This window comes from Passer domesticus, chromosome 32, assembly GCF_036417665.1.
Source record: "Passer domesticus isolate bPasDom1 chromosome 32, bPasDom1.hap1, whole genome shotgun sequence".
In the NCBI taxonomy this organism is placed as follows: domain Eukaryota; kingdom Metazoa; phylum Chordata; class Aves; order Passeriformes; family Passeridae; genus Passer; species Passer domesticus.
Window position 1 is genome coordinate 856,304 of NC_087505.1, and position 126,115 is coordinate 982,418.

The 126,115-nt window shown below is 56.9% G+C and overlaps 13 protein-coding genes across 28 annotated transcripts in view; 5 read left to right on the top strand and 8 right to left on the bottom strand.

Moving 5' to 3' along the window:
• CERS2 (ceramide synthase 2) overlaps positions 1-7,942 on the top strand; it is a 10,380-nt gene extending 2,438 nt beyond the window's left edge. For 2 of the 4 annotated variants that reach the window (XM_064401776.1, XM_064401775.1), the window contains 11 exons: positions 1,636-1,774; positions 4,314-4,487; positions 4,861-4,978; positions 5,063-5,181; positions 5,352-5,409; positions 5,490-5,540; positions 5,696-5,788; positions 6,062-6,190; positions 6,266-6,372; positions 6,474-6,627; positions 6,818-7,942. In XM_064401776.1, coding sequence (XP_064257846.1) covers positions 1,636-1,774; positions 4,314-4,487; positions 4,861-4,978; positions 5,063-5,181; positions 5,352-5,409; positions 5,490-5,540; positions 5,696-5,788; positions 6,062-6,190; positions 6,266-6,372; positions 6,474-6,627; positions 6,818-6,946 — 1,271 coding nt within the window. In that variant the 3' untranslated portion in view covers positions 6,947-7,942. Of the gene's footprint in view, positions 1-1,635; positions 1,775-2,812; positions 3,277-4,165; positions 4,232-4,313; positions 4,488-4,860; positions 4,979-5,062; positions 5,182-5,351; positions 5,410-5,489; positions 5,541-5,695; positions 5,789-6,061; positions 6,191-6,265; positions 6,373-6,473; positions 6,628-6,817 lie in introns of those variants that run through there. The other 2 variants (XM_064401777.1, XM_064401778.1) reach the window with 2 other exon arrangements.
• A 240-nt stretch (positions 7,943-8,182) lies between these two features.
• Positions 8,183-24,819, bottom strand: SETDB1 (SET domain bifurcated histone lysine methyltransferase 1). Of its 3 annotated transcripts, none has more exons than XM_064401774.1 (22): positions 24,752-24,819; positions 23,904-24,126; positions 23,505-23,671; positions 22,550-22,587; positions 22,333-22,432; positions 21,885-22,055; positions 21,420-21,621; positions 20,444-20,517; positions 19,972-20,162; positions 19,418-19,592; positions 18,837-18,957; positions 16,609-16,767; positions 15,237-15,827; positions 14,719-14,835; positions 14,292-14,461; positions 12,802-13,424; positions 12,305-12,333; positions 12,086-12,218; positions 11,405-11,555; positions 10,888-11,102; positions 9,891-9,979; positions 8,183-9,445 (listed from the first exon to the last, which is right to left on the bottom strand). In XM_064401774.1, exons 2-22 carry the CDS (start codon positions 24,113-24,115, stop codon positions 9,328-9,330), a joined length of 3,846 nt encoding a protein of 1,281 aa, XP_064257844.1. In that variant the 5' UTR covers positions 24,116-24,126; positions 24,752-24,819; the 3' UTR covers positions 8,183-9,327. The 3 variants fall into 3 exon arrangements, with proteins under 3 accessions (XP_064257844.1, XP_064257842.1, XP_064257843.1); XM_064401772.1 differs by lacking the exon at positions 24,752-24,819 and adding an exon at positions 24,697-24,715; XM_064401773.1 differs by lacking the exon at positions 21,885-22,055 and having other exon boundaries at positions 24,752-24,801.
• A 3,508-nt stretch (positions 24,820-28,327) lies between these two features.
• Positions 28,328-47,468, top strand: ARNT (aryl hydrocarbon receptor nuclear translocator). Of its 8 annotated transcripts, none has more exons than XM_064401422.1 (23): positions 28,328-28,451; positions 32,884-32,995; positions 34,118-34,162; positions 34,984-35,028; positions 35,924-35,968; positions 37,871-38,084; positions 38,274-38,487; positions 38,572-38,637; positions 38,754-38,853; positions 39,185-39,250; positions 39,358-39,443; positions 39,839-39,915; positions 40,065-40,199; positions 40,633-40,707; positions 41,475-41,626; positions 42,503-42,607; positions 42,794-42,869; positions 43,789-43,912; positions 44,199-44,298; positions 44,652-44,802; positions 45,001-45,160; positions 45,624-45,778; positions 46,341-47,468. In XM_064401422.1, exons 1-23 carry the CDS (start codon positions 28,427-28,429, stop codon positions 46,428-46,430), a joined length of 2,418 nt encoding a protein of 805 aa, XP_064257492.1. In that variant the 5' UTR covers positions 28,328-28,426; the 3' UTR covers positions 46,431-47,468. The 8 variants fall into 8 exon arrangements, with proteins under 8 accessions (XP_064257492.1, XP_064257493.1, XP_064257495.1 ...); XM_064401423.1 differs by having other exon boundaries at positions 45,627-45,778; XM_064401425.1 differs by having other exon boundaries at positions 44,652-44,751.
• A 150-nt stretch (positions 47,469-47,618) lies between these two features.
• CTSK (cathepsin K) lies at positions 47,619-52,824 on the top strand. Its single transcript, XM_064401430.1, is given in 9 exon segments — positions 47,619-49,914; positions 49,916-49,969; positions 50,825-51,008; positions 51,137-51,259; positions 51,336-51,491; positions 51,572-51,790; positions 51,867-52,032; positions 52,116-52,221; positions 52,303-52,824. Coding segments are annotated over 9 exon segments (1,776 nt in total). The 5' UTR covers positions 47,619-49,246; the 3' UTR covers positions 52,403-52,824.
• A 651-nt stretch (positions 52,825-53,475) lies between these two features.
• Positions 53,476-58,011, bottom strand: ECM1 (extracellular matrix protein 1). Its single transcript, XM_064401685.1, has 7 exons — positions 57,831-58,011; positions 57,230-57,301; positions 56,456-56,754; positions 55,539-55,904; positions 54,370-54,590; positions 54,063-54,150; positions 53,476-53,649 (listed from the first exon to the last, which is right to left on the bottom strand). The coding sequence occupies exons 1-7, from the start codon at positions 57,868-57,870 to the stop codon at positions 53,476-53,478; spliced, it is 1,260 nt and encodes a 419-aa protein (XP_064257755.1). The 5' UTR covers positions 57,871-58,011.
• Positions 58,012-58,715: 704 nt separating this feature from the next.
• Positions 58,716-64,090, bottom strand: TARS2 (threonyl-tRNA synthetase 2, mitochondrial). Its single transcript, XM_064401676.1, has 18 exons — positions 64,008-64,090; positions 63,712-63,914; positions 63,118-63,241; positions 62,902-63,023; positions 62,711-62,828; positions 62,422-62,483; positions 62,221-62,299; positions 61,971-62,114; positions 61,798-61,896; positions 61,383-61,549; positions 61,146-61,308; positions 60,935-61,072; positions 60,783-60,860; positions 60,598-60,698; positions 59,888-59,989; positions 59,545-59,617; positions 59,341-59,455; positions 58,716-58,925 (listed from the first exon to the last, which is right to left on the bottom strand). The coding sequence occupies exons 1-18, from the start codon at positions 64,062-64,064 to the stop codon at positions 58,777-58,779; spliced, it is 2,094 nt and encodes a 697-aa protein (XP_064257746.1). The 5' UTR covers positions 64,065-64,090; the 3' UTR covers positions 58,716-58,776.
• Positions 64,091-64,753: 663 nt separating this feature from the next.
• RPRD2 (regulation of nuclear pre-mRNA domain containing 2) lies at positions 64,754-78,387 on the bottom strand. 2 transcript variants are annotated; one of them, XM_064401304.1, is made up of 11 exons: positions 77,855-78,387; positions 74,019-74,148; positions 73,662-73,762; positions 72,531-72,605; positions 71,260-71,312; positions 70,660-70,786; positions 70,116-70,291; positions 69,200-69,485; positions 68,668-68,943; positions 68,274-68,477; positions 64,754-67,700 (listed from the first exon to the last, which is right to left on the bottom strand). In XM_064401304.1, the coding sequence occupies exons 1-11, from the start codon at positions 78,081-78,083 to the stop codon at positions 65,053-65,055; spliced, it is 4,305 nt and encodes a 1,434-aa protein (XP_064257374.1). In that variant the 5' UTR covers positions 78,084-78,387; the 3' UTR covers positions 64,754-65,052. The 2 variants fall into 2 exon arrangements, with proteins under 2 accessions (XP_064257374.1, XP_064257375.1); XM_064401305.1 differs by lacking the exon at positions 72,531-72,605.
• Positions 78,388-78,840: 453 nt separating this feature from the next.
• Positions 78,841-88,687, bottom strand: PRPF3 (pre-mRNA processing factor 3). 2 transcript variants are annotated; one of them, XM_064401310.1, is made up of 16 exons: positions 88,594-88,687; positions 87,105-87,260; positions 86,020-86,150; positions 83,139-83,285; positions 82,951-83,034; positions 82,625-82,845; positions 82,031-82,337; positions 81,255-81,421; positions 80,753-80,835; positions 80,490-80,633; positions 80,205-80,304; positions 79,989-80,102; positions 79,760-79,878; positions 79,404-79,487; positions 79,233-79,294; positions 78,841-79,077 (listed from the first exon to the last, which is right to left on the bottom strand). In XM_064401310.1, the coding sequence occupies exons 2-16, from the start codon at positions 87,247-87,249 to the stop codon at positions 78,931-78,933; spliced, it is 2,055 nt and encodes a 684-aa protein (XP_064257380.1). In that variant the 5' UTR covers positions 87,250-87,260; positions 88,594-88,687; the 3' UTR covers positions 78,841-78,930. The 2 variants fall into 2 exon arrangements, with proteins under 2 accessions (XP_064257380.1, XP_064257381.1); XM_064401311.1 differs by having other exon boundaries at positions 88,551-88,651.
• Positions 88,688-88,792: 105 nt separating this feature from the next.
• Positions 88,793-89,638, bottom strand: MRPS21 (mitochondrial ribosomal protein S21). Its single transcript, XM_064401321.1, has 2 exons — positions 89,378-89,638; positions 88,793-89,010 (listed from the first exon to the last, which is right to left on the bottom strand). Exons 1-2 carry the CDS (start codon positions 89,458-89,460, stop codon positions 88,830-88,832), a joined length of 264 nt encoding a protein of 87 aa, XP_064257391.1. The 5' UTR covers positions 89,461-89,638; the 3' UTR covers positions 88,793-88,829.
• A 466-nt stretch (positions 89,639-90,104) lies between these two features.
• On the bottom strand, positions 90,105-92,806 carry CIART (circadian associated repressor of transcription). The gene is made up of 6 exons (XM_064401349.1): positions 92,791-92,806; positions 91,584-92,249; positions 90,911-91,197; positions 90,665-90,740; positions 90,501-90,579; positions 90,105-90,414 (listed from the first exon to the last, which is right to left on the bottom strand). Exons 1-6 carry the CDS (start codon positions 92,804-92,806, stop codon positions 90,162-90,164), a joined length of 1,377 nt encoding a protein of 458 aa, XP_064257419.1. The 3' UTR covers positions 90,105-90,161.
• CA14 (carbonic anhydrase 14) lies at positions 92,802-95,964 on the top strand. Its single transcript, XM_064401317.1, has 11 exons — positions 92,802-92,957; positions 93,087-93,107; positions 93,692-93,871; positions 93,939-94,081; positions 94,528-94,623; positions 94,703-94,769; positions 94,841-94,998; positions 95,070-95,199; positions 95,281-95,301; positions 95,373-95,457; positions 95,558-95,964. Exons 1-11 carry the CDS (start codon positions 92,906-92,908, stop codon positions 95,637-95,639), a joined length of 1,035 nt encoding a protein of 344 aa, XP_064257387.1. The 5' UTR covers positions 92,802-92,905; the 3' UTR covers positions 95,640-95,964.
• Positions 95,902-98,231, bottom strand: APH1A (aph-1 homolog A, gamma-secretase subunit). The gene is made up of 7 exons (XM_064401318.1): positions 98,088-98,231; positions 97,712-97,870; positions 97,299-97,372; positions 97,093-97,215; positions 96,895-97,022; positions 96,546-96,669; positions 95,902-96,404 (listed from the first exon to the last, which is right to left on the bottom strand). The coding sequence occupies exons 1-7, from the start codon at positions 98,198-98,200 to the stop codon at positions 96,340-96,342; spliced, it is 786 nt and encodes a 261-aa protein (XP_064257388.1). The 5' UTR covers positions 98,201-98,231; the 3' UTR covers positions 95,902-96,339.
• Positions 98,232-107,156: 8,925 nt separating this feature from the next.
• On the top strand, positions 107,157-115,559 carry ANP32E (acidic nuclear phosphoprotein 32 family member E). Of its 2 annotated transcripts, none has more exons than XM_064401320.1 (7): positions 107,157-107,439; positions 108,904-109,053; positions 109,514-109,636; positions 110,277-110,439; positions 111,147-111,301; positions 112,135-112,186; positions 113,547-115,559. In XM_064401320.1, the coding sequence occupies exons 1-7, from the start codon at positions 107,386-107,388 to the stop codon at positions 113,612-113,614; spliced, it is 765 nt and encodes a 254-aa protein (XP_064257390.1). In that variant the 5' UTR covers positions 107,157-107,385; the 3' UTR covers positions 113,615-115,559. The 2 variants fall into 2 exon arrangements, with proteins under 2 accessions (XP_064257390.1, XP_064257389.1); XM_064401319.1 differs by having other exon boundaries at positions 107,158-107,439; positions 113,550-115,559.
• The last annotated feature ends 10,556 nt before the right edge of the window (positions 115,560-126,115 follow it).

Genomic DNA, 126,115 nt, shown 5'->3' on the forward strand with positions numbered 1-126,115 from the left:
AATGAATAGAGAGAGGGGAGGGGAAGGGAAGGGAGGGGAGGGGAGGGGAGGGAAGGGAAGGGAAAGGAAAGGAAAGGAAAGGAAAGGAAAGGAAAGGAAAGGAAAGGAAAGGAAAGGAAAGGAAAGGAAAGGAAAGGAAAGGAAAGGAAAGGAAAGGAAAGGAAAGGAAAGGAAAGGAAAGGAAAGGAAAGGAAAGGAAAGGAAAGGGGAGAGGAAAGGAAAAGGGAAAGGAAAGGAAAGGAAAAGGGAAAGGAAAGGAAAGGAAAGGAAAGGAAAGGAAAGGAAAGGAAAGGAAAGGAAAGGAAAGGAAAGGAAAGGAAAGGGGAAAGGAAAAAGGAAAAGGGAGAGGAAAGGAAAGGAAAGGAAAGGAAAGGAAAGGAAAGGAAAGGAAAGGAAAGGAAAGGAAAGGAAAGGAAAGGAAAGGAAAGGAAAGGAAAGGAAAGGAAAAAGGGAAAAGATAAAAGGGAAAGGAAAGAAGGAAGAAGGCTCGTGACTCTCAGAGAGTCCGAGCCAGCTGACTGATCAGCCATTAATTAGAAACAATCAACCTGGACCAATCAAAGATGCGCCGTTGCATTCCCCAGCAGCCACAGCTTTTCTTTTCCTCTGAGCCTTCCCAGGAATAAAAGCCCTGCCAGGAGGGGATTTTCCAGCGGGTGCCACGGCACTCCTGTGACATCTGTGCGCGCTGTCCCCGCAGGGCTGGCGGCCGAGCAGTTCCTGCAGGGCTCCCAGTCGCAGCTGACCTTGCACGGGCTGTGCGAGCTGCGGGCCCGCGCCCGCGAGGGCGAGCTCGCCGTCTTCTTCCGCAACAACCACTTCAGCACCCTGCTCAAGCACCAGGTGCGGCCCCCAGCCTGGAGCCCCCCGGGACCCCCCACCCCGGCTCACCGCCGCCTGTCCCCCTGCCCAGGGCCACCTCTACCTGCTGGTGACGGACCAGGGCTTCCTGCAGGAGGAGCGGGTGGTGTGGGAGAGCCTGCACGGCGTGGATGGGGACAGCTGCTTCTGTGACAGCGACTTCCACCTCAGCCACCCCCCGGGCGGGCAGGGGGCCCCGCGGGACCCCCGGCGGCAGCAGAGACAGGAGGAGCAGGTTTGGGGACAGGAGGAGCAGGTTTGGGGACAGGAGGAGCAGGTTTGGGGACAGGAGGAGCAGGTTTGGGGACACGAGGAGCAGGTTTGGGGACAACTGGACCAGGTCTAGAGACAAATAAATCAGATTTGGGGACAAGTAAATCAGGTTTGGGGACAGGTGGACCAGGTTTGGGGACACGAGGACCAGGTTTGGGGACAAATAGGTCAGATTTGGGGACAAGTGGATCAGGTTTGGGGAAAGTAAATCAGGTTTGGGGACAAGTGGAGCAGGTTTGGGGACAAGTGGCTCAAGTTGGGGACACAAGGACCAGGTTTGGGGACAGGTGGACCAGGATGGGGACAAGTAAATCAGGTCTGGGGACAAGTGGATGATGTTTGGGGACAAGTGGATGAGGTTTGGGGACAAGAGGACCAGGTTTGGGGACACGAGGACCAGGTTTGGGGACAGGTGGATCAGGTTTGGGACAGGTGGGGCACAGCTGAGCGCCCTCCCGGCCCCACGGGGGTCCCAGGGGCGCTGACCCCCCCTCTTCACAGGACTTCTTGGTGGCCCTGTCCCTGCAGCAGGGCCAGGCCCCCCCCCCCGGCGCTCAGCGACCTGGAGCTGGCGCGGCAGCTGCAGCACGAGGAGTACCAGCAGCGCCTTCCTCACCCTCCTCCTCCTCGCCCTGCGCAGGTACCCAGGCTCCCCCAGCCCCGGGGGTCTCTGTGGCCCCCCCGAGCTCAGCCCTGTCCCTGTCCCTGTCCCCACAGGCGGGCGGGCAGCGGCGGCAGAGGCTGGACTCGGACTGCAGGCTGCTGTAGCACCCACCCGGGGGTCCCAGAGCCCCCAGACCCCCCAGACCCCGCTCTGCATCCTCATGGACATCCTGGGGGTCCCACAGCCCCCCAGACCCCCCAGACCCCACTCTGCATCCTCATGGACATCTTGGGGGTCCCCACAGCCCCCCAGACCCCCCAGACCCCCCTCTGCATCCTCATGGACATCCTGGGGGTCCCACAGCCCCCCAGACCCCCCAGACCCTGCTCTGCATCCAGGGAAATCCTGGGGGTCCCTACAGCCCCCCCCAGACCCCGCTCTGCATCCTCATGGACATCCTGGGGGTCTCCAGACCCAGAGCCCCCCCAGACCCCCCTCTGTGTCCTCCAGGGACATCCTGGGGGTCCCTGGGGGGCTGGAGAGGAGGGGTGTGACTGTCTGAGCCCACCCCAAACTTCCCAGTGGCCTTAACCTCCCACTCGGGGGGTCCCACAGCTCAGCCCGTGCTCTGGGACACGGGGGGCTGGGGGGACAGGGACCCCTCCCCAGTTCAAGATGTGGCCTTAGCCCTCAGCAAGTAAAGGACTTGTGCCCTGCACGGGGGTCTGGCAGCCTGGCACCTGGGGGGGCTTGGGGGGAGTTTGGGGGGATCGGGGGGAGTTTGGGGGGGTTTGGGGTCATGGATCCTCCGGGGTTTGGGGATTTGGGGCCACAGCTCCTCCGGGCTTTGGGGGATTTGGGGGGTTTTGGGCGGATTTGGGGTGCCAGGGGTGCACAGGGGGTGTGCAGAGGGACATATAAGGGGTACACATGGGGTGTGTAGGGATGGGCACAGAGCACACACAGAGGGGGGTATAGGGGTGTCTATGGGGCACATACAGGCTGTCTATAGGGTGTCTATAGGGCACATACAGGCTGTCTATAGGGTCCATATCGGGCACATACAGGCTGTCTATAGGGTGTCTATAGGGCACATACAGGCTGTCTATAGGGTCCATATCGGGCACATACAGGCTGTCTATAGGGTGTCTACGGGGCTGTCTATAGGGTGTCTATAGGGCACATACAGGCTGTCTATAGGGTCCATATCGGGCACATACAGGGTGTTTATGGGGTTCTACGGGGCTGTCTATAGGGTGTATTTGGGATGCACGGGGGCGTGCACCGCTCCCCTCTCGGCGCTCGATTGCTCACGCCTGCGCCCCGCCCCTCCCCGCGGCGGGCGCCTCTCCCCGCAGCGTTGCGGTGACGTCACTCCCGGCTCGCGGTGACGTCACTGCCGCCGCTGCCTGGCGCGGGGCGCGCGCGGGACCGAGGGGGGGGCGAGCGGCGGCTCCGTGAGGGCTCCGTGAGGGGAGCGGGCGAGCTCCGGGCGCGGCTCCGTGACGGCTCCGGGCACGGCTCCGTGAGGGCTCCGGGTGAGTGCGGCCGGCCCGGGGGCACGCGGGGCCTCCCCGCTGCGGGAGGGGCCGCGGGCCGGTTCCCGCTCGCTCCCCGCCGCTCCAGCCCCGCGGGCCGGGCCTTTCCGCGGGCGTTGGGCCTCCCTCGGCCGGGGTCGGGCAGGGCTGCCCGGGGCTGCCCGGGCGGGGCCGGGCGGAGGCGGGGCGGAGGCACCCCCCGGGCTCGGGTCCCTCCCGGGCCCGTTTCTCTGCCCACGGCTCGCCCACGCCGGGGTTTTGTGGGTTTCCCTCAGGATCGCCCCTAAAATCGCCTCTGGGCGAGGGTCCGGCCTGCCGGTGCCCCCGGTGCCGCGGGGCAGAAGGCGCCGCCGGCCCTGACCGGGGCCTCACCCCGGCCTCCCACGCTCCCCTCCCGTTACCTGCCCGCGGCAGCCGGGAATTGCGGCGCCTCCCTCCCGCCTGCCCTTGCGAAACCGGCCGCGGTGGTTCCTCTTCCTCCGCGAGCCCAGCGGGGCCGCCCCGGCCCTCGCCGCAGCCGCGGGATCCCCTTCCCGGGGTGCCGGCCCAGCCCGCCCCGTGCCGACCCCGCGGGGAGCAACGGGGAGCCGGGGTGCGCTGCCCCGGCCGGGGCGTTTTTAAGGCACAAAGGTGCTCATTGTGCCCCAGCAAATCCCTAATCCCGCGCGGGTGCTGTGCCTGGCCTCGGCGGGCTGGCGGGGGGCTCCGTTTCCCACCGGGAATCGCGTTTGGGTCAGCCTCGGGGTGCGCACGCGGCTCTGGGGAGGGAAACCCAGCTCGGGGGGTTTCTCCCTGCTCCCGGTGCTCTTCCCTGGGGCCGAGCTGCCGGTTGGAAGCAGGACCGGGGCCCCTGTTAATGATCACCCTCTGACCTCCGGGCTGCCGGGAGCAAAGTCCCTCGGAGCCCGAGGCAAGCGCCCCGAGGGGAATTCACCGGCTGCTCCCGGGAGCCGAGGTGGAAATTGGGGGGCCTGGTGGGGTCGGCCGTCCCCTCGGAGCTGCCCCCCTCACCTCTCTCCCCCTTTCCCTCCCCCCAGCATGTTTCAGACCTTGTACAGCTATTTTTGGTGGGAACGGCTCTGGCTCCCGGCAAACCTCACCTGGGCTGACCTGGAGGACCGGGATGGGCGAGTCTATGCCAAAGCCTCTGACCTGTACATCACCCTCCCCTTGGCCTTCCTCTTCCTCGTTGTCCGGCACCTCTTTGAGACGTGAGTCCCTTCCCTGGGGGTGGGGAGGGGTCCTGAGCCCCCCGTCCAGCTCTCCCCGTGCCCTGGCTGAACCCTGGGGTGGGCACCTTGTGCTCAGCCTAGCTGGGGGTCCTGATCCCCCCTGACAAGCCCACGTGCTCCCCTTTCCCCACACAAACACGGCGTTTAGGCAGCGATTTGTTGGGCAAACAAAGGGAACAGACCCGGCTTTGTTGGGACAGCAAGAGGAGGGGGGGAGGCCGAGCGGGGACAGCCCGTGACAGAGAGACCCGGGGGGAAAAACCCACCAGCACCGAGTGGCTGGGGGTCCCTGCGTGGCTTTGACGGAACCAAATCGTCCAGGTGACGTTTGTGTCCCCAACTCCTTCCCCAGGTACGTGGCCACCCCCCTGGCCGGGCTGCTGAACGTCAAGGAGAAGGTCCGGTTAAAAGCCACCCCCAACGCCGTGCTGGAGAAGTTCTACGCTGCCACCAGCAAACACCCCAAGCAGGTGAGGCCCGGGGGGGTCCCCAGAGGTGCCCGTGGGGGGTGAGGGTGGCTGTGTGACACCGTGGGGCTGCCCTGCTGTCCCCAGGCCGACGTGGAGGTGCTGGCCAGGAGGAGCGGCTGCACCGTGCGCCAGGTCGAGCGCTGGTTCCGCCGCCGCCGCAACCAGGACCGGCCCAGCCTGCTCAAGAAATTCCGGGAGGCCAGGTGAGACCCTCCCTGCCTGCCTGCCTGCTGTCACTGTGCCCCCACCCTGGGGGGCTCTGGGAGTCCCAGCTTGGCCGGGGGCTGCCTGGGGGGGTGGGAGGTGCCGGATCTGTCCTCCTCCCTGCTGCTCCCCGGTGCCCGTCTGAGGACCGTCTGCTTCCTTTTTCCAGTTGGAGATTCACCTTTTACCTTATTGCTTTCATTGCTGGCATGGCTGTCATAGTGGATGTGAGTATTGCCCCCCTCCCCTTGCGCCCCCAGCCCCCCTGGCCCCTCTGACTTCGTGTCTCCCCCTCCCCACCCTGCAGAAACCGTGGTTCTACGACCTGCGGGAGGTGTGGAAGGGATACCCCATCCAGGTGAGCACAGATCCCACCCCAGCCTCTCCTGCCCACCAGGATCTGCAGGGGGGGCTCTTGGCACCCCTCAGGACACCCGGACGGTGCCCACAGGGGGGGACCAAACCCCTCTGGGGGACACAGAAGCCCCCCCACAACCTGTCCCTTGCCCCCAGAGCATTCTGCCCTCCCAGTACTGGTACTACATGATCGAGCTCTCCTTCTACTGGTCCCTGCTCTTCAGCATCGCCTCCGACGTCAAGCGCAAGGTGGGGGCTCAGGGAGGGGGTGGGAGACACTGGGACATCTCAGCAGGGTTTTCCTCACCCTGGTGGTGGGCAGGAGGGAGCAGCTGGGAGGATGTGGGGTCTGGGATGGGATGGGAGACACTGGGACATCTCAGCAGGGTTTTCCTCACCCTCATGGTGGGCAGGAGGGAGCAGCTGGGACACAGGGGCCGTGGGATGGGGGTTTGCTGTGGGTGGGATCCAGGCTGCTGTAGCCCCCCCACTTTGCTGAGCTCCCCGTTGCTGTGGGCACAGGACTTCAAAGAGCAGATCATCCACCATGTGGCCACCATCATCCTCATCAGCTTCTCCTGGTTTGCCAACTACGTCCGCGCCGGGACGCTCATCATGGCCCTGCACGACTCCTCGGATTATCTGCTGGAGGTTGGTGTGTCCCCCTCCCCTGCTGCCCCCCAGGCCGTGCCCCCTCCCCAGCTCACCCCTCTGCCCCCTCCCCAGTCTGCCAAGATGTTCAACTACGCCGGCTGGAGGAACACCTGCAACAACATCTTCATCGTCTTCGCCGCCGTCTTCATCATCACCCGCCTGGTCATCCTGCCCTTCTGGTGAGCTCTGCTGGGCAACGGGGAAACTGAGGCAGGGCTGGGGGAGTCTCGGGGGGGTGGGATGCTGGTGCTGCCCCTGACAGGGTGGCTTTTCGTGGCAGGATCATGCACTGCACCATGTTCTATCCGCTGGAGCTCTACCCCGCCTTCTTTGGTTACTACTTCTTCAACTTCATGATGGTGGTGCTGCAGTCGCTGCACATCTTCTGGGCCTACCTCATCATCCGCATGGCCCAGAAGTTCATAACTGGAAAGGTGAGAGGAGCATCGTGGGGAAGGAGCCACTCGGGGTGACCCCCAGATCCTGAATCCTGAGTCCCAGCTGCTCACCAGATCCTGGGGAGCCCTCAGTGGGGAGAAACCGCTGTGCTTGCAATGGGGAAACTGAGGCACGGCAGGAGAATGTTGGGCTGGTGCCTGAACCCCCTTTTCCCTCTGCCCACAGGTGGTGGAGGACGAGCGGAGCGACCGTGAGGAGACGGACAACTCTGAGGAGGAGGAGGAGGTGGCCAAGAACGGGCCCCTCTCCAACGGCCACCCTGTCCTCAACAACAACCACCGCAAAACCGACTGAGCGCCCCGGACCCGAGAGCTGCCACCTCCTGCTGCCGGCCCGGCCCCTCCGGCCGCTCCACACGGGACCCGGAGCGCCTGCCGGGCCCCTCCCCTCGGAGCGGGGCCGCAGCTCTGCCTCACACTCACCGCTGGTGCCCTTCCACCTCTCACCTGCTGCCTTAATCCACCGCGGCTCCCCGGGACAGGCGGGGAGCGCAGCGGGACCGGCTCCATTCCCCCGGGCCGGCTCCTTCCCGGGACCGGCTCCATCCCCCCGGGCCGGCTCCATCCCCCCGGGCCGGCTCCATCCCCCCGGGATCGGCTCCATCCCCCCGGGCCGGCTCCATCCCCCCGGGCCGGCTCCATCCCGGGATCGGCTCTGCCAAGGAGCTCGGCCCAGCCCCTTGCCGGGCTCTGTGTTATTCCTACTTTCCCAAGCATTCCTTCACCGGGGGGAGGGGAAAATCCCCCTTTTCCTGAGCTGTGTCCGGCTGGAAAAGCCGGCTGAGCCCCTGCTCCCCGAACTGGGAGGGAGGAGCAGGGAATTCCTGGGTGTTCCGTGCCTGAATGATGGGATGACACTGTGGAAGTACTTGGGGGAAGGAACTGCGGGGCTGAGTCACTCCTTGTGTCTCACAGAGTTTAATCCTCTCTCATTTCTCTTCGGTAAATGGATTTTGAGTCTCTCCCTCTCCGTGGCCTCTCCCAGCTGTAACAGGACAAATTTCCAACTTGATTTTTTTTTCTTTTTTTTTTGGTTTTTTTCCTCCTTTTCTTTCTATTTATTTGGAAGACAGAAGGAGCCGGGCTTGGCTCTGTCTCCTGCATCCTTTGGGATGCTGTGAGACCTCCCAGCACGGAGGGGTGGGGGGAAAAGGACCATTAACCAATGTCAGACCAAAACGTGTTTTGTTATTCTTGGTTTTTTGGTTGGTTTTTTTTTTTTTTTTAATAAAGAAAAGGTTAAATATATTAAAAGTTTAAAAAACTAATAAACTTGGGTAAAAAAATTCAAGATTTGGGCATGTTCTGTGAGTGGCACAGTGGCCCTGGGGTGGGAGGTTATTTTGGCATAGATCCCTTAGGCAGTGCTAAAAATGGGCAGAGTTGAGGATTTTGATGGTTTTTATGTATTTCTTTTTCTCCTTCAAGTTCTCCAAGTCTTCAAGGCCAGGCTGGAGCGTGGGTTTGGGTTCCCTGAGGAGCTGCAGCCCCGCTGGGATGACAAAGCCTCCATTGAGGTGGACACTCAGGATGGAACTGGAGCTCCAGGAGGCCCCAGAAAGGTTTTATTTTACAAAGAGAAAAAAAAAGGTTATTTAGCAGGAAAAAACCCAACAAGCCTCCCTTGTGCAGGGCTGCTTTGAGTGGGCTGGGATGGCTGGAATTGACTCCAGCACCTCCCAGTTTGGGCTTTTCCACGTCAAGAATGTGAGATTTGATCCCAGTTTGTCAAACCTCACCTCTTTCATCCAGTTCTCAGGGTGTTTTTTAAACCCTTTGGATCTGTTCTGGTGCCTTCCCTCCTTCCTGCCCCCAGACAAAAAAGAAACCCAAGCCCCACGCCTGGGCCTGGGGCCACTCCCTGCCCTGCCCAGGTACCCAGAGCCAGCCTGGGGCTCTCTGTGACATTCTGGGGAGAGGCACCAGATCTGCTTCCCCAACAAAATCCCAACCCCTTCCTCTGTCATTTTCCCCAGTGGAAGGGTTTAAGGAGTGTTTGTTTTGAGGAAAGGTGAAGGAAAGGTGAAAATGTGGGAGCTCCTTATTCCTTTGCCTGGGCCCATCCACGTCTGGCATTTTTCCTGCAAACCCCAGGGAAACAAAGGTGATGGCAGCAGTTCAGCTCTGCTTTTCCAGGGCTCTTTGCTGTGTCTCGAGATCAGGGCAGGTTGTTTTTAATAGAAAAACACACTTTTATTGCTTTTTAGCAACTGAAAGATTCTTTACAGCTCACAGGTGAAGACAGATACTTAACTTTTTGTCTTTTTTTTTGCCTGAACTCTATAAATCCTGATTGGTCCAGTCTTCCAGGGATTCTTTCCACCATCCTCCCTCCCACTTCCAAGACCTCAATCCCAACTGGGAAGCCCTTCCCAGGAACACTGGGGAAGTGCTTGCTGCTGGATAAAGGAGGTTTGTGCCTTAAATTTGGTGGAAAGATGGAAGAGAGCAGGAAAAGCTCATTCCTTGAGGGAGCCTGTGGATAACTGGAGCCTCTGGAAGGTGGGAATCACCCCCCAGCACAGCCCAGGCCCCTCCCTGCTTTGTGTCCATCTGTGATTTTCCAGCTGAACGGGAGAACTGAGAACCTCTGGAGAAGAAACTTCACCCTCACTGAGGGAAAGTGAGCAGCAGGCCTGTGGAGAGGTGGGAGCTGCTGGCAGGGAGCAGGGGGGCTCAGAGCAGCCGGCCCCGGCAGTCGATGGCCCCGCAGCAGCACAGCAGCTCCTTGCCCTCCACGCTGCCAACCTCGTAGTTGTAATCCCAGGTCAGCTCTGTGCCAGCTCTGATCCGCCTGGGAAGGACAAAAGCCACACAGGATGGGTGAGGAGGCTGCTCCAGAAAAGAGGAGAAACTGGATGGGAGAAGGGAGCCACACTTCCATGTCAAGGGGATAAAACTCCCTGAGGAATCATTCCTGTGAGGATTCACTGGAGGAGCAGAGAGGCACACGGCAGGGATTCACCATGACTCAAAGATTTGGGAGTAAAACAAGAAGGGAAATTGGCTGCTCCATGCCTCACTCTGCCCTTCGGGAAGGTCTAAAACTGGTGGAAATCACACCAGGATCTCCAGCACAAGAGAGAGGATGTCACCTGCCACCGAGGTTTTCTCTGCACAGGAACGATGGGAAACAGGGAATGGGGTTTGCAGCAGCAGGGAACACCCAGCCCTGGCCATGGAGCCAGCTCCCAGCAAAACCCAGGAATCCCAGCCCCTCCCAGCACCCCAGGACTCACTTGCTGGCAAAGAAGGCGACCCAGGGGAAGCGAAGGTCGTGGGTGTCCACGAAGACGTTCTGCACAAAGAGGTTTGGGGTGCAGCTGTGCTGTAATGGCAACAGAGAAGAGCCTGAGCTGCTGCCCGGGCAGGGAGGCCGAGCTGCCAGCGCTGAACAGAGCCTTTATAAACAAGCAGCATTCCTGCTTTGCCTGCCACATCCAGAGGAATCCTGCTGGAACAGGCTGCACGCCCGGGCTGAGTCATAAGATCCACACTCAAAGGTAACGGGCTCTGGAAGGACTGACGGGGCCGTTCCTGCTCCCACCAGGCTGGAGCAGCTGTTTTTTCACTCAGGAAGGTGCATCATCCTCCCAAACCTGCTCTTTCCCCACCTCTCCCTCCGCTCCAGGATGAGGCTGAGGCAGCCAGGGAGAAAGGGATAAAATTCCCTGATGAATTATTCCTGTGAAGATTCACTGGAGGAGCAGAGAGGCACACGGCAGGGATTCACCACGACTCAAAGATTTGGGAGTAAAACAAGAAGGGAAATTGGCTGCTCCATGCCTCACTCAGCCCTTTGGGAAGGTCTAAAACTGGTGGAAATCACAGCAGGACTGGGGAGGAAGAGCCCCACTGAGCAGACAGCTCAGCCCATGCTGAAGTTCATTTGTGGGGACTCCCTGGGGGTCCCCTAAACTGCAAGTTCATTGGTAGCAGCAGGCAGGCAAGGAGACCCCTCTAATTAGAGGGGTGCTAATTAGATGAGGGTTTATTGGGAGTTCCAACCCCGTGAGCAGCATGGTTTCTGAGGGGGAAGGGGGAGGCAGAGCCTGGAGAGAAAAGGGGCCAAGAGAGCACTCAGCTTAACAGGGAGATTCAAACTGAGAACAAGACTTGGCCGGATGTGATTACAGCCACAGCCCCTTCAGGGGAGGATCACTTGCAACAAACATTTCCCAGGGGTGAAACAGATCACACCGTGGAGCTAAAATGTAACAGCAGGGGCTGACTCACGTTGAGGTAGCGGCCCAGGTTGCCCTCGAGCTTGGCGTCGATGATGTAGCAGTTCTCCTCTCCGTCGTAGAACTGCCGTGTGCTGCGGCGCACGGGCCCCGCGCTCTCGCCCTTGTCGGCCGCCGCCAGCGGCGTGGATTTGATGGCGATGCCGTGGGTGGATTTCAGGGCGAAGCCTCGGGTGGATTTCACAGCCACCTGTCTCTTCACGGGGCCTGCGGGGAGGTGGGTTCATCCAGCAGGGCTGCTCCTGCTCCACTCAGAAGTGACAAACCCCTCCGAGCCCAACGCCACTCCAGGATCAACCCAGCCCAGGCTGCAACCCACCACAAGCCTCACTGTTGCTTTTTCTTGAAACACCCAAAAATATCCGCTTTTGAGGAGCAGATTTTGGAGTTTTGTCTTGCCAAACGCATGGGGAAGGTTCCAAGCTCAGCTGTGGGACACAGCCTCACGAGCCCTTCCTGGTGCTTTCCAACCAAAACTTCTCACCCTCAGCCCTGGTCTCGCCCCTCACCTGACCCAGATGATGAATTTTTCTTGTCCTCCTCTTCCTCAGATCCTGAGGAAATGGTCTGGATGTCGTCGCTGTCGTTGGCTGTGCCCGGGGCCTGTCCTGCCCTGTGCTCCTCGTCGCTGTCGGTGCTGCTCGACACCATCAGCACATTCTGGGGGCAGGAACAGCTCCTGGAGTGCATCCCAGCCTCCCTTTTCCCCAGGAATATGGTGCTCTCCTCCAGCTCACCCCCTCTGTTCCTACCCTTTGGGAAGAGATCCCCGCTCTGGGCACCACGGCCCACAGGTCAGTGTTTGGAACACCTGTGGCATTTTGGGGGGCTGCTGAGTTCTGCTTGAGATCCTGCAGCATGAGGTGCTCAAAAGGAAGGGAGAAGTCCCCCAAAAACAAAGACAGTTCACCAGGATGGCTTCCTGCAGATGGCTCTGGCAAACAATGAGTCCCAGGTGTGCAAACCAAGGTGCCAAATCCCACCCAAAATCCCACATTCTCCTCTTTTTTTTTGATTGTTCAGATCCACAAAAGACCCCCCAAAATCCAAAGGCGATCGACTGCCCTCCTGGGCAATCAATTTGCCCAGGAAATCACAGCTCAACTGGGAACCAAAGGCTGAAAACGACCCAAAAGAAGGTTGAAGAAGGGGTTTGGGGGTGGCCCCTCCAGGCTGGGGGTCCCTCTCACCTCCGAGGTGGGCGCTGGGGCCAGGGATCGCCGGCGGCTCTGCAGCAGCACGGTCCCGCTCAGCGGCCTCCGGATCCCCTCCAGCCTGGGAGGACAGGGGTTGTAGCCATACCTCCTTCCCAGGCTGCTCAGCCTGCAGGGACACGAGCAGCTCACACCTGGATCTCCAGGGAAAACTGTCCACAGGCCAGGTGGGAAAAATGATTTAAGGAATCTTACCCGGGAATTTTGGTTGATTCTTCAGGTTCCTGCAGAGGGGAGAAGCACAGGTGATTGGAATCTCTCCCTTCTTGAGCACTCTACAGCCTTTCTATGGAATTGTTCCCCAAAATGCCAGCCCAAGTGAGATGCTGCCTGTCCCCACACTCAGTGTGACACCCAGCATGGAGATGCCCTCCCTGGGGGACTCCAAGTGCCCTCCCTGGAGCAGGGGGTGGACAGGAACCACATCCATGTCCCTGCTGTCCCCAGCCGTGTCCCTCAGGTCCCCAGGCAGGAGGATGTTCAGTTCTGCTCCCATCAAGTGACTTTTGCAGCCTTTTTGTGCCACAAACTCCCTCGCTGGGAGGGGAAAAGCCAGAGAAGCCAGGAGAGCTGAGCACAGGGACATCCAACAGCCCCACAGTCCCCCTGGACGTGCTGTAAAGGTAGAAAAGCCACTGGAGCAGCAGCACCTCCCTGCCTTTAACTCTCCCATTCCCTCATCTCTCCCTCACCTCCTTCTTGGCCACCTTTGCCTCTCCATTCACATCTCCTGGCGTGGAAGCACAGCCCTTCTCCCTCTCCGCAGGGACCTCCATCTTCACAGCCTTGCCTTCTGCCCCTTCTCCCACCCTGAAGGACGAGGCGCTGTCGCTGTCCTGGAAGCTCTCAGCCACGTTGTTGGAGCTCAACCACGAGGCCACTTTGTTCTTGGAGACCTCCTCCGACACGGGCAGCTTGCAGGGGGCAGCCGAGGTGGGCTCCTCGTGGCTGAGGGGCCGTGTGAGCCCCGAGTCCTTGGAGGCCGCCTCCGCGGGGCCGTGGTCGCGCTGGCCGCGCGTCTGCCGGCGCGTGGCGTAGCTGCGCAGCACCGAGCTGCTGCCCAAGCTCTCGTCCTTGCAGAAGTTGTCATCGGAGCTGTCCTCGTTGGATTCCTCCAGCTCCTCCGTGCCCGTGTTCTCCTCGTCGTCGTCGTCGTCCTTGAGGTCCACGCCGCTGTTGTCCGAGGAGCACTTGGCGTCGCTCTCGTAGCCCTCCTTGAAGTTCTCCACGCTCTCGATGTGGTCCAGGTTGGCAAAGTACTCGTCACCCATCTCCAGCCCCTCTTTGTCAGCGAAGTCATCTGTCAGGATTTTCCCTGGGGGGTAGAAAACGAAGTGTGAGTTTTCTTTTATCCTCTCCGAAGCCCACAGAGGAGAAAACAGGGATGACATAATTTTATTCCAAAGCTGGGCTGGGAAATGACAACATATCTTGACGTAACAGAACCCTGAAGCTTGTGGTTGAGCTAAAATCAAGATTTTCAGCCCAGAAATCTCTACAGAGCAGCTCAAGCAGAGCCTGGGAAGGGCTGGAAGAGCAGAGAGGCAGCAGGTCTGGCTGTGGGTGGCTCTGTTCCAGAGCCAACACAACTTCTGCATCTCGTGGGCTGTGCCAGGCCCGGCCGGTTCGCTGAGCACAGGAAGCAGGGCTGGGGCTGGGTCACCTCAAGGACAGCCCAGGGGACATCTTGTGACACTGGCACTGCCACCGCAAGGGTTCTGCAGTGTTGGGCAAGTTCATCAGCTCAGCTTTCACCCTCCAATCCCCAAGATGGGCATGGCAGGAGCTTCACACTCCTTCTGGTGCATTTTGGAATCGTGGAATCATTGGGTTGGAAGAGCTTCTGAGTCCCACTGTTCCCCCCAGCACTGAGCCATGTCCCCAAGTGCCACATCCATGTGCTTTTGAGCAGTTTCAGGGACAGTGACTCTACCACTTCCCTGGGCAGCCTGACCACCCTTCCCAGGAAGAAATCTTCCTGAATGTGCAACTTAAACCTCCCCAGGACATTGGAGAGGGCTCCCACCTGAGCCTCCTCTTCTCCAGGATGAACCCACCCAGCTTCCTCAGGAGTTCTCCAGACCCTCCTCCCTGTGCTCCAACCCCTTCCCCAGCTCCATTCCCATCTCTGGCTTCCCCTCTTCCCTCAGCAGAGGTTTCCACGTGCCAGGTGAGCTCCCACCTGCGTAGATGCAGACAAAGGAGCCCTTGGCGATGTCGTCGAGGCAGCGAATGCCCCAACCTTTGTTCTGGGTCTTGAAGAGCTGCAGCCGCACCTGCAGGCCGTGCTGGACCAGGCGGTTGGTGCACATGTTCACGTTGCACTTGCACCTCTTGTTGCACTCATAAACACTGGAAGAAAGGAGAAGGAGAATTTCCAGGATGAAGAAACATCCCGAAGTCTGTGGTGTTGGCAGTGCTGGGGTTATGCAGAGACATCCCAGAGGACCAGGCTTGGAGGAACCCATGTTCTGGATAACCCCCAAGGGCCCTTCCAACCCAAACCATTCCACAGCTGGCAGAAGAACCAAGACCAGAGGCACTGGGATACCCAGGATCAAGTCCCTGTCAGTGGATCTGGGGCTGGTGCTTGTGAGGGCTCTGCTCACCCTGTTGGAAGACACTCCTCCAGCCTCTTGTGCTGGTAGCCTGAGTTGGGGTTGATTTGCCCTCCGGGGGTGCAGCCGCTGGCCTGGATGGTCAGCTGGTGACAGGCACACCTGGATCTGCAGGGAGACACAGGAAGAGCCACGAGATCAGTCTGGAGACAGGAAAATAAATCACATCTTTAGGCAGAGATGGGCACAAAGGGTTTGACTTGGAATCAAGCAGGAGAAGTGGTTTGATTCCACTCCATTCCAAGAGAAGCTGTGGGTTTCTCATCCCTGGAAGTGTCCAAGGCCAGGGTGGACTGGGCTTGGAGCAACCTGGGCTAGCAGAAGTTCTCCCTGCCCATGTCAGGAGTGGGAACTGGATAATTTTTAATATCCCTCCCAACCCAAACCACAAAACCTGCAACAAACTAACCCGCACGTGTTTAAATCCCAGACCAGACCCACCTTGGGGCACCCCCTGGGCACCTCACTCAGCCCCAGTGCTGTCCCCTCACCCAGCAGCAGTCACCTACTTGTCCCTGCAGCCATCCTTGCAGTCACAGCCCACGAGGAACTCCCAGCTGGTGTTGATGTACACCCCCTTCCCGGGGATCCTCTCCTTGCTGTAAGCCACCTGCGGCGGCGGCGTGTTGTCGATCTCGTTGACGCACGACAGCGGCACGTCCTCCTTGCCCTTGGTGATGTCCGCGATGTAGTAGTAGGGCTTGTAAGGCTGGAACTTGCGGTCCACCAGCACGTAGGGATCCAGGCAGAACATCTCCAGGAACAAGAAGTCGCAGTCCGTCTCGAAGAGGTAGCGCTCGATCTCGTGCATGGAGCGCAGGCAGAGCCCGCAGGGGGTCTTGTAGAGCACGTGGAAGCCCATCTTGCGGTTGACGCGGCGCCGCGCCGTCATGCGGCGGAAGTCGTAGAGCAGCGGGATGAGCAGCGGGTTGCGGCTGCGGTACTGGTCGCTGCGCACCGGCCGCACCCGCGCCAGGCAGTCGTAGTTGCACACGTGGGGGAAGTAGAAGGTTTTCTCCAGAGGGGCGCGGTAGGAAGGCTCGCTGGGAACGCGGTCCATCATGCCGTGGAAGGGCTGGGAGGGGACGCTGCTGGGGGCGCTGCGGGGAGAGAGGGGCATCAGGAAGGGATGTGCAGGTGGGGAGAAGCTGGACACAAGTCCAGGTAGGCAACAGGACCTGCTTAGACTGGCCACTGTGTGACCAGCAGGACATGAGGGGTCAGGCACTGGAAGATGGTGAAGTCACCATCTCTGCAAGTGCTCAAAGCACAAGTGGATGTGGCACTTGGGCTTAGACCGACCACTGTGTGACCAGCAGGAGCTGGAGGGTCAGGTATTGGGAGGGGAGAGATGGGGCTAAGGGATGTGCAGGTGGGGAGAGGCTGGACACAAGTCCAGGTGGGCAACAGGACCTAGGTTAGACTGGACACTGTGTGACCAGCAGGAGCTGGGGGATCAGGCATTGGGAGGGGAGAGATGGGGTTAAGGGATGTGCAGGTGGGGAGAGGCTGGACACGAGACCAGGTGGGCAACAGGACCTGGGTTAGACCAGCAACTGACCAGCAGGACATGAGGGGTCAGGCACTGGAAGGTGGAGAAGTCACCATCCCTGTAAGTGCCCCAAACACAAGTGGATGTGGCACTTGGGGACTGTGCTCTTGACCCCCAAAACCCAAAGGAAATCAACTGCCCTCCAGGAAATCACAGCTGCTTGGCAGTGCTGGGGGGGCCTCCATGAACCCAGAGGCTTTTCCAGCCTCAGTGATTCCACCTCCCCACGTGAGCTGCTGAATCCCCACCAGCACACACAGGTCCCACACGTGTCCCAACACCCCAGATGGGAGGGCTCGTGGATGTGTCCCACCCAGAGCTCTGCTCACCGGTGCTGTGGGGCTGGGAGGGCCCTCCCAGCTGCTGGGGTGTCCCCGAGGACAGGGGAGGATGGGGACGAGTGCCCGGAGCCCACGGAGCCAGGACGGAAGGAAGTGCTTTTCTTGGCCACCTGCTTTCTGCCCTGGGCCAGCTGCGTGTCTGAGCACCTGCAGGAAGGGAAGAAGAAGCTGATTCAGAACATGGAAAAACAAAGTAACACTGGGAATCAAAGTAACACTGCCCCGTGGAATTCAGAAACCCAGGAGAATCCCAGCAGTGGCTTTTTAACTAATAAGTGTGAAAATCAGCCCATTTCTGCTACAGCAATCCCACAACCACTCAGAATTTCAGAACTCAGCTGCAGCTCCAAGACACTTTGATTTTGAAATAACAAGGATGCCCAAGGCCTTAATCCCAGGAAGCGGACAAACCAGGCCACGAAGACACCCTGGCTTAGCAGAAACCAGTTTCTAGAAGCTTAACCAGGCTTGAGTAGGAGGAACAAATCCAGGATTCTCTTGCAAGGACTAAAGAACAAGATAAGATTGTGCAAGGAAATGTAATAACATCCCTGATGAAAGAGCTAGTAAGAGCTGTAAAAAAAGCAGGTTCTCAACCCATTTCAGGGGTTTTCAATCAACTGCAGGTTTCCAAACAATTCCAGGAGGTTTTCAATCCATTTGCATCAATAAAACAGAAAACTACACCAAACCAGCTGCTGAAGAGGAAAAACCGAAGTTATTGGGGAGAAAGGGAGGAGACAGAGAGAGCAGGAAGGGATGAGGGCTTCTGCCAACAGCTGCCTGAAAGCAAAGTGTTCAAACACATCTCAAAAAGAGCAAGTGGAAAAATGGGCATAAACCAGCCAGAAGTGGTGACAACACCGAGAAGAACTTGAAAGAGGGGGGAGAAACCCAGGCTTTCCTCAGAGGAAACAAAACACCACAGTGAGGAGACTGTTCTTAGTTTTAATAATCTGAAATCCAAGTGTTTGAGCCCCACAGAATCCCTGGGACCAGCATGGACACGGCCATGCCTGGCTGCCTCCTTCCCTCACAGTTGGGATTTAAGGGCAGGGAAGCAGCTGCACAAAAACCACGTCCTAAAGCCAAGCCCAAGAGGGAAAAAAATTCCTTGTAAAGCACTGCAAGGCCTGAATGGGAAAGGATTCAGTGATGACACGTGGGGCTGCAGGTCCAGCTTGGTTGTCTTCGTGTTGTGACACTGCCCATGGTCCCAGGGTGTCCCAGTCCCTGCAGGGCTGGGGGCCCAGCTGTGCACTCCAGGACCTCCTTCAGCAGCCAGAATCTCTCTAGCATTATGGAAAAGGTGATGTTTTTGTGGCTTCCAGTCCCAAATCCTGGTCAGACCAGCACAGAGGGAGCATTTCCAGGGGTAAACTAGGTTATATTGCACTGCTGCTTGGAGAGGAGCCCCCAGGACCCTCGGCTGGGGCAGGTGGGGTTTGAGCTGCTGCTACACCTGGAAAGGCTGTGGGGAGTAAAGATTGACCTCCTGCACAGGCTGCTGACACCTGGGACATGCCCTGCCTCCCTCGTGCCCCAGCAGCAGGGCACAGTGAGAGCAGAAGACGTGCTGGCACGGGGCCAGGCAGCCATAAATCCAGATGGGAAATCCACAGCGCTGGCAAAAATCAACTGGGAGAGCCTCTCCCTCCCCTAACAAGTCCCCCAGCACATCCCCAGGTTCCCTGGTGTCCTCCAACACACTCCCTTCATCACCAAGCCGAGCTCCTCCTTCCTCCAGGCCTCCTCCAGCCTGCAGCTCCGGGGATGTCCCCCTTGGGCCCCTTGGCCGTGGATTGCTCCGTGCCCACCGGGACCGACCGCTGATCCCGAATTCCCCGCGAGGTCAGCGAGCAGGGCAGTCCACGTGGAGGGACACAAGGCAGCCGGGGGCCAGCGCCTGGATCGTGACACGAGGGAGCAATTCAGGTTTTGGGAAGAGAAAGAGCAAAGTCTAATTTGGAAAGGCAAGTGCGAAGCTTTAGCCCTGAGGAGGAATATTCGGCTCGGGGAGTTGTTGGCTCTCAGCTCCCGCCCCCAGTTATTCATCCAGCAGCTTTAGGTAAAAGTTTTGCCCCAAAATCATGGCTAAAGCCATGGAGGACACTTGCACCTGAGGATTCCTCTGCACAGAAAAGGTGGTGCCTGAGAGAGCTGAGTGCTGGAGAGAAGCAGAGGTGGAAGGTGCTGGAGGTGGCTCTGGTACTTACTCCATGTCTGCAGGCTGCGGAGATGCAGGACGTGCAGCTGGCTCTGGAGCCTTGTACTGGGGACCAGCTCCTGCTAAATCCTGGGTGTACTGGACCACAGGGCCCTTGCTCCTCACAGCACCTGGTGGGGAAGGTGAAAAGCCAGAGAGTCAGCAGGAAAAATCCCTAATATTGTCCCAAGTTGGCTATACAGGCCCCAAAACACTGACTCGTTCCTGGAAGGAAGGAAAACAGAGGGATTTAGGATTGATGGTGGGACATCACTGAGCTCAGAGCACAGCAACTCCCCCAAAAAATCTGGTCACTTCACCCAAGAGCAGTTTGGTTTTGTGGCATTATTCCAGGAGAAAAATCCCCCTGGAAATCTAAATCTCCTATGCCAGAGTACAAAAACCCTGAAAATCTAAATCTCCTGTGCCAGGGGAAAAGACTCACTGCAAATCTGAAATCTCCTGTCAAAAGAAAGAAAACCAAAACCTAGAAACCTGAAACTCCAGGAACTCAGCTAAAAAACCCACCACACCCAAACCAGCCTCCAGTTAAATCCTAGGCTCTAAATGAAACCAAAAGATGCCACCAACCAACGTTGGGACGAGTCCTGGTTTGCCCACTCTGCTTCTTTTCCTGGGTGGAAGCTGAAGTTTTCATGCTGAACATGGGCTCGAGGCGTGTGGAGCCTCGGTAAATCCACTCACAACGTCTGTCCTCTTGTGGGAAGGAGAAGGAAACACCTGCAGTTCCCATGGGAAGAGCCTCCTGGAGTGAGACACAGAGAGAGCACAAGGAGACAGCAATGAGCATTGACAAACAGCAGTCAGAACAGACAATAAATTGTCAAACCAAATTATTTACATTGAAATCTCTAATCAGGTATTAAGGAAAATTCTTCCTGGAAAGGGTGTTCATGCCCTGGCAGGCTGACCAGGGCAGTGGTGGAATTACTACCCCTGGAATTGTCCAAAATTGTCCAAAATTGCTGTGGATGTGGCACTTGGGCACATGGTTCAGGGCCTCAAACTCCAAGATCTCAAGAGATTCTTCCAATCTCAATTATTTCCATGATTAGCAACGAAAAAAGAATTGATCAAATCCCCAGCCTCACATTCAACCCTAACGGGAAAAGGGAAATTCCTACCAGGAAAAGGATTTTCACCAGACTTCCATCCACTTCTTCCACTCTGGATTTCCACCAGGTCCCTTCCCACTCGGTTTTGATCAGCTGCCCATTCTTCAGCAGAACCATGGGTCGGTTGGGGTAGGCAGTGATGTATTCCTCAATGAAATCCCGACAGGAAACATCCTCAATGTCTTCCCAGGCTTTTTTCACTGTTTGGAAAGGGACACGTGGAAGAAAAGAGACAGGATAAAACAGAGAGAACATTTAATTTATTTTTTTTTTTAGGATATCCCAGGTGCATTTTTACTAAGGTCAATCAAGGGGTGATCCTGAGGGCTGGGATGTTGGTGGTGGGGCATCCTGAACCCCCCCTGGCAATAAACCAGGATTTCAGATGTCTTCAGGCTCAGCACCACAAGGGACACACCCGTTTTTGGAGCCAGGCTCTTCCCAAAAGCTCAGCAGGCCAGGAGGGACAGGGATCACTCACGTGGCCTGCAGACTGGGTACAGCTCCCACTCCTTCACGTACGACGCGTAGCCATCGTCGAAGAAGATCAGGAACCTGGAAAACAAAGGGGAATCAGGAATGGGAGATGAGAACACTTCTCACTCCACAGAATGGAAGTGCAGAACCTCTCCTGCTCCTCCTGGAGACAGCCCAGTCCTGGGTGAGCACAGAATGAAGAGCTACAAATGCTCCCTGTGCTCCCCATGGCTGCTAACAGCACAATTCCCAGCCAGGCCCTTTTCCTCTGCTCCAAATCCTCTCTGTGCGTCAGGAAAAGGAGATAAAGGAAGAGAAAATGTTTAATTGCTGCTGGTTTCTGCAGGGAAGGTGGATAAGGCACACACTTAGTGCCTCTGAGTAAGGACTCAAGCCCTGGAGCTGCACAAAAGCTGCAGGATGAGGGATCAGCATCACAACCAGGAGAGAGGTTGCACTTGGAGTATCACATTCAGCTCATTTTCAGTTATTAAACACAGATCAGATAAAATCCAGCACAATTTCCATCAGATCCAGGGGGATTAAATCCTTTCACAATCACTTCAGGAAAACCACAAACCTTTACTTTAATAGATCAGAGCAGCCTAGGCCTGTTTTTATTCCTAAAAAAGCTGCTCCAAACCTGCTCCTTCTCCTCCTGAAGAGCTCTGCCACCACCACTGCCACTCTGCCCTCCCAGGGCTCCTATTTCCTCCCACTGTTTCATGCCTCCAGGAGCCCAGACTCAACATTTGGGTGATAATTTGAATAAATTAACAGATCTAATTCCTGACTCAGGGCCACGGGCAAGAGTGGAAGCTCCACCCTGAGATAAGAAAGATGAAGAAAGTCAGAATGGCTTTCCTGGGGAGGCCTCAATTCAGCACCTGAGGGGTATTCAAATAAACCCTTTTATTTTTTGGCCTAAAACAGAAACAAAACAGAGATGAGTATGCATGACCATGGGAAATAAGGAATACCTGTCTTTATTCTTGACATTGGGGGTCTCAGCCACGATGCCAGCATAGAGCCACATCTGATTGCCATCCTTGTACCTGGCCACCACCCTCCTGCCCACGTGGTGCCTCTCAGCAGACGGGTGGTAATCGTAGGCAATGTGGTTGCCCGAGAGCAAACTCTTTCCTTTGTTATCAAATTTCACTTTGTATTTCTTGCCAGCACCTGGAAAGATGTTTTAAAGCAAACAGGAAATAAATAGAAGGGAAAATAAACAAAAGGCAAGTGGTTTCACAGCAGAATTCCAATGCTCTGAGATCATTTATTCAGAATTAATTCAGAATTAATTTCAAAGCCTTTCAGGATTTGATTTGGAGGGTGAAGCAGTGGAGGTGTGTTGCTCCTACAATCCCTTCCAGGTGACATCACGTGCTCTGACACCCTTCAATCCAGGTTTCCCACCCAAAATCCCGGGAGAGCCCACATACCCACTGGCTGGATGGCAATCAACGTCCCCTTGTGCCACGTCTTGGTTCTTTTTTTCCCCAAAATCCTCATGCCCACTTTGAGGTCCCCATCAGTGTTGAGATCATTGCTAGGGGCTGCAGGGACAGTGACAGGCTGGGCAGTGCCAGGAGGTTCCTGAGGGGGCTGTGCATCTACCAAGGAACAACAGCAGAAAGTCAGTTCTAAATCACCCAAAGCACAGCTGGAAGCACAGTTCTGGAAGAAGAATTCCTGTTTTTCTTCCTCTCAGGCAGCTCAAGTGCCTCCTTTTTACTGAATGGAAACAGCTTGGAAAAGAAGCAGGAATTCAGAACCAATCTACCCTGAATTAGAACAGCAGTTTGGGATCAATAAACATGAATGGAGATTTCCATCATTGTTTTTCCACTTTGGGAAGCAAGGGCACACGGCCCCTGGAAGCTCCCACACCTTTCTGTGCTTCCTGCAAGTTGGTTTTCTTGTTTACAGCATCCATGAATTTTGCAACATCCCGGGCAGATTTCCTCATGGCAGCCATTGCTTCCCTCAGCTGGAGGAAAGAGAAGGGAAACACAGAAAAGCTTTTGGTTTTTTGCACCTAATACAACGTGGTGTCTCATAAAACCCCACATGAGGAAACATCTCTAGGCAGGGCCTCCCCACTCACCAGAGTCTGATCCCTGGAGATTCTGGGACTGCTGCTGCCTGTGAGTGAAGAGAACACAGTGGTTTAAAACCTTTTTTTTTGTGAAAAAAATCCATCCTAATTAAATCACAGAGAGCAGAGAGAAGAGGGAAAAGTGCCCGTCCCAAATCCAACCAGACAAAGCTTTTCCTCTGCCACCTCTCCCCATGTGGGATCATGGGGACAACAGTGAGGCAGGTGGGAAAAGGGTGAAATCCCACTGGGGACTCCAGGAATTCTGGGATTCCAGGAATTCTGGGACACAGACAGGGTCTGGCAGATGCTCTCCTTGAGCTAAGTGCATTCTCTTGTCCCCAGCCCTGCCCTGGCCCTCCTGGGGATGCTGAACTGCATTTTTGGGACACAAACTGAACTGAACTGCATTTCCGGGACACAGACAGGATCTGACAGATGCTCCCCACAAGCTAAGGGCATTCCCTTGTCCCCAGCCCTGCCCTGGCCCTCCTGGGGACACTGAACTGCGTTTTTGGGACACAAAGAGGATCTGACAGATGCTCCCCACAAGCTAACAGCACTCCCATGTCCCCAACCCTCCCCTGGCCCTCCTGGGGACACTGAACTGTGTTTTTTGATCTGGCAGATGCTCCCCACGAGCTAAGGGCATTCCCTTGTCCCCATCCTTCCCCAGGCCCTGCTGGGTACACACTGAACTGTATTTTTGGGTCTGGCAGGTTCTCTCCTTGAGCTAAGGGCATTCCCTTGTCCCTAACTCTCCCCTGGCCCACTGGGGACACTGAACTGTGGTTTTGGATCTGGCAGATGCTCCCCACGAGCTAGGAGCACCCCCTTGTCCCCAGCCCTGCCCTGGCCCTCCTCGGGACACTGAACTGCGTTTTTGGGTCTGTCAGGTTCCCTCCTTGAGCTAAGAGCATCCCCTTGTCCCCAGCCCTGCCCTGGCCCCCTGGGGACACTGAACTGCGTTTCCAGCCCGAGTCCACGCTCATGACGTCGTCGTCCTCCTCGTCAGGGATCTCGATCACTTCCGTGGCCGCCGGTGCCTCGTCCTCCGAGCTGCTCTCCCGGTACTGCAGGCCCATCATGGAGAACAGCTCCTTGGCCAGCGTCTCGCACTTGTCCATGGCCCTGGGGGGGGAAACCAGCTGTGCCCCTGGAGCTCCACAGGGAGCTACCCCTGACTGCTGAGGGAGGGCTGAGCCAGCCGAGGGAAGCGTCCTCAGGAAGGGTTTAAAGCCTTGGGGGGGAAGTTGTCAGTGTGCCTCGTTAAACAGCCACACCGTGGGTCTGCCCTGAAGGGGAGGGAGCAGCCCCCCACATCCCCCTGCCCGGAATTGCAGCTCCCTCCAGGCCCACACACCTCACAGCATCGTCGATGAGCTGGTCAACGTGGGCCACCTCCTCCTCCTTGTGCCTCATGCACTGCTCCAGCTCCTCCAGCTGCTGCTTCCGCTGCCTCACCCACTCGGAATTCTCCACCTCCCTGTCGATGATCTCCCGCAGCTCCTCCATGGAGATGCCCAGCTCCTCCATCACCTCCTCCTGCAGCTCCTCCATGTCCTGGGAATCCATCTCGGCCGCACCTGACGCCAGGGGAGGAAGGTGAGGTGACGAGGGAGAGGTTGGGGAGGGAGATCATGGGAGCTGCCTCACCCTTTCCCACCTTCCTCTGCCCCAGTGTCCCCTCACAGGCCCCCCGATCCCCTCACAGCCCCCAGGTACCCTCACAACCCCCCCGGTACCCTCACAACCTCCAGGTACCCTCACAGCCCCCCGACCCCCTCACAACCCCTCCCTGATCCCCTCACAGACCTGCCAGGTCCCCTCACAACCCTCCCGGTACCCTCACAGCCCCCTCGATCCCCTCACAACCCCTCCGGTCCCCTCACAGCCCCTCCGGTCCCCTCACAACCCCCCCGGTACCCTCACAGCCCCTCCGGTCCCCTCACAGCCCCCTCGATCCCCTCACAACGCCTCCGATCCCCTCACAGCCATCTCGATACCCTCACAGCCCCTCCGGTCCCCTCACAGCCCCTCCGGTCCCCTCACAGCTCCGCCAGGTCCCCTCACAGCCCCCCCCGCTCCCCTCATTGCCCCACACCGCGTCCCCCTCATCCCCTCCCAGCCCTGCCCGTCCATCCCCCCCCTTTCACAGGCCCCCACAGGCCTCCCCGTTCCCCTCAGCGCCGGCCGCCCCTCCTCACTCACCGGTGCCGCGGAACCGGAGCGGAGCCCGCCGCGTGACGTCACTTCCTGCGCGCGCCGCCCGCGCCTGGCGCCCCCTGGCGGTCCGGGGTGGTGTGAGGGCGGGAAGAAATCCCCGAAATTCGGGAATAAATGAATTCCTCTGGGAATCGCGGGGTGAATCCCACGGCAATCGGCGGTTCGGGGAGCTGCCGCGAACGGCCGGCCCGGTTTAAGTTGTAAAACAGGGATGTAGAGGCCGGGAAAGCCGCGGTTCGTTCCTGAGGCGGCCCCGGTTCGTTCCTGAGGGAGCCCCGGGACTGCCCGGGGGCGTTGGAGCCGTTACCGAACACCCCAGAACGGTCCTTTAACCGCCACCTCGGAGGGGTTCGAGACACGCAGGGGACACGGGAGAAAATGGGGGGAAATGGGAGGAGTGGGGGAAATGGGGGAAATTGGGGAATGGGGAGCAATGGGGGAATAGGGAAAATAGGGAGCAATGGGGGAAATAGGGAGCAATGGGAGAAATAGGGGAAATTGGGGAGCAATGGGGGAAATTGGGGAATGGGGAGCAATGGGGGAAATTGGGGAGAAATGGGGGAAATTGGGGAGCAATGGGGGAAATCGAGGAGTAACGGGAGAAATGGGGAATTAATGGGGAGAATGGGGAAATTGGGGAGCAAATGGGGAAATGGGGAATTAATGGGGAGAATGGGGGAAATGGGGAAATTGGGGAGCAATGGGGGAAATGGGGAAAATGGGGAACAATGGGGGAAATGGAGAATTAATGGGGAGAATGGGGGAAGTGGGGAAATTGGGAGAAATGGGGGGAAAATGGGGAATCAATGGGGGGAATGGGGGAGCAGTGGGAGAAATAGGGGAAATTGGGGAAATTGGGAGCAATGGGGAATGAGTGAGGGAAATGGGGCTCCTGGAGGCAGGGGGTCCCACAGAGGATGGGGGTGCCGGGACCACCAGCAGCTCTGAGCTAACGGCAGCCTGGGTGCTCCTCGTGGGGCTGAGGCTCCCTGGAGCACCCTGCGGGGTTTGGGGGTCCCGGGGGGGCCATTTCGGGGTCAGTTGATGGGCTCCTCCTCCCAGGTGGAGGTGGGAATGGCGCTGTAGGGATCCACCACCAGGCGGGCGCAGCGCACGGCCATGGCCAGCAGGAAGAGCCCCAGCAGCACCACGAAGGCCGTGGCCACGGCTCTGTCCACGTCCAGGGCGGGCAGCGCCGTGGGGGGGCTCCATGCTGGGACCCTCGGGGGCGTCTGGCACAGCTCCAGGGACCCTCAGGTGTGCGTTCCTTTGTTCCTGGGACCCTCGGGGGGGTCTGTCACAGCTCCAGGGACCCTCAGGTGGGTCTGTCACAGCTCCAGAGATCTTCAGGTGGGTGTTCCTTGGCTCCAGGGACTCTCAGGTGGGTCTGTCACAGCTCCAGAGATCTTCAGTTGTGCATTCCTTGGTTCCTGGGACCCTCAGGTGGGTCTGTCACAGCTCCAGAGACCCTCAGATGGGTGTTCCTTGGCTCCAGAGACCACTCAGGTGTCCCTTTCCCAGCTCCAGGGACCCTCAGGTGGGTGTCCTTGGCTCCAGGGACCCTCGGGTGTGTCTGTCACAGCTCCAGGGACCCTCAGGTGGGTCTGTCAGAGCTCCAGAGATCTTCAAGTGGGTGTTCCTTGGCTCCAGGGACTCTCAGGTGGGTCTGTCACAGCTCCAGGGACCTTCAGGTGTCCCCTTCTGGCTCCAGAGACCACTCAGGTGTCTCTTTCCCAGCCCCAGGGACCCTCAGGTGGGTCTGGCACAGCTCCAGGGACCCTCAGGTGGGTCTGTCACGGCTCCAGAGATCTTCAGGTGGGTGTCCCTTGGTTCCAGGGACCCTCAGGTGTCTCTGTTGCAGCTCCAGGGACCCTCAGGTGTCCCTTTCCCACCTCCAGGGACCTTCAAGTGTCCCTTTCCCACCTCCGGGGGCCCTCAGGTGTCTCTTTCCCACCTCCAGAGGCTCCACAGGTGTCCCTTTCCCACCTCCAGGGACCCTCAGGTGTCTCTTTCCCAGCTCCAGGGACCCTCAGGTGTCTCTTTCCCAGCTCCAGGGACCCTCAGGTGTCTCTTTCCCAGCTCCAGGGACCCTCAGGTGTCTCTGTTGCAGCTCCAGGGACCCTCAGGTGTCCCTTTCCCACCTCCAGGGACCCTCAGGTGTCCCTTTCCCAGCTCCAGAGGCTCCTCAGGTGTCTCTCCCAGCCCCAGGGACCCTCAGGTGTCCCTTTCCCAGCTCCAGAGGCTCCTCAGGTGTCTCTCCCAGCCCCAGGGACCCTCAGGTGTCCCTTTCCCAGCTCCGGGGACCCTCAGGTGTCCCTTTCCCAGCTCCGGGGACCCTCAGGTGTCTCTTTCCCAGCTCCAGGGACCCTCAGGTGTCTCTTCCTGGCTCCAGGGACCCTCAGGTGTCCCTTTCCCACCTCCAGGGACCCTCAGGTGTCCCTTTCCCAGCTCCAGGGACCCTCAGGTGTCTCTCCCAGCCCCAGGGATCCTCCAGCACGTGTCCCCCAGCACTCAACTCCCAATGACACCCCCGAAGGACCAGATCAGGGGCGAATTCATGGGGCTGAGGGGTCAAAACCACCCCAAAAAAAAAGGTGGAAAATGTGTCTTTGAGTGCCCTCTGCTCCTTCCTTACCTTCCTGGTGTCAGTGCTGGCTCCAGCCCTTCATGAATTCTGCAGGAATGCGCCGGCATCGCTTTTCAGACACAGCCCAGAGGATCAGATTCCCACCCCACACCCCCTGCTCCCAAGGCTCTGTGTCCCTTCACGGGTCTTCCTGGTGATTTGGGAAGCATTTGGGAGGATTTATCCCCAAAATCTAAAAGGCTTGCATGTGAGAGGATTTCAAGGTAGTTTTTTTGCTTGTATTGCAATAGGCTGGGAAAAACTCTTGGAAAATGCATTGAACTGAGCTGCCCATTTGGATCTTGCAAGACAGCTTCATGAAAACCCCCAGAACACCCAAAATATGCCCAAAATCTCCTTCAAGTTTCTTTATTTTCCCCCTCTGAGAGAAAAAATTATCGCTGTGGGAAGGCAGTGAAGCTCTGACACCCCCAGAGCTGGGCTGTGGGGGTGTTGCAGAGATTTTTCAGCAGAGGATGAGGTGTGGGGTCCTGCTGGTGGCCCCAAATCCCAGTCCTGACCAAAAAAAAAAATAAAAATAAAGAGATTTCCAATCCCAGTTCCGACCCAAATCACGTGTGCAGTCTGGATCCGCATCTTCATTCCCTGGGGTTTAGAAGCCCAACCTCACCCCAGTCTCAACGCCAAGATTAATTTTAATTTTAATCTTAATCCTAATTAATATTTTAATCTTAATTCCAATCCTAATGTTGCGTGACGTCATCAACACTCCCGCTATAGCCACGCCCTCTCTAAGAAGTCCCGCCTCCTTTTTCGGTGGGGGCGGGGCGAAGGCGGCTGTGCTCCGCCCCCAGCCGTGCCCTCCGTTTATCTCCGCCCCCAGCCCTCCCTTTGGACCAATAGCAGCGCCTCCTCTCCGCCTGTCCCTCCTCCCGCCCCCCGGTTGAACCAATAGGAGCCCGCCGTGCCGCTGGCCCCGCCCCCTGGCCGGCGGGGCAGTGGGGCCGGCGGAGGTTTTCCTGCGCCGCCATCTTGGCTCGGCGGAGCGGAGCGAGCGGCCCGGGACCCCCGCCATGGCCGCCACCGCCGCCAGCGCGGGTGAGCCGGGCCGCGGCGGCACAAACGGGGCTGGGCAGCGGCCTGAGCGCCTCAGGGAGGCCCTGGGGGGCTGAGGGGGAGCACAGCGGGCTTGAGGGGGGCCTGAGGGGACCCAAAGGCTCTGGCGGGGCCTGGGAGGGTGAGGGCGACCCTCAGGGGCGGGGGTGTCGTGAGGGGCTCTGAGGGGCTGACAGGGGCGTGAGGGGGCTCTGCACGGGGGGAATGGCACAGGGGGATGGGAGCTGCGTTCCCTGGGTTTGGGGTCCCCGGGGAGCCCCCCACGAGGGACCCTCCAGGTGGGTCTGGGGTTGCCATCATCACTCGTCTGGATTTGTTCTCCTTGACGCCTTCTGTGGGTTTTAGCCCCTTTCTCAGCTGTGTTGGGCTGAGGTTTTCCTTGACTCGCAGCAGAAAGCGCTGTCTGTTTGAAGGTTTTGCACAAATGTCCCTGTGGAGCAGGGGAGGGCCTGGAGCGCGATGTGCCCTCAGCCTCGGCTCCTCAGGCTGCTCCCCAGAGTCCTCACCTCCCCTGCACAGGGAGCTGGCAGCTGCTGAGCCCTGGCTCCTGCCAGAAAAATACCTGATTTTATCAATTTTCTGGCTCAACTGCTCTGCACTGAGCTCATATCCAGATGAACCCAGCGTCCGTGAAGCCGTGATGGATTTACAGCGTGGTGGCTGAGATCAGAATCTGAGCTTGTTTGTGATTTTTGGGGTTTTTTTTAATCTTAGCTTGTGCTTTGTGGCTCCTCTTGTGGCTTGAGGGTCGTGAGGCACGCTCAGGTTTATCCAGGAGTGTTCAGTGACACTGCTGAAGGATTCTGGGGTTTTATTTTGATGGTTTTGTGGCTTTTGATGGTGAAAAAACACACTGGGGACTCATCCAGTTTGGGAGGAGGGAAGACACTCATGGGTGCCCAAGCATTTGTGGAAGTGGAGTCTTCAGGGTTCCGTGGTTTTTTGCATAAGAAAGTTTTAAATTCTGAAAGAAAAGAGAAGGAATTTTCAACATCTGTGTTTAATATTTATAATCATGGGCAGAGCGACCAACTTTTACACAGAGGGAGGGAAATACACAAACAGTAAACATGGAGATTATGATGAGATTAAATTCTGGAGAATTCTCACAAATAATGTGGGTCTTCTTTTCCTTAAAGTGTTGAAAAACGGATTTCAGGGCTCCAGTGAATGCTGGATAACGCCCCAAAATACCCAGAATGTCTTCATTTCAACCCCTTAGCAATGGAAGGAACATTCTTTTCTTAATTTCTATACTTCTTCTTGGAGAAAGTTCCCATGGGGATGAAAGTGCTGAGCTGGCATTGCATGGGAAACAAGCTGAAAACCTCCTGCTTGCTTAAAAAAAAAATCTATTTAATGTACCCCAGACACAGAAATTGAGATGTTTTGTAAATAAAAAACCATAAAAGCAGAAATTCAAAGCCTTCTAGTTGTGAGTGAAACGCAGGGTACTTTTAAGGCTGGTTTATCTGCTCCAGACATTTTGGGGGGCTCACAAATTGGTGAATTTAAAGCAAATCTTGTGAAATTTGATGTCCAAACGTGAACCTGGCAATTAACCCCCCGCCGAAGCTTCTGCAGCAAAAAGCACCAGTTTTGTACAATAAAAATGTACATTGAAGCTGCAGCAGCCCCTTTTGTAAATCCCAGCTGGGAATATTTGCAGTAATTTTGTTTTGGAGCCTTTGGGATGCCAGTGGTTGCAGCAGAGCCTTTCCCAGGGGAGCTGGGCTGGGAGCCTGGGGCACTGCTGGGGGTTGGGGTTTACATCTGCTTTTTTCTGGCCTTAATTAGCTGCAGCTCATGGTGTGGGGAAGCAGGGGTTGGCTCTGGGAAGGGCTGGCACACAGACCTTAGAACCCCAGTCTCAACCCAAACCTTAATTTTAATTTTAATATCAATTCCAATCCCAATGTTACCTGTTCCAGCCAGGATGTTGGAAACCCACCTGGGACTCTTGTCTGGACCCCTCCAGGGATGGTGAGTCCAGAGCAGCCCTTTGTGGGAAGGAATTCCCCTCACAGCCCCCCTAAAGCTGCCCTGGTGCAGCTCGGGGCTGTTTCCTCTCGTGCTGGTGTTCCCTGGGAGCAGAGCCTGCCTCCAGCCTCCTTCCAGGAGTGAAAACTCCTCCCTGTGCTCCAGGAATTCACCTCGGTGTGGAATGGGGAGAAGACAGAACTTGGGAAGGAATCTTTGTGTTCTGTGTGTTTCCTGGGAATCCCAAAGGGTGGAAAAGCCAGAGCTTTTCCCCTTCTCGTTATTTCTGATAATTCTTCAGAATTTATTCTTCGAATAATCTGCATGTTTGCTGCCTGTGTATTTCCCTCCCTCTGCTGTCCCTGGTTTTGGGGGGCTGTGGCCACTCTGCTCCTGCAGAGCAGTGCCAGCTCCTGGTGCCCAAGCTCAGGGTCTGCCCTGAGCTTCCACCTGAGCCACGAGAGGGAAATGTTCCTCATGGGATGCATTTTGGGCTCCTGGGAGATCTCAGAGGTTTGAAAAGCAATTCTGTGTCTGCCTCCTCAGCCCTGCCTGGAGAACTGCACAGTGTCACTTCCTTCCCCTGCCCTGAGAGGAAATTCCTTCCCCTCAGGAAAGGGATTCTCCTCTGTGCTCCAGAAACTTCATTTCTGTTCCCACCATGTTCAGATAGGGCTGGGGGAAAGGAGGAACCCTCCTGGCCTGCTTTATTCCCACTTGAAACTTCATTTTGTTAAACAGAATCCTTGGATGTCACCTTGGGACTTCACAGCAGCATCTGGGTGATCCAAAATCCAGCAGAAAGGAGATGGGGAAGGGTTTCCACCTCTGGTTTTTTGTTCTCCAGATGTATTTTTGAGTTGCAGAGGATCCTGGTGTTGGATGGGCTGTGCTCACTCCTGCTCTTGGTTGGAATTGTTGTTTTTGGCTCTTTCCTCGAGCTGGATGCTTATTCCATACTGTAGTCACCCCTGGGAAATGCTATGGATCTGCAAGGAAAAAGCTTCCTCAGCAACACCAGCTGCTTGGAGGAAAACAAACCAGGCAGGCAGAGAGGCTGGGAATGTTATTGTGGTAAAATATGTTTAAATTCTGGCAGAAATACCAGAAATTTGGGAACGTGTTTGCTCTGAGATCCAGGCACACCACGGAGGTGATTGCACAGCTCCACTTTTAGCTGTAAATAAACCAATATGCAGCTCTGGGAGTGAAATTAAACTGTTGTTGGACTGAAATGTGGCTTTGTGCAGTGGAGAAGAGCTTGGGAGCCCCAGCTTAAAGCCCATTTTTTCCCTAATTCATTAAACCTGACCTCAGTTCTTCACTTTGTCCCCCAGGTTGTGGCTGTTTCCTGCACAGGCTGCTCTCAGGGTGGGTTGGGAAACCCAACACTGGGTTTTTGGGGGTGTCTGGGTAGATTTGGGGTCCCTTAGCTTTGATAAAGCAGAAGTGGTTTGCGAGCTGCATCAGGCTCAGTTTGCAAAGGTTGTGGTGGAGGTTTTTGGGTTGGAGCAACTGTTTTGGGGCAGTTTTGCAGCACCCACAACCATTAAAATATGCACAGAGCTGACTTATTTCAGCAAAACAGGAAAAAATATTTATAATGGATTTAAAAACTCGCTTTCTGATGTGGAACAGACTGAATGTAGAGGAGCAATGCTTGGGCTCTGATGGTGATGCTGGGATGTAGATTCAGCATAAGCCACACTGAGCAAGCTCTGAACTACTGCAGACTGTGTTATCTGTGCTCCTGAGCATCCAGGATTAGGGGAAAATACAGGAAATACACAGGAAAATACAGGAAACACACAGAAAAATACAGGAAAATGGAGTCACAGACTGGTTTGGGGTGGAAGGGACCACAGAGATCACCTGGGCCATGGCTGAGCCACCTCACATTTCTTCAGGGTGCCCCAAGCACTTGTGGGAGAGCACAGGCAGGCCAGTAATGGTGCCCACTGGTCTGTACTGGTGAGGACCAGAAGTGATCAGCTGAACAATGATGAGTTTTGAAGTGTTTTGTGATGAGTTTTGAAGTGTTTTACGAGCATCCTTTGTCTCAGATTGGGCAATGAACCCTCTGCAGGCTGGTGTCATCAGGGAAACTCGCAGCTCTGCTCCTCCTGCCTCCCTCCTGGTGCAGCCCCAGCCCCTTGCCTGCTCCCAGCAGGCTCCTCCTCTGTCCAAAAAAGCAAACCACACATCTCTGGGTTTGGCAGGCTCAGCTGTGCAGCTGAGGAAGCAGCGTGTGCTCCTGGCTGGGAACGGCCCCTCGGTGCAGCGCATGAAAGGACACAAGCACACATCACCCCAGATCCAGCCCCAGCAGATGCTGCCACACCACTGCTTCTAGCTGGGGAGTGTTCCACTGAGCCACAGGGGCTTGGAAAATAAAACTGGTTGATTTCTTTGATTTTTTTCCACTCCTGTTTAGAGATGGCATCCGATGTTTCCTCGCTGGGTGCTGCCGTTGGCTCCGGGAACGCCGGCTCGGGAGCCCAGGCTGGAGGAGCTGTGGCTCAGAGACCCAGCAAGAGACGGCCTGGGTGAGTGAGGGGCAGGGGGAGGGAGTGCTGGGGCTGTGCTCTCTGGGAAAAAGGCCTTTTTGAGGAAGTTTTGTTCTCCAGAAAGAGCTGTCAGCTTCGGGAGGGGCAGCTGTGGCTGCTTCTCAGAAGTTTCCTGCTTTTTTCAGGTGGGCTCCGTTCAGTTCTTTCCCTTTGTGGTGGTGTCTTTGTGGCAGCTACACCCCTTGAAGAGGGGATTTATTGACATATTCAGAGGGGACTTAAAGCTTTGCACCTCCCAGAAGGAGCAAATGCACACCGAGGATTGAGAGCAAGACAGGAGTTGCTGCAAGACCTGGGGGAACAGAGAATCTGGGTTTTGGGGCCTTACTCCAACCTTTGCAGCTGTGCTGTCCCTGGGAGGGGTGGGGGGAAGCCACAGTGTGCTTGTGGGAGGCTCTTTGTTTGCTAAAAATGCCTTTGCAAATTCAAAGGGAGTTGAGTGGCTGTTCCCAGATTTCTGGCACGAGAAATTGCCTCGTAATTTTCGAGCAAACTGAAATCTGTCTCTGCACCCTCCCAGTCACTCAAACTCTTTCCTTCAGCCCCATTTGCTGCTGCTCCCACTCCCCTGCAGCTCCTCCCCTGCTGCCTTCTCCTCTCCATCCACATTTTTCCATCCCAAAAGGAAAGGTGAAAACTCTTCTGTCCTTCCACATGAACTGGTCAGAAGTGGGGTTTTGGCCTTGTGTGAGCAAACACTGCACAAACTGAACTTAACTCCAGGAAGATTTTACCCTCCACTTGTTTTGTTTTGTTTTAATTTTAAATGCACTCAATCCAGGCTTTTAAACTGGGAATGCTCCATCTGTAGGCTGTTGATGGTCCCTGATTCTCCTAGGAGATCCAGGCTTTTGGAACAGAAGGTTGGGATTCAGTGGATGCTCCAAGTGGGTTTTCTTCCTTTGGAACTGTTTTTCCTTGTTCTGTTCCTGACACCTAAAAGAAGCCCCTTTCCAAGCTTTGTTGGTTGTTTCCCATTAGGATCACTAAATTGCATTGGGATTACTTAATTTTTCCTTTCAGGAATCATCCATGGGGACAGACAGAAAAGTAATTTAAAGGAGAAACCAGTTAGCAGTTACCTTTTTTTCTGTTTTTCAGGCTGGATTTTGACGATGATGGAGAAGGGAACAGTAAATTCCTCAGGTGAGGGAGAACATGGCATCCAGAAGTTTCTGTCCTGTGATCTAGCTGTGTCTGTGTGTTTTCCCTGGAGCAAGATCTTTCTGCTCCTGTGGCTTTTCCTCTCTGGAAGCAGTGGGAATTGCTCCAGTTCCTCAAACTCTTCCCTTTCTCTCAGTCAGCAATATTCCTCCATCTCTGTGGCTTTTGTTGCTGCCTCAGACATTAATTAATCCTCATCTGCTGTAAGGATGCTTCAGCTCCAGAGACATCCTTATTCCTGAGGAGTTGGCAAGGCTGTGAGGATCTCCTCATGATCCATATGGAGCACAGAAGACTTGGAATATCTTGTGGCATTTATTTGTAGCCTCCCTACGTGGTTTAGGACTGAATAACTCCAGTGATACTGGAGTTAACTCCAGTAAAAACTCCAAATAACTCCAGTTCCAGTGGTACTGGAATTCCCTGCATTCCTGTGCTGTAAGGATGGCTGTGGAATGGTTTCAGGGTGATGAATGTAGGATTTACCAAGAGAAACCCTTGGATGGAGGTCCTGATTTGGGCTACCTTCATTTCCAAGTGCAATTTAATGTATTTCTTGGTATGGGATTAACCTGTGTGTGATCCCACCATCCTTGATTGGTGGAAAACCCCGTGGAGGTGATGCCAGTAATTCACCCATTGTGTTTGAGGTGATCAATGAATTATCCTGCACTGCCCACCCACTGCCAAGTTGGCCTTTTTAACCCCAGGCATTCTTTGTGGGAGTTATTAAACCTTAAATCTCAGTGGTTTTTTGGGAAATAATTCAGTGTAACCACTTTAACCTCTCCCCCTTCTCCTAGATGTGATGATGACCCGATGCCAAACGATAAAGAGAGATTTGCCAGGTAAGGATTTGATGATTTAAAAGCTTTTTTTGTGCCAAAAAACCTTAATATGAGAGAGATCCTGCAGCTCCCTTCTCACAATCATCTCTCTTTGAAGTGATCCTCATACTCCTTGAAGTTTTTTGGACCAGTTCATTGAGTGTGACAATGACATTCCTCTTTTTCACCATTCCTTTCAGCTCTGGCCTTGGACTCTCTTTCTTTTCTCCTGCTCAAGAAACTTGCAGAGATTTCAAGTTTCCTGCTTAGTACAAGTTTTCCTTGAACACATTCCTGGCACACATTGGGATTTGTGTGTTTTGTAGGGAATTACACAGAAACTTTACAAATTGGGGGTTTTCTGGAGATTGCAGGGAATGCTTTGATCAGTTTTTGGTGTCTGACAGTATCTCTGAGTGTTGGGGCTGAGCCCTTGGTATTTTTACAGCTATTTGAAGCTCCATTCTCTTTTCTGGACACATTCCAGCCCATCAATGTCCCACTTCCCAGGAGGGGCCTAAAACTGCCCCCAGGATTTGGGGTCACTCTCCTACTCTTACCTGCCAAAGGGGCTACAGGGAATTCCAAGCTGGGATTCTCCAGCTTTTTGAGTGGTTTGAGTCCTTCTGAAGTCAAGCAAATCAGAAATATGTTAAAAATAACAGAATACTTCTAATATTAGAAATAAGCAAATTAGAACTAGGTCACAGCCTCAGAAAATGTTTTGAACTCCAACACATCAGGCACCAATTTAATGTAGAATGTTGCAAACTAATGACGGTTTTATTTTATGGAATTGCTCTGCAAAACAGACCTGTCCCTAGGCTGGGTTTCCTTGTCCATCTTTCCAATTTTTTTTTCCATTTCTTTCAACTTTTTTTCCATTTTTAGCTTAGCTGGCTAATTTTATTTTTAGGTCTGATGATGAGCAGAGTTCAGCGGATAAGGAGAGACTTGCCAGGTAGGAGAATGGAGATTTCAAGCATGGACAAGCAGAGTTTTTCCTTTCCTTAATGTTTCTCTAGGCATCCCTTCTCTTTTTTTTTTTTCCCTCATTCCCTCATCTGCTGCAGAGGATTTAACAAACTCCTGGAGATGGCTGTGGAATTGGGATTAGGAGGGGAAAGGCATTGAGGAAAGGCACAGCTCATCCTTGGAAGAACCTTTTTAGGGAATGCATGGAAGGATTTATTTACCAGAGGCCACAGGGTGCTCCTGCTTTCACCTGTAGCTGACCTGTGCTAAATACAGTTCCTGTTGTCCTGGGTCAAGGTGCCAAGCTGTCCATCTGGGCAGGTTTTGTGTCCTGGGAATGCTGTTGGACTCTCAGAGCAGGCAGGAAAAGGTGTGTTAGCTCAGGTGTTTACCTTCCAGGAAAGGTGGTGTCACTGGAAACAGGATTTAATTTTTCCCTGAGTTTCTATTAGTAATTAATGAGAGAATGTGCCTGAAACCACCAGAACAGTCACCTGGAATCCAGGAGTGGGCCCTGAGGACACCTGTGCCCACATCCAGGTCATTTGTCACCTGTGCACACCTGCAGCAGCCTCAACACCTGAGCCCTTCATGTTCCACCTTACAGACTTAACCCAGTCCTGGGCAGTTTTGTCTTTAAACCAAAGCCTGACCCCCAGAGTGCCTTTGCTGACTGCACTGAGCTGTGCTGAGATGTTTGAGGAGGTCAGGAAGGCACAGAGGTGTCCCCCAGGATGGACAATCCCAGTTCTCCCATCCTTTCCTCGTGGAAGAGTGAAATGTAAATGCCTGGTGATTCCCCAGTAGCTTCTCTAGTTGAAGGATCTTTGTTTTTCACCCCTGAGCTTGTGAGTTTAGAGAAGCTGCCTGACTCAAAGGTGAGGTCACTGAATGTCTGCACACACCTCGTAGTGATAAATGCTCCATTTTTGTATTTATCCTGTTTATTCACCTGCCTATCCTTGCTCCTTCCAACACTTCCATCTCATTTCACTTCCCACCATGTGCTTCCTTGCTCATGATCCATCCTTCTCTATAGGAAACCTGGCTTTTAAGCTCTGTTTTGGAAAACCCACCTCAGGATCCCAGTTAAGTTATCTATCCTGGATAAAAGAACCAAGTTCTGGTCTGTGGGACTGATGGGAACTGTGCCCTGTGAGCCAGAGGGGTGCCAAGAGCCTCTTTAGGTGGCAGCAATGGCCACAGTGCCTCTTTGGAGGTCAGTGCCACCACCCAGGTGCTGCCTGGTCCACGTTGGTTGGCCTTGATGATCTGTGCAGAAATGAGGTGTGACCTGCTTGGAAGCTTTCCCTGCTGTGCTGGTGAGAGGGCTCTTGGTGTCACTGAGAAGTGGCTTCCCAAAGCACCTCAAGGTGAGACCCAGCTGATTCAGCTCACTTCTCATCCTGTGGTGGCTGGGGCTGGAAGGAGCCTTAGAGCTCATCCAGTCACACACCTCCCACTAGCCCAGGCTGCCCAGAAGAGCAGGTGCCCAAGTTTTAGCTGCAGACCTGGTGGGTCTGGTGCTGCAGGTGATCTCATCCACCCTGGGATGGACAGTGCTGAGGTCACCTGCAGTGAGGTGACGCCGCTTTGGGAGCAACTCCTTTGGCTTCCTGCAGCGTTGTATGGTGGATGGGGAAGGTCAGCCCAGGTCCTCGCTGTCCCCAGGTTCCAGGGAGCTGCTGTGACTCTGAGGAAGGTCCAGGTGTAGCCTCTCCTCCTTGCCCTGTCTCCACATTCCCTGTGCACGCCCAGCATGCGAGGCTTGACTCCTAACCCTGACACCCCCGTGTGTGACACCCGTGCGAGCGCTGACGTGGGGACACGGCTCAGCCTCCCCTGGCAACTTCACCTTCCTCCTTTTCTCCTCCTCGACCTCTGGCAGGGAGAACCACAGCGAGATCGAGCGCAGGAGGAGGAACAAGATGACAGCCTACATCACGGAGCTGTCAGACATGGTGCCCACGTGCAGCGCCCTGGCCCGCAAGCCGGACAAGCTGACCATCCTGCGCATGGCCGTGTCCCACATGAAGTCCCTGCGTGGTACTGGCAACACCTCCACAGATGGCACCTACAAACCCTCCTTTCTCACCGACCAGGTATAAAAAAGTCCCTTTTTTATTAAGTTGTCTTAAGGTCCTGGAAGGTCACAGTGAGATGTCCTTGAAGCCTTCTGATCTTGGCTTGATGCTGCTTTGGGGGAATTGCAGCAATCAGAGTGGAAAATGAAACAACAGCTGAGGGAAAGGTTTTAGCTGTGGAGTTGAGAGGTGTCTGTGTGCCTGCAGGAACTGAAACACCTGATCCTGGAGGCAGCTGATGGCTTCCTGTTCATCGTGTCCTGCGAGACGGGCCGCGTGGTCTACGTGTCGGACTCGGTGACGCCGGTGCTGAACCAGCCGCAGTCCGAGTGGTTCGGCAGCACCCTCTACGAGCAGGTGCACCCCGACGACGTGGGCAAGCTCAGGGAGCAGCTCTCCACCTCCGAGAACGCCCTCACAGGTATGGCAACCTCAGCTGGGATGTTGAGGGGCTGGCAGGTGGGAGAGCCTGCAGAGGACTTGGATTAAACCCTTCCCTTTGTAGAGGGAACCAAGCCCTGGTGCCTTTCTACCAAGGATGCTGCAGCCCCCCCCGAGAATGCATCTAAAGGTACCACCAGGGACACTCGTGTCCTGCCAGTTCCCAGGACGTTACCTGGCACCACACCTGGCTTGGTGGGAGGACTGCCAGTGCAGCAGCATCTCCTTTGTCTTTGCTTTTTTTAGGTCGTATCCTCGATTTGAAGACGGGGACTGTGAAGAAGGAAGGGCAGCAGTCCATGAGGATGTGCATGGGCTCCCGCAGATCTTTCATCTGCCGGATGAGGTAGGAAGGAATTCCTGGGGAAATCTCTGAGCCTAAAGCCAAACTTGTTCCCTAAAGCTGGCCCTTCCATGCTTTTATTTCAGCTTTTTTGGGTTCATTCTGATGTTGACATGATAGAACATGGCTGAGCTTTCCCTACAGTCAGGTTCTTGAGATGTTTGTTTGCCCCGTTGTCGTAGAAGATCCCGTTTAAAGTAGCAGTTTCAGCCCCAAGTGTCCTTGAGTTCTGCAGACTGAGGGGTTTCTGTGATGGAAATTCTTCTTATTCAAGATGTCCACATTATTTCCATGTTGATCAAGAAAGATCAAACCCTTTCTAACCCTGGTGCAGGTGTGGCAACAGCTCTGTGGATCCAGTCGCTGTCAATCGTCTCAGCTTCATGAGGAATCGCTGCAGGTAAATGACACAGAAATAGCATCTACACATACAGCACATACATAACACAGCTAAACACCTTGCCTCGCCTTCCCCCACTGCAGCACAACCTCTTTCTGTCTCCCAAGGAATGGTTTAGGTGCAGCCAAGGATGGAGAACCTCACTACGTCGTCGTGCACTGCACAGGCTACATCAAAGCCTGGCCCCCAGCAGGTAACAATTCACCTTGTGCTCGGGTGGGCTGGGTTTAGGAGCACATGGTCTAACGTTGCCATTCCAGGAGCTGAATGTGCCAGGAAGTGCTTTGTAAACGTATCTATGACTTTTATTTTAAGGTTGACTTAATTTTTGCAGGTGAAGCAACAGAGGTCTCTGTATGTAGAGGATGAAAATAATCCTGAACTATCTGATGTGCAGCTTTTGCTGAAATTCAGATATTTTCATTCCTTCTGGTGAAAAAAGGGAGAGATTGACACCTTAATTTACAAAATCCTTTCATGGGGAAGAGTATTGAGTTACAGACCAGGGCAGAGAGATGTCTTGAAGTCCATTCCTCTGAAATTTTCCCTGTACTAACCTTGCTGGAAATTTTGGCCCTCCCCTCCCAGGTGTTTCTCTGCCTGATGATGACCCCGATGCTGGCCAGGGCAGCAAGTTCTGCCTCGTGGCCATTGGCAGGCTCCAGGTGAGTGCCCTGTTCCCTTTTCCATCATTTCCTTATCCTGGGGGTCCCCAGATTTAAACTGCTCTGTCTGAAAACATTCCCCCATAGCCACAAATCCCAGTGCAGGGCTGGCAGCTCAGGGTTGGTGACTGTCCCTGTGTTCCTGGCAGGTGACCAGCTCCCCCAACTGCACAGACATGAACAATGTGTGCCAGCCCACAGAATTCATCTCCCGACACAACACCGAAGGAATTTTCACCTTCATCGACCACCGGTGCGTGGCCACCGTGGGTTACCAGCCCCAGGTGAGGACCTTTAGGGGCTTTTTTTTTTAAAAAAGTGCTCTTTAAATTTAATTTCCTCCTCCATCATGGCTCTGCTTGTCCAACAGAGCTGATAAACCATGCCCAGGGCTTAACCCAGACATGTGTTTCTTCTCCACTGGTTGCTTTTCCATGTGTTTTTCCAAGTCCTTTGATCATGGGAAGGCTGGGTGGCTCTGGATTATGTCAAATGTCAATTAAAGCCATTTTTGCCTCAAATTGAATTAAAGATCAAACATTAATCAACAGCTGTTGTGCTTTTCTTTTGAAAAACAGCACTCCAGCTCTTGTGCTTGGGTTGTGTAACAGGGATTTGGGGGGAAGGAGCAGGAACTACCTGTCCAAAGATGGATTAATTATGGAATCTGCCTGCCAGATGAACTGATTCAGTCTCTCACAATTCCTTGAAAAATAGGAACTTTTGGGAAAAGACATTGTGGATTTCTGCCATCCAGAAGACCAACAGCTTTTACGGGACAGCTTTCAACAGGTAAAAGCATCACAGCTGCCCTTTGCATGCAGGGTGGAATTCAGATTGGACTTCATTCCGACATTGGAATGTCTTGGTGCTTGCAAAGCAGCAAAATTGACTAGAAAAACAAAGCTTAGATAATTCTCCTGTGCAAACAGTTGCAGATTTAGCCATATCATTGAATGCAAAATGAAACAGAAGCATCTGATGTCTTAACTCCTGAATCCAGTCTTAAGTCCAGCTCTGCTGCTGGCCCAGTTGGCTTTTAGGGCCAGGGCTGTGGCTCCCAAGTGCCTGCTTGACTTGGCTGAAACCCTGGTTCATCTCTAGGGCCCAGCCCAGTGCTGCAGAACCCGCAGTGGAGGTGGTTTTCTTGCCCTGTTATTTCTGAGGGCCTTGGACTGGTGGCAGGGCAGGTAAGGCTGCCCCTGTGGTTTCATGACTCCAAAAAACCAGCTGCTCATATCCATTGCTCCAAACCGTTGGAATGGGAAGCGACAGCATGTGTTCCATTTCTTGGAGGCTTTTCCATACATCTCACCAGTGCAAAGAGATAAGAGAAGCGAAGCCAAAAAAAGGGGATTTTTAGATTCCCCTCCTGGATCCTTTAGGAATCAAGCTGTCCCAAGGGAATTGTGCCATTTAGTTTGGGAAGACTGAGATGTGGTGGTCCAGGTTTGAGGCAAAAGGGCCATCACAGGGGTCTGAGGGGGGGAACTCGTGCTCAGCTTGCTCTTCCCCATCTTTGATCAGGTGCTACTGGTGTAATTCCATTGTTTTTTTAGGTGGTGAAGTTAAAAGGCCAGGTCCTGTCGGTCATGTTCCGCTTCCGATCCAAGAACCGGGAGTGGCTGTGGATGAGAACCAGCTCGTTCACCTTCCAGAACCCCTACTCGGATGAGATCGAGTACATCATCTGCACCAACACCAACGTCAAGTGAGTACCTGCACTCTCAGCCCACAGGAACCCCCAGCTGGGCAGCCTCAGCCTCTCCCCAGCTTCCCATCAATTCCCACAACCCTGGGGAAGTTCCTAAGTCCCTGCAGCTCCCGTTCTCTGCTGGGCTGTGCCAGGCACTGGAGGGTTACAAAGTGCAGGAATTGTCTTTTTGTGTGGCTTAGCAAGCTGCCAGAATTCAGCTCCAGCAGTGCCTGAAATGAGTGAAATCTGCCTTAGAATGCTCTGTGACAGCCTAGGGGGTCCTGTCTTTGGGAATGGTCAAAGCTGCTCTCTCTGTCCATGAGGGAAAAGAGGAGCTCCGTGAGGGAGTTCACACCCCTTGCAAGGACCAAGAAGTTGTGCCTGTGTGTGATCTAGAGCTGCAGGCTTGGCAAGGGCAGCTCCAGCAGACAAACAGAAGGCTGCATTGCCTGGGAAGGGGAAATCCGGGATTTTTTTGCCACGAGGCAAAGTAGCACTGCTTCCCTGCAGAGCTGAAATCTGCTGCAAGCCTGATTTCCTGCCCCATGTCAGAGCTCTTTCTTTGAACTCCTTCATTCCACACACAGCCGTTCCCACATCCAGAACCCAAAAAGCCCTGTGGAAGTTCAGAGCAGAGCAGCGGTGTCTGTGTGGTTGTGTTTGGGGTGTGCAGGGACTGAGTATGGAGAGGGAGGCACAACCCCCACCCCGGAGCATCCTTTTCCATGCCACCACCTTGCAAGGAAACCAGGAGAAAACTCACTCAAAAACCCTTTCACTCAAGGTTTTTTGCATCTTGTCCCAGCCAGCCACACCCTGCTACACACAGGACTCAGCTTTGCTACTAGTTGGGACTTTTTAAATCTCCTTTTTTCTGTGTTTGCTTTGAAGGAACTCGAGCCAGGAGTCCCGGCCTGCCCTGGCAAACTCCATGCCAAGGCCTCAGCTGGGGCAGAGCCTTCCCCTGGACATGGGCACAACCCCTCTGCCCTCAAGGTCAGGAGGAGCTCAGCTCCTTTTCCCATTTCCTCCTTCCCCTCACACACCCTTCATTCCCAAATTCCCCTCTTGCAGCCAGGAGCTCCAGGCTGACCAATCCCTGGTGTAACCACCCAGAGCTGTTCCCTTGGGAATTATCTTGAGCAGCCTGTGTTCCTGTGTTACAGACATTTTCTATTTTAGGCAGCAGCAGCCACCTCAGGCAGAGCTGGAAGTGGGCCCAGGAAGGGAGAGCTTGGCTGGGTATGAGCACTCACAGGTGAGTCCAGAGGGATTTGGGCACTCCCTGTTCATTGTCCTGCACTGTTTAGGTCACCTCTTTACTGGGGGCTTAAAGGTGGTGGCACCAGCTTGAGGTGAGGTTTGAGAGGAAGGTGTTTCTGCCTTGGGTGTTGCTCGAGTCCAGGATTTATCAAGTGGAATCATAGAATCATGGAATAATTTGGGTTGGAAGGAACCTTAAAGCCCATCCACTTCCACCTCCTGCCTCCTTCCACCAGACCAGTTTGCTCCAAAAGTTTGGTGGACAGTTTGCTGTCCATCCTGGCCTTGGACACTTCCAGGGATGTCACTGAGCATCCTGAATGGCCCTGCTATCCCAAAAAAAAAAAATCCACATCAGAATTCCAGGAGTGACCAGGCCCTCAGCTGCTCCCTGTGCTCATCTCCTCTGTGCCGAGGTGTGGGCAGCCCCACGAGGTGTGAGCAGCCCCCACGAGGTGTGGGCAGCCCCCATGAGGTGTGGGCAGCCCCAGGAGGTGTGAGCAGCCCCCAGGAGGTGTGGGCAGCCCCCATGAGGTGTGGGCAGCCCCACGAGGTGTGGGCAGCCCCCACGAGGTGTGGGCAGCCCCCACGAGGTGTGGGCAGCCCCACGAGGTGTGGGCAGCCCCCAGGAGGTGTGGGCAGCCCCACGAGGTGTGGGCAGCCCCCACGAGGTGTGGGCAGCCCCCACGAGGTGTGGGCAGCCCCCACGAGGTGTGGGCAGCCCCCACGAGGTGTGGGCAGCCCCCACGAGGTGTGGGCAGCCCCACGAGGTGTGAGCAGCCCCACGAGGTGTGAGCAGCCCCACGAGGTGTGGGCAGCCCCCACGAGGTGTGAGCAGCCCCCATGAGGTGTGAGCAGCCCCACGAGGTGTGGGCAGCCCCACGAGGTGTGAGCAGCTCCGTGTCCCTCCCCAGGTGCCCGTCCAGCCCGTGAGTGCTGCTGGCCCTGAGCACAGCAAGCCCCTGGAGAAGGCTGAGAGCCTGTTCAGCCAGGAGCGGGACCCACGCTTCGGGGAGATCTTCCCTGGCATCAGCACAGGTGGGTCAGCAGCCAGGTCAGCTCCTCCTGCCTGCCCCGCTCACATCTTTGCTGCTTGTCCTTCTGTTCTCCCTGCTCCCAGTCTGCAGTGGATGATGTGACCCCAGAGAAGCTCCATGAGAGTTCAGTAGAAAATGGAAAAGAAATTAAATTAAACAGGATTTAACAAACTTGTCTGGAGAAGGAACAAAGGAGTCTTCCTTCATGCAGACACATCTCTTCCAACTGCTTCTCTCCCTGTTCCTGAGATGTCCCAGCCCAAAAATGACTCGTGCTCTCTCCACAGATGAGAGCAAAGCCATCCCTGCCAGCACCATGCCAGCCAACCCCCCCCTCTTTGCCCAGGGAAACACCTTCACTGCTGCACGTCCTGCTGAGAACTTCAGGTGAGGCTTCACCTCCAGCTCCTGCCCATTCCCTGTTTCCTCTGCTGTGCCTTGGACCTGCCCAGGATCTGGGTCCCCTCCCTTGTTTCCCAGTACAGAATCATGGAATCATTTAGGTTGGAAAGGCCCTCTAGGATCATCAAGTCAGGCTGTTAACCCTTGTTTACCGCTAACCCCTGTCCCCAGGTGCCACATCCACACATTCTTGGCACACTCAGGGATGACCACTCCACCCTTCCCAAATGGGCAATTGCTGGGCTCATTTCCCTCCACCAACGACTTGAGCAGAAGGATTTGGTTCCTCTTCCTCCTGCAAGTGCTGTCCACGACCTCAGACACCTCTTGTGTTGCAGGAGCAGCAGCATGGTCCCTCCAGTGAACATCATCCAGCAGCAGCCCTCGCCCGCCGGCCGGATCTTACCGCAGATCTCGCGCCACTCCAGCCCAGCTCAGGTCAGCGGGACCACCTGGGCTGCAGGGACACGGCCGGTGTTCACACCCCAGGTAGCACAGCCCAGCCCCTCAGAGCAGGCCCCGGGTCCCTGCCGCCTCTCAGACCCTGCTCTCCGTGGGGATCCATCCTGCTTCCACTCTCGTGTCCGTGTGCTTCCTCCTTCGCGGCTAACCCGGCAACTCCTCCCTGAGCTGAGTTGGGTGAAGCCGTGCCTCCTCTTCCTCTGCTGTGTTTTTCCTCTCTTACAGCAAGTGGCATCCCAGACAGTGAAGACCCGGCCGCCTTCCTTTGGCATGGGGACATTCCAGGGCACGCCGTCCTCCTTCAGCTCCATGACAGCGCCGGGATCGACGGCTTCTCCCACCACGGCGCCGTACCCAGCCCTGGCCAGCCGTGGCACAGGCTTCAGTGAGTAGGGCTTGGGGGGCAAAAAACACCCCTGGGAGGAAAGCTGGGAGCGTCCAGGTGTGGTGGGATGTGCCCACCATCATTTTTGGTGGATTTTGGGAGTGCCTGAATGTGAGGAGCAGAGTTGAAGCTGTGCTTTGGCTGATCACCTTCAGTCATCCTCCAGTCACAGAGCTGGACTTGGTGGTTCTTGTGGATCCCTCCCAGCTTGGGATAATTGGGGTCATCCCAGCAGATGAATTTTGAACCATTTTAAGGCTGCCTGGGGGGAAACAAACCCCTCTGGGGGTCTCTTTGTTCTTTCCCATGGCGAACACCTGAATTCCTGTGGCAGGAATTCCTGCAGGACAACCCTGCCCTGTCAGCAGCACCACACAGAGCACTGCCCTTCCCAATCCCATCAGAGCACTGGAGAAGCCCCATTCCCAAAGGAGGGATGATTCACACCTGTGTTCTCTTCCAGCAGCCACAGAGGCAGCTCAGACCCCGGCCCCGTTCCAGCCCCGCGCCGCCGACGCCGTGGGAATGTGGCCCCAGTGGCAAGGACAGCACCACGGCCCAGGATCTGGGGAGCAGCACGTGCAGCAGCCCCAGCCCAGCCAGCCTGAGGTCTTCCCAGTAAGATGGGGCTTTTTAACCTCCCAATCTGGGGGGATCCACTGGTGTTGAAGCACCCAGAGCTTGTCCCTCTGGTTCAAATCGACTGGAGAGGTCCCAAACTCCTGAATAACCTGATGGAGCTGGAAGTGGAGAGGGCAGGACTGGCTTTGTGTCTTGGTCTGTTGCAGGATCAGTGTGAAATTCCAGTTGGATTAACCCTTCTAGTTCTCATTAATTTTTAAAAAAAGCTACAGTCCAATGAAATTAAAATAATTCATAATCATCTCACCCCAGCTTTCCCAGCATTTGCTGATTATAGCTTAAATTTGCTGCTCTCCTTAAATTTCCCTTGGACACAGACCCTGTTTTCCCTTGTGAAAGGGACCAGGTTGGTCCACAGTATCTATTCCAGCAAACCCATGATTAAATTGCCCACATGATCATGGAGCCATGGAATTGCTGAGGTTGGAAAAGCCTCTGAGATGGAGTCCAGCTGTTCCCCCTAATTTCCAATCTAAACCTCCCTGGCACACCTTGATATTCCAGTCTGGATCCTAACCCTCTCCTTGTATCCTCACAGGACATGCTGACCATGTTGGGGGACCAAGGGCCCAACTACAACAATGAAGAATTCCCAGAGCTGAACATATTCCCTTCTTTTTCTGAGTAAAACAAGCCTTAGGGGAAACAACACAAACCTCTCACCAATATCCACATGTAAAGGAAAACAGCAGAGTCTTTTTCTCAAGGAACTGTCTAAACTCTTCCCAACTTCTGGAAGCAGAGCTCCAAGGAGGGATGGCCCTGGAGGACGAGGTGGTTTGGACACCTCCTCCATGTGGGATTGTTCTGGAAGCTTCAGGACTTGAGTGCCACGAGGCCAAAGGCCCCAGAGCTGCTCCCAAGTGGATTTCTGTGGGAGGGATTCCTGTCTGGATCACACAGACAGCCCTTCCAAACTTTTAAGGTGGCTTTTGACTGTTTTTATTTCATTCTCTGCCGTGACTTTTTCTATAAAACACAAAACTATTGGAATTTTTAAATACTGGAAGGAACTCTTCCAAGTGTTATCCCTGTAAACACAATCCTGGAGGATGCTTGAGTAAGAATCCGTGTCCCAAGCCAGTGTTTTCCTCCTTTTTGGAGGAATTTTAGCTGTTTTTGGAGGGTTGTTACAGCGCCTCCAGTCCAGGGTGCTCCACGTGGAGATTCCTGTGTTTGTCTGGAATCTTCTCTCTCCTGTGAACTGTGCAATGAAATCAGTGTGACCCATGACCCCCTCGTTACCCCGGGATAATTAACAAGCCATAAAAATATTACCCGTGTAGCTTTCTTCTGGATGAATCCATTTTCCAGCTGATGGTTTCTGTGCTGCCACAAATTGATGTTTCAACAGGTTTTTTTTTTTTGGGATAAAACCTGCTCCACGCTGCCCATGGAATTTTATCACATGTAGATGAGTTCCTCGTCCTCGTTTTTGGAGCTGGATGTAGGAGAATCCCTGGATTTGATCAGGGAATTGCTGAGGAACTGTGTTTTCACTACATTTGCTCACTCACCATCTCCTTAAAGAAGAATTCCTGCCATGGGATGATCCTGTTGCCAAATGACAAAGAGTAAGAGGAGAGCTGGAAAAGTAGGGAACAGAATGAAATTTTTTTTATATATATATATATCTATATATATAAATTTTTAATTTTTAAACATTTGACTTGGAATCTTCTGGCTTTTTCCATGGGGGAAAAAAAAAAAAAACAACTTGTGGCCAACCCTGCTCTCCTCAGGGGCTGGAAGAACCATTTGATTCCCTCTTGCTTCAATTCCAACAGGAAAATGAAATTGCAGAGTTGGACTTGGAAGGAAATTTGGCACAACAGCAGCTGGGGAAGAATCCCAAGTGTTCCTGGAAGCCTGGTTTTGTTTTGAATGGAATGTGGGTGTTCCCCCCTTTTCCCTGCATGTGGAGGGGGGGCTCTGGGACCCCCAGGCTGGTTGTGAGTGTTCTCTCTGCTGGCTGAGGGCAAGAATGGGGAAACCCCCACCCCTTTTCCAAGAGCTGCTTGCAGAGCTGTCATTCCTGACTAAAATCCACGTAGGAAGCTTTGAAACCTTTGTGTCACCAACCCAGAGAGATTCCTCTTGTAAGTGGAGCAGGAAGCTTTATTTTTCCCTCTCCTTTTCCCTCTGGAAAATTAAGACTTGAAGGTTTTGTTTTAATTGTTTGGGTTTTTGTTTTTTTGTTTTTTTTTTTTTTTATAATTTTATTCCAAATTTCTCTATGGGTAAGTGGGAACATCCCATTTGAAGAAACCTGTGATCCACCCTGTCCCATTATCCAGGGTGTTCCCAGCCATCCCATCACATCCTGGGCCCTTCCCCTTCAGTTCTTCAACAGGAGGAAAATTCCCATTTCCCTGAGCCCTTGCAGGTCCCGTGGCTTTATCCCCCCCAAATTTTCCAGCTCCTGGGAGAAGGAAACCAGCTGGAGCAGCCAGATCTGCTGGGAAGGAGGATGAGGAGTGGCTGAGGGGGTTCCTGGGGGACAGGCTGGGTCTTTTCCCCCCTCTTTGGGAGCTCCAGTGTTGGTCCTGGGGGGGGAATTTTATCCCACGGTCCCTGGGGGAGCTGAACCCCCCTCGGGTGTGCCCCAGCCCCAGTGGATTCTGGGCAGCAGAGATTTTCCAACAAGAGATTCTCCTTTTTTTCCAACCTTTGTGTCATTTCTGCCTCTTGGAGGAATGTCCCTAAATCCCCATCCCCTGTCCTGGCCCCCAAAGCCATTCCCTCCCTGGTTTGTCCCCCAGTTTGGCCCCCATCCCCCCATTTTCCCCCATTTTGCCCCCCAAACCCCTCGTACCCCCCCGTTTGTCCCCTCAGTTCCTGGTCACTCGCTGCCACGTCAGGGCCTCGTGCTCCAGGAGATGATTTTGCCCTGGAGCCCCGGGGTGACTCAGCCCCCCTTGTCCCCACAGCGGTCACAGGGGGGTGGCCCCCCTCTTGGGGACCCCCGTGGGGAAGGGGTGACAGAGACCCACGCCCACCTTGGTGCTGCTGCATCCCCCCTCGCCCTGCTGCTCCCTGGGAGGGTCTGTCCTCGTTCCCATGGCTGGAGGGTGACGATGACAGCGATGATGATGTCGATGTCCCCAGGGTGACATGTCTGCGACGGCTCTGGTGCCACCGGGACCTTCCTCCTTGTCCTGGCAGGAGCCTCGTGACGAGGTGACAACCACTGCACAAAGCACCGTCCTGCCCCCCCCAAGCTGGGCACCGGCTTGGGGACACTGGGGACAGAGCTGGGGGGTCCTGTCCTCCGTTCCTGCTGTCACACGATGTCCCCAGGCTGCTCCTGAAGGAACGGGGTGCTCAGCCCCATCCGAATCGGGCACGGGGACTTGGGGACAGGGTGGGATAGCAGAATGTCCCCAGGGTGGGATGCCAGGACAAGAGAATGTCCCCAGGGCAGCAGGACATCCCTAAGTTGGGATGCCAGGACAAGAGGGTGTCCCTGGGGCCAGGATCCTTGGGACAGGAGGGTGTCCCCAGGGCAGGATGCAGGGGTGGGGGACATCCCAGGGACGGGAGGATGTCCCAGGACAGGACGATGTCCCAGGGCCAGGAGAAGGTCCCAGGACAGGAGGATGTCCCGGGACAGGAGGATGTCCCGACAGGACGATGTCCCAGGACAGGAGAAGGTCCCAGGACAGGACGATGTCCCGGGACAGGAGGATGTCCCGGGACAGGAGAAGGTCCCGGGACAGGAGAAGGTCCCAGGACAGGACGATGTCCCGGGACAGGAGGATGTCCCGGGACAGGAGAAGGTCCCGGGACAGGAGAAGGTCCCAGGACAGGACGATGTCCCGGGACAGGAGGATGTCCCGGGACAGGAGAAGGTCCCAGGACAGGACGATGTCCCGGGACAGGAGGATGTCCCGGGACAGGAGAAGGTCCCAGGACAGGACGATGTCCCGGCAGGAGCCGCCGCCAGCCCGCGCCGGTGCTGACTCAGCGCGTCCCGCAGCACCACGTGAAGCCGGGGGCAGCCCCCGCGTCCCCCTCCTTGTCCCCTCCTTCCCTCCAGCCCATCCAAACCCCGACGCTTGCCAAAATTTTCCGGCTGCCTCCAAACTTCCTCAATCCGGCCGCATAAAAAGCGCAGCGGCTCCCGCAGGCCCCGTCCCGGCGCTGCCACCGACGGCTCCGCGCTCGGTAAGCGGCGGGGAGGGGTCCCCGGGGGGCGCTGGGTGCCTTTCTCCCCAGGGAAATGGATCCCAGTGGGAAATGGGAGGGAATCGGGTCCCATGTGGGACCTTGGGGGGGAGGCACAAAAAGGGAAACTGAGGCACTTCACGTCGAGCGGAGGTGGGGGTCCCCGGCTCGGGGGGCTGGGGGCGCTGGGTGAACCAGGAGGGGCAGGGTGGGTGGGACGTGCCCCCTCCTGCACCTTCTGCATCCCAAAACTCCCCCCACCCCGGCGTGGGGCTGCCGGAACGAGCCGGTCACGGGAGCGGTAACGGGAACCAGCTGTCCCGGCTCATGTGATGCCGGCGCCCGGCCAGCCCTGCCCGCGGGGGTGTCCCGGCCCCAGATGGGGGGAGGAAGGGGTCCCAGCCCCAAATCAGGGTGTTCAGGGGGTCCCAGCCCCAAATCGAGGGAGGAAGGGGTCCCAGAGCCCAGTTAGGGGGTCCCAGACCCAAATCGAGGGAGGAAGGGGTTCCAGCCCCAAATCAGGGTGTGCAGGGGGTCCCATCCCCAAATCAGGGTGTGCAGGGGGTTCTGGCCCCAAAGCAGGGTAGGCAGGGGGTCCCAGCCCAAAAAATCAGGGTGTGCAGGGGGGTCCTGGCCCCAAATCAGGATGTGCAGAGGGTCCCAGCCCCAAATTGAGGAAGGAAGGGGTCCCAGCCCCAAAATAGGGTGTACAGAGTGTCCCAGCTCCAAATCAGGGTGTGCAGGGGGTACTGACCCCAAATCAGGGTGTGCAGGGGGTCCTGGTCCCACAGGAGGGTGGGCACAGGTTCCTGCCCCCACCCGGACCCCCTGGCTCAGCCTGTGCCCTGTCCCCAGCATCCAGCTGGTCCCCAGGACGTGGTGGCCCGTGCTGCTGGCCCTGCTGGTCCCCAGGATGAGGTGGCCCGTGCTGCTGGCCCTGCTGGTCCCCACGGCGCTGGCCCAGCCGCAGCCGCAGCGGGAGCTGGACGCGCAGTGGGAGCTGTGGAAGAAAACCCACCACAAGCAGTACAACGGCCAGGTACGGGGGGGTTCTGTGCTTGGGACCCCCAATGACGTCCCGAGGGTGGGGTGCTGGGGCACAAGGATGTCCCAAGGGTGGGGGACACAGGCAGGACCCCTGTCCCAGTGCCATCTTGCCCGGCGCAGGCGGACGAGGTGACGCGGAGGCTGATTTGGGAGAAGAACCTCAAATACATCAACACCCACAACCTGGAGCACTCCCTGGGCGTCCACACCTTCGAGCTGGCCATGAACCACCTGGGTGACATGGTGGGTGTCCCTGGCGGGGGACAGAGGGGGGCTGAGCCCCTGTGGGTGCTCCCACTCACCGCGGTTCCTCCTCCAGACCAGCGAGGAGGTGGTGAGGACGATGACCGGGCTGAAGGTGCCCCGTGGTCACCAACGCCACAACGAGACACTCTTTGTCCCCGACTGGAGCGAGAGAGCCCCGGCTGCCATGGACTGGCGCAAGAAAGGCTACGTGACCCCTGTCAAGAACCAGGTGAAACGGGTGTGCCTGCAGCAGGGTGTCACCCCATGTCACCCTGTGTCACCGCGGTGTCACCCGTTGTGTCCCCACAGGGCCAGTGTGGCTCGTGCTGGGCTTTCAGCTCGGTGGGCGCCCTGGAGGGGCAGCTGAAGAGGAAAACAGGCAAACTGCTGTCCCTCAGCCCCCAAAACCTGGTGGACTGCGTGGCCAACAACGACGGCTGCGGCGGCGGGTACATGACCAACGCCTTCGAGTACGTCCGGCAGAACCGCGGCATCGACTCCGAGGACTCCTACCCCTACATCGGCCAGGTGGGAGGGGGGCCAGCCCCAAATCCCCCTCCGTCCCTCCCCTCCCCACCTCACCTGGCCTTCCTGGCCCTCGCAGGACGAGAGCTGCATGTACAGCCCCACGGGGAAGGCGGCCAAGTGCCGCGGCTACCGCGAGATTCCCGAGGGCAACGAGAAGGCTTTGAAGAGGGCGGTGGCCAGGATTGGGCCCATCTCCGTGGGCATCGATGCCAGCCTGCCCTCCTTCCAGTTCTACAGCAGGGGTGAGGGGTTGGGGGGAGCTGGGGGGGCGCGGGGCTGCTGGGGGAGCTGAGGCACGCCCGGTGACAGCGGCTGTGTCCCCAAGGCGTGTACTACGACGAGAGCTGCAACGCTGAGAACATCAACCACGCCGTGCTGGCCGTGGGCTACGGGGCACAGAAGGGCACCAAGCACTGGATCATCAAGAACAGGTACAGGGCTTGGGGTGCCTTGGGGATTGCAGGTGGCTGGGGCTCTTCCAGAGGCTCAGGCTCTGCTTTTCCACCCTGCAGCTGGGGCGAGGAATGGGGCAACAAGGGCTACGTCCTCCTGGCCCGCAACATGAACAACGCCTGCGGTGTGGCCAACCTGGCCAGCTTCCCCAAGATGTGACCCAGCCCTTCCCTTCCCACTGCCCTGCCCTCCAGCTTGGCCTCTTCCCTCCCAGCCTCAAAGGTGACGGTGCTCCCGGGGGGAATTCTTTGTCTCCATGAGAAATTTCCCCTGGGAAGGGGGGAGACACCCCCTCTTCACCACAGGGAATGGGGGATGAGTCCCCTCAACTCTTTTTTTTTCCACACTTTGCCATGCTGGCTTCTGCCTTGCCATGGACTGTGCTTGGCCTGATGTGTGGAGGCCAATCCAGCCAGACATGCTTCAGGAACAGGTTCCACTCCAGCCTCTGCCTCGGGGGTGGAGGTGGAATATTCCCAGTGGAGAGCACAGATCCCTCTCCCTCCACCCTGTATCCCGGTGGAGGCTGCTGAGAATGATATGACTTTATTTTTCAACTAAAATTGGGAATAAGGCTTGGACTGGTTTGCTTCGTGCTGGGAAAAATTCTTCCTTTTCCCAAAGGGGCAAAGAGCCCCTTGTGGGGCAGAATAGGGTGAGAGGAAACTGCTGGGGAATTTTGGGATGGATGGATGGAGTATCTGGGGAGGGGAAGGACACAGGGAAGGACGGATGGGTGGAAGGACCCACAGGACACCCCCAGCCCCACCAGAGACCCCCAAACCCTCCCCAGGGAGTGTCAGCCATGGCTGGGGTGGGGGCACCACGGGGGATTTGGGAACCCTGAGGTCCCATGAGGGATTTGGGAACCTCCTGGGATTGTGGCCACGAGTGACAATGACACTGTGGGGCCACAAGAATCCAGGGCAGAGGTGCACAGAGACCCCTGGGGAGGGGGCACGAGGCCGTGCGTGCCCCGTGTGGGTGAGCACGGTGACCACAGCACACCCCAAAACCAAACACGGGTATCACAGCAGGCCTGGCACACCCCAAGAGTGCAAACACCCCAGTACCCACCCACACCCCGCCACACCCCGGAACGGGGCTGAGAGCCGGGGGGGGCCCCCCTGAAACAATGGAGACAGTGAGGCACAAGGAAATCCCCAAAAAAAAAGGACAAGCAGGGACACTCAGAGGTGACATCTTTATTGTCCCCTCCCTCCGGGAGGGGCTCACTCCTCGTGGCCGGGGGGCGGGGGCGCCAGGGCGGCCCCCAGCCTCACCTGGCTCAGGTAGGCGTTGTCGAAGCAGCGGCGCCGCTCGGGCTCCTCCCACGAGCAGCAGCCCCGAGGGTCCCGCCAGGCGTCCCCGGGGGTGGCACAGAGCGTGGCGATGCCCTGGGACAGCTGTGGGCACGGGCACGGGGCTCAGGGGGTCTGGGGGTGCCCGGCGCCCCTAAACCCCTCAGGCACTCACTTGTGGGGATGGGGGTCAGGGGGCTCTGGGGGTCCCAGCGCCCCCAAACCCCTCGAGCACTCACTTGTGGTAATGGAGATGGGGGTCAGGGTGGTTCTGGGGGTCCCCCAGTGTCCCTAAACCCCTCAGGCACTTGCTTGTGGTAATGGGGATGGGGGTCAGGGTGGTTCTGGGAGTCCAGGGCCCCTAAACCCCTTGGGCACTCACTTGTGGGGATGGGGGTCAGGGTGGTTCTGGGGGTCCCAGCGCCCCCAAACCCCTCGGGCTCTCATTTTGGGGCAATGGGGATGGGGTCGGGGTGGTTCTGGGGGTCCCAGCGCCCCCAAACCCCTCGGGCTCTCACCTGCTCCCGGGCACAGGCGCCGCGCTCCTCGGGGGGCAGCGGGCAGCACGCCGCCGTCATGGCCCCCAGCAGCTCCGGCACCGGCCGCCTGCGGACACGGCACGGGGCTGAGCACCGGGGGAACACCGGGGGAGCACGGGGGGCACCCCCAAGGGGGTTTAAGGCGGGGGGCGTGGGCTGCCGCGCCCCCTCCCCGAGCAACGGAGAGCCGCGGATGGCGGGGATGGGGATGAGGGGTCCTGCAAAGCCGGGACCCCCCAAGAGCGGGGACGGTGCTGTCCCCGCGGGCTGCGTTGGGGTCACTCACGTCCTTGTGAAGAGCCGCGTGGGGCCGCAGAGCGAGCGCAGCAGGGCCGGGCCGGGCCGGGCCAGGCTCACGTTGTGCAGCTCCCGGTCGTACTCGGGGTGGGGGGCGGCGGCGGCGAAGCAGCGACCCCGGGCCCGGGGACCCCCCCGCTGGCAGCAGCGGTGCTGGCCCGTCTTCACCGATGATTCCTCCCGGCAGAACCGATTGAGCCCCTTCAGCCACTGCGGAGGAGAAGCCGGGGGTCGGGGGGCTGCCCGGGCACTGGGACCCCCGAACAGCCGGGTCATCCCTGGGACATTTCCGTCCCCTCCCCGGATGCCGGGGCCCCTCCCTGACACGTTTGTCACCTTCCCGGATACCTGCGAGCCTTCCCGGCCTCTGAGCGGCTGGGTCACGATCCGGGCACATGGGTCATGCCCGGGACAGCCGGGGCCACTCCCCGGATACCGGAGTGCCAGCCCGAGCACCTCGGTCCCTTCCCCAAACACCTCAGTGCCTTTCCCAAACACCTCTGTCCCCTTCCCAAACACCTCAGTGCCTTTCCCAAACACCTCTGTCCCCTTCCCAAACACCCCAGTCCCTTTCTCAAACACCTCAGTGCCTTTCTCAAACACCCCAGTCCCTTTCTCAAACACCTCAGTGCCTTTCCCAAACACTTCTGTCCCCTTTCCAAAACACCTCTGTCCCCTTCCCGAATATGTGTCCCTCTCCCAAACACCTCAGTCCTCTTCCCAAATGCTTCTGTCCCTTTCCCAGACACTTCTGTCCCCTTCCCAAACCCCTGGATTCCTTTCCCAAACCCTTCTGTCCCTCTCCCAAACACCTCAGTCCTCTCCCAAACACCTCAGTCCCTTTCCCAAACACTCTGTCATTTTCCCGAACATCTGTGTCCCTTTTCCACACCTTGATCCCCCTTCCAAACACCTCAGTCCCTTTCCCACACTTCTGCCCCTCTCCCAAACACCTCAGTCCCTTTCCCAGACACTTCTGTCCCCTTCCCAAACACTTCCTTCCCTTTTCCCAAACACCTCAGTCCCTTTTCCCGGACACCTGCGCCCCCCAATCCTTTGACACCTGAGACCCTCCCGAACCCCTGGAGCCCCCCAACCCTTCATCACCGCGTCCCCCCCGTCCCACCCTTGTCCCCCGGCCCTGTCCCCGCTGCTCACGGCGTTGTGGGCGCAGCTCAGGCTCTCGTTGCGGCAGCAGCGGCCGTACTCCCGCTCCAGGCGGAGCCGCAGCCGCACGCGGGGCCCGGAGCGCCCACCGGGGCCGGGGGGCCCGGGCCGCAGCGCCCGCAGCCCGCAGATGTTGCCCAGGTTGGTGGCCGTGGGCTCGCCGGGAGGAAAGGGCGGCTCGCTGACCAAATCCCAGGCGACGTTGGGGTCCCAGGTGGGGACGGGGCCCCAGGTGGGGGCCGGGGTCTCCTGGGCGAAGCAGCGGCGCCGCGCGGCCCCGTGGCGGTGGCAGCAGTGGAACTGCCGCGTCTTCACCCCGAACTCATCCGTGCAGAACCCGTCCAGCACGTCCGTCCACTGCGGGGCAGGGGGACACGGCCCCCTCGGTGTCACCCCGTGTCCCGCCCTCCGCAGTGGCACTGTCCCCTCTGCCCGGCATCATCCCCTCCCGCCACCGCGATGTCCCCACGTTACACCGGCCCCAGCGCCTTGCCTCCAGCGGTGTCCCCGTGTCCCTCACGGTGTCCCCGTGTCCCTCACGGTGTCCCCATTCCCGCGGTGTCCCCCATCCCCTCAGTGCCCCCGCTCCCCTGGGTGTCCCCTCCCAGTGTCCCCATCCCCTCAGTGTCCCCCTCCTCGCGGTGTCTCCGTGTCCCTCACGGTGTCCCCCACCCCTGCAGTGTCCCCCCATCCCCTCGGTGTCCCCATCCCTGCAGTGTCACCATCCCCTCAGTGCCCCCATCCCCTCAGTCCCTCCGCTCCCCTGGGTGTCCCCTCATTGTCCCGCTCCCCTGGCTGTCCCCTGGGTGTCCCCCCGCTATGTCCCCTGGGTGTCCCCTCGCGGTGTCCCCTCGCGGTGTCCCCTGGGTGTCCCCGGGGTGTCCCCCTCGCGCGGTGCCCGCACTCACGGCGCGGCGGGCGCAGGGCAGCGGGCTGCGGTGCCGGCAGCAATCGTTCATGCGGGGCCGCAGCGCCGCCAGCGCGGCCGCCTGCCGCCGCAGGTGCGCGAAGGCGTTCGGGGGCAGCGGCAGCGGCGGCGGCAGCGTGGGGGGGTCGCGGCAGTGCCGGGACACGGCGGCGGCCATGGGCCAGGCGGGGGGGAACCCGTCCAGGGCGCTGCCCCACTCCGGGGGGCTGCGCGACGGGAACATGGTCCCCGCCGCCAGGATGTCGGGGGGCACCTCGAGGTCCTGCTCCTGCTGCAGCACTGGGAAAAGGGGAGCGGGTGGGCACAGAGCTTGTCCCTGTGCGCCCCCCCCTCCCCATTCTGTCCCTGTGGTCCCACTCGGTGTCCCCATGTCACTCCCGCCCCGTGTCCCCCCCATCCGAGTCCCCCTTCTCCTCCATCATCACGTCCCCACGTCCCTCCACCCCTAACCCTGACCCCCCGTGTCCCCTCCATCCATAATCCCCCCCACGAGCATCCCCGTGTCCCCAGTCCCCTTTGTCCCCCCACCCCAGGGTGTCACCCTTTGTCCCCTGGGTGTCCCCCTTTTTCCCCCCCACTCCTGGGTGTCCCCTTTTATTCCCTGGGTGTCCCCCTTTGTCCCCCCCACCCCTGGGTGTCCCCTTTTGTCCCCTGGGTGTCCCCCCTTTCCCCCCCACCCCTGGGTGTCCCCCTTTGTCCCCTGGGTGTCCCCCCTTTCCCCCCCACCCCAGGGTGTCCCCCTTTGTCCCCTCACCTTGTTTGATGTTGGGGGGCTGCAGCTCCAGGCTCTCCTGCACCACCTGCTGCAGATGCCCCGAGGCCAGCGCTGTCACCCACGGGGGACACAGGGGGTCAGCAGGGTCACCCCCTCCGTCCCCCCACCCATGGAACATCGAGCAGGGACCCCCCCCCAGACCTGTGGGCTTGGAGCTCCATAACGGGGAGGGGGCCCAGCCATTTGGGAAGGGTCCCAGACGTTCAGGGGGGTCCCCAGGAGCTGGGGAAGGGGAGCCAGGAGGGATGCAGGTGTTTGGGACAGGGAGCTCCAGGCGTTTGGGAGGGATCCAGGTGTGTGGGCAGCAGCCCCGACATCCGGGGTGGGGAGCCAGGTGTCCGTGGGGGTGTCCCAAACACCCGGATGGGAGCCCAGGTGTCCCAGGGGGGCTCCAGGAGCTCGGGAGGGGGATCCAAATACCCGGGAAAGGGACCCAGAGCTGGGGAAGAGCCCCCCGAATCTCAGTGGGGGATCTCAGGTGTTCAGAAAGGGGATCCAGGTGTCCGGGGAGGGGACCCTGAGCTGGGGAAGGGGCCCCGGGTGTCGGGGGGGGCCCTGGGTGGGGGCGGCGGGGACTCACCGGCGGCGCTGAGGAGGAGGAAGAGGCCGAAGGCCGCCATGGCGTCGGGAGCTGTAGGGTCAGCGCCGGCTCCGCCGCCTTATGAAGGGCCGGGTCGGGCGTGGGGCCACATCCCGCGGGGCTGAGTCACGGCCTGACGTCGCCGCAGAGCCGGGAGGGGGACCCCGGGGGGCTGCGCTGGATCCCGCACCCCCAAACGGCCCCGGGGGCGGAACCCCCCCCCATCCCCAGCCCTGACCCCACCCTGGTGGTCCTGACCCCACCCTGGTGGTCCTGACCCCCCCCGGTAGCCCCGGATCCCCCTTTGGTGGCCCCAGCCCCCCCCCCCCGACCCCTGCGTCACAGCAGGGGGAAGTGGTCAGGCCACATTTTTGTGGGTTTTGCCCCGTTTTGGGGCCCCCACCCACTGAGTCACCCCCGCCGTTGGGGGGGGGCTTTAGGGCCACCTCCAGAGGGACCCCCGGACAGAGGGGGGGGGTCCCTGAGCTCATGTCCCCGAGGGTCACCGCCTTGGTCCCCTGTGGGCGGGGGGATGGCGGGGCGGGGGGCTCCTGCCCTATCCCGGGATAACCGAATCCTGCCCGGGCAGGTGTTTGGGGTGTGTTTGGGGGGGGACAGCCCCGTGTCCCCCTCCCCGATTGCCCAACGGCGGCTGCGGCTCCGTGACTCCGGCTTTGCGCAACCCCATCCCCACTTTCCCCGACGCGTGGGCGGGGGGGAAATCCCGGCTGGAAGGACCCAGAAGTGCCCGGGGGCAGCTCGGGAGAGGGAAGGGAAACCTGGGAATCACCACCCGAGTTTGTGGGGAGGGTATCCAGGGATTTTTTGGGGGTCCCCAAGGCGCTGCCCCCCTCCCCGAGCACCCCAGTCTCAGCTCCCACAACATCCAGCGCGTTTCCAGCGGTTTATTAATTTGGGGGGGGGGTCTCGAGAAGGAAGGGGGGGTTCAGAAGCGCTGCTCGGCGTCGGGGACGCGGCCGTCGCGCAGCTCCTGCAGCCGCTGCAGCACCCGGGGCAGCTCCAGCTCCCCGAGCTGCCGGTTCTCCCGGCTCCGGACGCTGACGGTGCCGCGCTCCCGCTCCCGCCGCCCCACCACTGCGGGGGCACGGCTGTCGGGAGGGGTCCCGAGCCCCCCGACCCGCACGGGCACCCCCCGAGCACAGCACCCCCCGCCCTGCAGGGTCCAGGACAGGGATTTGGGGGGTCCCAGAACAGTCCTGGGGGGTCCAAAGGGGGGTCCCAAAGGGGGTGGGCATCCCTAAAACACTCCTAGGGAGGTCCCGAATGGATCTCAGGGGGTGCTGGTGAATTCCCAAGGGGGGACTGAGCTCCTGGGGGGGCTCCTGAGGGGTCTCATAGTGGGGGTCCCAGGGGAGGGTCTCAGTTTTCCTCCCCAGCAGCACCCAGGATGTGGATGGGGGTGTCCAGCCAGTCCTGGGGGGATCCAGGGGGGGTCCCGGGGGGCTCCAGGGGGGTCCTGGGGGGTCTGCAGGCCACGCCCCACCCTTACCCAACTGGAAGTTGTAGTGGGCGAGTTGGGCCCGGCGGATCTTCCGTGCCAGGGTGGTCCCGGGGTCCCCGTCCAGGTCAGCCAGGAGGCCCCCCCTCCTCAGCACCGCCTGCACCTGCACCCCCAGAGTCAGTGGGGGGCACGGGGGGGCAGGGAGGGATGGGATGGGGGGGTCACAGGGCACAGGGGGGGTCACACACTCACCTCCCGGGCATAGTCCTCCACCTCGGGGGTCTGTGGGATGACCATGGCCTGCAGTGGGGACAGCCAGAGCGGCCTGGGGGGCACAGGGGACACTGGGGGACACTGGGGGCAACACACAAGGAGGGGGTGCCCCAAGGGTGGAGGTGTCTCAGGGATCCAGAGGGTCCTGGGGACTGAGTGTCCCCAAACCTGGGGAGTGTCTGTCCCAAGATGGGGCACCCTGGGACGGGGTGACACTGGGGATGAGGGGGCTCAGACAACTGGGGGTCGCATCCCAGGGGCTGGGGGCTGCCTGAAGGACAGGGGGGGTGGGCTGTGGGGTGTTTTTGGGGTGCCCCCTCACCATCGCCCGCCGCAGCTCTCGGCCAGCACGGCCACCATGCGCTCCACGGAGCCCAGCACGGCCCGGTGGATCAGCACGGGCCGGGCCGGGCTCCCGCTGGGGCTGGGGGGGACACGGGGGTCAGGGGGACCCCCCAATGCCCCCCAGTTCCGCCTTCCCAGCCCAATCCTGACACTCCTCAGCCCCATGTCTGCCCCCGCAAATCCTGACCCTCCCCAGCCCCATTTCTGCCCCTCCACCCCAATCCTGACCCTCCCCAGCCCCATTTCTATCCCTCCACCCCAATCCTGACCCCCCTCCTAGCCCCCTAAATCCCCAGTTCTGCCTTCCCCATCCCAATCCTGACCCTCCCCAGCCCCATTTCTGCCCCTCCACCCCAATCCCGACCCCCCCAGCCCCATTTCTGCCCCCACCAAATCCTGACCCTCCCCAGCTCCATTTCTGCCCCTCCACCCCAATCCTGATCCCCTCCAGCCCCCCAAATCCCCAATTTCACCTTCCCCATCCCAATCCTGACCCCCTCCCAGCCCCATTTCTGCCCCTCCACCCCAATCCTGACCCCCCTCCCAGCCCCCAGTCCTACCCTCCCAACATTCCCCAATCCCAATCCTGCTCCCCCAGCCCCAACCCTGATCCCACCCCACAGAAATCCTGAACCCCAGCCCAATCCTGCCCCCCACAAATCCCCTATCCTGCCCCCCTCCCAACACCTGGCATATTCCAGCTCGAATCTCTCCGGCATCTGGAAATCCAGCTGGATGGTGCCACACTGGTGCTGCCTCCCCAGAGCATCCCTGATCCTGATATCGATCTGTCGGGAGTCAGGGGATGGGGAGCTTCCTGCAGGGTCCTGGTTTGCCCCCTTCAGGGTCCCCCCCTCCCCAAAATGCCTCACCTTGGGCCCATAAAAGGCGCCGTCCCCCGGGCTCAGCTCCCAGGGCTGCCCGAAATTCTCCAGGCTCCGCTCCAGCTGCTGCAGGGGCGGGTCGGGAGGGTCAGGGGGGCACAGAGCAGGGGGAACACGACACAGGGGGGGCATCACCCCACCTGCTCAGCACGGTCCCAAGTTCCAGGGTCCCCCAGGAACCCGTCGGGACGCGTGGCCAGGGCCAGGCGGAAGGAAAAGCCCAGGACGGCGTAGACGGCGCGGATGAAATCCAGCGAGGCGTCGATCTCGCTCTCCAGCTGGGAAAGAGCTGTCAGGGGGGGCAGGTGACACACGCTGGGGGGGACAGCGAGGGCTCAGGGGGACAGACACCTGCTCCAGGGTGCAGAAAATGTGGGCGTCATCCTGCTGGAAGCGCCGGACCCGCGTCAGCCCCGTCAGGGTCCCGGGGGGCTCGTTGCGGTGCAGCACCCCGAAATCCGCCAGGCGCAGCGGCAGCTCCCGCCAGGAGCGCGGCCGGTGGGCGAACATCAGGCTGGGGACGGACAGACAGACAGACAGGCTGCCCCCAGGAGCCCCCCCCGGGCACCCCGGGGCCGCCTGACTCACCAATGGGCCGGGCAGTTCATGGGTTTGAGGGAGAGGCTCTCAGGGGAGGCAGGGACAGTGAAGATGTGGGGGCTGTAGTGCTGCCAGTGCCCCGAGAGCTCCCAGAGCTGGGGGCTGAACAGGTTGGGGGTCACCACCTCGCTGAAGCCCCTCGCCCGGTACTCGCTCTGTGGGGACAGGGACAGGGCAGGACGTCAGCTCAGCCCCACAGCAGCGGGCACGGGGGCTGCAGGGAGTGGGAGAGCGAGAGTTGTGGGGTGCAGGGTGGGCAGAGAGGGGTATGGGGTGCAGTGGGGTCTGTGGGGGGCCAGCAGTGCCCGGCCGTGGTGGGGATGGGGTGCAGTGGGGTCTGTGGGGCACAGCAGTGCCCGGCTGTGGTGGGGATGGGGTGACAGGGACATGATGGGGGCCGTACCCGGATAAACTCCACGAGGGTGTTGTAGACGTGGGCACCACGGGGCAGGAAGAAGCAGCTGCCAGGGCTGAACTTGTGGAAGAAGAAGAGCTCCTGATCCTGCAGCAGGCAGGGAGGGCGTCACTGGGGGGATGCCCGTGAGGGTCCCCCAGCCCCTGGCAGGCAGCGCTCACCTTCCCGATGCGGCGGTGGTCCCGCTGCGCCGCCTCCTCCTGCGCCCGCTCCCACTGCTCCAGCTCCCGGGGGCTGGGGAAGGCCACGGCGGCCACACGCTGCAGGGACTGACCCCCAGCTCCCCCCCAGAGCGCAGCCGAGCTCTGCGGGCACAGGGGGACATCAGAGGGGCACGGGGACCCCGCCCAAAACCCGCTGTACGGGGGGATGGCAGCGGGGCAGGGCAGGGGACCCCCACCTGACACCCACCGTGAGCACCCGCAGGGCTCTGATCTGCCCCGTGTGCCTGAGGAGGGGCCCGTGGCACAGCTGGAGCAGGGGGCCACACCTGCGGGAGGAACAGACGGAGTGGGGACAGCTGTGGTGACCCACGGCCACGCCTGAGGGAGGAACAGACAGAGTGGGGACAGCTGTGCTGACCCGCGGCCACCCCACGTCCCCCGTGCTCACCTGTAGACCGTGGCCGTGGGGGATGTCACCTCCTCGAGCTGCTGCAGCTGGAAGGCGTTGTGCTGGGGAGGGACAATGACATGGGTGACGGAGGGCTTGGTGGCATTAGAGGGGTGACACCGAGGGGGAAGTGACACCGTGCTGGGCGAAGGACCAAGGCGGTGACAGGTAACGCCAAACTGGGGGTGACACTGGGCCTGATGAGCATCACCCAGCTAATGACCCCCACCAGGAGGGTGCCAGTGTCCCCAGGCTGGCCTCCCATGACACTCCGGGCAGGGGGACACACCTTGAGCAGCTCAGCCAGCTGCTGGCGGGTGGCCTCGAGGCGCTCAAAGCGGTGCCGGGCTCGGGCGAACGTGGCACAGGCCTCCTCCAGCGCCGGCAGCTCCGCGCTCTGCACCGCCCTGGGGACACGGGGACGCGTTGGGGACACCCCGGGGACACCCCGGGGACCCCGCAGCACCTGCCCAGCCCTACCTGCTGCCCATGTGGACGTCACAGAAGAAGCCATCCTCGGTGGCCCGGGTGCTGCAAAGCGTCGCCCCGAAAAACTGCTCGGCCACGGCGCCCAGGACGCAGGCGCTGGAGCGCCAGAAAGCCTGGGGGGACATTGGGGACACGGGGGACAGGGGGGACTCAGGGGCTGTGAGGGCAGCGGGGCGCGGGTCCAGCACCCCAGGGCCCCGGGCTCACCTCCCGGCCCTCGGGCGAGGAGAAGTCGAGCAGCTCCAGGTCGGTGTCACCTTCCAGGGGCCGGTCCAGGTCCTGGAGGGTCCCGTTCACCCGGGCCACCAAGGCCACCTCGGCCAGGCCAGCCCTGCAGGGACACCAGAGACGCCGTGGAGACACTGCGGGGACCCCATGAACCCTGAGGGGGCTTTGTGGGGATCACGGGGATGCAGTAGGAACCCCACGAACCTTGTGGGGACCATGGGGACATTGAAGAGACCCCGTGAACCTCGTGGGGGCTCTGTGGGGAATCTCGGGGACACCACGGGGACATTGTGGAGACTCTGCAGGGACTCTGTGGGGTCTCAGGGACATCATGGGGACATTGTGGAGACGCCGTGAACCTCGTGGGGGCTCTGTGGGGATCTCGGGGACACCATGAGGACATTGTGGAGACCCTGTAGGGACTCTGTGGGGTCTCAGGGACACCACGGGGACATTGTGGAGACCCTGTAGGGACTCTGTGGGAGCCACGGGGACACTGCAGACCCCGCAGACCTCGCGGGGACAGCCTGAGGGGCCTCGCCAGGACACCGCGGGCAGTGTCCCGAGCCGTACCCGAGCTCCGTGGCCACCTGGAACGGCGTGGTTCGCAGGGCCCGGCCGGGCAGGCGGCGCCCGCCGGGCAGCGCGATGCGGATCGGTGTTCCCGGTGGGAGGCGGCCGCTCCCGGCTCCATCCCCGTCCCCATCCCCGCGCTCCGCCGCCGCCGCCCGCAGCCGCTGGAAGAGCCGCAGGCGCTCGGGGTCCGGCCCGGACACCTGGGGACGGGGATGGGCGCGGGGTCAGCGGGCCGCCCTTGTGGGGAGCGGGCAGGGGTCCCGGGGGCGGGGGAGCGGGGGTCCCGAGCGCACCCGGTGTCGCCGCGGGGCTCCCGCCAGCAGCAGCCGCGAACCGGCGAGGGGCGACATGGCCGCGGCTCCGCCCGTTCCGCCGGAACCGGGGACGCGGCCGCCAAAACCCCCCTGCGGAAGCTGCGTTGGATTCGCCCGCTCGGGCGGGAGCGCCGCAGATTGGACGGAACCATGGAAGGGGCGGGGGTGTCCGGAGCGCACGCGTGAAAGAACGGAGCCGCCAAGGGCTGGTTTGGTACTTTTTATGCAGATCCTGAAGCCCACACCGGTATCAAACAGGTACGATGGAGGCAACTAAAAACCAACCAAAAAAAAAAATTGAAATAAATCAAGTAAAATCCCAACTTCATATAAAAGCCGCGGGGGCGGCCCTGGGTGTGGGGGGGCTCCGGCTGCGTGTGGTGAACGATCCCGGAGGGAATTAAAAAGTGATTGCTATTTACACACACGTAGAAAGTCAACAGTGATCCCGGGGGGGAAAAACAAAACAAAAAATCCAAAGATCCCCAAATCGACCCAAACCCAACCACAGTCTTCCCAAGCAGGGGGGACGCGCTTGGGCCGTCTTGCTGCCAGTCCCACGGAGCTCCAAGGTGGGTTTGGGTGGGTTCCTCGACCCTTTTTTTGCCTGGTTTCGGTGCTTTTGGCAGACAGGAGGAACAGGGGGGTCTCCCCTCCCTGCAGCAGCAATTTGGGGATCGGCTGGAAACCAACACCCCAACACCACTCAGCGCTCCTCGCGAAGCTTTCAGAGTTTTTCCTTTTTTTAATTTTTTTTTTTCTTTCTCTTAACTCTTTCAACTACTACTGAAGGTTTTATTTAACAGCAACGTGGCTTCTTGTCGTTAAAACATCGGTTTGTGTCTGTTTTCTTGTCTCACCCAATGCTGGGGGGCTGGGGGGGCGGGCTGGGGCTAGAACCAACCGAAAAGTACAGAACATTTAATTTAGGAGAAGGTTACAGGGGTCGTTGAGGGAAGAAAAAAAGAAAAAGAAAAAAAAAAGAAAAAAGAAAATAAATCAAAGGGCAGCGTCAGCAGCTGCGTCAGTACCGGGGAGGGAAGAAGGGGCGCTTAGGGGTGAAGAAGGGAGCCCCCCCTCTTCCGAAGGGTGGCCTGGGCCTCTTCAGGCTCTGGAAGGGGTCTCTGCCGCCGAAGGGCTCCCGCGGGCGGAACTCGGCGCGGGGCGTGCGGAGCAGCACGGAGCCGCGGCCGCCGGGCTCGCGGTGCCCGGGGGGGCCCAGCCCGCGCGCGGCGCCCAGCTGCTCGCGGGGCAGGGGGCCGGGCCCCGCGGGGTCCCGCGCGCGGGGCAGGGGGTCCCGCGGCTGCGCGCCCCCGAAGTGCTCCTTCAGCGTCCCTGGCATCGTACCGTGCTCCTTGGGGAAGGCGCCGGCGCCGTGCTCCAGCGGGGGCGGCGCGGGGAAGGGGACCCCGCCGTGCTCCCCGGCCGGCGGCGGCTGCGCGGGGAAGGGGACGCCGGCGTGCTCCCCGGGCACCGGGGGCGGCGGGGGCGTGGGGAACGGGACCCCCGCGTGCTCCACCGAGGGCGGCGGGGGCACGCCGTGGGGCAGCGGGAGCGGCGCGGGCGTCTCCTTGGAGAAGGGGTTGGCGTGATCCACCGACGGCATGCGGGCAGGGACCGAGTGATCCCTCGGGAAGAGGCCGCCGTGGTCCTTGGCGGGAGCGGGCGGGGGCACGGCGGGCGGCCCCACGGGGTCCCGCGGGAAGGGGCTGCCGTGCTCCAGGGGAGGCGGCGCGAGGGGCGGCGGCGGCAGGTGGTGCTCGAAGGCGGAGCTGAAGTTGTTCGTTCGGAAGTTGTTGACGCTCTCCGGGAAGGGCGGCACGTGCTCCTTGTAGGGCGCCGGGAAGCCGCCCATGCCGGGCAGCTCCGAGGAGCCCGAGGGCCCGTTGTCGAAGGCGCTCCCGCCGCTGCTCAGCTCGAACCAGCCCGCCCGGCTGCCCTCGCGCCCGTGGCCCCGGCTGCCCTTGCCCAGCACCCGGATGGACTCCACGGTCTGGATGGGCTCCCCCGACATGCCCCGGCTCGAGGCGTTGTGGTAGCCCAGCGTCTCGATGGGGGCTCCCTTCTCCTCGGTGCTGTCGGGCAGGTCCAGGCAGGAGGAGGAGACGCGGGTCTCGATGCGGTAGTGCTCCTCCGGCGGCTGCGGCTCGCCCTTCACAGCCCCGGACAAGCCCCCCACCTCACCGGAGCCGCTCTTGGGAATCTGCCCAAAGTGCTTCTCCTCGGAGGGCTTCCGAGAGGCGTTTTTGAGCATGTTCTTGAACTCAATGGTGGAGGTGGCGGAGATGGAGGAACCCAGGGGTTTGTCCCCGCCCGCCGCGGGCGGTCGGCTGGCGGGGCTGGGGAGGGCGTTTTGGGGAGAGAAGAGCGAGCGGTGGGGAAGCGCGTGGGGCGAGTCCGAGTATTGCTTCTGCGGGAGGCCGGCCTTGGGCAGGCTGCTGTGGTTGGAGTCTGGCGTGAAGAACACGTCGTTCTTGCTGGGGGACGGGGACCCGTCCGAGGCCGAGTCCTTCCCCCTGCGGCCGTAGCTCCCGAACATCCCTGGGGACGAGGCCAGCGGGTCGCAGCTCTCGCTCTGATCCAGGATAGACCTCATGGCCGGGGGGAAGGACGGCTTCACGCCGAACTCCTGCGACCGCTGACCGTAGCTGGACAGCACTGGCTGGTACTCTGCAGAATCGGGGAGTTTACTCGATTTCAGGATGGACTTGACCGGCTTCTTCTCCAGGTTCAGCATGGCCGAGGGCGGCGGGCCGGAGTAGTCGAAGTCACGGTAATCCTCGTCTTCTTGGAAAGATGTATCTGGGTAAAACTTCTCCTGGGAGGAGTCCATCAAGGAGGAGGGCATCTCCCTGCTGTCCACAGGTGGCTTGTACAGGCTGGCCGGGGACTCTCTGCCAAGGCCGAAGGGCCGGTAGCCATGCACGGAACTGGGAAGTTCTTGGGAATATCCATCATCTCGGCCCTGCAGAGGCGACCTTGTGCTGCTGGGAGTTGAAGAACCGGGGCTCATGATTTTCGACAGCAGGGAGATCGTGTCGACGTTGCTCGACGTTGGCTTGTCCATCATCTCGTCCTGGGTGGGCGTCCCGCTGCGCTCGTCGCGCACTGGCGTCCCGTCCACATTGTCCATGGAAGTGCTGGTGGGACCACGCTGGAAGTCAGAGGTGTGACTCTCCGTTGCCATGCTGGACCCCAAGCTGCTGAGGATGGGAATATTCAAGTTCAGGCCGCTGAAGCCAGGATTTCCCTTCAGGAAATTGTGTATCTTCATCTCCAAGCTGGGAGAAGGGGGTTCTGATTCCAGCTTGGCTTTTGAAATTTCAGAGGACTGACCCAGTGAGGTTTCTGTTGGCAAAAGGGAGGAAGGACTGGTAGGGTGGGAACTGGAAAATCCCAGGGAATTAGTTGGTGGTTTAAAACCAGAGCTTGACAGTGCTGGGGTATGTCCGACGGGAGCCTTGTTGACTGAAGTGGAGGAAACCTCTGCGGTGGTTGAGTTTGGAGAATAACCAAAACTTTTGGCTATGAAGGACTGTGGATTGGAAGGAACACTCCTCCCCTTCAAGCACGGCACAGTTGTGTTGGCTGGCGATGCCGAGGTGCTCTGCGAGGCAGGCTCTCCTGACTGAACGGTGTTCCCAGCCACGCTCTGCAGCAAGGACGACAGCCCTGGAAAACACAACTGCTGCATCAGGTACTGAGGGCAGGGGCAGATCACCCCAAGCCACTGCCATGGGAAAGGCTCCTCTGTTGGCACTTTACACCCCCCAGACTCCAGCCACGAAGAGGACTGGATTTTGCTGCACTGACACTAGTGAGCTGCAACATTCCGCCAGAGGCTTGGATTGATCTACAAATATAAATTACACCATCGAGTCAGGTGGGTAGAACTCGTCCTGATCTACAGCCAGGAGTGGGAAAACCTGCCCTGCTGGCCAGGTGACAGTGGCAAGGTGCCAGAGCAGCAGGAGAACCTCTTGGTCTCCTGTCCTGTTCAGGGAATGTTCCAGATACGTGTGTTTCAGCCACAGCACAAGCAGGAAGTACAGGGAAGTGACAGATCTCACTGGCCCGTGACACCTGTGCTACCTGACAAAGACCATCCACACGTGCCAGAGACGTAAAACATTCCAGTGACGCTTTTCTCCCTCTGTTCTCACTTTGGGATGAGCAGAGCAGCACGTTTCAGCCTGGCCACTGCCCTCAGACACCTGCCAGCCTCCCCAACACCCACCCCAGTACCTTGCAGCGCTGGCGCCGTCTGAGTCTGCGTTTTGGAGAGAGCTGACAAAATGCTTTCCGGAGTTATCTCAACTTTGGAGAGAATATTTGCTAATGGATTCGAAGGAGCAGATGGGGTTCCCAGGACAGGAGTCTTCAGGCCACTGGTGAGAGCTGAGGGGCTGGTTGGGGTCCCTGGCGAAGGTCTCGAGGCGGGACTCACACCTGGGGCAGGAGCACACACCACTCACCTGTGCTGCTCTGGCAACACACATGCTTTTGAGCCAGGTTTCCCACAGGCACAACAGACCCAACCACACCTCTGAGAGCAGTAACTCACATTTATTTTGACACAATTAAAGCTTTAAATGATCACCCAGCTCCGTTAGTGCCCACGGCCCAGCTCAGCACTCACCTGTGCTCTTCATCACCGACGTCAAACTGCTCAGGATGGAGCTGATCTTGGCCAGGTCCACGTTGGCCAGGTTGGGTAAGGCAAGTGTCGGTGGCAGAGGGATGGGAGCTGTGCTCACCACCTTTGGAGCTGGGGGGGTTGGAGGGGCTGGGGCTGGTGTGGCCACTGTCCCCGAGGCTGTGGCAGCTGCAGCAGCCGATGGCACCGCTTTGGGGACACTCTCAGTCTTGGTGGGGGCCGGGGCTGGAGCAGCCTGCTTGTCCTTCCTCTCCTCCACTGCAGCAGAAAAAGGGAAAACAAAGGCAGAAAGGTCACTCAGTCCCCCCAAAAAAACTCAGTGAACATCAATTCTGATTCCCACAGATGTAAAAACATCTTTGATAAGTGTGATAATGATCACGGTGGGACTGGGACTTCCCTGCCAGGAGATTCAAACCCTACAGCCCAGCACAAGCTTTGTGCCTCCTCCACATCCCAAATGAGGCTGGAAAAGGCTGGTTTGTCCTCTAATTCCCACAGGACAATCACATACCAATGATTTTAGACGTATCATCCTCCACATCAGAGAGCTCCATGTCTTCCACATCCCGATTATCTGTGGCAGGCTCTGGAGAAACCATCTTGCGGCCTCCAGCTGCTGGGGAGCGGGTGCTGTTCTCCTCCCCCATCCCCTGGAAAGGGGACTCAGAGCCCGTTGGAGATGGAGCATCCATGCTGGGAGAAGGGACAGGAGACTCCTCGGGGTCAGGAAGGGTTGCTTTCAGCTGGTCCAGCTTTTTCTTCAGATTGCTCACTCGGTTAGCAAATGTTTTGTAGGCCTAAGGAAGGAAGGACACTGGACTGGGGATCTTTCATGCCTCAGTCACTTCCTGAAGGAAGCAACACACAGCCTGAGAAAACCAATTCCAAATTCCTGGACCCTGCAGTGGTAAGAACTGGGCTTCTCCATGGGACTCACAGGGCAACAACCACAAAAAGTGGGGAGAATAAAACCCTTTTCCACTGACTTAAAACAATTTTCATAACCCCCCCTATATTTTAACAAACGTGTTTTGCCCATTTGGAGCTTTTGGCAGGTTCTGGAGGGTGTTGGCTGTTTTAAACACTTTACTACTGTCCTTTCTTTGCTCGTCTACTTCTCACATAAATCCCAAGTTTTCAGAATTCAGCATTTGTCACACTAACTGTAATTTTGCCCTGTTTAAGAATCTAGAGGGCATCCAACATTCCAGCAACACACACAAACTGAGCTTCCAACTGCTGGATTTTGAGAGCATATCCTTGTCTTACCCAAAGCCTCCATTCTGCTCTCTTTGGAAAAAACATCCTTACACCAAACTTTTTAATTTGGGAATAGAGAGATGAGGCATTTTCCAGCTTCTGAGGTGCCCAGTGCACACAGGCAGATGCTGTTCCACCTGTGGAGGATCCAGAAAAGGCACACTTACATTTGCCACCACCTTGACTTCTTTGTACTGTGCCTCGTAGAATATCCCAGCGTTCTCCAGCGCCTCGGTGAGCGAGGGGCCGTTCTTCACTTGCTTGTCCAAGCCATTGACAAATTCCTCCAGCTTTGAACTTGCTTCTTCAAACTCCTTGGAGAACTTCTTCCCTCCTGTTTTATCTGCAGGGAAATGAACACCATGCAAATGAGCCAAACCATGGAAGTGTGGCCTCAGAGGCAGCACCTGGGAGAGGGGGACAGTGGAGCTGCACACTCCCAGACCACCCTGGTCATCCACTGGGGTCTGGCAGGGGATGGCCAGGGCATGGCTGCTGACAGAGTGTTGCTTTTCAGACAGTCATTTGCTTAGTCTGAGCTCTGCACCTGAGTTTCCACTGAAATTCAAAAACCAAGATTTCTGGCTCCTGATTGCTGGTTCTTAACATCACTCTGAAATTTTGGCATTTTCCAGACATAAATTCTGACATTTCACATCTTGACAGAACTGAGGAGCTCCCACAACACCTTCAGTGCCCTCAGGGCTTTACCTTTCAAGCACTTGAGTGTCTCAGTGCTGCAGACATCCACCCTCATCGTGGAGAGCTGCTTCTCCTTCAGCTCTATCTGATCTTCTGAGCGTTTGTACAACAGCAGCTCATCAATGAGGGACTGGGGCTGGAAAAAAGCAAACAGGAAAAGCCTCCTCATCACATTCCAGGGAAGAGCAGCCCTGCCTCTGCTCTGGTTCCAGACTGCTTCCAAGTGAGAGCTAACCCACGTGGAGCCTGGGATTTGCAACCTCAAATTTCACAATGAGCAAACCTGGGCTCAGGCAGGAACTGCAATTCCACAAATCTCCTGGTTATGAGCAGGGACAGGTCTTTTTTATTTACTCCCCATTTCACTCTACAGGTGCCTGTGCATTTCATGAACATGTCCCACTCTGTCAGAAGACTGAATTTATTTCTTGCCACCAACTCCTCAGCCACCTCAAACTCCTCTTCACAAGGATGTCCTGAGCTTGCCCAGACCCTCCCCACGGGTGTCACAGCCCCCATGTTACAGGTGGCTCTTGGGCCTGGGGTAACCCCACATGCAAACCCCAAGGTGGGGTCAGTGCCATGGGTCACTTCCACTCACAGACTTACTCGGAATTCAGCAACAATCTTGGACTTCAGAGCAGCTTTCGGGTTGGTGGAGGCTGTGGGGATAAAGGAAAATCGTGAAGAAATTAAGGAACCACATCCCCGTGGAAAGTCAGTCACAACAGGCAGCCTAATAAAAGGTATTTTAAGGTAATTCCATGTGTTACCCAGCACATCCTCCCCTCCATGCATGTGTCCCTCAGTGCTCCAGGCAGCTCATGGGACATGGACATGGCACAGCTGGGCTGGGACAGAGCTCAACAAGTGACACTGCTGCTGTTTAACATGCTCTGAACATTTCCTGGGCACACCTCTTCCTCAGGAAGACAAGTCCCTGCAACAGCCATCTAACAGCCTTATCCAAGGAGTTCCAGCTCTCTGCAAGGAAGGGAATGTTATTCCCAAAGTGCCAGACCTGGAGCTGACAGGGAGCCCAGGTTTCCTGTGGGCAGGGCTTCCCTAGGGCACTTCCTAGGTCTGACCATGCTCAGAGCCTCAACAACTGTCACACCTGGTTACAGGGTGGGGGGACGAGTCCTGCTGCCAAGAGACTGAATCCATCAGATTCTGGACAAAACAGGAGAAACAGGAAAGAAGAAATGAGCTGATAAGAAGCAAAGCACTAAAACCCTCCATCCACGCTGGATACAGCCCAGTTCTGTCTGGGAAAGCAGCTTCTGGTTTGTTAAGCCCAGGAATAAACACTCCCCAACTCTTTTAATCTTCTGCTGTCACCCTGTGCCACTCGTCACACCTGAGGTCCCACATGTCACACATCACACCTGATGTCCCATGGTCACACCTGACATCTCACCACCTCCGTGGGACCATTCAGGGTGTTGGTGCAACATGAGATCATTAAGGTCACTGTTATAATAAATTCTCTCCTGCTGCTCTGGGTTCTGGACTGTCACATCCTGTCCCTGCACTGCCAGCTCCACGTTCCTCCTCCCAGCCCAGCCTGCTGGGGCAGTTCCTGAGCATGAAGGGAATGTCCATCTCTGCTCCTCTCTGTCTCTTCTCCATCTCTGACCAGTCTAAGAGCAGTTTCCAAGAGGTTCCACCAGCTCCTTCCTCTCCTGTCCACAACCTCTGCTCTCATATCTTATTTTTGCCTCACTTCTTTTCTTTACAAAGTAATTTCCTACCAACACCTCCTTGGTGTGCACATCTTGCACAGGCTCAGCTGGCTCAGCCCACGCTGGGCTCAGCCCTTCTGCTCCTTGAGCAGCCAATTTCTGCATTAGTGCACAGAGTTCACAGTGGTTCCTTACTTTGTGATTTCTTCCACGGCTTATTCGGTTTGTTCAGAGACTCTTTCAGCTGCTTCTGAGTTTTGAAAGTGGTACCTGGAAAACATTTCATTTTTGGCAGTCTGGCATTATGGGATTCCTGTCAAAATCTGGGTTTTGGTGCCATACAGTTGCACGGTGAAAGAGTGAACAGAAATTTGCTTTAAAATACCTCGACCAACTTCCTTAGAGGAGCTGCTGGATGCCCAAGAGAACCTCAGTTTACTCAGGAATGCAGCAACCTGGGGGTGGTCTGCCATTTTTAAATCAAGTTTCTGTTTGCCCTTACACTAAGGCAGTTCAAAAAAAATCACAGTAAAAAAGGAAAACACAAGGAATCTAAAAATGAAACTCTTCAGGGAAGCTGTAATGGAATCAACATCGAACAGACAAGTGCTGCCCACTGGGAAAGCAGCCACAATACCTGATTTACCTGGAACCTCACAGACCTGTTTTCAAATTCCAGAAATGAGCCATTTCAGAGCAAAAAGCACAAAGGTCACTTCTCAGCATGCAACACCCAGCTCCAGCCTGTCCTCGTGCCACAGCCCGACCCAAGACACCACATTCCTCCTGCTGTGATGGCCACTGACCCTCAGACCACACCTGAGGGCTACCTGAGCACCTGCAGCTCTTAGTGATGTGAGTCAAGCCAAAACCTGGACTGATTTCCACTGCTAATTCCTGATTTTAACCAACTCCACGTGTTTCTCCCCTAAGGACTTGAGGACTCTTCACCCTCCAGCTTTGCTCCTGCCTCTTCCTACCCCACAAACACCATCAGTTCAACACTGAACATCACTGAACAGCACAAGGAGGTAGAGCCAGAGCACCCTGGACATGTAGGACCATTTCAGCCTCACGTTCTGTTTGCTCTCAGCTGGAGCAGCTCCAGCTCACGTGAAAGAATTCACAGCTGCCTTCAGAAAGGTACAAAAGAGGTAAAAAGCAGGAGAATCCAGCGCTGCTCACGTCCCACACCTGGCTATGTTACAGCCTGTGCCAGGTGCAAATGCCCCTCATTCCCCTCAGTGACCCCAGACTATTTCTACAACTTCAGCGAGCTCACGTGGCAGTTTGTAAGGTGAGAAATGCAAAGGGGAAGTAACTTACTCAGTGCTTCTTTCAGTGCCAAAATGGTTTCCTCAGGGTACACGTTTCTGTCCTCCCAGATTTTGAAGATTCTTTCGATGGATTTGGAAACTGATGGATCCCTGGAAGAGAAGAGTTCTTTACCCCCTGAGTGCAGGACACTGGTGTGAGGTTCCCTCACTGAACAGGATAATTTGACCCAAACCACCCCCCTGTGCAAATTAAAACCCAGCTCATGCCCACTCTGCAAATACACAGCTGTTCCAACAGAATCCTTTAAGTTCTGCTGATGTTTCTAGGAAGTCTGAGATGTCAGAAGAAAAACTCCCCCTTTTTGAGACACTCAGCCTGCCAACAGCCCGTTAGTTCATTACTCACTTCACTAATGAAGCAGCCTCAGGAAGCACCTCTGCAAAGGTGTCCCGAAAAACAATGGCATTTTTCCTCTTGCAGTTCTGTATGACATCATTGGCCAAGTAAAAAAGGTTCAGCCGATGAGGAAAAGCAGCTGAGGACAAAAGAAAATTGAGAGTCAGCATCAGACACAAGTACCACAACAGCCACACCTTGATCCCAGTACTTCAGCACTGCTTTTGGGGAAGTTTCAGAGTTTCCAAGGTCCAGCAAGGAAACCTTGAGGACTAGAGAAGACATCTTCAATTTACAAATGATCTTCAGACTCTCTCAGCTGTGCTTGCTCCTCTGACCCTCCTCATGTTCAAAAGCTCCAAACTGAGTTACTTCATCAAACCCCTTCCTCCAGGGGTGGGTGGGTAAACTTGGGAAGCTCATCCACGTGCAAATGATGGTAATGAGCTCCTTCATTTCACTGAAGGACACTGCCAAGGATTAAACTAGAGGAACAGTGCCAAGAGTGAGTTACTTGTGTGTTGTCACCTCTCACCTGCTCATGTCACCCCTGGCTGCAACCAGAATCAGTTTTTATCTACAGATCCCTCAATTCACTTATCCTGCTTCATTTTTCAGTTGTCTCTACTTTGACAAAGCCACTTCCCACAGCATGGCTGCACCTTGCAGCTCTCCTGGTCTCCAGGATTCCTCTCAGGAAGCTCAGCATCTTTCCTGGTCCAGAGCCCTGGGTGGGAGCTCACCCCTCACTCACAACCTGAAAAATCTCCCAGCACAAACATTCCACCCGTGCTGCCCTCCCAGATCACAAGTGAGCAAAGTTCAAAAGGAAGATCCTGCCCAGAAGATCCTCCTCTGAGGGGAAGCAGAGCTGAGGACACAAGAAAAGGCTTAGCTCAGATGGCTTCTCCAATCCCCAAGGGTCGATATCTTTAAGCCTCCCTGAGCTCCTGCCAGCTCTCCTGGCACTGAGCCCCTGAGCATCACTCCAGACTGGGGTGAGGAAGGGCACAGGACAGAGCCCTCGGGAAGTCCCTGCTCCTAAAGCCCTGTCCCTGCACTGTCCCTGCCCCAGGACACTCAGCAAAGGCCTGAGACTCACTGCCAGCAGCTGCTCACCCCCAGCTCTGCATGGAGCCCCAGCTCCCACATCCCAGGAGGAGCTTTTAGCCCTGTCCCTGCTCCTGTGGCCACTGCCACCTCACAGAGCCCCAGTTCAGGAGCTTTTAGCCCTGACCCCACTCCTTTGGCCACTGTCAGCTCACAGAGCCCCAGCTCCCACATCCCAGGAGGAGCTTTTCCAGCACAGACTCAGCCAGCCAAGGATTTATGGCCAGAACCTGTTGCTCACAGCCTGTGCCCTGACCATGCTGACAGGACAGGCTGAGGTGGGTTTTCTGGAGCACAGAGTGCTCTGCTCTGCTCTGCCCCGAGGGCTGGGAATTCAGCTGGAGCAGGGCTGCACTCCTGGTGCTCCAAAACAATTTGCAGCCAGCTTTGCCCAAAATGCCAGCCTCGATAATCTCTCAGATCATCTCCCATTGGAATGGGGCTTCTGTGATTTAGTTAAAGCCAGTGCTTGAGTGCCAATTCTCCTGCTGCTCACCCTCCATCCCAGGGACATTTCACCAGCAGACAGCAACGATTCCACATCTGAATAACATAAAATAGATTTCAAAGAATTATAAACCTTTGATTTAAATGATCCAGCATCTACACAGCAGAAGGAAATCTGGAGCAGGGCTCCAGCCTGATGCTGACCATACAGAGCAGCACTTGCCCAGAGCAAAGTTAGAGCCAGTTATAAACCAAGATACAGCCACACCATACAGGAGGAATGCTGGGTGCAGAGGAAGGCTATGACATGATCCACACAGAAAATCAAGTGTTTCTGGGTGCAATGGGCTGAGCCCAGTGGGGGAACAGCTCCTCTCAGCTTAAAGCAGTGAGGAAATGTGGGCAAACAGAGCCCGCTCCAGCCCTGCCACCTGCTCCAAACCAGGCACAATGGCACCAACAAAAACGGCATTTCAGAGCCCATGGGCGTGTTTAACTCACACTTAAACACTCTGACCAAACCCTCCTGCAGAGACACAGGGATTCCCAGCAGGAATTTCCCAAAGGTGAAGAAACAGAGGAATCCTTGCAGGAACATGCCTGCTGGGAAGCTCTGGCTGTGACCAGCACGGCTGGGAAGCAAGATGCCAAAGCAACAGCAACATGTCAAATAGCAGCACCCCAGTTTTTCCTGAAAGGACACAATTCTGTGCCCCGGGAGCCCCAACCCCACCACACTGCCCCTCACCAGGAGGATTTGATGTGTTCATAGGAGTTAAACATTTGAACACTCAGAAATGAACCCAGATCCACCTGCACTTGCTGTGGCACCACCACTGAGCTCCTCTGGGACAGGGACGTCCCACAGTGAGAGAACTGTGAGGTCCCTGGGGCAGAGGATGAAGGGAAAAGCAGGGAAAAAAAAAAACAAACAAAAAACTATGGAAGCAGGGAGTAACCAACCAACCAGGGACCAGGGCATGGCTGTGTCAAGGATTGGGTGAGTAGGATAAGATGGGTAAGGAGGGACCTGGATAAAAGGAGGGGTATGGAGGTGAGATCCTTGAAAGAATCCCACAAAATCCAACAAGAATTCCAGGCTGGGGCCAAGGGGCTCAGGGGAGGCAGCAGCAGCAGACAGGAGCTGGGGCAGAAAGAGGGCATTGAGGACCTGCAGGTGGGAACAGCTCAGTGGCTTTTGATGAGCTTGGGAAGGGGGAAGGAGGGATGGAAGAGCACTGAGGGCCTCAGAAGAGCCAGGAGAACTGTGAGAACGTCCAGAGGAGCTGGCACATCCCAAGGAGAGATGGGCTGGATTTTCTTCAGGGGGCATGCACTTGGAGCAGAAGGGGAAGAGCCCCAAGGATGATGCCACAGTGCCAAGGGGTGTCCAAGGGAGGAGGATTTCCAGTGACAGCAAGGCAGGAGGACCCAGGACACTTCCTCCAAAGCTCTCACCTTCCTCTCCTCAATTCCAGGGAGTACAGACAAAACAGACCAAACTCTGGGGAAAGAGGATCTTCTGCTTTCTGCAGCAGTGCCTCGATAGTGAAACCAACTTTCCCAATTTTCCAAAAGGTTCAGCACACGACAGATCGACACTTTGGGATGGGAATGTTATCTCCATGTTCCTGCCCAGCAAAGCTGCCTTGAACTCCCACAAGAAGAGTCCAACCTTCCCACAGCAGCGGAGATAACGCTGCTGTGCTGAGCCTTTTGCCAACCCCAACCTTCTCCCTCCAGGTCAGGGCCACATCCTGATGGGCACTGCAAACCCCAAACTGGCACCCAGACTGTCTGTGCCCACCCCAGGCTGCTCCAGCCAGGCAGGGCACAGAAAACAGGTCCTCGAGCCCCCAAAGTGCTGCTTTAGGAGATCACGGATTCAGGAGGACAAAGGTGCCACCACTGAGGCGCAGGTTGTGCTCCTCCAAGGATGACAAGGTGATGCACACGGGACAACAGGGAACGTTTCCAAAGTAAAAGGGGCAGATCTCGAATAGGTGTCAGGGAGGAATTCTCCCTTGTGAGGCCCTGGCAGAGAACAGCCGTGCCTGCCCTATCCCCGGAAGGCTCCAAGGCCAGCCTTGGAACAACCCGGGCTAGTGGAAAGCGTCCCTGCCCGCGGCACTGGACGGGCTTTAAGCTCCTTCCCAACCCAGGCGAGCCCGACCCCGCTCCGCGGCCGGTCCCGAGCGCCCGGTGCGGGCTCGCCGCCCACGGCGGAGCCGGGACCGCGGCCGGGCCGCCCCCGCTCTGCCCCGGCCGCCCCCCGGGCCCGCACTCACAGCGCCGCAGCCACTTCATCCAGTGGTACACGATGGTGCTGTGGTGCCGCTTGTTCTCCAGGCACCACGAGGAGAGGCCCTGGATGGACTCCATCGTGTTGGTCACCGCCTGCAGCTTCCTGTCGAGCGAGGCCTCCAGCGCGCCGGCCGCGGACGAGGCGGCGGCGGCCGACGAGGAGGAGGAGGAGGACGAGGAGGCCCGGCCGCCGCCTCCGCCGCCCGCCGCCATCTTCCCGCGCTGCTCGCGGCCGGGCCGCGCGGGGGGCGGCGGGGCGGCGCCTCACGGGGCCCGGGGGGATCGACGGGGCCCGGGAGGTGCTCGGGCGGTGCCAGAGGCGGTCCCAGCCCGGAGTGGTGGGGGGGGAACGGCTCGGTGCGGGCGGTGCACGCCGGCCCGGAGGGGTAGCGGGGGGCCCCGCGGGCGGCGCCGGAGGCGGTGCGCCGGTACAGCCGAGGCGGTGCCGGTATACCGGAGGGCGGTCACGGCCCGGCCCCCCCCGCCGCCATTTTGTGACTCCCCGCACGCCGGCGGGACGCGCACGCGCGCGCCACGCCCCCCCCCCCGCGCCTGCGCGCGCGCCGCGCCCCGCCCGGCAAGATGGCGGCGCCCCCTCACGGCGGTTTGCCCCCCCCCGCTCCTTCCCGGCCGTGAGGGGAGCGGAGGGCGCGGGCGCCGCGCGAGCATAAAAACGGCGTTTATGCTGTTTATGCTGAGCTCGGAAAACGCTTCTGAGTCCAACCCCTGACCGATTCGCACAGAGCGCCCCTTCCAGTCGTTCCACGGACACAATCAGGGATGGGGATTCGAAGAAATTCCCCCATGTCCGGTCTGAACATGGCCGGAGTGCCCTGAGCACAGCTTGGAGAAGAGGGGAAGCGGCTCCTGCCCCCCTCACAGCTCCCTGTCCCTTCCCTCCACAAAGCCAAACACAGGGGCATCGCCATCCTTTACCTCCCTTTACCCAAAACCACGCTACGGCGATTTGTTTTAAAAAATATGTCTTTAATGGGGGTGCTGAGGAGAGCGGTGGGAGCTGTGCGGCTCAGGGGCGGCGGGGCAGGCGCGGCTCCGGGGCTCAGTCCGTGGACTCGAGCACGGACTCGCTGAGCGCCAGGTCCCAGTAGTGCTCGGCGCTGTGCTTCTTGAAGTGCTCCCGCGCCATGTTCTCCGTGGGACACTGCTTGAACTTCATCTCGCCGAAGCTGCGATCCTTCGCCGTGCCCTGCCGGGAGACAGGGGGTGACGTGCCGCCCCAATTCCCGCCCGGCCTCAGGGCGTGTGGGGAACACGGCGATACGTGGTTTTGCCAGGTTACAGCTCGAGGAAGAGCTGGATCCCACCTCAGCACCATGCTGGCGTGGAACCGCCACGACTCACCTCCCAAACCAGAGAGCATTTGTTTGTTTTCTTCACGGACTCCTCGTCAGACTCATCATCATCTGGAAAAACCATGCCAACAAAGCTCATTTATGGAAAAACCCCGCCAATAAAGCTCATTTAGCCCCGGAGGTGGAGCCGGACTCCCCCTTCTCACACCTTCTCACTCACCCTCGCCCTTTGTGTTTGACGTCTGCTCGTCCCACTTTATTCGATGCAGCATAAGACGTTTGAATTTCTTCTGTGCTTTCGGGCCTGTGGAAGAATCAAGACTCAAGGTTCACAGAAAATCTCTTAACCTGCAGCTGGCAGAGGTTCCCTTCCTCATGGAATGAGGGTTTTCTGACTGGATTACTGCGCTCTGCGGTCACTGCTAACCCCGTTAACGATGTAATTAAAGGAGTTTCTAATTGCCTCCTCACTTCCTTGTCCTTCCCTAACCCTGTCACCAATTTCCACAGCAATTCCTGCTGGAGGCAAGCTCCGGAATGCTCTGTGGTGACCCAAGCCTGCCTAGAAGGCCTCACCTCCTTCTACCACCACCACATTGACATCTTTGTGCAGAACCACCACTCCCGTGAGGTACAGTTGCCCAGCATTCGCTTCAATTTTGAATTTTTTTGCTGGATTGCTCAAGTTTCGGACCCTAAGGATAAGATGAAAAAAAAAAAAAAAAATCAAATATTTGTGGAAAACCAAAACTGAGAGGTCCCTCTGCCCCAAGCTCACCTGTGAGCTCTCTCTGAGCTCACTCACCTGTACACAGCTATGTGAACTCCCTGGGAAACATCTTCCTTGAGCTTTTTCACCTTCTTGGCTTTCCTCTGCTCCGCCGTGAGCTTCCTTGCTGCATTTGCTTCCTCGTGAGCCCTGGGAACAAACAGCACTGAAAAGACCAGTCCTAAACAAAACACCAGCACTGAATCTACCCAAAAAATGCCCCAAAATGTCACAGTACAAGGTGCCACCTACTTCTGTCTCTTGGCCATCTGTGCTCGGACGTGAGCTTCCACCTTCGTTGGGTCCTGGACAGCTTCCGTGCCCAGCACCCGCATCAGGTTGGAAATCCTCACTGCAAGGGAATGGAAGAGGTGCTGGGAGGGCTCCTGGTGGACATGGCAACAGCTTTTTCCCACCAGGATATTTGCACACACAAAAACCTGTGTGGATTTCAGATCCGTGCAATCCCTCCAAGGCTGTGCTGCTGTCAGCATTCCCAACACACCCATTCCTGCCCAGGGCCTGGCTGTCACTCACCTTTGGGCTCTGGTGGTGGCATCAGGCCCAGCCTGACCTTCTCCTGCAGCTCCTTCTGGGCTTCTCGCCGTGTCTGGCGCCGTAATTTCTTCTGCTCTTTCTTTGTTAAATACACACCCAGGGTCACCGGCGTGTCACTGTCCACTGGCAGGGAAAGGAGACCATCAGGAACGTGCCCTGGAGGACCCAGGGGGACACAGGCAGTGCCACAGGGAGGGGCTGGGGCTGCTGGAGCAGCCAAACCCCCCAAGCCAGGGCCATACCCGGGGGGTTGAGCTGGGCTGGGTGCTCCACCAGGTTGGTGATCCCAAAGTACTCGTCTTTCTTTGAGGTCGTGCCGCCTTTTCTAGAAAGGAGAGAGTTGGGCATCATGGCAGAATTCCCAGCACCAATTCCTGCACAAATCCCATGGGCTGAAGGAGACCCACAGTGGTGTTGATGTACAGGTGTCTCCCCCCATGTTGGGGTTCAGAGGCAGGGCCCCACATCCATTGTGAACACAACCTGTGCAGAACGCTCGTGCTCGGAAATAAAACCAAACTTCCCCAATTTTGGGTTAAAATATCCCCCCACTCCACAGTAGCTGCCTACTACAGCCCCAGAGAAACTTTGGGAGCAAACCCAGTGCCTGGATCTTGGAGATGAGAGCTGGAATTCGATGCTCAAGCACGAACATCTGGCCTGATTTCCCACGTGCTTCCCAGAGCACCTTGAAGCTCCTGAATTCCTGCTGTGGCAGAACCATCAACACCTGGAAATACTCACAGATCCAGGCCATTGGGGATGATGTAGGAGTCCCACCACTCAATCTCTGGGATCTCCCCCTCCTTCAGCTCCTTCTTTGGGGTGATCAGAGCCAACTTGGTGGAAGTGTGAATCCCAGTTTTCCTGGCAGCCTGGGAGATCTCTGCCTGCAGCTTTTCTAGCTGAGCCTGAGAAGGAAAATGGAACAGAAAGGTCATTCCAAAGCAGCAGAACCTCTGTGAAGAGCTGGACACAAATCACCTGCTGATTTATCTGGGTTCTCAAACAATCTGAAGCAGACTGCAAGAGAAACCACACAGCGTGTGATGGCAAGGGGAAGCTCCCAAGCCTGCCAAAACTCTGCTCTTGTTCCTGAGCCTTTCAGGACCATGAACATTCCCAAAGAAACATCTCCCTCGAGGGACTGTATCCCTGGACTTTTTCTCTCCCCTTCTCCCCAAGAACTTGGAGCATTTTAACAAGATTCCTTTAAATCTCCACTTCTGAGTTGATCACTCAGCCAGAAAGAGATCTGTTCTCTTGGGAACTTTCAATGTTTTGTCAAAAAAAGATTTTACCTTTCCACAGGTGAACACAGTGGTGTGAAAACCCTTTACACACACGGGTGCTAACTTGGGCACACGCCATCCCAACAAAAATGAGGTTTTTAATAAAAAGTTTCAGGTGATTTCACTGGAAAACTTCTAAATCAAAGCCACCCCAGGTCCCTTCCCAGCCTAGGAGAGGAGAATCCCCTCCTACCCATGCCCTCATCAGCAGGACAAGACCTCTGATACCTTTGTTCTCAACCTTTGAGCAATTTTCTCAAATTTGCCTTTTTCATGGAACTTAAAGGTGCGTTTCTGCCGCTGGGCCGGGGTTATGGAGACCCGGGGGTCAAAGTAGGTGTTTGACTCCATGTCTTCTGAGGGCTTTTCCTTGAGCTGCTGCTTGAACTGCTCTCTTTTCACAGCCCTGATGTTGGCCTTCAGGGTGGGCATGCGGTGGGTGAGCTCGATCTCCTTCCCGCTGGCATCCACCGTCCGGCCCTGCTCATCCAGGATCAGAGGTGTTGGCTTGGTCTGATCCTTCAGCTCCACCTTCCTGGGGGGCAGGACAAGATATGTTCCATTCAAATATGAATACAGCACGAAATCAAAAGAAATTTGAGCTTATTTCCATGGTTTTCATATTTTTACAGCTCATCTGTACTGCCAGAAGCGACTCCAACCTCATGTGCACAATTAGGGAATCTCAGCCAAGGAAGGAGGACTCTCCATTTAATTTTTGATATAAAATTTGTTCCTTCAGCAGCAGTTAAAGCCACTGCTGGGGAACAGCAGCACTTTGGCCAGCCCCTGCCTGGCACTGGGGTTCACCCCGGTACTCACGGCGGCGCGATGCCCATGGCGTGCAGGTTGGCCAGCCCCACCATGTTGGCATTGCCAATGAGCCCTGGTTTCAGGGCCAGCTGGGCCTGGATCCGGGCCTGCAGCTCTGCAGCCTTCCTGGCCTTCTCGATGGCATCGTTCATGAAGGTGGCTGCCTGCGAGGGCTGGATCGTGTTGCCGATGGGGAGCCGCTCCGATTGGGACGAAGAAGAAATTTTGGGCTGTTGACAGAGAAGGAAGTTTTGCTCCATGCCCCTTCCAGCAGACACAGACCAATATATGACAGCTGAAACAGGGGTCAGGGTTGTGTGGGATTTGCCTGTTACCTGTGGTGTTGGAGGACTGATGAAACTCAGCTGCTTTTTCCTCTCTTCAATCTGCCGGGTGGCTGCCTCCATCATTTGTTTGATCTGTGGGAAAGCAGACAGTGACTTTTCCTTTCCCATTGGGATATGACTGCTCTGTTTGGGATACAAGTTAGGATAAACCCTATACACAGCCCAGCTAGACTGACCTGGAGCTTAGTCAGCATCCCTGGGCTCTCCGATGGTGGGCCTGGAATGACTTCAGGCTCATCCTCAACCTCCTCAAACCGTGGGATGCGCCGTTTCTTGACACCAGAAGATTCCTTGGACACCTCAGAGTCATCACCAAACACATCCTAATGTAAGGAAACAGCAGAAAGCTGTGGTTAGAACTGAGTGCTCTCTCCCAGACCAGGATTTGAGATGAGAAACCACCAGCATGTCTCAGCTCCGGCTCCGTAACGCAGAATTCCAGGGTGGCACGTGCAGGCTGAGCCCACACCCAGCCTGGGCCCTGCTCCCCCACCAGAGAAACACCAATGAAGTCCATGCAAGAGGAGACATCACAGGGATGAGCCTGCCTAACAGCACCACTGCTCCCTTGGCTGCTCAGAGAGGGGGACTGGCACTGAGGAGATGTGAGGTGTCAGCGACATGGAAAGACAGAAAAAGCCTGCCAGAGCTGATCTGACTGGGATAAAAACATTTCCACGTCTTCCACCAGCTTGAGAGGGTTTGGTGAAGGAATCTGTGCTGTCCTACCAAAAGGAGGATGTGGCCCTGCACCCAGGGAGTGTTGGGACAGCTGCAGCATTCCCTCACACTCCAGAGAGGCACAGCTCAGAGAGCACACGGAGCAATGGCCCTGCTGATGGGCTTTCAGCAGCCTCAGGTCACCAAACAAAAGGCACGTTTCCCACAGAGCTCTGCTCAGGCCCAGCCCAGCAGCTGTGGATTCCATCATCAGTGCCTGGTTTGTGTGTGAAACCTGGATGTGTCCGTGCCATGGGTTACTGTAGTGTGTGTGTCAAGGTGTTATTTGAAAAGAAAATATACACACCGGTTGGGAGCGTTAGTTGCAATCCCTTCTTCACTACAACGGTTCATATCCTACAAGGACACTTCCTCAGCCACACAGGTACTTCTTGGAAAACCTACAAGTTCAAGAGAAAGGACTTGCCCATAGTATAAAGTGTGGAAACTTTACTTTTTTCAGTTCCTGACCTTCCCAAGCCATGACCTACCCCAGAGTGAACCGAGGAGCGGCAAGCGGCCCTGGGAACCATCACTGCCCGACGCTCTGGGGTCTGCAGGGGCCAGGAGAAATCCCTCTCCACAGCCTGTGCTGGGGCAGGGCCAGTCAGTCTGCAAGTGCTGCCATGGCCTGACCACCTCGGAGATGTCTGTGTCCCTGCAGGGTCCACACAGACCCAGAGCAAGATGGACGAGTTCCAAGAAATGGGATTCCAGAGAGAAGAGCGAGGATTTGGCAGAGGAACACCTCTCTCCATGCCAGGAGCCAAGAGAAGGAGGATCAGTTTCTGCTGTTGCTGCCTAACCCAACTTCTGGCTCAGCCAGGAACACCAGCAGTGCTCAGGCCAGACACCCCTGTGGCTTCACTGGGGAAGGGTGCCCTGCTGCAGCCCCAGCCCTGCTGCTGCTACCACCACCTGATCCCTCTGCCAGTGAGAGATTTCTCTGCCATCACCAGATCCCTCTGCCAGTGAGAGATCCCTGCTGCCACCACCTGATCCCTCTGCCAGTGAGAGATTTCTCTGCCATCACCAGATCCCTCTGCCAGTGAGAGATTTCTCTGCCATCACAGATCCCTCTGCCAGTGAGAGATCCCTGCTGCCACCACCTGATCCCTCTGCCAGTGAGAGATTTCTCTGCCATCACCAGATCCCTCTGTCAGTGAGAGATTTCTCTGCCATCACCAGATCCCTCTGCCAGTGAGAGATTTCTCTGCCATCACAGATCCCTCTGCCAGTGAGAGATTTCTCTGCCATCACAGATCCCTCTGCCAGTGAGAGATTTCTCTGCCATCACCAGATCCCTCTGCCAGTGAGAGATCCCTGCTGCCATCACCAGATCCCTCTGCCAGCACCTGCTCTCCCCAGCAGGCTGTCACCACCTCCTGCCATCATCAAGTGGTGGCACTGCCAACGTCCCCACCTCTGCCAGGCCCACGGGAGCACTTGGACCTGCAGCCCTACACAACCCTCACACTCCCACAGCCCCAGGGACCAGCTCAGCACCCGCTGCCATGGAGGGAAGAAAAGAAGCTCCTAGAGGAAAATGAGGAGTGGAGGAAGCTTGTCCCAGCACTCCCAAAGAGATCCAGATCCTGGACAGGACTGCTCTGGCTCACTGAGGTTCAGTGCTGACTCCAAGTGCTGGGAAAACCCAGACTGCCTTAAAATAGGAACCTCAGAAGAGTGAAAGGAACATCACTGTAAGAAGGAAAGGTCCTGTCAGACTTGGCAGAGTGATGGCAAAATGGAATTCTACAAGATGGTGAGAAAAGTCCTCAAGAGAAGAAAGGAAGTGAAAACAGCTTTGGATGCACAAGCCTTCCACCATGCCAGGCAAGGAAGAAACACCAGAACAATGGAATCCCAGCTGGAATCAATCCTGTGCTAGGACAGGAGTTGCCAAAAACCACCTATTGTTGATTCTGGGTGGAGAAAGAGAATGAAAACCCCCCAGATCATCCACCACAGAGCCCCAGGTGCTGCGTCAGGGCACGGGGAGCGACGGGACGTCACTGGGAGCAGCTCTCCCAGGCTCCAAATAAAGACACAAGCACAAGGAGCACGGAGAAGAAGGGAGATGGATCCCCATGGATTCATCCAGCAGCCTAACAGAAAGCCAAAGCCAGGCTTCCACCTTGGCTTTGGGAAAGAGAACCTCAAGGTAAAGGCTCCCACACTTCATCATGGAGAGGAGTCGTTTCTCTTGAACCTTCTGAGCTGTACCTCTCTGGAAGAGGAGAGTGTGCCAGAGCACCAGTGCTGCCTCCAGGCCACCCAACCATAGGAAAAAGCCAACCAATAATCAATAATTAGCAATCAATAATCAATAATCACCTTGAGCTCTCGCTTCCGGTTCCGGTCACTGTTGGATTTGGAGTGCCGGGAGCTTCGTCCTTCCTCCACTGCCTCAAAGAGCTTGTCTACAAATCTCAGGGTGGAGTCGTCCAGGAAGGGTTTAAGGTGGTCTGAAAAAGAGGAAAAGCCCATCAGTGCAGAATTCTGAGCTCCAGGTGAGCAGGAGGATGGAGAACACACAGAGAGATTCCTTGGAGAGAGGAAAGAACCCACAGAGATTCCAGGGAGAGAACACACAGAGATTCCTTGGAGGGAACACAGAGAGATTCCTTGGAGGGAACCCACAGGGATTCCTTGGAGAAAGAACCTACAGAGATTCCTTGGAAGATGTAAACCACTTAAATTTAAGTGTGATTCAAGTCTACAAACTGCAAGTCTAAAAACTTCAGATGTGATTCAATTTAAGTGTGATTCAAGTCTACAAACACAGGGAGGCCTGGAAGCCTCTGGGATCTGTGGATCATCTTGTCAGGATTAAGGGAGGAGCAAAGCAGGGCTGTAATGGGCAAAAAAGCATACTAGAAAAATTACCTTTTACAGTTTCTTGAATAAGGAATTAATTTTTACTTATCAGACTTTTTAAGACTTCCCAAGGCCTCCAGCTGAGTCTGCTCTGACAGATTTCCCCTGCTCACCTCAGGGAGGCTGACAGAACCCCCCTGTGCCCCTGCCCCAACACCCTGGCCAGGTTTGGGCTCTTTTCCATTACCATTTCCAGTTCCTTGAATAAGGAATTAACTTTTACTTGCATTTTTAACACTTCCCAATCCCTCCAGCTGAGTCTGCTCTGACGGATTTCCCCTCCTCACCTCAGGGAAGCTGACAGAACCCCCCTGTACCCCTGCCCCAACACCCTGGCCAGGTTTGGGGCTCTTTTCCATTACCATTTCCACTTCCTTGAATGAGGAATTAACTTTTACTTTTACTCCCAAGGCCTCCAGCTGAGTCCGCTCTGACGGATTTCCCCTGCTCACCTCAGGGAGGCTGACAGAACCCCCCTGTGCCCCTGCCCCAACACCCTGGCCAGGTCTGGAGCCGTTTCCCAAGCCCAGCTGTGGACATACCAGCTGCTTTTTTCTTGTCCATGCCCTTGCCCACGCAGTTGAGTGCTGCAGTGACCACGGTGGGCTCGGAGAAGCCCAGCACTCGCTTCACCGTCTTCTCGATCCATGGCTTCAGCTCGTCCAGCTCGCGCTTGGACAGCGACATCTCTGCTCCTGCTGCAGGGAGAAACAGCAAACAGGGCCCTGCCCCTCATCACCTGGCACAAATGAGCTCTCTGAGAGGAGTTTTTGGAGAAATGAGTCGCGTTTGAGGTAGCTCTGCTGCTGCAGGTGGTGTTTGGAGTGGAAAAGTTTTAATAAAAGGCAAAATAGCAAAGCTCTTTATAGAGAAAACTCCAGCTAGGGGCAAGAGGCTCTTAGTAAAGCACCCCACAAAAGCAATTAGTTCCTTTATCTTCTTTTTCTAATTAATTGATTAGACAAGACCTTTTGGCAATTAGTTCCTTTGTTCTCTTCTTTTTATAATGAATTCTTAGACAAGACCTTTTGCCTTCTGTCCTCAAGTTTGAGGTGAAGTCCCTAAAGTCTTATGAAGTGTCCTTTTACCTAATAGAAAAAAAGAAACTTTGGGGCTTTTTCCCCTTTTTTAAGAGATAAAGGATAATTTAGTCACTTCATCAACGGGGGGGAGGCATTCCTACAATCAGCTCCGTGGGTGGGAGAAGACCCAGGGGTCAGTTATCCATCCTGGGAATGGGCTCCTGGGGTCAGTTGTCCCTCCTGGGAATGGGCTCCTGGGGTCAGCCCTGACACACAGCCCCTGGTTTCAGGTCCACGAGCAGCTCCAGGAGGTGAGTGCTGCTTCCTGCAGGGCCTGGGCTCCCTCCAGAGCCTGGAAACCTCTGCAGGTCCTGCTTTTCCTGGCAGCTTCCTTAGACACAGGTTCAAACAGAGCCCAAACCCGGGTCCTGGCGCTTCCCCCCGCGAGTTCTGAGCCTGCAGAGGCTGAGGACAAGCAGAGCTAAACAATCACAGCCCCGACGCACCAACAGCCCTGAGAACGTCCGTAATAATTAACAACAAACCACAAAACTCGTGTAATTGGAGCCGCTTCAGCCTCCACACGAGCTGAGCTCCTGCGGCTTCGCTTCCCGGCGGATCCGGTGTGGCACCGGGAGCAGAGCACAGCCACCGGGGAGGACACAACCCCCGGCACCGACATCACACCACGGAACGGGGCCGAGCACGCCGGGGCCCCGCCGCCCGGCTCGGCCTCACCCGGACGGACAGACGGACGGAGCGCGGTGCCGCGGAGACACCGAGCTCCCGCCGAGCCCGCGGCGCGCAGGGCCCGGCCTGCCCCGCTGCCGCGGAGCTCCGCCCGCGGCGCGGCCCGGCCCTGCCCCCTCAGCGCGGCGCGCCGGGCGAGCGGCTCCGCGCGGCCCGGGCCCGCCGCCACCTCCGCCAGCGCCTCCCTCCCTCCTCCTCGGCAGCCCGCCCGCTCACCCCCGCTCCCTCCAGGCGCTCCGAGCCCCCCGGTTCTCCTCACCGGCGCCGTTCCCTCACGCCGCTCCCGGCGGCCCCTGACGGTGACGGCGCGTCGGGGCGGAAGCGGAAACGGGCGCGCGGCGCGTGCGCGGCGGCGCCGGGCAGGGCGGGGCCACGGGGGGGCGCGCGCGCTCAGCCCCGCCCACCCGCCACGCCCCCCTCCCCTCACGCCCTCATTAACCAAAGTCAATTAACGCAGATCGGAGCCAGAGCGATTTTATTGCCGCGGGTCCGCGCTCAGCAGCCCGGCCACGGGTCCTGGCGGGCGCTCCTGGCCAGGAAGGCGATCCTGCGCGCCATCTCGGCGCAGTACACGCGGCGGCACGCCTCGAACGCCCGCCGCCGCCGCGCCCGGCTCGGCTTCTCGTAGTAGCGGGAGCGCCGCACCGCCTCGGCCACGCCGTCCTGCGCCAGGATCCTGCGGGAGGGCACGGAGAGAGCGCTGCCAGCCAGGGGACGGGCGGGGAGCGAGGAGCAGACAGCCCTGGCACGGCTCGGTCCCCCGGGCTCGGCCCCCGGCCGGGCCCTCGGCTCGTTCTCCCCGCCGTCCATCCACGAGGAGAGCGAGGAGGGGAAGGAAGGCGCCGAGCTCCGTTCAGGGTGGGATTTAGCAAGGTGTGCGAGCATTCCCCCGCTTCCCGAGGAATATTCCTTTATTCCGCCCCGCTCACGCCCGGCCCGAGCGGGCTCGGAGCTCCGCAGGAAAGCCCGGCCCGACCCTCCCGTCACCTTCGGCTCGGGAAATCCCGGTGCAGTGAAGGAGTCGGGGCCGCCGCGGGGCTCACCTGTTCAGGACGCCGTAGGCCGCCTCCACGTTCCCGTTGTGCACCATCACCGTGCGGCCCACGAAGCGCAGGTGGTTGGCCATGGCTGCGGCACCGGGCAGCCCGGCCCTCCTCCCCGGGACCCACCGGGTCGCTCCCGCCCCGCTCCCGGTGACACGGAGAGCCCGAAGGGAGAGCGGCAGGGACCCCCCGCTCCCGCTAGGATCCCGGTCCCGATCCCGGTCCCGCTCCTCTCCCCGACTGACCCCGGTGAAGCCGCGCCCGCACCGGAGGTGGCGGAACTTCCGCTGGGAGGGATTTCCGCCGCTACCGGGATTTCCGCCACTACCGGGATTTCCGGCACCGGAGGCACCCGGCGTCCCGCAGCGGAGGGGACCCCGAGGGCGGCTCTGAGCCCCCCCGGGACAGGAGCGCTCCCCAATCCGCCCCACCGAGGCACAGACCACACGACACCGGCTGGCCCCGGCCGCTCCCGCGGCGTTTATTGCTCCCAGCAGGGCCGGCTCCGGGCGCTCCCCGCTCGGGGGGCCCGCACCCGCCGTTCTGGGGGGCCGCGCTGCCCTGCACCGCCGGGGGAAGGCACAGGCCCGGGAGGAAGGCTCCGCTCCGGCCAAGGCACGCGGCCGCCCCGGGCTTGGGGCTCCTGGGGGGGTTCGGGACCCCCCCGGTCAGTCCCGCCCGCCCGCGGGTCTCACTGACCACCGGTAAAAAAAAACAAACAAAAAAATAAAAGGCAAAACCGAGAAATGCAGATGAAATCTCCCCCCCCGAGCCGGGGGGGGTGTCACACGTCCGGCGCCGGGGGGGACTCGGGGGGCCCGGGCTGGCACGGCGGGGACCCCCGCTGCTGCAGCGAGCCCAGGGGGACATCCCCGGGCAGGCGGCGGCACCGGGGAGCCCCGGGGGGACCGGCGGGGGGGCGGCGGCGCGGGGCGGCCGCGGGGGGAGCCGGCTCCAGCGCGGGTTTGGGGGCGACGTGCGGGAACCAGAGGCGCAGCATGGCCTCGACCTGCAGCAGCGTCCCCAGGTAGCGAGCGCTGCGGGGACACAGAGCTGCTGTCACCGCCCGCGCAGCGGGGACACCCCCGTGCCCGCCCCCCCGGGGGTGGCCGGGGACGCTCACCCCATTTCGGGCTTCTGCAGGACGCCGATGATCCGCTGGAGCCGGTCCATGGCCACGCTCTGCTGGAAGCTGCTCAGCCCTGCGGAGGCGCGAAATTGGGGGAGTTCTCCCCAAAACAAAGAGGTGCTTGGGGTGGGGGGGTAGAGGGTGTGGGGGGCACCCACCTCTGTCGTAGCGGCCCCGGCGCAGCCCCTCCAGCAGCTCCGCCAGCGGCCGGATGAAGCCCCGGAGCTCCCGGCACTGCCAGCAAAGGGAGCAGGAGTGACTGAGCTGCAGCCACGCTGGGGAGGGGGTCTGGGCCCCCCCTCCCACCCATTCCAGGTGGGGAAACTGAGGCACGCCCCGCTCTTTTTTAGTCGACCAAGCCCTCTCCCCACCTCCTCCTCGGGGGTTTTGTGCCCGAAGCTCACCTTTTGGGCGAAGAGGCGATCTCCATCGCTGGGAGGGGCATCGCCCCCCTCCCCTTTCCGCGGGCGCTTCCCCCCCGGCGAGTCGGGGGCTGCCCGCTCCAGCCCCCCCGGGCGCTTGCGGCTGCGCTCGGCTTTGGGGGGGCTCCGGGGGGAGCCGCCGGCCTCGGCCCCGCTGTCAGAGGCGGGGGAGCCGCAGGAGCAGGCGCGGGCGGGGGGCTCCATGGTGGCCCCCCCAGGGGAGCCTCTGGCTGCGCTCAGCTCCAGCGGGGTCACCCAGCCCGGGCTGCCTGGGGGAGCGAGAGAGGGAGAGAAACGCCGCGGGAAATCGGACAAAAATGGAAGACAACGAACTGTGTCATCCCCACAGCCCCCCCCCCCCCAGTGCTGCCTCGCGGGGGGGAGCAGGTTTGGGGTCTCCTGAGACAGAGGAGGGGGTGCGGGGACCCACCTGGCAGTGGGACCCTTCACCCAGAACCATTCCCAGCCCCAGGACATGCCCGGTGCCAGAAGACCCCCAGCCCCAGGACAGACCCCACTCCCCCCAAAACAGCGACCCCCAGGACCCCCCAGCAGCTCCCCCCCTCCATCACTGCCGCCCCCTCCCCAGGACTGCCATCCCCCGGTGCTGGGACCCCCGGGGCCTCCCCCCAGCCCCGGTGCCCCCGCATCCCACCTGCCCGCGGCTGCACCTGCGCTGCTGCCGGTGTCCCGGTGCCGGTGCCGCCGCTCCCGTCCGTGACCCGGTGCCGGTATCGGTGTCCCGGTGCCGGTGTCGCTGTGCCGGTATCAGTGACCCGGTGCCGGTGTCGGTGTCCCGGTGCCGGTATCGCTGTGCCGGTGCCGCTGTCCCGTTTCCCGAGCCGGTGCCGCTGTTCCGGTGTCCCGGTGCCGGTACCGCTGTGCCGGTATCGGTGTCCCGGTGCCGCTGTCCCGGTGCCGGTGCCCCGTTTCCCGTGCCGCTGTCCCGGTGCCGGTACCGCTGTGCCGGTATCGCTGTCCCGGTGCCGGTGCCCCGTTCCCGTGCCGCTGTTCCGGTGTCCCGGTGCCGGTACCGCTGTCCCGGTGCCGCTGTTCCGGTGTCCCGGTCTCCGTGTCCCCGGTGCCGCTCCCGCCCCGCCCGCGGCGGCCCCACGCGGACACGTGCGCGGCCGCACGTGCCTCGGCCCGGGCCCCGCCCCGCCCCGCTCCCATTGGTGGCTGAGCGCCGGGAGGCCCCGCCCCTTCTCTCCCGTTGGCTCGCTGCCGCCGCCCGGCGCTGATTGGCCGGAGGGCGGGGCTCTGGCCACGCCCCCCTGCGCGGCGATTCGGGGCACGCGGCGCCGGGCTCCGCCCCCGCGCGCTCAGCCAATGGGCGGCGAGCCCGGCGGCGCCGCTCGGCCAATGGGCGTGGCGGACCCGCCCCCTTCCGTTACATAACCGGGGCGGGGCGGCGCGTGGGCCCCCACGTGGGGGCGGGGGCCCCGTGTGACGTCACGCTGGCCCGCAGGGGAACGCCCTCGAGGCGGGGCTCCACAGAGAGGGGCGGGGTTTTCGGAGAGGGGCGGGGCCGCGGAGCGCGGGCGGGGCCTGCCCGGGGCTCCCCCGAGCGCCCCCAAACCCCCCTCAATGTTCCCCCCAAAATCCCTCCCACGGCCACAGCCCCCAGCCCGGCCCTCCCCACAGGAGGCTCAGGGTGACCCCAAGACCCCTCCCCACCACCCCTCCACAAGGCCCAGGGCCCCCAAAACCCCAGAGACCCCCAGAGCCCCACAAACCCCAGTCCTACAAACCCTTCACCCCACAAACCCCAATCCTACAAACCCCTCACCCTCAAACCCCAGTCCTACAGACCCCTCACCCCACAATCCAGCGCTCGCAGCCCCTTCCCCGCCCTCCCTCACCCCACACTCCGGGCATGGCCCCTCCAGCCCTCCCCGTGCCCCCGGGGGGGGCCCGTCCCCCCGGGTGGGTATTTAGGGCCGGGCCGGTGGCACCCGGCCCCCCCTGCCCCCCGCCATGCTGAGCGTGCTGCTGCTCCTGGGGGGCCTGGCCCCCGCCCTGCCCGCTGGTGAGTCCCCCCGGGTGCCCCCGGCAGACCCCGCTCTGGGCTGCACCCCCAGCCCCCCTCAGGTGCCCCCGTGTGGGGCCGGGGGGCTCAGCCGAGCCCCCACCCCAATATCTCCGCTCTCCCCAGCAGGTCCCCACTGGACGTACGAGGGTGAGTGGGGCCCCACGCAGGGACCCCCCCCATTTATCCCACCCCCCAAACCTCCTCCCATACCCCCTGAGCTCAGGGGGTCTCCCCAGAAGGCGGGGAGGTGGGTGGGTGACACCCCCCCTAATGCGGGTCCCCCAAATGGGAGGGAGATGGGCAGAGCTGGGCCCCCCCAAACATCTGGGTCCCCCAAAATGGGCACCCACCTTACGACAGGGGGGGTGAGCGGGTGCAGCCCCCCATTTCCCCTCCTGCCCCCCCCTTTGCCCCCCTGGCTCCAATGGTCCCTTTGTGCTCCTTTACATAAGGCTCCTGCTGCCAAATCCAATTAGGATCCGGCCTTGGCCAAATCCCGCTAAGCCCCATCCCGCCGGGCCCAGGGGGGACCCATGGGTGCCCCCCCGGCCCCGCGGGCTCGCCTTTGTCCCCGCTCTCCCGCCTGGAAAAAAATGTCCCCAGCAGATTAACGAGGCCCTTGGGAATGTCACCCGTGTCCCGCTCTGGGGGGGCACCGAGGGCGCTTCGGGTCACGGGGGCTCAAGCTGGGTGAAGGTGGGGGGGTCCCACGGGGGTCTGGTGCCCCCCAGGTCCCCACGGGCAGCAGCACTGGCACGAGGGGCACCCGGAGTGCGGGGGCCGGGCGCAGTCGCCCATCGACATCGCGACAGCGCGGGCACAGCCGGACCCGTCCCTGCCGCCGCTGCGGCCCGAGGGCTACGAGCGCCCCGAGAGCCCCGAGCTGAGCCTCGCCAACAACGGCCACACCGGTGAGCGCCGGGGCGAGCACCGGGCGGCCCCCGGTGCCCCAGCCCCGCTGAGCCCGTTGTTCCGCAGCCGTGCTGGCGCTGCCGCCGTCCCTGCGGCTCCGGGGGCTGCCCCGCGCCTTCGCCGCCCTCCAGCTCCACTTCCACTGGGGCCGGCCCGGGCACGCCGCCGGCGCCGAGCACCTGCTGGACGGGCACCGTGCCCCCGCCGAGGTACCGGGGACAGCTCCAAAAATGGGTCTGGGGGCGGGAAATGGGGTGGGAAGGGAGGTTTGGGGTCAGGAAATGGCACGGGAATTGTGTGGGAAGTGGTTGTGGGGAGAGGTGTCAGTGTGGGAACAGCATGGGGAGTGTGGGAAATGGGTTTGCAGTGAGGGAATTTGCTGCGGGGAATGGAAAAGGGGTCCTGGTGAGGGAAATGGGTCCGGGGATGTGAAATGAGTGCAGGGAGGGGATGGGGGCAGAAGAAAAGAGTGGGAAACGGGAACGGGAGCAGGGCTGGGCACTGCGGGAGCCGGGGCGGAGGTTGGGGTGGCAGGGTGGGGGGACTCAAGGGGTTGGGGGTGGCAGGGCAGGGGGCTCGGGGTGGCTCAGGGTGGCAGGGCGGGGGTCTCAGGGTGGCAGGGCGGGGGTCTCAGGGGGTCCCCGCCGTGCCGCAGATGCACGTGGTGCACTTTGACTCGGAGCGTTTCGCCGATGCCAGCGCGGCGCAGCAGCACCCGGGCGGGCTGGCCGTGCTCGGCGTCCTCCTGGAGGTGCGGACCCCACACCCACGCCCCCCACCCACCCACCCGCGCTTCCCCAGCCCCTCACTGACCCCTCCTCTTTCCCCAGGTGGGAGATGAACCCCACCCCGCCTATGACAACATCCTGAGGCATCTCGGCAGCATCCGCTACGCAGGTGAGGGGAGGGAGGGAGGGGGGGAACCCCAAATCCCCCTCCCAGCACGCCCCAAATTGCTCCCCCCACAGGGCAGAGCGTGGCCATCCCTTCCTTCAGCATCCGGGCCCTGCTGCCCGAGCGCCTGGAGCGCTACTACCGCTACAACGGCTCCCTGACCACCCCGCCCTGCCTCCAGAGCGTCCTCTGGACCCTCTTCCCGCAGCCCGTCCGCATCAGCCGCGCCCAGGTAGGACCCGCTCGGGGGGAGCCCCCCGGGAGCGGCGAACGCCCCCGCAGTGCTGCCCCTTCCCCTTGCAGCTGGAGCAGCTCCAGGGAAGCCTTTACTCCACGGAGGAGGGCGAGCAGGAGGAGCCCCAGCTGCTGGTGGACAATTTCCGAGCGCCGCAGGAGCTGAACCAGCGCGCGGTGCTCTCGTCCTTCCCCAGGGGTGAGCGGAGGGGCGGGAAGGGTCCCCCTGGGGCTCCTGGGGCACAAGGTGCTGGCCCTGACCCCGGCCTTTCCCTTGCAGAGCCAGAGGGATACTCCACAGGTAGGGCCAGGCCGGGAGGCTGGGCTGGGGGGTCACACCTGGACCCCCCTGACCCCCCCGGCCCCACACAGGTGAGGTCATCGCCATCATCTTCGGCGCTGTCGCCGGCTGCGTCGGCCTCTTCCTCGCCGTCCACTTTGGGGCCAAGAGGATGCGGTGAGACCCCCCCTCACAGCCCTCAGAGGGACCCCCGCGGCTGGGGGGGCCCCGAGCTCTGTGCAGAGACCCCCCCTCACGCTGGTTTCTGCCCTGGCAGCGCGAGGAGGGCGCAGGCACAGGACGTGGTGTTCAAGGCTTCCTCCCGCCGCTCGCCCATGGATGCTGGACACTCCCGCTGACCCGGGCTGGGCTGGGCTGACCCGGGCTGGGAGGGGCCGGGCTGGGCTGGGAGGGGCCGGCCCACATCGTCCCCCAGACCCCCACCCCACAGCCCCACTGCAAATAAAGCCTCTTCCCCCTCCTGGTGGTTCTTTGTGGGGTGGGCATTGCTGGATGCCCCGGGGCTGGATTCCATCACCCCCCAGAAACCTGGAGCAAGGTATAATGGGGGGAGCGACCCCTCTCCCTCCTCCCCTTCTCCCCAGCAGCCACAGTGTCTCGTGCTTTTACAAAAGGGTTTTACTTTTAATCAAAAAAATAATTTACCCCCCCCTCTGCACCTCCAACCCCCCCGGGAGCTGAACAGGGGTGAGAAGGGCACAGCATCCCAGCCCCGGTGCCCCCCACCCCCAGAGCATCAGTAGGGGCTGCACCAGGGACCCCCCCAGGGTGACAAACACGAGGAAATGGGGAGGGGTCCTGCCCTGAGTTCCCCCAGGGCACCCAGCCCACCCTGGCCTTCCCCAGAGCCTCAAACAGAGGGAAAGGTGTTAAAAGAATCTGGGAACAAAGGGAAGAGGGTGGTGGTCAGAGCCCAAAACCCCCTGGGACCACCAGTCAGACCCCAAAGGCCCCCAGGAACTGGGCAGACACAAACTCCCCTGCAGCAGCAGGGTGAAGGCAATGGCAGGAGTGTCTGGCTGTGGGGCCACGGCTCCCTCACCCCTCAGGAGGCACCTGCAGTGCTGAGTAGAGCATGGCCTGGCCCTCAGGCTCCTGCTTACCTGGGGGAAAAGGGGCATTTACAAAGGTGGGGGTTCGTGGAAGCCCCTGGGAACGCAGCCCCCATTCAACAAGACTCATCCACCCCCATCCCAGCAGCTCTGACCCCCCCAGCCCCCAAAAGTGGCACCCCAACCCCTTACAGGAGAGGCACTTGAGGACGTTTTGGAAGGAGCCACCAGCGGTGCTGAAGGCCCAGAGGCCAGTGCAGAGCGTGAGGATGAAGATGGGGCCCAGGCTGGCCTCGTACCACGGGTTCAGGAAGGTCTGGGGACGCAGAGAGGCTGGTCACACCTTCTGACCCCTCCTCGGGCAGCAAAAGGAGTGCCCAGCCCTGTAGAAACCCGGCTCAAATCCCTGCTGTGTGCCCCCAAATCTCCCATGTGGCCCCCAAATCCTTCACTGGCCTCCTCCCCAAAGGGCTGGGGGTGTAACTCACCCATGGCCCTAGGCAGGGAGCGGGTGGGGGTCCCTGTGCCCCCCAGGACTCACCAGCCCCGAGGTGAGCAGGTGGCTGCCCACCACCAGCCCCAGGCCCCCGGCGCGGCACCGCTCACAGGCGTCGAAGAAGATGATGCCCCAAAAAGTGTGGAGCAGGACCAGGGCCATGGTGAGGAAGGCTGCGGGGAGAGACACGGACCCTCAGAGCCTTCCTCGTCCTCCTCCTCCATGCCATGGTCTCAGCCTCACCAGAGGTGATGAAGTAGTACGGGGAGTCCCCGTGGATCCCGACGGTGCCCGGCCCCGCAGAGACTGCCAGGATGTTGGTGATGGAGAAGACGCCACTGATGGTGCCGAAGGAGAGCCCGGACACTGTGGGGGAGCCGGGGTCAGGGGGTCTCCGCAGCCCCGGGGGGCTCAGGGGAGCTGGATGCAGCACACTGGGCTCTGCTCACCGTAAGCCATCTGCCGCAGGGAGATCGGAGACCGCCCATCCTCGCTGAGGGCCGCCAGCCCTTCATCCGCCTTCCTGCCCCGCCAGAGAGACAGCGTGAGCCCCATGGCGGGGAGAGGGGAAGGGGAGAGGAGGCACTCGCTCCTTCCCGGGGTTTAACAGATTTTACACTTTTTGGGGTTGCTCTGGACATGGAGTCCCAACACCTGCCCTGGCTCCCCCATCCCCGGGAGTCCCAACACCTGCTCTGGCTCCCCCATCCCCGGGAGTCCCAACACCTGCCCTGGCTCCCCCATCCCCGGGAGCCCCAACACCTGCCCTGGCTCCCCCAACCCCGGGAGCCCCGACACCTGCCCTGGCTCCCCCATCCCCGGACACCCCGGCGGCCGGCACAGCTCCCGGGCGGGCTCTCACTTGAGCACTTTGAAGCAGGCGAACCGGCAGAGCTCCTGCAGCAGCACGGCGGCGGCGGCCCCGAGCGGCAGCAGCGCCGCGTCCTCCCGCCCGCCGAGCCGCACGGACACGCACCAGAGCAGCGAGGCGGCGAGCAGCGACAGCAGCCAGAAAAACGCCCTGCGGGCAAAGGGGACAGCGGGGTGGCACCGGCAGGCAGGGCAGCCCGGTAGCGCCGGGCCGGGAGCCTCGGCGCTGCTCCCTCACGCTCCGGAGCTGCCCCTCGCCTCAGGGCTCCTCACACCGCCCTCAGCCGCGCCCGGCCCGGAGCGCCCCCAAGGGCCTCTCAGACCCCCGCAAGGGCCTCCCAGGTTCCGCCGCGGCCGGCCCCGCTCACCCCGCCAGCAGCACGATGACGAGCAGCGGCTCCGCCGCCACCGTGAGCAGCAGGAGCGCGGCCGCGGGCCCGAGCGCGATGGCGGCGCAGCCCAGCGGCACGGCGGCGGCCATGGCGGCCGCCAGCAGCGCCCCCTGGCGGCCCGGAGGACCTGCCATGGGGGGGTAGGACCAGCGCGGGACAGGGGGACACGCGGGGACACCCGACACGGCCTGTGCCCAGCGCCACTGCGGGCTGGGTCACCCGCAGGGTCACCTGTGTGCGGGGTCACCTGTGTGCAGGGTCACCTGTCTGTAGGGTCACCTGCAGGGCCACCTGTGTGTAGGGTCACCTGTGAGCAGGGTCACCTGTGAGCAGGGTCTTGTCTTCCCTTCCCTTCCCTTCCCTTCCCTTCCCTTCCCTTCCCTTCCCTTCCCTTCCCTTCCCTTCCCTTCCCTTCCCTTCCCTTCCCTTCCCTTCCCTTCCCTTCCCTTCCCTTCCCTCCTCATTACTCTTTACATTTTTTCTCTATTCGAAGCCCCTCACATCTCCCATTCTGATTCTGCCCCCCACGCCGCTGCTGCTGTTTAGAGAGGAGCTGGGAAGAGCAGGAAAACTTTATTTAGACTAAAAAATTCCCCCAGCCAGCAAGAGGAGCCTGGATGGCTCCAAAGCCCCTCCCTCCAGCTCCCACCTCCTCTGGACTGACGGTGCCACAGGGAGCACTGCGCACTGAAAATGAACATTTTTCATCCATCTTCGTGCCTCCTGCAAGGAAAACTGCAGACAATGTCCCCTCCAGGCTCTTCCGCAGGAATCCTGCGAATGCCATCTCCTGGGCACGAGGCATTGTTCAGGGGCGAGTCGGAGTTACTGCCTGCGTTGGATTAATTCCCCTCCTTGTTTCGTTTCCGCCTATTAAAGCTGGGAAATGACACAGCACATCCGAGCACTGCTGCCTTCAGCTGCACCTTCCTCCTTGGGCTGAGCCCCCCGGCACAGCACCAGGCTCTGGGTGCCCAGAGCATCCCTGGGATGCAGCCCCTCAGCACAGCAAGAACCAGGAGCCTCCTTCTTCCTTCTTTTTTTCTCCTTTTCCTTCCTTTTTCCCTCTGGTTTGGTTCACATGTTGAGTTTTCCCTCGGGAAAGGTGTCCCTCCCTTGCTGCTGTGTTGGTGTGGCAGATTTTACCGTTGGATTTTGGCAAAAAAACCTTTTAATAATAAAAAAAAATAAAGACATAAAAGTAGAAATATAAAGCAAAATAGGGATTTGGGGGATAGGAAGCAAAGTTTTGGGATGGGAGATGGAAAAGCCCTTGGTCTGTCTCCTTTCTGTGGCTGCAATGGGTTTGCTCTGTGATGCCAGATGTGAAGAATCAGTAAGAAAAAAGGCAAAAAGAAGAAAAAAAAAAAAAACAAACAAAAAACCCCCAAAAAAACCCCAAAAAACCCAAAAAACAGAAGGAAAATAGAACAGTTTCCTTTTCCATCCTTTCCACAATTGGAGGTCTGCACCTGGGATGCAGGATGCTGCTGGGAAGTTCCAGCTGCTCACAGCCAGGGAACAGCAGCTGTTTCCCCCTTTGGCACCTTATGGCACGTTTTATCCAGGTCCCTTTTCCTTAGTGGATTCTCCAAGTTTTCCCAATTTTTCCAAGTCTTAAGCCACCACACCCAGCTCTGGAGTCATTCCCAGCACAATCCCACTCAATTCAGCTCCCACGCCAAGGGTTTGTCCATTCAGCCCCGTCCTCTCCTCTGATAAGCCATCACCATCCTCAGGGGCCTTCCTCGCCCCTTCCCTCCCCATTCCTTTAATCCCGGGATATTTTAACCCTTTCCTGCTCCCCCAGTGCCTCCTGGCTGAGCTGCTGGCCCCAGCCCTGCTGGGATTCTTCACAACAAGTTCAGATTTCTGCTTGGGTTGGGATTTTTGAGTTTGGATGTTATTCTTGTGGAGGAGGGAGAGGAGGGTCATGTGGAGAGGAGGATTTGAAGAGATTCACTTCCTGCTCAGCATTCCTGGACACTTAACCCTTTGCCAAACATCTCCCTACAGATGGGGGAAGCTCCTTCTGCAAAGCACAGGGGAGCCCAGGGAGGCTGGGAACCAGCTTTGGAATGTGCTGCAAAAATTCCTCAGTTGGGTCCACTCTTGATATATTAAAAAGAAAAAAAAAAAGTCTGCTTTGGGGAATTTTTGATTGCAATTGATTAGAATGCTTAAAATCTACAGAAACCTTTGGTTTAAAATCAGCAATAGGTGAGATGAGCTTTGAGGCCACTCCCAACCCCTTCTATGATTCCATGGCCCTGCACCCCAAAAGGGAGCTCCTCCTGCACTATGCAAGACTCATCTTGCTCTTTCCTGGCTTTCTTCATCTTTATGAGTCACCAAAATATTGATTTTACAGCTCTGTCTCTTTTGCTTCCCCTTTGCCTTCCTCCCCTGGTCTGCACCCATTTCCACCTGGATCCTGCCAGCTCCTCGCAGGAGCTCTGCTATCACCTCCTCCCCAGGGTGTTTTTACCCACTATAAAATAAAATAAATCTATGACCTTTCATGTTTCTTCCTCCTGACGAAGCAACTGAGGCACGGCAAGGGGAAATGAAGCCAAAATAAAAAAAATCCCCCAAGATTGTACGGGAAGTCAGGACTGGCTCTGGCTCCCAGACAGCATCACTGCCCTCTCTCCCTGAAGAATTCGCTATTTATAGCTCTGCTTAGAACATAATCAAAACCATCCTCTCTCCATATGAAAACTCATCCAGCGGCACTAGCCCTCCCAGGGGGGGAAACTTCCCAAGATTTGCAATTGAGCCGTCCGAAACGCCTCTGCAACGGGAAACTTCCACCGCCGGCGCGGCGGCGCGGACCCCGCACGGGACACGCTCGGGCCGGCTGCTCCGGTCCCGGGCACAACCCGGGCTCCCTCCCACGCCACCGAGGAGCTTTGCTCGGCTCAACCCCCCCGAGTCATTTCCTGCTTTCGGTGGAAAGGCTCCGCAAGGTCCCACGGAGCAGAAGCGGCGCCGCTCCGGCAGGAGGACGATGAATTTCTGCATCGCGGTGCTCCTGGTCCTTCAGTCCTTGCCGGGTAAATCAACTCTCCGGGCTTTTCTTTTTTTTTTTCCAGGGTTTTCTAAGGGTAATTTGATTTTTAGCTCGCTGCTTTGATTGTTCTCACACTCCTAGGATGCCGCGGGGTTGTTGAGAGGTGGGGATCTGGAGGCTGAAAGATCTTGGGGGGATTTTCTTGGAGAAAGGGGAAAAACCAGCGGGAATACACGATGTAAATCACTGAAAGTTTCATAAAGCCTCTGCTTGGAGAACAGTGGGGTAGTGAACGTTTCCCGCATTGTGTTCAAATCATTTGCAAAGTCCAGCTGGGAGCTATTAGGAGACACGGAGAAAAAACCCCAACAGGATTTCCTGAGAGTTATGTGGGCAATTTGAGATGGGGAAGAGCAGAATCAGGGTCCTGAGGGAGGAAAACCCCAATGTGGAGCTGCTTGGGGATGAGCACGATATTCCCCCACCTCTGGGAAGGTGAGGTCAGAGCAGCACCGGCTGAGGGGAACTGGAAACTGAGCTCTGCCATGCCCAAGAGCTTCTCTCTTCCCCTTTCTTTTCTCTTCAGCGAAGGAACAGATTCAAACACGAAACATCAGGAGGGGATTCCCAGCTGGGAGCTGTTTTCAGGACACGGTTGCCCTGTTATTCTTAGTGGGATTGCAGTGTGAAGAGAGCCAGCTCGGAGTGATTTTCTGGGAAAGCTCCGTGCAGGGGAGAAGGTGCCCCAGGGCTCAGCGCTGCTGGAGCACTGCCAAAGGATGAGTGGGAAGGAGGGACAGGTCCCAATTTCAGCCCAAATGTCCCCAAAAGCTCAGGGTGGGAGTGGGACAGGTCAGTGTGAGGCTGGGCTGTGTTCCTCCTGCAGAGCCCCGATTCCAGCTGGAAGCTTCAGCATCAGGGACTGTTTACAGAGAATTCCCTAATGAGGATTTTGGGAGCTGGGCTTCCCCCACAAGGTTTTGCCAGTGCTGAGAAAGTCAGGGATATGAGAGGAAGAAGTGGGAGGGTTTGGAGAGGGACCTGGAGCTACAGCTGGCACTGGGCATGACTGACAGCATCATTCCAGCTATTAAGGGTGTAATTGATAATGACAACATTATAATTATCTAATTTGTGACTATAAATGAGTATCAAACTATAAAAATATTATTCCATATCTGCCATTCTCATTAGTATCTTAGTGTATGGATCTGTGACTATTAGAACATTAATATTCCCAATTAATTTGCTTTTAAAAAATCCTCCCAAAACCCAAGAAAACACACAGGAATATGTTTGTAACGGGGAATGTTTAGAATAGGGAATGAGCCACTCCCTCCAACTGTGACAATGTCACATGGGTCAGAATTTATTTATAGTGGCTCAACCCTAAGAAAACATGAGGGTCCCTTGTGAGCCCCTGGCAGCCAAAGGCACTGGAGCAGCTGGATCCTGGATGAGAGGCTCATCCCAGGGGAGATCCAGCCCAGCTCTGGGTCTGGGCTGCAGGGGCACAGCCGAGGCTCCATCCCCACCACTGCACCTCTCACTTCCTGCACATCCACACCCAAAAAACAAGGAAAACCCCAGCTCTGGGTCTGGGCTGCAGGGGCACAGCCGAGGCTCCATCCCCACCACTGCACCTCTCACTTCCTACACATCCACACCCAAAAACGAAGGAAAAGCCCAGCTCTGCTCTGACCTCCCACACCTTTAGTTGGGATCTAATTGTGGGTCAGGTTGCAAATGCATTAGTCCCAGAGGAAAGGGGTTTTGCCCAAAGCAACACCAAACCAATGAAGCTTCCCATGACCCCACGCCCACGGCTCGACCCCAGGCTCCTCGTGCTGATCCATTGGTTTTCCTTTGCTTTCAGGGAAGGCAGAGGTCGAAGATGCCATGGAGGAGATTGCACAGGATTTACAAGAATACCTAGCTCATTTAAGTAAGAAATGTCTTTTTTTTTAAGGCATTTTTACCATTTTCCACAAGCCACGGGAGGGAGCTGGGATAAGCGGGGCTGGGAGGGGATTTATCTGAGTTGTCCAGATTAATTTGAGTTACACAGGGGGGAAAAGCTCACAACCCAGGACATGGGGGAGGGACTCACAGGACCCCAGTCCCCACAGTGCCACCTCACCTGGAGCTGTTTCCATTCCAGGTGATGAGTATTATTCCACAGAAGATTATTACTACGACAACATCACAGCAACCCCTGCCACGTACGTGTACGAGTTTGATTCATATGAGGTGAGCTGGTATTCCCCTACAAAACAGGTTTTCCTCACCCAAATCTCTGCCACAACAAAAAATAAATGGATTAAACCTGCTGATTTTTAGACCACAGAACGAATGAAGTGAGTTTGGGTAGAGTGTCCATGAACAGCAATCATGGAATGGTTTGAGTTGGGATTTATTTCTCCAGTTTTCACAGGAACAATGGGAAATTCCTTCTTTTCCCAATTAAATACCATCAAAGCCATCCCAAGGAGAGATCTCTCTGCATAGGAGTTAATCCTATGCTGTGACATACCAAGTTATTTCTTTCTCTCCACATCCAGACAAACACCATTGGAGACATGGACTGGGAGAAGTGGTTTTCAGAAGAGAATGCCACCCCTGAGGTTTCAGGATTACCAGATACAAGTGCTCCAGGGGTTTCTAGGGATGCTAAGGACAGTCAGGTGGGTGCCTGTCAGCTCAGGAGCTCTGCCACAGGCTTTTAGCCCATGGGACTTTCTGACTGATTTATTCTCCTTGATTCACCAGGATTTTCAGGAGTCATTGGGATCATCCCTGCAGGGCCACCTCACCCTCATCATCCTCCTCAGCTTCCTGGGTCTCCTGCTATGACCCCCAGACTCCTCCTCCAAAGGTACTCTGGGATTTCAACACTCACTCAAAGTGTGTCCTTCAACCCAGGGAAATCCAATTCCTTCTGAAGCAGCAACTTTCCAAACCAATGGAAAGATAACAAGCCCTTCCAGGCAGATAACAGCCCATCCAGCTGGGAGGCCAGGGGACTCTCCAGCAGCTCTGACCCCACTGATGGCCTGGAGAGGCTTTCCAGGGCGTTTCCCCAACGACCTTGGCATTCAGCCGGACCTTCAGGGGTGCAAGCAACCAGGCTCCACCCAAACACCCTGTTCCATACAGCTCTGGAATGGTTTGGGTTGGATGAACCTCACAGACCTGCTGGTTCCACCCTCCTGCCCAGGTTCCTCCAACGCTCCATCCCACCTGGCCAGCTTTTCCCACTGGAGCTCTCCAACATCTCAGGGACACCCAAGCCCCGTCCTGCCACGCTCTGCTCACCTTTTCCCCTCGTCCCAGACGTTGTGTCTGGGATGGTGACCAGGACATTGTCAGACATCCTCTCCACGAGGCGTTGTCTGTGTTCCAGAACTGCTGAGACTTTGTGTCTGAAGGTTTTGCTGGAGGGCCGGCGTGAGCACCGAGAGCTCAGCAAGCTTCAGGCCTTTCCTGTTTCCTCAGATTCTGCTGTAGATAAGAACCTCTGCCAATAAAATCCCCAACACCTGGTGCATGGTGTCTCATGGTAAATAATCCAGAACTGGAATACACAAACAATGAGTGCAGTGCTTCTCCTGCCAGAGGGATTTTCTCGAGCCTCTAAACCCAGCCAGGAGGTTCCAACTTTGTTCCTTCCAGAACTGCTCTTCACACTGTTTATTTTCCAGAAACATCCACAATATCTGGGACAAGATGGACCAGAAAACCTCCCACCTCCTCATGGAGAGCAAACTGTCGCAGAAATGGGTGGTTTTGGTCAGGAAATCAGAGTTAAATTCCTTTTTTGGGGGAAAAAAGTGCAATCCCACACTCGGTGCCTACGTTGCTTTTCCTTGGGAGAGTTAGCAGGAAGGAGAGACGGAAAACTGGCCCAGGTGTACCCAGGACAAAAGAGGCTGAGTCAAGCCAAGGGCTGTTGAGTCAAGCCAACAGGAGACTCGTGGTCACAGCCCTCAGGGATCCCTCCAGACCCCGGGGGAATCTCCCAGGGCAGGTACGACCCATCCCGCCCACCTCGAGGAGCAGCTCACAATTCCCAGGATATCCCTCCCCCAGCCTTGGAAAGAAGAAAACTGGGAAGTAAAAAGCTCGAAAGGTTCAGAAGCGGCAGGAGTGAGACTGGATGTGCTGCCTGGCAGTGCCACCTCCTGGCTCTGTGCTGCCACAAAGGTGGATTGAGAAAAGCCGAGAACGCCCCGGGAAATTATTCAGGATCACACAGCAGTGAGATTTCCAACCCTGGAGTGGAGCAAAAAGCAATTAAAGGCAAATAAAAGATGTGGATGAAGGTGGTGAGTTTATTTCTACAAACCATCCCTCTAATGCAGACACAGAAAATAAACCAGTTTGTTGTAACCTGCCTAACTATAAATTGAATCACTCCCAGAGCAAATCCTCAAACCAAATCCTCACCTTCCAGCGGTGTTTTGGGACAGCAATGTCCAAACACACCACGGATGGACAGCTGGACATGCCCTCTCTGCTCCCAAAGCTGGGACTATCCACCCAAACCTCTTTAGTCCCAAAATCCATTCTCCTGGCTCTTCCACAAGCTCCTTTCCTAGATTTACCCTCTTCCCCCCACTCAGAGGGTGGCGGTGGCTCCATGGCCACTGTCTCCACGAGCAGCCACCCAGCTCTCCTGGCAAACCCCTGGGATTTAATAAGCAGCTTTAACACAAAGAGGATTTTCCCTGCAGTTGTGAGAACCTTTCCCAGTTACCTCCTGGTCGGAAGCAAGCAGAAGGTTCTCCAGGTCTCTGGTGTTTTGCAGCAGCTCGTTATCAAACCATCCCAGAAATATTTTCTCCATGGAGTTTACACAAAGCTGGAACAACCCCGAAATTCCCATGTTGGGTTGTTGGTTTTTGTTTTGCTTTGTTTTGTTCTTAAATTCTGTCACCATGCTGCCAAAATGTCTCCGGTTATTTGTGTCTCCAAAGTTAAAAGAGTCAATATGTAAATATTTAGAACTGCTTGTCCCAGAATTGTCCTGCCTGGGCATGAGGGATATCAGTGGCTCGCAGGCTCTTTTCAAGGATCATTTTCCAGGAGAAAAGCTTCAATAGAGAAACATTCATTCATTATTAAACAGGAAAAGAATTTCCATAGGGATATAAATCCCGTCTATCCACTGGGGGAGATCTAAATTACGTGTATCCAACTAGAGGGAAATATAAATCCCATCTATCCACCCCAAGGGGGTTATAAATCCCATATATACAACCCGAGGGGGATACAAATCCCCCTGAGCGGGATGTGAGCCTCATATATCCACCCTGAGCGGCTCAGATTTTAGGAATTGGGCTATTGCCCAGCTGCGCGAGCCTGCCTCCCCTCCCCAACCCTGCGGTGGCTGTGACCCCCTCAGAGCCGAGACCCCCAAGGCTGCGACCCCTGCCCCCCGCCCACCCCAGAGCCGCGACCCCCTCAGAGCTCTGAGCCCCTCAGAGCCGTGAGCTCCTCAGAGCCGCGACCCCCGGCCCGGTGCGGCCCCCACAGAGCCCCGACCCCCTCAGAGCTGTGAGCACCTCAGAGCCGCAGCTCCTTCAGTCCTGCGACCCCCGACCCCCGCCCATCCCAGAGCCCCGACCCCCTCAGAGCCGCGCCCCCCGGCCCGGTGCGGCCCCCACACAGCCCCGACCCCCTCAGAGCCGCGCCCCCCGGCCCGGTGCGGCCCCCACACAGCCCCGACCCCCTCAGAGCCGCGCCCCCCGGCCCGGTGCGGCCCCCACACAGCCCCGACCCCCTCAGAGCCCCTCAGAGCCGCGCCCCCCGCCCCTCGCCCCCCGCCCACCTCACAGCCGCTGCCCCCGCCCCGGCCCCGCCCCCTCAGGGCCGCCCCCGGCCCCGCCCCTCCCGCTCAGGGCGCGCGCACCCGCCGGCCCCCGCGCGCGAGCACAAGCCCCGCCCCCGCGCGTCCTGACGGGCAGCGCGCTCGGCCAGTGGCGCGGCGCCCCCCGCGCCAATGACGGCGCGGCGCGCGGGAGCCCCGCCCCGGGGCGGGGCGTGGCCGTGGGGGGGCGCCATGCGCCGTGTCATGGAGGCGCAGTGTGCGGGCGGCCATTGACGGTGCCGGAGCTGCTGCGGAGCGGCGCGGCCGGGGCGGCCCCGGCGACCCCCGACCCACTCCCGGCGCGCTCCCGGCGCCCGCCGCAGCCGCAGCGACCCTCGCGGCCGCTCTCGGCCACCCTCCCTCGCCAGTGCGGAACCGCGGGAGGGGGGGCAATGGAGATGAAGAAGCGCATCAACCTGGAGTTGCGGAACCGGGCCCCCGAGAAGGTGAGGGGCGGCGGGGCCGGTGGGGCGCGCTCCCCGCGCCCCGTGGGGCCGTGGCTGCCGCCTCGGGCCGCGCAGGCCCGGCGGCACCGCTGCCGAATCTGGGTCAGCCGTGGCGCAGGGCCCGGCGGGGCGCGGGCGGCGCTTCCGGCGCGGCCCCGGGACCCGCGGCCCCCCTCGTTCCCCCTGCGCCGCCTCTCTCGGGGTGCCCCGAAGTTCCCGGGGGGCGCGGCGGCCTCGGCTTCCCCCGGCGTTAATCCGCCGCTTCCCCCGGCCGCAGTAAACAGGTCACGGCGGCGGCCCCGGCCGCGGCCCGCCGCTCATCCCCGCGCCTTTAATTAGTATAATTAACGTTCTTTCCCGCGCCCGCCGCCCCGCCGGGCGCGCCGTGGGGTCCCCATACCCCTCGCGCTCCCGCCGCCGCGCTTCCAACTTTACACTTTTTAGGAAAAAAAAACCAAAAAAAATTAAAAAAATGATTTAAAAAAGCCCCGATCCCGTGGCAAGGCGGGAGCGCACGTGCGCGGCCGGCCCTCTGTTCCCGGCGCTCCGGAGCAGCGCTCCCCGCTCCGCCGCTGGGGAAACCCGCGCCCGCTTCGCCCCAAGAGTGAAGTCCTGCGACTTTCGCTTTCCCTGACCCGCCGCACGTGGGGTTTTTTGGGGGGGAAAAGCTGCCGGAGGTGTCGGTTTAACGCGGGCAGTGGTGTTTGCGGGTGGCAGGTAGCCGGAGCGGCCTCGTCGCGCTGCCAGCGTGCAGCTGCTGGGGATGAAGCTGGGAGCCTCCCTCTCTCCCCGGCAGCTTGCCTTAAAATTTGGTGTCTGTGTGGAATAAGGGGTGTATTTTAATGAAAAAACGAAGGGGTAGTGGGAAGCTGGCCTCGTGGTGCTTGGGGTCAGCAGCACTCCTAAAATTTTGTTAGTGTGTAGGGAAGAGTCACCTTGTGCCTGTCCTTTACCAAGTGGATGTTCTACTCTAGATAAAATAATTTCAAATTAATTGGCTGCTTCTTGTTGCTGCTTCTCCAAGTACGTGACCTGTATTGATTATTGAGTGGCTTGGGCACAAGGAAATTATTTATTTGGGCTTCATTAACCTCTGGGACTCTCTGGGAAAATAATCTGGAGTCAGAAGGTTTTAGGTTCAGAGAGAAACTGGTTTTATGAGTTTGGTTATGCACAGTTAAATGATGAGGAGAAGTCAGCAGTTGGTTGGCTGCAGTGCTTCTGTGGGGAGCTGCACCAGTGTTCTCTGTCCGTGGAGTTTTGGGGTCAGGTGGCAGTTTTTGCAGAGTTTAACGCGTGCTTAGAGAACAGGATAATTCTGCATAATTTTAAAATTAGGTGGGTGTTGGCGATTTCAGGGCAGAAACCTGCTCTGATTTTAAACGAAGCCCCAAACCTGCCGTCCCTGGGGTGGCTTTCAGGTGACTTTGCTGCTCACACCCACGTGTGCTCGCTGCTTTGCAGGTGACAGAGTTGGTGCTCGATAACTGCCGCTCCAGCAACGGCGAGATCGAAGGGCTCAACGACTCCTTCAAGGAGCTGCAGTTTCTCAGCATGGCCAACGTTGAGCTGACATCGCTGGCCAAACTGCCCACGTTGAGTAAGCTGCGCAAGGTGGGTGTCTTTGGGGTGATGAGCCCTTGGCTGGACTCCTGTGGTGCTGAAGGTGCTTCCTGGGCCTCTGAAATGTATTTTTAAGGACTGAAATGGTTTGGGGTGTCTCCAGTTAATTATGGTGAGGGTTTGGTCGGGGATTCTTGGGGCAGTAATGGCTTGGGCATTGGGAAGGTTCAGCTATGGACCTATAAAAAATCCTTGGTAAGAGGTTCTTGGGTCACTCAATGCTGGCAATAAACTCCAGTCCTGGTAACTTAAAACTGAGATGCCCAAACCCATGAGACTTTAAGAAGCAGTTTATAATTCTCAATTTAAAGGAGCTTTTTGACACTTAAAGCTTGTTACCTTGGGTGAGTCTTCAAAAGTGATTACATTCTTAAAGGGAGAACAATTAATGATGTAGCTGAATCTGAGGCTGAAAATCTATTTGTTAATTTCTTTTTTTCCCCTACAATAGCTGGAGTTGAGTGACAATGTCATTTCTGGAGGCCTGGAGGTCCTTGCAGAGAGATGTCCTAATCTCACATATCTAAATCTAAGTGGCAACAAAATCAAAGATCTTGGCACTGTGGAAGCTCTTGTGAGTATGAAGTGGGAGGGACTCTGGGGAGATGTAATAAGTGCTATTTTTTATCAAGAACCTTTAATATTTTTGCAGTGGATTGGTACAAATGTTCATCAGTCTCGTGGTTGGTCTGGTGTGATAGACTCAGTGCCGTGGTTATAGGACAGCAGGTGTAACCCCAGTGCTGGAAAATGTGTCAGGAATGGGATGTCCCAAATCAGAGATGGTTGGGTTTGTTTTTCTTGGAAGAAAAAGTAGCCAAGGTGTGTGGTGCCGATTCCCCTGTGCTGTTCATTAAGGTGTGTTTGTCTGCTGAGTTTTCATTAAACTGTGACTCAGAGGTGTGATACAGCCAGCAGTGGGGCAGTGCAGCAGAGCAGGGAGCTGCCACTGGTGATCCATTCACCCATTTTTCTGGATGATTGGGGTTTCTGTCCAAACACATAACCCACCCCCCAAGGTTGGGAGTTATTCCACACAAGTGCTTTTGGTGGGATTTGGCTGCTGCCAGCAACTTAGGCTGAACTTTGAGGGAGAAAAATTCTAACTAGAAACGAGGGATGAGGATAAAGTAAATTCTGTTATTCCTGGGTTGTCACCCTGCTGTATCTGGCAGCACCACGGGAAAAAAGCAAACATTTTCATTTATTTTCAGCAAAACCTGAAGAATTTGAAGAGTCTTGACCTGTTCAACTGTGAGATTACAAACCTTGAGGACTACAGGGACAGCATCTTTGAGCTGCTCCAGCAGATCACATACCTGGATGGGTTTGACCAGGAGGACAACGAGGCACCCGACTCAGAAGATGATGATGATGGTAACTTCCTGAAACAAACTGGGGCAGGAATGGGATGCTGGAATAAAGGTCTCCATGTAGTGCAGGGTCTTCCTGAGCACACAAGTGCAATTCTGCTCGTGCTCCTGAAGAGCAGAGGCCAGAGTGTGTTTGGTATTAATGCACTGAGAGCAAAAACAGGGTTCCAGTCCTGCAGAAGCCACCTGGGCTTAAGAGAATTGGACTAAAGATACTTTTGCAAAGACAAAAATATTCTTGTTGCCAGCAGCAAAGCCCTTTGTGCCACTGAGTGATACAGAGCAAGGGGACATGGACACTATTTTGAATAAAAAATTACAATTTTACAGGGTTTCATAATAGTTTCAGGCCCCTGCTTCAGTATAATACAAATTTTAGTTCCAAAAAGTTCCTTTTGGTCCCAACTTGGTTGGAGTCCTTAAGGGGGCTGTTAGGGCTGGCAGGAGTTTGTATTTCTAGCTGCTTCAGACATCAAGAGTTTTGCCTGAAGCTTGTGATGAAAAAGCACTGGAAGTCTTTCTTTAAGAAAAAATGACAAAATTTAACTTGGTTACAATCATGGTCATTTCCCATGTGTTGTCTGGATTTAGAAAAAAAATAAAAATCCCCAAATCCTTCAGGAAAAAAGCTTATTAGGGCTAGCCCAGCCTGCTATACTCAGAGAGGAGTGAAGGGAACTGAACTTCTGGTCTTACTTGTGTGTCCTTCAGAAGGGGATGAAGATGATGATGATGATGAGAATGAAGCTGGGCCTCCAGGAGAATATGAAGAGGAAGATGATGAAGATGATGGAGCTTCAGATTTGGGTGAAGGTGAAGAGGAGGAGGAAGTTGGTCTTTCATACCTGATGAAAGAAGAAATTCAGGTAAAGTTTGTAAATGCTGCCAAATGCAGGAAGCAAAGAGAAGCTCCTGTGGGGTTCTGTGGTTACAGAGAACAGTTCTGGTACAGTTCCCAGAGAACAGAAAACAGCCACCTTTCAGGAGGGGATGAGTGGAGTTCTTGTAGCTATGAACTGGTCACACAAATCACAGGACAGCAGAAAAGCCCTGGGTCCTGCTCAGTCCTCCCCTGCTGCAGGGCCTCGACAGGAGAACGTGCCTGGTGTGGGGTTTGTGCCCCAAAACAGCACCCCCGTTTGGGATTGAAGGCTCCTGTGGCCAGCCACTGCTGCTTCTTTGATAAGTTTGCTTCCTGTCGTGGAGTTAATGTGGAGTGGGTTTAATTCCATATTCCAAGGGCCTTTATCAGGGGCTTGTTTCCCCATTTTGACTTGTCACACTCCCCTGTGTACAAAATTCCATCAAGCAGAGGGATATAAAAGCAAGACTTGGGTTTGTGGAATTCTCTGGAGCTGATTGTTAATTTGTTTACATTCCTCATCTATCAGCTTTAGAACAAGACAAAAAAACCAACACAACTCACTTGGTTTTAGGAGTTATGCACCTTTTCCTTACTGACTGTGGGCTCAGAAGCAATCTAGAGCTGCTGGCATCTCTCTCACAGTTAATTTTTCAATAACCTTGAGGTGGCTTAAAGAAGTGAAGAGTGGGAAAAGCAAAGAAGTGAGCCTCTAGGGCTGGCTGATGCCCTGGTGGGGAAAGTGCAGGAAATTCCTGGATTTCTGCTTGGGATCATTGTTGGAAGCAAGACTTCAATAAACAGCAGTTGTAAAAATGTCTCCCAATTTTTGTACAGGATGAAGAGGATGATGATGACTACGTTGAAGGAGGTGATGAGGAGGAAGAAGGTGAGTGCTTAAGTATTGAAGCTGTGACTGGAACAATCAATTCTCTATAATTCTTTGTGGGTTTGGGGTATGCACGTTAACACAAAAACAAAATAAAGTAAAAGTGAGGAAGAAACAACAGTTTTCTGAAAGGAAAGGCACTGTCTGCTGTGCAGTTGGGAATTGTTCTTTGACATGGAGAGCAGTGGGGCTCTGCTGTGCATCTTGTCATTTACATACATTGAAAATATCCCTCAAGTGCACCAGAGACTCTGCTGGCAAAGCCTGGCAGCCAGGAGCAGCTGGAGCTTTTCCTTTATCCTGCTTCTCCATAAACAATTTGCTACAGGGACAGAGTTCTGTTGGCAAGAAGTGGCTTACTGGAGTATTTTTTAATAAGTTTTTTAATAAAAAATTCCACGTCTTTGTAAAGACAAATCCCAGAATTTCTCCCCAGCTGAGCTCCCATCTCCTCCACACGCTGGGCTCAGTGGAGCAGGTTTGGGAGCTGGATTTTCCACTGGCAAAAACGGTATTTCTGAAGGAGCAGAGTGAATTCTTCACTTGGTACAGATCCTGGAGTCAGGACGGGCCACTGGCCAGGGAATGAATGGACTGGCTGGGGCAGCATTGCACTGCGGGCTCCCACCAGCAGAGCGCACAGCACACTGCCCAGACCCAGCCTTGGCCACGGAATCCCAGGGATGTGCAGGATCCTGGATCTGGGATACTCCATCAGGAACACCGCCCAGACCCGGCCTTGGCCACAGAATCCCAGGGATGTGCAGGATCCTGGATCTGGGATGTTCCATCAGGAACACCATCCAAATCCAGCCCTTGGCCACAGGAATCCCTGGGATGTGCAGGATCCTGGCTGGGATGTTCCATCAGGAACACCATCCAAATCCAGCCCTTGGCCACAGGAATCCCTGGGATGTGCAGGATCCTGGATCTGGGATGTTCCATCAGGAACACCATCCAAATCCAGCCCTTGGCCACAGGAATCCCTGGGATGTGCAGGATCCTGGATCTGGGATGTTCCATCAGGAACACCATCCAAATCCAGCCCTTGGCCACAGGAATCCCTGGGATGTGCAGGATCCTGGATCTGGGATGTTCCATCAGGAACACCACCCAAATCCAGCCCTTTGCTGCAGAAATCCCAGGGATGCTGTGCAGGATCCTGGATCTGGGATGTTCCATCAGGAACACCACCCAAATCCAGCCCTTTGCTGCAGAAAACCCAGGGAGTTTGTGCAGGATCCTGGGCTGGGATGTTCCATCAGCAGCACACCTGCACCACACACTCCTCCCCATTCCCCTCCCTCCCCTGGCTGTAAGTGCTGAGCATAATGGGCTGTGTGTGTCCCTCTCTCCCTAGCAGAGGGTGTCCGAGGGGAGAAGAGGAAACGAGAGCCCGAGGATGAAGGCGAGGAAGAGGAGGATTAATTTGCAGGACCAGACTCTCCAGTTACGGAAGACGCAATAGTGATTATGCAGCTCTGTATGTCCATGTACCATAGATGTCCTGACAGAAATCCTATGTTAACTTTTTATAGCAGAAGTGTGGTTTTACTATTCCTGCCCCTTTTATCATTCCAGATAAGCTCTGATAGCCCATAGGGAACCTTCTGTAGAGAACAAATTTCAGCCCTATAAATCACTGAAGCCATTGGCAAATTCCCCCCACCAGACTTTTCTTTGGAGCTCTTTGATTTCGTACAGTCTTGCTGTGTTGGTCATTGTTAGCCCTGAATCCAACCCCATGTCCCATGGGTTTAATATTGGGAGTTTTTCATTCAGGATTTTCAAGTTTTCATGCTTAAAAAGCTGAACTGAAAAGTGCTCTACAGTGAATTCCCCACTCTCTTAAATCAGTTGACTCTAGGCCAAGTTTTCCATGGATTCAACTGGAAACCCCCAACTAGATGACACCCATGTCTCAGTTTTTTAAAAGGTGACTCTTGTGATTTTTTTTTTTTAAGGCTCCTCTCTATTTTGGGTATTCCAGGGTAAAGCCTTAGTGGGTTTCAGAAGATATTTTTGTTTTCCTGCTTGCTCCAATGTTCAGTGTTTGGAGTATTCACTAGATTCCTTCAAAGGTGTATTTTGGCAAACTGAAAGAGTTGTGATCCTTACAGGGTTGCAATCCATAAATTTTCCCCCCAAGTCCATTGTCACTGCAGGTATTAACAAAGCAATTAATGTGTAGTTTTAAACCTTTTTGCCAGAAATCTGTGTTAAACTTTCACTCACTTTGCTCTTGCATTGTCATTCTGGGAATTCTGCACCACTCATGGCTATAAAATGTATAAAATAGATGAAATATGCATTTCTGATGCAGAAGTGAACGGGTAACTCCTCCAAGCGTGTTGTTTTCCACCCCTCAGCTTTTCTAGAACTGTTGAAGGGAAGAATGAACCCAAGCTGGCCCTTCTCTGCACGTCACCTCTTAAACTGTTTAAATCTGGCTGTAAAACGCTCAGTTTGTGTGTAACAGTTGGGAATATTTGGGGGTTTACACTGAGTGGCTGCAGAGACACGTCAGGAAGCTTTTTATCTAGCAGCCTTTATAATTCCTAATCTGCCCCAATGTATCATCTTTCCCGTTGGAAACAAATTTTCACTTCCAGCATTCCTCCTTCAGGCGTGATCTGGCTTTCACACAGTGTGGTTGTGGTATCACACTGACTGACATCTTCTCACCTAGGTCCTGAACCAAATATCACACACAGCTTTATTCCAGAGACTTATTTTTGTATCTGTCCTGGCTGTGGAGAGCTGCCAGAAACTGGGGAGAGCCTGCAGGTGGGAGGAGGGAGATCCCTGGGCCTCATCACCTGGTTCCCTGTGGATGTCCCTTAGGAATTTCACACACGAGTTCAGTGTGACCTCCAGCTCTTCGGTGGAGTTTAGATCATGCAGGGTTGAACTTCAAAGCCCCACTCCCTGTGTGTGTGGATTTTTCCCCCCCAACTAGAGCCTTAACTCTGGGTTTCTCCTGAACCTTCCTGGCCTCGAAGCGGAGTCTGGCGGGCGGCGGTACACTCGGGAACAACTGACTCCTTGGGCTTTGTGTTTTTTAAGGGATCTCTCTAAAGACACTAGAAAAGCTGTGGTGAGGCTTCCTTTGCAGCCACAACCAAGTCCTGTGTTTGTGATGAGTCCTGGGTGGGTCAGTGCATGGTTGTCATGTCCTGAAGGCTCTGGGCGAGGCACTCACTCCGTGCTCAGCTTTGAGAGAAAAAGTGTTTTCCCATCCTTTTGCTTATTGTCCTTAGATTGAAACTTGTTATTTATAAGTGTGTACGTTAGAGCACCTCCATGTCAGGGTTTTACTTAACTGTTACTGATGCAGATAAAATTAGTTTTAAATGGAAAAAAAAAAGAAAAAGAGAGTCTATTTTGATGGATTAAAATAATGTGGGCTTGTTTGGATAAGCGAGTCCAGCTCCTGAGACCAGAGCTCTGAGGGGTGACAGCCCTTCCCTAGGCCAGACTTCCCACTCCCCAGACAGCCACAGTTCCACCACGTGGAACCCGAGCCCCTCACGAGCCCAAGAATCTGTCCCAGTGTCACCATCCCCAGTCCTGTGTCCTCCGCTCGGCATGCAGCAACAGCGTTTTTTAACGAGGAATTCAGAGCCTCCAGATAACTTTTGAAACTTTTTTGCTTGGTGGGTGGTCTTTTCATGCAAATACGTCAGGGTGGGTTTTATATTTTGTAGAGGTTTTGTCCTATTTTAATGCTCTTTGTATGGCAGTCTGTATATAGTGTGGTTTGGTTCCTTCTCCGACTTTCCTGAAACTTTGGAGTAACTGATTTTGTGCAACTGTGTTTTGAATAAAGCCATGACAGTGTTAAATTAAAAGACAACAGCCCTGCAGCACTCTTCTGGTAACTTTTAGTTGTAACAAAACATGTTTCCTCCCCATGTGTGCTGTAAATTTTAAATTAAAAAGTTTTCAAACCGAATTATTTCAAATAAATTGAGACTGTTGTATTGGATTACTTCTCGGGGTATGTCCACCTGTGGGAAGGAATGGAGTAAGGGAATTTTCTTTCTGGTTGTGTTAAAATGGGGTGGAAATCTGCAGAATGGTGTGTGTTTCTGGGGATGGAACCTGGACTTGTGGACCTTGGTAACATGAGGAAGGATGTTCTGGAAAACCTGAATGGTTCCCTGAGTGTTTCCAGGTGAGTTTAACACAGATGCCACACATAGACAGCCAAGTCTGGGTGAGTCTTGAGATTTGCTTTTCACAGGTCCTGCCTTGTGCCTGGCAGCCTGAGCCAAGTCTGGTGCTGAAATATTCCTCACACAAGAACAATGTTTTAAAAAACCCCTGCTGCTCCTCCCGAGCTAGAGAAAGCATTGTTTTATCTTGGGATTAGTCCAGCATTCCTGGCAAAAATCCCTTGGATGCACTTGAGAAAGCCCTTGGCAAACAGGCTTTTCTGCTGCTGGATGAGCAATTAGGCAAGAAATGGGTGGTGACTTTCTGGGATATTTTATTTAAAGGGTGGAGAAGAATTGCTGTTCCAGCTGAAGCCCCACACCTTTACCCTCTGCAGGCATTTCCCACTGGATCTGGGGCCAAACAGGGAACCTAAGTTTTGGGACAACTTTAAAACAGATTAAATCAATCTTTTGGGGCTGCAGGTGGGTGAAGCAATACCAGGCTGCCACGCAGTATTTTGCTGGCAAAGGAGAACGCTCCAGTGGTGTGTGGGCACATCTTCAAAGCCAGGAAAAACCTGCTGTGTGGCTCCTCACGACGTGGAACCGGCCCTCCCTGCCCCAGCCTCTGGTTTTCACAGCTCACCTGCTGCCACAACGCCAGGCACCTGTCGCTGCCGGTGTCTCGAGATGGAATTGGGCAGGAACCGAGGGATGCGGCCCTAGCCTTGCACAGCCTCCATTTTGTTGCGGTGAGGGGAAGCCGCGCCGGCGGGCGGCTTCCTCCATCCCGCTCCTTCCTCCTCCTTCTCCGGGGGCTTTTGTCTTGTTGTACTCCTTCTTGCTCCCTCCCCGGCCTTTATCTCCCCCTCCCAGTGGCGCTGCTTCCCCTCCTTTTCCTTCCTCAGGGCTCGGGGCTCCTTTCCCCCCCTCAGCCCGGGGACCCTCCTGAGGGGGCGCGCGGGGCCCCCGAGCGCGGGAAACCGCGACCCACGGGGCTCCCCGGCGGCGGGCGGCAGGGGCCGAGCCGCGACCCCGCCGCTGATTGGCTGAGATTTGCCGCAGTTCCGCCTTCCCGCCACCCGCGCGCGCGCGGCGCCCCGCCCACCGCCCCTCAGGCCCCTCACGGCGGCGGTGAGGGGGAGGCTGCTCCCAAAGTCCCGTTTCCACCCCCAAAAACAGCTTGTGCTTCCCACCCGAAATGCCCCATTTCCACCCCAACGCCCTCGGGAGAGGCTTTTCCCCTCGGGTTGCGTGAACTTCGTTGCGGTGATGTAAAACAACGCGGTTCAGAGTCCCAAGCGGAGAAAAAACCCGAAAATACAAACCGTGATCCCGAAGGTGGCTGTCAGCGTCGCGTGAGGAAGGGTAAATTCAGCCAGGATTTGGTACAAATGCATCGGGTGAAATATAGAAGAAATTCCTCATAAAATTCTTTAGATTGCTTAGTTAAGCCCAGTAGCAAGGGAACCCCAAAATGTGTTTTCAAGCAGCTCCTGCTGCCATGTAATTCCTAATGTCCCCCAAATTACTTCTGCTTTACCAGGGCAATGTGGCATGTGCAGGTTCCAAGGCAAATCTCTCCCTTTCTCAATTACATCCCATTGCCCGTTTCCAGGTTAATTCAACCCAGCCACAGTACTGAAAGGATTTGGGGTTATTTTTGTGACCAAGGTGCCTGGGTGAGGGGAGTGATCTGGGAATCCCACAAATCAGACTTCCAAAAAAGGGATTTTTTTGGTATAAAATGTGACCAAGAACTGCTAGAACTATGTCTTGCCATTCCTGCACTTTCCATAATGACCAGTTAGCCTTTTCGCCCCTTATTCTCCCTCAAATGAAATTAATTAAAAAACCTCATACTGCCAAGGATATAAACCCCAAGGATCTCTCAATGCCTAACCCACAGGCACCTCACATTCAGCTTTACTCATCTGTATTTTTATGTGAGAATGGGGAAGCCAACATTCTCGTGGAATCCCTTGAATTCAGGAATTTGGCCTTGGAGAAAACTGTGAAATCCTTTGAACTGCACGGTGGAGTAATGAGAAATCTCCGAATGAAAACTGCCCCATTTCCCAGCAAACAGAGCTGTTGTTGATTTTGGCAGCAGAGCTGCTGCGTGCTAAAAATACACCATTTTCACTGGTCATACCCATTGCAAAGGTCTGAAGCGAAGAACGAGATCTGAATGTATGAGGTAAAAAACGATGCTGGGGTTATTTTTACCCCTTTCTGAGCCTCTCACTTGTGCCAGGGGTTGCTCTGTCACGTTAGATGTGCACACTCGTGTTCCCCCTTTGCTCATCGATCGACTGGCACAAATGGAGAGTCAGGAATGCAGCTCCCCCGGGGTACCAAAACCCCTGGGATAGGACAGAAAGAGTCAGGGACAGCAGCTGCTTGAGGCAGGACATGGAAAATGTCCCTCTGCAGAGCCTGGGGCAGGGAAATTCCTGTTGCTGCTGCTGTTGGGAGTTAGAGTTTGGTCTCCTGGGGAATACTCCTCTGGTTTTAAACTTTAAAATTACAGTTCATAGTATGCTTGGTTTCTGCTTTGAGTGTGTCTCATTAGAAAAAAAATAAAAAAAAATTATTATTATCCCCAGAAATAGCCAAGGAAAGTCCTTCCTATTGCTTCTAATTGAATTGGCACAAATGAGGGAGAATCCAAAGATAAATGTTTGGCCACAACAGCAAACCAGCAGAAAACCACAGGACACATTAAAGCTGGGAACTCCTGGCATTGAGAAAAGGATTCTGTTGTAGGGAAAAAATGACCCCAGAGTGTGGGTTCATGTTGGAAAAGGAGCTGGTCTCTCCTGTGTGAATGTAACAGATTCACACGGGGTGTTTGAGGGGCAATTCCTTCTAGACTAGAAGGAAAATAATAAAAATAATGAAATAATCCAGTGATGCCTGAGGAGCAGCCAGCCTGATCTCAGCATTGCTTTGGTGAAGCACTGGTATCTTCTGGCCATTTGTGAGGGGCTTGGTCACATCCTTGTCCCTGGGAATGTTGAGGACAGGAATCATGTTTAATTAGGAATCTGAGGCTGGAAGGGAGCTCCTGGCTAATGTTGAATTGAAGCTAAGGCGTCCCTGCAGCAAGTGCCTTTCTGCACTCATTTCAGAATCACATCTGTGTCTCTCAGCTTCGTCACCACGATGAGTCATAATTATTCTGCTGTAAAGTGTGTGCTGTGTGTGTTTCTTCTACGCCCCGTGTGTTTTGAGTGAGCTCCCATGTCACAGCAAAACCCAGTTGGAGTGAATTGGGTAATTTGTGTTCCTGGAAACCAGGAACATCCTCAGTCTGTTCTTTCATCAGCATCGCTGTCGGGGGATCCGCACCAAAAGCTGTAGGATCAGCCTTGGGAAGTCAAGTCTTGCCCTGTTTTGTGTAAATCAGAAGTGATTTAAGGATGTAATTGAGTGCTGACTTTTAATGCCAAACACTGGCTGTGCTCACACCTCCCGTGCAACCCACCCTGCTGCAGTCATGCAGCTCCAAAAGCTTCTGCTGTTCAATTCTGTGTCTGAGGTGTGCTTTGAAGCACAGACTGGGGAGATGAGAATGTTTTCTCTGATGATCTGCTGAGGGGTATTTCCATCTCAGTCATGCAGAGCTGGGGGGTGGAAGGCTGCTGGTTGGTGAAACCTCTTACATTAACATACTACACAAATTAATGAGGTTTTTCCTGAGAGAGCCCTTTATTTCCCACAGTTATCCAGAGTTCCTCCTCATTCACATCCCTGCACAGACCACATCACTCCTCTGCAAGCAGCAGGAGGAATGGAAGGAGGAAGAGCATTCACCTCTGTGCTCTGAGGTTCTGGATCGCTGGAGGCTTCCATTGCTGCACAATTTCTATATGGATGTTAAGCATTCTCACTGCAGAGAAAACTCCCAGATCAAAAGTATTCCCTAGAGCAGAGTGGGGAATCCCAGAGAAGACAGGAATAATCAAATGCCCACAAACTAGTTCAATTTGGGAATTCTCATGTGCATCTCAACGCAAGTTTTTGAAGTGCTTTACTAAACTTCCCAAATCACTCCTTCTCCTCTCCCCAACACACCTGGGTGTGGAAAATGTGCTTGCACTGAATCAAAGAGGTCTGGAGCAAAGTCAGGGCTGGTTCTTGGCTGTGTTTTCCTGTCAATCCTTGCACTGCACGGGGAGCCGTGCTGCAGAGCCCGTGTGATTCCTCCTGCGCCACGAGGGAAGGGAAACAATTCAGTAATTGCACTTCCACGGAACCTCTCGCTGGCTGCTCCTTAGGCATTTCCCCATCCTCCCGGTGAACTCGGGCTGCAGGATCCCGGACCGGGAGAACGAACGAGCACTAGAGGGCACAGCGCGACCGGCGACGGCTCCGGCGAGGCAGAGCCTGCCTGTCGCGGAGCTGCCTTCCCCCCGTGAGAGTCCGAGGGACTCCTGAAAATGGCACCTTTCGGAGGGTGCTGGGAGGCGAGGCCCTGCAGAAGTTGCGGTGCGCTGGGATTATCAAGAGCATGTTGGTAGAATAGTGAAAAAATTTTGTTAAGCACAGGAAGGAGTCAAAAACAGAAAATACAGAAAATCCGTGGTTGGAGTTGACTGAATTTATGCTGTTCTTTGCACTGGCTGCCATGGAAGTTTGGTGATGGCAAACTTTCCTAATTAATTTCTGATCCCTCTTGCTGCCTCCCAAGAAACCAAGATTTCCCAAGATATCTTTTCTTTCCTATGACTTGATTTCTAGAAACCTTGAAGGAAAAATGCCAGAAGGAGTAGCTCTTCCATTTCCTTCTGATTTCATTTCCCTACATCTCCTGTAACATAAATAATTCTATAAGTGACATAAAACATTTCCAGAAAGCATACATTGAAAGCACAAAGCCCTCAGGATCCTCTTCCCAAACAAACTCCCTTCCCTCTCAGTGTTTCAGTGAGCGCCCAAGCAGCCTCATTGTTTGGATAATTCAGGGTGCCAGATGGCTGTAAATATGTTCACAATCCTCCTTACCCTGCTCCCTCCTCCCTGGCACCCTCACTGCTCTACCCAGTACTGAGCACCTGGTCTGTTCCCATTTGGAGTCTCCCTTCTCCCCTCTGGAGCTAAATTGGCACTGCTGGTTTCTATTTTCCCTTTAAATGAAGTGGGAAAATCTTTTGTGCCAGGGAGTGCTGAATACTTCCTTCACTGTCACTTGCACCATCAGTTAATTGAAAATGTTCCTCCTGCCCTGTGGCATTTCCTTGCTGCAGGAATCCTGTCCCTGACATAGGAGGTGCAGCTCACCTGCCGGGAGCCGCGAGGGAGGAGCAGCTTCTTCCTATTTTGAGCTCAGCGATCTCATGCTTACCCTTGGCATGGGGTAAGGGCACGCAGAACAGGGTGATTCATCCCAAATCATGCCCCGAGGCCCTGGCAGAGGCAGTGTTTGAGCAACCAGTCCCGTTCTTCCTGCCTCACAGGCTCTGGATTCATTGTTACACTCTGATCCTGTTATTCCGTAAATCAGGAGAGCCCAAATCCCGGGGCCTGAGCCCCTGAGATAACTTTTCTGTGTAATGCTACATTCCCAAACTGCTGAGCAGTAAGAAAATGACAGAAAAAGTGTTTCAATGGCACTATAAAAAGGGAAGTTGGTTTTAAACCATCTGAAAATACAGGCAGTGACGTTTTGAGAACTGAGGAATAACTGAGGTCACGAGCTGCCTGAGGAACACTGCAGCAGCACAGACTCAGGTCACGGGAAGGATGAGCTGTGCCCATGAAGAAACAAAAATTCAGCCAGATTTGTCTGTGGTTTTGCTCTCATTGATGAGCTGGTGGGTGAACTCTTCCCTGGAAGGCAGGATGGAGCAGATGGCAGCAAGCAAATATCTGACTTGAGCAAGGAGAGAGAAACCGATTTTCCAGAGGATCTATTTGACATACAGAGGCCACGTTATTTTTATGAGCCAGACCCCTCGTTTATTGAACTTTAGCAGTTTGTGCCCTGCCAGCAGACCTAACTTGAGTGACCCTGTGACCTATAAAGGACAGCAGAGCCAGCAGTGTGGAGCAGCATTCCGAGCAGGCTTTTCCAGGAGCCGTCAGCGTTCTGAATGCCTCCTCACGATTTCTGGGAAGCATGACTCCCAGCTAGCTCTGCAGAAAGGTAGACAGCACTCACATTATATATAGCAGCAAGTGGGCTGGGAGGAGAAACACTGGGCTGCACAGAGAGGGAGGCTGCTCTGGAGAAAGCCAGTGTCTTACGGTGCAGCACAAACCTCAGTGGCACTGGTGAGTGGAGCTGGGCCAGTGCTGGCCTGAGGGCAGCTGGCACTAATGGAGGGCAGGAGAGCCCTGGGCAGTGCCAGGGGCAGGTTGGGTGCACCCTTGCTCTCAGCTCTGCTTCATCCTGTTCCATCCTCTGCCATGGGACACCTCCCACAAAGCCCCATCCAACCTGGCCTTGGGCAATTCCACGGATCCAGGGGCAGCCACAGCTTCTCTGGACACCCTGTGCCAGGGCCTGCCCACCCTCACAGGGAACAGTTCCTTCCCAAAATCCCATCTAAACATCCTCTCTTTCAGTTTAAAGTCATTAATGACTCAGCCCATTTGTTGAGAGTCCTTTAAATAATGATGTCCACATCTCCACTGGCTCATTCCAGTCCGTGCCAGACCTTTGCCTGCTGCCCAGTGTCAGCCTGTGAGGCACAGATTCCTCCAGCTCTGAATGGTTCCCTCTGTCCTCCTGTCCTGCATCTATGGGCTCTTTATTCCAGCCACAGGCCCCTCAGCCCCAGGGCAGGGGTTTGGAAGGAGAAATCACCATTTCAGAGCAGAACTCCCAAGCCAAGAGAGGGCTGAGCTCTGCCCTTTGAACTCTGGCTGGTCTGGCCTCTCCCAAGCATCCCCAAATGTTAGAAAGATTTTAAAATCTTCTCTTGCCTCTGAGCTGGGTTGATTTGTGTCAAAACAAAGCAACACATTTTTAAACACATTACAAATTAAGGAAGTGGAAGAATCACTGTAGTTTTCAGTCCCTCAGGACATTTTATAGAGTCAAACAGATCAACAGAGTCTGAAAGCAGAGATTTGATATTCCCGGGGCAGGCTCAGGAAACACTTCCAAGAGGAAGGAATTCACCTTTTCTGTGGTGTCACTTTACTAGGTGTCATGTCAAACATCCCCAGTGTCCAACCAGCCCCTCTGGCCACTCAGGGAGAGGAGTGTGGGGATCTCTGAGCCTGATGAGGAACTCTCTGACAGCTCAAATTTGATTTAGGGAAAAAAAAATGCAAAGCACAGAACTGTGTATCTCACAAAGAACTCCTTCCTAAAGAGAGGGAAGACACACAAATCTCCACATGTCCATATTCCAGGGATACATTTTGCACCCAGGTGTATCTGGCATAAAAAACCACTGAATTTTCCCCTTTTCTTTTTTTTGAGGGAAGTGGGTCTGTTCTTGCTGAGCTTTAATTTGAAAACCCACTTGGAACTTGTTAAGTCAATAATTATTCTTGTGAATGTGGGTCAAACTATTTTATGTCTCTTCCTCTCTAGGGACTTGGAAGAAGATTTAATCCTCCAGCACTCCAAGGTAGGAAGCACCACATTTCCCAATTTATTTCAAAAGTCCAAACTGATTGTCCCATGGGGGTAAAAGCTGATGAGGGACAGGGTCAGGGTGTGAGTGAGTGGCATTGCTGGAGCCCCAGGTGTTCACCTACAGCTGCTGACACAGATGTCTAGGAAAGAATGCCCCCAGCTCTGATAACATATCAGAGTGCCTTGGATCCCATGGAATTTATTCGAAGGGTATGCTGAACATATTATTCAGTTGGGATATTGGAGGGTCTATAGCTTCCCTCCTTCTCTGCACACAAATCCTTTCTCTTTTTAAAGCATTTGCTTTATTGGAAAATAACAAAATAAGCAACCATTTCTGTAGTTTTCTCCATCTGCAACTCCAAGAAATCCTTCTGCACAGCAGGAGCCATTGGCTGTGTTGAAAAATTGTATTTATCCACCCCCTCCTCAGCCTGAGAACCCTCTGCCATGAGTTACTGGTGTTCCTGCTCCACTTGGGAGACCAGAGGCTTTTTCCAAGGGTGGAAACTGCTGAAGAAACTGGACTTTATCCCCCCCAATTGTATTGCTGTGAACTGCTTTGTTAGGTGTATTTCCAGCCTGCAGAGTAGCCCACTGCTGCTGGAACAACACGAACCCATTTCTGCTTTCCACCCGAGCCCTGCCGCCCGTCAGCAGTGTGAAAGTTGCCTCCAAGTGTAAATTCTATTTATAAGCCACCAAAAGCCTCTTAGTCGGTCCCTCCTGCTTTCCAGAGGCCTCCCAGCCCTGCAGGGACACTGCAGCTGCTCCCTTTGTGCCCAGAGCTGCAGTGGGTGAGGCTCAGGGCAGCCGTGCGTCCCACGGGGCTGATCTGTGGGGCTGCACCCCAAAATGTGCCCTCTGGGGTGGGTCAGCTCTGTCTGAGGGCTTGGGGGGGTTTGTTGGGTGCCAGTGTTTCACAGAATCATGGAATCACACAATGCTTTGGGTCTTGGGAGGGACCTTTCATCCAAATCCACCCGTGCCATGGGCAGGGACACCTTCACTATCCCAGACTGCTCCAAGCCCTATCCAGCCTGGCTTTGGACATTCCCAGGGATGAGACCACCACAGCTTCTCTGGGCACCCTGTGCCAGGGCCTCACCACCCTCCCAGGGAGGAATTTCTTCCCAAGAATTCCATCCTAAGGTGTCTCTCTGTTAATTCCCTTAGAAAGGCAGAGGATGGAAGAAGGGAGGGAGGGACGGAGGGAGGGAGGAGGGGGTTTGCCTAAAGCTTTTGAAGCAGAGAGGGAGAAAATAATCCAAAAAAGGCTCTTTGGCGGGAGGGTGGGTGGGCTCTGGGTGCAGCGTGCGGCCGGGGATCCTCGCCCCGCCGTCCTTATTTGGCTGGGAGCGGGAGCACTCCCGGGATTGGCTGTGCTGGAAACAGGCAGGCAGCGCCAGCTGACGAGCACAGCACACGCTTTACCCACTCCCCAGCATGTGTTGAGCAGCTATTTTTACAGGAGACGCTTTGCCTACATCTTAAGAATCCAGTTCCAATCCCGTCTCCCTGTAGTGTAATGGGAAATCCCCTTCCCAGCCCCCTTTTCCCCGTTCTGTACGTGCTTTCAAGGCACAGTTGGGCAGAACCCAGAATTCTTGGCCATTATCAGGCTTCAGACTCATCTGCTGTGCACTGCCCGGCTCTGTATTCCTGTAACGATCCAATGTTTTGTCTCCAGGCCCAGCATAATTGCCAGGCCGGACAATGGCAGCCCTTTCTGGGCACGGCAGCCGGCTGGGAGAGCACGGCCCCTTTGTGCGGTGTCACTCCCGCATGGCCAGAGCCACCGGCCAGCGGGCGGTGCACAAAGCCCCGTCTGTGCTGCCCTCGGCTCTGCAGCTCCCTAGGGCTCCCTGCACCCTGCCAGAGGCTTTGGGAATGCCACCGAGGGCAGGGGGATGGCAGGAGGCAGCAGGGAAACACAGGGGGGAAAAGTGAGGGGTGAGCAGAGAGCAAAGATCCCCAAAATTGCCTGTAGGAGCTTCAGGGCCTCCCTGAAGAGGGCAGGGCAGGGCTGCTCAGGTGTGCCAGGGGTAACTGCACCAGCAGCTGCTTGTGGTGGCCTTCCAGCCCTTCCCAGAGTGTGTGCTGGCTCTTCCAGAGGTCTCTGCTCAGAGCAGCATGGCAATGAGCATTCCAAAATCCAAGGAGAGTTGCTGG

Excerpts from the sequence above, each read along its gene's own strand:
- SETDB1 (XM_064401774.1), bottom strand. The coding sequence starts at position 24,115 with ATGGATTCCCAGGACATGGAGGAGCTGCAGGAGGAGGTGATGGAGGAG. Across the intron at positions 22,056-22,332 it reads CTTGCAGGAAGCACAGAAAG|ATGCACAGCCCCCTCAGGAA; the intron begins GTGTGGGAGCTT and ends GTTCCTTGGTAG. Across the intron at positions 14,836-15,236 it reads AAGGATGGCTGCAGGGACAA|ATCCAGGTGTGCCTGTCACC; the intron begins GTAGGTGACTGC and ends GTCTCCCTGCAG.
- ARNT (XM_064401422.1), top strand. The coding sequence starts at position 28,427 with ATGGCCGCCACCGCCGCCAGCGCGG. Across the intron at positions 32,996-34,117 it reads CCCAGCAAGAGACGGCCTGG|GCTGGATTTTGACGATGATG; the intron begins GTGAGTGAGGGG and ends TCTGTTTTTCAG. Across the intron at positions 35,029-35,923 it reads GATAAAGAGAGATTTGCCAG|GTCTGATGATGAGCAGAGTT; the intron begins GTAAGGATTTGA and ends TTTTATTTTTAG.
- ECM1 (XM_064401685.1), bottom strand. The coding sequence starts at position 57,870 with ATGGCGGCCTTCGGCCTCTTCCTCCTCCTCAGCGCCGCCG. Across the intron at positions 54,591-55,538 it reads TGAGCTGCGCCCACAACGCC|TGGCTGAAGGGGCTCAATCG; the intron begins GTGAGCAGCGGG and ends TCTCCTCCGCAG. Across the intron at positions 53,650-54,062 it reads GCGCCTGTGCCCGGGAGCAG|CTGTCCCAGGGCATCGCCAC; the intron begins GTGAGAGCCCGA and ends CCGTGCCCACAG.
- TARS2 (XM_064401676.1), bottom strand. The coding sequence starts at position 64,064 with ATGTCGCCCCTCGCCGGTTCGCGGCTGCTGCTGGCGGGAGCCCCGCGG. Across the intron at positions 60,699-60,782 it reads GCGCCTTTTATGGGCCCAAG|ATCGATATCAGGATCAGGGA; the intron begins GTGAGGCATTTT and ends GACTCCCGACAG. Across the intron at positions 59,456-59,544 it reads TGGAGGACTATGCCCGGGAG|GTGCAGGCGGTGCTGAGGAG; the intron begins GTGAGTGTGTGA and ends CTGGGGGTGCAG.
- RPRD2 (XM_064401304.1), bottom strand. The coding sequence starts at position 78,083 with ATGGCGGCGGGCGGCGGAGGCGGCGGCCGGGCCTCCTCGTCCTCCTCC. Across the intron at positions 72,606-73,661 it reads GGCACTGAAAGAAGCACTGA|GTACCACTTTCAAAACTCAG; the intron begins GTAAGTTACTTC and ends AATGTTTTCCAG. Across the intron at positions 70,292-70,659 it reads GACACTCAAGTGCTTGAAAG|ATAAAACAGGAGGGAAGAAG; the intron begins GTAAAGCCCTGA and ends ATTTCCCTGCAG.
- PRPF3 (XM_064401310.1), bottom strand. The coding sequence starts at position 87,249 with ATGTCGCTGTCCAAGCGCGAGCTGGACGAGCTGAAGCCATGGATCGAG. Across the intron at positions 79,488-79,759 it reads TGTGGTGGTGGTAGAAGGAG|GCCCGAAAGCACAGAAGAAA; the intron begins GTGAGGCCTTCT and ends ATTCTTCCACAG. Across the intron at positions 79,295-79,403 it reads GTCAAACACAAAGGGCGAGG|ATGATGATGAGTCTGACGAG; the intron begins GTGAGTGAGAAG and ends TGGTTTTTCCAG.
- MRPS21 (XM_064401321.1), bottom strand. The coding sequence starts at position 89,460 with ATGGCCAACCACCTGCGCTTCGTGGGCCGCACGGTGATGGTGCACAAC. Across the intron at positions 89,011-89,377 it reads GCCTACGGCGTCCTGAACAG|GATCCTGGCGCAGGACGGCG; the intron begins GTGAGCCCCGCG and ends GCCCTCCCGCAG.
- CIART (XM_064401349.1), bottom strand. Across the intron at positions 91,198-91,583 it reads GCAGGTGCAGCCGCGGGCAG|GCAGCCCGGGCTGGGTGACC; the intron begins GTGGGATGCGGG and ends TCGCTCCCCCAG. Across the intron at positions 90,415-90,500 it reads CTGCAGAAGCCCGAAATGGG|CGCTCGCTACCTGGGGACGC; the intron begins GTGAGCGTCCCC and ends GTGTCCCCGCAG.
- CA14 (XM_064401317.1), top strand. The coding sequence starts at position 92,906 with ATGCTGAGCGTGCTGCTGCTCCTGGGGGGCCTGGCCCCCGCCCTGCCC. Across the intron at positions 93,108-93,691 it reads TCCCCACTGGACGTACGAGG|GTCCCCACGGGCAGCAGCAC; the intron begins GTGAGTGGGGCC and ends GGTGCCCCCCAG. Across the intron at positions 94,770-94,840 it reads CGGCAGCATCCGCTACGCAG|GGCAGAGCGTGGCCATCCCT; the intron begins GTGAGGGGAGGG and ends CTCCCCCCACAG.
- APH1A (XM_064401318.1), bottom strand. The coding sequence starts at position 98,200 with ATGGCCGCCGCCGTGCCGCTGGGCTGCGCCGCCATCGCGCTCGGGCCC. Across the intron at positions 97,871-98,087 it reads GTCATCGTGCTGCTGGCGGG|GGCGTTTTTCTGGCTGCTGT; the intron begins GTGAGCGGGGCC and ends CTTTGCCCGCAG. Across the intron at positions 97,373-97,711 it reads GCCTGCTTCAAAGTGCTCAA|GAAGGCGGATGAAGGGCTGG; the intron begins GTGAGAGCCCGC and ends CTGGCGGGGCAG.
- ANP32E (XM_064401320.1), top strand. The coding sequence starts at position 107,386 with ATGGAGATGAAGAAGCGCATCAACCTGGAGTTGCGGAACCGGGCCCCC. Across the intron at positions 109,054-109,513 it reads CGTTGAGTAAGCTGCGCAAG|CTGGAGTTGAGTGACAATGT; the intron begins GTGGGTGTCTTT and ends CCCCTACAATAG. Across the intron at positions 110,440-111,146 it reads CTCAGAAGATGATGATGATG|AAGGGGATGAAGATGATGAT; the intron begins GTAACTTCCTGA and ends TGTGTCCTTCAG.